Source organism: Vulpes vulpes, chromosome 1 (assembly GCF_048418805.1).
Source record: "Vulpes vulpes isolate BD-2025 chromosome 1, VulVul3, whole genome shotgun sequence".
NCBI classification, from domain to species: Eukaryota; Metazoa; Chordata; class Mammalia; order Carnivora; family Canidae; genus Vulpes; species Vulpes vulpes.
In genome coordinates this window covers 16,198,458-16,315,909 of record NC_132780.1, presented here as the reverse complement: position 1 = coordinate 16,315,909, position 117,452 = coordinate 16,198,458, and the positions used below count along the sequence as shown (strand labels likewise).

Sequence of the window (117,452 nt, the reverse complement as noted above, 5' to 3'; positions counted from 1 at the left end):
TCACCTCTCATCCTCTGTTCCTGCTTTATTTACTTCAATTTGGTGCATGGGACCATCTAACAGTTTATATATTTCAGGTGTTTATTTGACTGATGAACTGTCTCCCCCGTTATAACATAAGCTCCAGGAGTTTGTGTCTGTGTTATAGTCTCAGGGTTTATATCAGCACCTGACATGTAGTTGGGTGTGTACTGCCTCTATGAATGAATGAATGCAACAGATGTTTCGCCTGTGCTCCTAGAACAGGAATGGAGGCTGGGTTCTAGAGACCCATGTAGTTCTGATAAGGCTCCTGCCCTGGAAGAGTTCAATGTCTAGTGGTGGGGAGGTCTGGAGCCTCATAGGGAAAGAAAAACTGATAGCACAATGCTGTCTGATAAGGACAGTGAAAGAGAAGAGTTCAAAGGTTGGAGGGGCATACAAAGCCTATAAAAAATAAATAGTTGTCTCTTTTTCAAAAATGTTTTAAAGATTTCTTTATTTATTTGAGAGAGAGAGAGAGAGAAAGAGCTTGGGAGTGGGGGACAGGCAGAGGAAGAGACAATCTTCAAGCAGACTCAGTGCTGAGCACAGAGCTCAGGACAGGGCTCAATCCCACAACCCCGAGATCATGACCTGAGCCAAAACCAAGAGTCTGGCACTCAACTGACTGCGCCACCCAGGCGCCCTTCTTTTTCAATTCTAATATAGGGGTTGGCAAACGATGGCCCAGGGACCAGCTGTCCTATTAAATAAAATTTGTTTGGAACACAGCTGCATCCATCTGCTGATACACTGTCTGTAACCGCCTGTGTGCTACAATAACAGAGTGGTTGCAACAGGGACCATATGGTCTACAAAGGCAAAAATATTGACTATCTGGCCCTTCCCAGAAAAAGTTTCCAAGCTCAGCCCTGATATTAAAAGCTAATGTTTTCTGGAGCACCTCGGTGGCTCAGTCTGTTACATGTCTGACTCAATTTCAGCTCAGGTCGTGATCTCAGGGTCGTGGGATTGAGCCCTGCTTCAGGCTCCATGCTGGGCACGTAGCCTGCTTAAGATTCTCTCTCTCTCTTTCTCCCTCTGCCCCTCCCCACCCCAAATAGGGAAAAAAAAACCCTAACATTTTCTGAATGTTTACCATTTGCTCTATGTATGTTTCCCTGTATGGTTCCCTGTTTCTCTGTATGATCCCTGCATGTTTTGTCACTTAATCTTTATGGCGACCTCAGAGATTATGAACACCTCATTTTATAGATGAGGAAATGGAGGTTCAGAGAGGCAAAGTGATTTTCCCAAGGTCACACAGTGAAGTAGGGAGGGGCAGAGCACAGAAAACACGGGGTTTCATGCCTTGTGTTTTTCACTTGGTAAAACATCTTGAGGGGATCCCTGGGTGGCGCAGCGGTTTGGCGCCTGCCTTTGGCCCAGGGCGTGATCCTGGGGTCCTGGGATCAAGTCCCACATCAGGCTCCCTGCATAGAGCCTGCTTCTCCCTCTGCCTGTGTCTCTGCCTCTCTCTCTCTGTGTGACTATCATAAATAAATAAAAAAATTTAAAAAAAAATTGTAAAACATCTTGAAGCAGCATCTCCTTGCACCCATGTGCATCTATCACCTTCACCTATTTAACAGCCTCCTCCTGGGATTTATCTGGCAATCTCCTCCTGATGAACGTTTAGACTTTTCTCCCCTCTGCCATGATTAGCAGCGCTGCAGCAAACAAATGTCCTTGTGCCTAGTTCTCTGAGCTCATTTGTGGGTGTTATCTGAAGGCTAGATTCTTAGAATTGGAGTCACTAGGTCAAAGGACATGCCTTATAGCATGGAACTGAGTTCACTGGGCGGGTGGTGAAGGAGAGAATATGGAGGGCATTTGAGGCAGAGGAAACCTGCATGGACCAGGGTATGGAGTTGTGAGTCAGGCCATCCCCGAGTCCTTGGAACAGTGAAGGTAATGCAAGGGAGAGTATGGCCAGGTGTCTCCATTGCTAGGCCAGGCTCTGTCCAGGGAGGGCAGTAGGGAGCCATGAGTAGGGTTAAGCACAAAGGAGGGGCAGTGCCAGCTCTGGGCCCTGGAGGGAATGGACTGGAGTGGGGAGACTGAAGGCAGGGAGGCCAGGGAGGAGGCTGGGGCTAGGGGGAGAGGCAGAGGAGGGGGGCTGAGTCTTCACCAATCAGAATTTCTTTTTTGTTGTTGTTTTAAAGATTTTATTTATTTATTTGAGAGAGAGAGCAGGGGGAGCAGCAGAGGGGGAGGGAGAAGCAAACTCCCCACAGAGCAGGGAGCCCCACACAGGGCTTGATCCCAGGACCCTGAGATCAGGACCTGAGCAGAAGGCAGACACTTAACCGACTGAGCCACCCAGGTGCCCCAGGGGCAAGGATTTTAAATGCATCATCCCACTTGCCCCTCACAATAAAATATTGTAGAGATACTGATTCATCCTCATTTTACAGATGGGAACACCAGGGTTCTGGGGGGAACTGTCACCCCAAAAGGAAATCCAAACTCATTAGCAATAGTTCCCAGGCCCTGGCAACCACTACTCTGGCTCCCTAAGTCTATGGATTTGCCTAGTCTGGACCTTTCATACGAATGGAAGCCTATGATACATAGTCTTTTGTGTCTGGCTTCTTTTACTTAGCATGATGTTCTCAAAACTCATTCATAGGGTAGCGTGTGACAATGTGTCATTCCCTTTTTGTGGCTGAATAATATCCCACTGCATGAATGGACCACATTTTGTTTATCCATTCATCAGCTGATGGGCACTTGGGCCGTTATCACCTCCTGACTATTGCGAATAGTGCCACTCTGAACATGCGTGTGCACTCATTCTCGTGGACATATGCTTTCAATTCTTCTGGATATTTACCAAGGAGTGGAATTGCTAGGTCAGATGGTAACTCTATGTTGAACTTCTTGAGGAGCAACCAGACTGTTTTTACAGAGCAGCTGCTCTATTTTACACCCGCACAAGCAATGCATGAGGGTTCCAGTCTCTCCTCATTCTGGCCGACACTTGCTGGCACCTGATTCTCTGACCATAGCCATCCCAGTAGTGTGAGACGGTCCCTCAAGGTGGTTTTGGTTTGTGTTTCCCTGATGACTAGTTGGCATTAAGCATCTTTCCATGTGCTTATTGGCCATTTGTACATCTTCTTTGGAGAAATGTCTGTTCAAATTCTTTGCCCATTTCTTAATTGGGTTATTTAATTTCTCCATTGTTGAATTCTTAGAGTCCTTTATATACACTGGATACAAATCACTAATCATAATTGTGATGTGCAAATATGTTCTTCCATCCTGTGGGTCTTTTCACTTTTTTTTTCTTTTTTTTTTAAAGATTTTATTTATTTATTCATGAGAGAGAGAGAGAGGCAGAGATACAGACAGAGGGAGAAGCAGGCTCTATGCAGGGAGCCTGATGTGGGACTTGATCCCAGGACCCCAGGATCACGCCCTGGGCCAAAGGCAGGCGCTAAACCACTGAGCCACCCAGGGATCCCTTTTTTTTTTTTCTTTTTAATTTAAAGTAAGCTCTATGTCCAACATAGGGATCGAACTTAAAACCGTGAGATCAGGCATTGCATGCTCTACTGACTGAGCCAGGCAGGTGACTCCATCTTTTCACTTTCTTGATGGTGTCTTTTGAAACCCCAAAATTTTACATTGTGATTAGGTCCTCACTCACCCCTTCTCTTGATCCCCACACTCTACTGACTAATGTTTATTCACTGGTTCTTAAATGGGGGACTTGGCAATACCTACAGACAACTGTGGTTGACACAACTGGGGGTGGAGTGCTACTTAGATCTGGTGGGTAGAAGCCAGAGATGCTGCTGACTGTGATACAGCCCACAGAATGGCCCCCCACAAGGAAGACTCATCTCGCCCCAAATGTCAGTGGTGCGTCTGTTGGGAGGGCACAAAGAGGCAAAGGCTCTTGTCTGAGGTCACACAGAGAGTAGACAGCTCCTCAAACAGTGGTCAAAAAAGGGCAGGAAGGCAGAAAAAGGAAAAGCAAGCCAAGAAAAAAAGACACAGAAAGATGGAGATCCAGAGATGGGGGACAGAGACCCAAAGAGAGGGAGAGACAAAGAGAAAAACAGCGAGGGACCGAGTTTGAGGAACAGAAGGAATGGAAGCTGGGATTGTAGGAGGGTGGACAGCCTGAGCCTGGGGTCGCCTCAGGAGCCCAATGGCACTGGGAAAGGAGGTGGGGGAGGGGAGCTGTTTGCAGAGAGGCCCTGGGGCTGGGGTAGGCGCTGAATGTCCTGAGGTGCCCTGGCCCCAGAGGCCACTTGGACCTGAAGTTGAGCAGAGATGGTGTAGTCCCCTCAGGGCAGGTGACTGAAGTGGAGAGAAGCTGGTGGGTAGGTGTGACCACGCCCCACCCCGTGGGTGTGAGAAATGCCCCAAGAGACAGGTCATGGGCCCCACCTCTGTCTCATGGTGACACCCCAGGCCTAGGCCACAGTGTGACTGTGTGTGTATGTGTGCCATTTAACCAACAAAAAGCACTGCATGTTATTTAGTTTTATTTATTTTTAAATAACTGTATTTATTTATTTTTAGATACATAAAATTTTAAAATTATTTATATAAAATTTTATATATTTTAAATATATAGATATTTTAAATACATAACATTAAAACATTTTTTTAAAGATTTTATTTATTTATTCATGAGATACACAGAGGGAGAGAGGCAGAGACACAGGCAGAGGGAGAAGCAGGATCCACACAGGAAGCCTGACCTGGGACAGATGTTCAGCTGCTGAGCCACCCAGGCGTCCCAAATTTTTATTTTTTTAACATTTTATTTATTCATGAGATACACAGAGAGGCAGAGACATAAGCAGAGGGAGAGGCAGGCTCCCTGAGGAGCCTGATGCGGGACTGGATCCTGGGACCCAGGAATCATGACCTGAGCCCAAAGCAGATGCTCAACCACTGAGCCACCCAGGCACTCCGACTATGCTGTACACTTAAAAAATGGTTCAAATGAGGGGTTCCTGGCTGGCTCAGTAGAAAGAACATGACACTCTTGATCTCAAGGTTGTCGGCTCAAGCCCCACATGGGGTGTTGAAATTACTTAAATAAAACTTTAAAAAAATTTAAATTGGGGCACCTGAGTGACTCAGTCCATTAAGTGTCTGACTCTTGATTTCAGCTCAGTGGGTATCTCAGGGTTGTGTGATGGAGGGGGTCAGGCTCCATGCTCAGCAAGGAGTCTGCTTGAGATTCTATCTCTTCTTCTCCCACCACCCCTCCCCCTTCTCTCATACTCTCTCTCAAAATAAATAAATTAATTAATTAAAAAATTTTTTAGATTTTATTTATTTATTCATGAGAGACACAAGGAGAGAGAGAGAGGCAGAGACACAGGCAGAAGGAGAAGCAGGCTCCATACAGGGAGCAGAAATGGGACTCGATCCCGGGACTCCAGGACCAGGCCCTGGGCTGAAGGCAGCACTAAACCGCTGAGCCACCTGGGCTGCCCAAATATTTTTAAAAATAAATAAAATAAACATAAAAATGGTTCAAATGGCAAATTCTATGTTGTGTGTGTTTTGCCACAATCTTGTAAAATGTAGATCAGGTCATGTCAATCACTTATCCCTCCTCTAAGAATAAAATATCTAACTGATTTTAGATTTAGTTAGATTTTTAGTTGATGGCTGTAAAACGAAACCCTTGTAGTCACCAGCAAGTCACAAAACAGAAACCTGTGCCCCCTGCTTCATGCCCCCCTCCTCTTTCACTTTTCTATCACCCCCCACCCCCCAGTTGATTTGCTGGTCTACTTACCTGATTCTGTTGTTTGCTTTGACCCTTTTGAGCTTTCTTTTTTTTTTTTTTTTTTTTTTTCCTTTTGAGCTTTCAATGCAATCTTAGATCACATCTCCTTTGTGTGGCTTCTTGGTCTTGAAGTCATGTGTAAGAAAGGCCTCCAACGATGTGTGCTTAGGGGACCATTTGCCCCAGTGCTGTGCCCAACGAACGAATGAATCCAATGAACGTGCTGCAGTGGATTTTGTTCTGTTTTTAATGATCCAAGGATTTATTGTCATACATGCAAAACATATGGTCAATTGCATTAGCAAAAGATCAATATAAAACCACTGCACATTTTTGCAACTGTCAATTAAGACAATTTTTTTCTTGCGGTTGAAATGGCCAATCTCGTATTTTCACCAGTGAGTTAGTGGTACAGAGCCCTGCTGGCAGGCAGGCAGCGTTTACAGAACATCACAGACCAAGTGAACAGGGTTAGGCGGAGCACACAGGAAGTAGATGTCCCCTGGCTGATGTGGAGAGGAGGCTCAGCATCAGGAAAGGCACAGCGCCGGGAAGTTGCAACAGTGAGGTTAAAAAGCTTCAGAATATCTGAAATATTTTAAGAATCACAAAGCTGCAACACATGATTTTTTTTTAATAATGTTCCTTTCCTTTTTTTAATTTATTTATTCACGAGAGACACAGAGAGAGAGAGAGAGGCAGAGACACAGGCAGAGGGAGAAGCAGGCTCCACTCAGGGAGCCCGACATGGGACTCGATCCTTGGTCTCCAGGATCACACCCCTGCCGAAGGCGGCACTAAACCACTGGGCCACTAGGGATGCCCAAACACATGATTTTTACAACTAGTCACTAGAAGACTTGAGGAATAGCAATGCTCTTTTACTAATCTACAAAAGCACCCAGCGTTGATGCAGTGAGTCCCCTGGTGATGGACATTTGGGCTGTTTCTGGCTCAGGGTCATCACAAAGAGCGAGGCTGTGGGCGCTCGTGTCCACGTACCCCGCGGACGTGCGCGCGCGCGCACACACACACACACACACACACACACACACACACACGGGCCAGGGGATGTGCACTGGCCAGACCTGGGTCCTGCCAGACTGTCTCCAAAGGGGTTGCTCCAATTTATCCTCCTACACCAGCGCCTGAGGACAAGCTGCTGCCTTCACAGCCCCGCGGTGTGGACCGGGGGCTGGGCCCGGGGATGGACTGTGGGACAGCACCCACCGCACCCCCACCGCAGCATCCCCACCGCACCAACGCGGATCCCCCACCCAGTCACCAAAGCCGCCCCTCTCCCGCTGCATCCCCCACCCTCCCCACCCCACCCTCATCACTCTCCGGGCCCCTTCCCCACCCGCACCCTGCCCCTCCCCCACCGCACCAACACCGCTCCCTACCCCCCCACCACACCCCCACCCATCCCGGGAGCTGCCTCCTCTAATTCTGCCTCCTCTTCTGGGCTCAAAGCCAAATCCCTCTCAACCGTTTCCCTGGCATTCTTTCCCTCCAGCCTCCCACCAACGCCAAGCCAGGCCATTAGCATGGCCCAGTGGGGCTCCAGTGACCTCATCCTGGTTGCCTGGCCCCACTCCTGCTTGTGTCCCTACTTACACAACCCAGAGGGAGTGGCTCCACCCCGCTAAGCCTCAGTTTCCACATCTGTCAAATATGGATTTTTTTTTTTTAAGCTGTGTGCAGGGCACCCCCGGTGGCGCAGTGGTTTAGCGCCGCCTGCAGCCTGGGGTCTGATCCTGGAGACCCAGGATTGAGTCCCGCCTTGGGCTCCCTGCATGGAGCCCGCTTCTCCCTCTGCCTGTATCTTTGCTTCTCAGTCTCTCTCTCTCTCTCTCTAAATAAATAAAAATTTTTAAAAAATGTTTTTAAAAAAGCTGTGCGCAGATTAAATATTGCTAAAGATTGCCTTCATGTAGACAATACTCTATTTTATGTCAATTACTCTAGAAGGTTCATGGAGCACAGTGAAGGCCTCTGAAAATTTTGAAACAGCAGGTACAACTATTCTACAGTGGCAGTGAGTGCACAAAGCATAGTGTAGCAGTCAAGAGCATGGACACAGGATATGAAGTGCCTGGGTTCAAATCCCAGCTCTCACCAATGACCTGCTGTGCCACCTTAGAATCGTAACTTAACCTCTCTGGTCCTCAGTTTTCCCATTTATCAATGGGAGTAAAAAATGTACCTGTCTGGGATGCCTGGGTGGCTCAGCGGGTAGGTGCCTGCCTTCAGCTCAGGGCATGATCCTGGAATCCCAGGCTCCCTGCATGGCGCTTGTACATGCTCAAGGGGGACCAGATTTTGGTGTCAACTAGCAACCTCCACCACATTTCCCATAATGGCTGTGAGCCTATCCAACATATATGGAGCCTTCCCATGGCCAAACACATACACATCACATGGCTGCCTGGGGGAGTTTTAGAATATATCCACTAATTCTTTGACCCTCCTTTCTTCAAAGGGTGGAGACTACTTCCACTTCCCTTGGATATGAGCCAGACTCCATGGTTTGCTTCTAATCGATAGAACATGGTAGAAGTAACAGTGCATGGTTTCTGAGGCTAGGTCACAAAAGACATGGCTCCTTTGTCTGGCTTTTTTTTTTTTAAGATTTATTTATTTATTCATGAGAAACACACACACACAGAGAGAGAGAGAGAGATAGGCAGATGGAGAAGTAGCCTCCCTGCAGGGAGCCTGATGCGAGACTCCATCCTGGGTCCCATGAGCTGAAGGCAGATGCTCAACCACTGAGCCACCCAGGTGTCCCTGTCTGGCTTTCTCTATGAATGTTCACTCTGGAGGAAGCCAGCTGGTATATCTTGTGGACCTTTGAGAAGCCTGCAGAGAGACACACACAGGACAAGGACTTGAGGCTTTCTAGCCAAGAGCCAGTACCAGCTTGTGAGGGAACCACCATGGAGGCAGATTCTGCAGCCCCAGTCTGGCCTTCGGATGACTACAGCCCCAGCTGACATCATGAGACGCTGAGCCAGCACTGTCTACCTCGGCCACTTCCTAGTTCCTGACCCACAGAAACCGTGAGATAACAAATGCTTATTGTTGTTTCCAGGCACTATGTTTTGGGATGTTTTGTTACACAGCGACAGGTGACTATTACACTGCCTACCATGATGGCAGGATGGAACTTCTCTGAGCCAGCCCCAGACTTAAGGGACAGATTGTCTCAGCTCTTAGGTCTCTAAGCTTAAAGAGGGCTTTGAGCCAGACATTCAAGCTGCTCACAAATATTCCAACTCTCAATCCTTCTTGGTGCATGAGGGTTTGTTCTTCCTCACTCTTTTGAAGTGTGCTGTGGCCTTATGACTCCATTTGGCCAGGGAGCAGGTGTTAACTGTCGGTGAAAACTTTTAAGAATGAATGTGAGTTTTCTTCTTATTTTCCCCCTTGCCAGAGTCCTGACCAGCCAGCCATAATGACATTAGTGAAAAATAAGTTTGTGTTTTAAGCTACTGAGATATGGGGACTGCCTGTTGTAGCAGCATAGCCCAGCTTACGCTAATGCAGGCATCTTTCATGTCCTCTCACCCCTGCCACACTCAGAAGTCCCCACGTTCACATCCAAAGCTATTATTTCCTCTCGTGCTCCAATCTCTTCCCCTTCCCAGCTTTGAGGGACCCCTTTCCCCCCATTGTTGTTTTATTTTTATTTTTATCTATAAATAATTGATAAATTTATTATATTACGATTAATTATTTATTAACAATATTTAATTAGAAATTATTTTAAATTTACTTATTTTAGGGATGGGGAGGGACAGAGGGAGACTCTTAAGCAGACTCCATGCTCAGCATGAAGCCTGATGCGGAGCTCAACCTCAAGACCCTGAGATCGTGACGTGACCTGAAACCAAAAGTCGGATGCTTAGCCAACTGCACCACCCAGACACCCCTCCCTTCCATTTTTAATAACCTCAGGTACAAATGATTAAGTAAATCATAATCATCATTTCATAAAGCTTATAAAAATTGTCAACACTTAGGTAGTGCTTGCTACATATTACTCTAAACTCTATCCGTCTTCCTATTTCATCCTTGGAACAACCCTGTAACATAGGGACTCTTGTCAGTTCATTTTATGGATGAGGCAGCTATGGCACCGAGAGGTTACCTAATTTGCGTGAGGCCACCCAATGATTTAGAGAAAGAGCTTAATTATTAATTAATTCAAATGAAGGCAGTCTGACCCCAGTAGTAACACTTAACCACCTGGTTCGCACAAAGCCGGTGTTAGTTTTATTTATTTCCTATCTAGTTATTCCACTTTGCCCTCGCCACCCACCCTCTTTTCCTTCCCTGCTAGAGCCACCACTCTGTCATGTTTATATGTATCCTTTGGTTTGTAGGATGTGTCCTTACGCATTGCCTAGTTTTGTTTGGGATGTATGAATCTTAAATTTATATTAACGGTATTGCGTGATAGGTCTTGCTGTTTCTTACTATGTTCACACCGATCCACCCTTGTTGCTGAGGGCACAGCCTCCTCTCTTGCTTCCCATGGCTGCAGAATCCTCCACCCTGGACACTCAGGGGCATCTCCTCCTCCCCAGTGAGGGACACCAGGTTGCCTTTGACACTCCCATCATAAACAACACCGTGCTAAATAAGCACTTCGCTCCTGGTGGGTGAGGGTGAGAACTTCTTCAGCACAAAAGGACTGGACATTGCAGGGCTGTGAAATCTGGAGATGTTCAATTTAACTACGTTTTACCAAATTGCACCTGAACGTGGCTGCATCATCAGAGAAACAAAACCGGTTCTGCTTCCTGATTCTTCCTTCCTTGCACCTGGACCTGAGGCTTTGGTGCTTGGAAGCTGGAGAAATGTATAGCCTTTGTTTTCCTACCTTTATTTTCTACCCCATTCTGACAACTTCTTAGGACAAACAGTTCCTTGACTCGTTGCCTGCATGGAGCATGGTAATGGGGGAATAAGGAAGGCCAGCAAGCTCATATCTCAGTTCTTATCTCAAATGGCTCCATGACATTAGCTAGGATTATAAGTGGCTGATTCTGGGTTGCGGGGGTGGAGGGGTGGGAGAGGTGGGGGGTGAGGGGGTGGGGGGGGCCACAGGAAGTCACAGGTGAGACTCAGGTGGGAGTGAGGAGAGATTTTTCACTCGGCTGTGAGCTCCCCCTTGTGGTACAATCGCCCATTACACCCTGTGTGATTCCCCACATCAAGCCCCGGCTAATTAAATCACATCTAACCAATGCAAATGTATGTATTGGGCACCACCTAGGTGCCAGACCAGCGATGTCCATTTGAAATATAATGTGAGCCCTGCATGTAATTTCCAAATTCCTGCCAGTCATGTTAAGAAAGTAAAAAGGGGGGGACACCTGGGTGGCTCAGTGGTTGAGCTGCTGCCTTTGGTTCAGGTCACGATCCTGGGGTCCTGGGATAGAGCCCCGGGCAGGCAGCCTGCTTCTCCCTCTGCCTATGTCTCTGCCTCTCTCTGTGTGTCTGTCATGAATAAATAAATAAAATCTCAAAAAAATAAATAAAAAGGGTCAGGTGACATTAATTATATTTTCTTTAACTCATATCCAAAATGTTATTTCAATGTGCAACCAATGTAAAAATTACTGAAACATCTTACTTTTTCCTGTACTAGGCCTTTGAAATGTTCTCAGATCAGGACAGCACATGTCAATTGGGACACTAAATTTGCATTAAAAATGCTTGATCTCTATTTCGATTTTGTAACATTTACAGGTGAAGAAGCCCATTCACAGACTCAGGTTGTTCCAAGCATGATTAATGGCTTTCCAATAACTGATTTGGGAGTCTATTTTTTTTTTATCTAAGTTTAAATTAATTACAATTAAATAAGATCAAAAGTTCAGTCTCTCAGTCACACCACATTTCAAATGCTCAACAACCCATGGCTTACATTATTGGACAGCACAAACATTGGTTTGCACCATTTCGCCCTTGGCATGAGGCAGGTATATGATTACTCCCATTTTACAGAGGTGAAAATTGAGGCTCAGAAAGGAAACTGACTTTTTTCATTTTTATTTCACTCAACATTCATGAGAGACATAAACAGTGGGAGGAGAAGCAGGCTCCATGCAAGGAGTCCGATGCGGGACTCGATCCCAAGACCCTGGGACCACGCCCTGAGCCGGAGGCAGACGCTTAACCGCTGAGCCACCCAGGCATCCCTCAACACATATTTATTAAACATCTATCATATACCTGGTTCCTTCCAAGGGGCTAGGACATAATGGTGAACAAAGTACACAGAGTTCCTGGCTTGAAGAGGTTTATAGGATGATATGGGAGGAAAAAAAAATCAGTTGTGGGGTGCCTGGGTGCCTTAGTAGGTTAAGGGTCTGCCTTCCGCTCAGATCATGATCCCAGGGGCCTGAGATCGAGTCCCATGTTGGGCTCCCTGCTCAGTGGGAAGTCGGCTTCTCTCTCCCTCTCCCTCTGCCTGTTGGCTTGCTCTCTTTCTCTCTCTCTCTCTCAAATAAGTAAATAAATAAATAAATAAATAAATAAATAAAATCTTAAAAAATTATTACCCATTATAATTGTTGCTGTGACAGACACCAGCAGGAGAATGAGTTAGTGGCAAACCATGGCTTCAAAGCTAATTATCGTTTTTACATTTCTAAATGGTTGGAAAAGAGTCAAAAGAAGAATATTTTTGTGACATGAAAATTATGTGAAATTTACATTTCAGTGTCCATAAATAAAGTTTTATTGGAACACAGCCACACCATTTGTTTCCATAATGCCTGTTGCTGCTTTCATTCTGCATTAGCAAGAGAACAATGGCCAATGAAGCCTAAAATACTTGCCACCTGGCTTTGACAGAAAGTGTGCTGATCCCTAGAGAATAACAGATGAAGATATTCTTTACAGGCCATAATCTGGGAGAACTTCCCAAAGGAGGTGACGTTGAAGTGGAAGACTTAGGAGGGATTTGGGAAAGTCTGAGTTGGGTTGAACTGATCAAACCAATGTTAAATGTCCTGAGTGTTAATTTCATTACTCTAGATACTCTAGATGCCTCCAATAAGTAGAATCACACAATATGTGTCTTTTGGTGACTGGCTTATTCCACTTAGCCTAAGGACCTCAAGTCTCATCCATGTTGTAGCATGTGTCAGAATTTCCTTCCTTTTTGAGGCCAAATAGTATCCCATTGTAGGCATATCCCACATTCTGTTTATCCATTCATTAGTCGATGACACTTGGGTGCTTCCCAAGTGCTTAGAGTGTCCCAAGTGCTTCCACCATATGGATTTTGCTGATAATGCTGCTGTGAACATGAATGTATGAACGTCTCTGAGTTCTGCTTTCAGTTCTTTGGGGTTTACACCCAGAAGGATTTCTCCATCATGTGGCAATTGTTCTTTTAAATTTTTTGAGGAAGCTCCATCCTATTTTCCATAGTGACTGTCCCCATCTATATCCCCACAAACAGTGCACAAGGGTTCCAATTTCTCCACATCCTTGCCAACACTTCTTCTTTTCCATTTTTCTGATAAGTAGCCAATGCTAACGAGTGTCGGGTGGTATCTCCTTATGGTTTTGATTTGCATTTCCCTGTTGCTAAGTGACGTTATGCATCTTTTCATGCATTTATTGGCCATTCTTATATCTTCTTTGGAGAAATGCCTGTTCAAGCCCTTTGCCCATTTTTAATAGAAATTAACTTTTTTTTTTAAAAGCAGGCTGTGGAGCCCAACATGGGGCTTGAACTCATGACCCTGAGATCAAGACCTAGGCTGAGATGGGACGCCTGGGTGGCTCAGCGGTTAAGCATCTGCCTTCAGCTCAGGGAGTGATCCCAGAGTCCCGGGATTGAGTCCCACATCAGGCTCCCTGCATGGAGCCTGCTTCTCCCTTTGCCTATGTCTCTGCCTCTGTGTGTGTGCGTGTGTGTGTGTGTGTCTCATGAATAAATAAATAAAATCTTTAAAAAAAAAAGACCTAGGCTGAGATCAAGAGTTAGACACCTGACCAACCAACTGAGCCACTCAGTCTGCCCGTAGAAATTAACATATAATTAATCTCTATATAATGTCTTATGCATATGGAGGGGGAAAACAATGAATGCAGAGTGTTAACATGGCACCTTCACACATTTACCATTCCCACAACTTTTCTCCAGCTTTGAGGATTTTCAAAATAAAAATACCCTAGGAAAAAGCAATTCCCCTGTGGATTCATGGAATTCAATAAGTATCTATGGAGCACCTAATAGATGCCAGGAATTGGACTAGAGCAGGGAACCCAACAAACAAACCACTGACACTAGCCCCCCAAGGAACTCTAGCATCTCAAATTGCTTATTTTTTTAAAGATTTTATTTATTCCTGAAAGACACAGATAGAGAGGGGGGAAGAGACCCCCTGATGTGGGACTCATCCCAGGACCTGAGGATCACAACCTGAGCCAAAGGTGTGGACACTCAACCACTGAGCTACCCAGGTGCCCCCCAAATCAATTATTTTCTCCCCAGGGCTTACTACAGGTTATCATTCTTATTTACTAGCCTGTTTACTGGGTTTTACATTTCTCACAGACACACTTCCTTCCACCCTTGCTAGATGGACCCACTGCTACTTGTTGAACAAATGAATGTAAATTGCGTGGGAGCAGAGACTGTTTCTTTCAGCTCTATATGGGGTGCTTAGAACAGGGCCTGGCTCATAGTAGGTGCTCGGAAATTATTTGTTGAATTCATGAATGTAAGTCCTGAAAGAGCACTGGCTGCTTGTTTTTCTAGCCCTCTAGCCCTAGCTCCTGGAACAGCACCTGGCCCTAAGTAGGTGCTCAATAAATATGTGTTGACTGAATGAATGTAAGATCCAGGGGGACAAGGCAGAGACTTCTGTTTTTTGGGGGTTTAAAAAAGATTTTATTTATTTATTCATGAGAGACAGAGAGAAGCAGAGACATAGGCAGAGAGAAAAACATGCTTCCCGCAGGAGCTCATGTGGGACTCAATCCCAGGATCCCAGGACCCCAGGATCAGGACCTGAGCCAAAGGCAGATGCTCAACCGCTGTGCCACCCAGGTACCTGGAGACCTGTTTTTCTGGACTCTCCTCCTGGCTTTTAGAATCATGCCTGGCACATAACAGGTGCTCAGCAAACATGTGCCTTTGCACAGGTGCCCCTCCCCCCACAACCACATCCCTGACTCCGCCCTTGGGGAGGTGGGGGGCTGGGGCAGGCCAGCTTCTCTCTATGAGGTCACAAAGGCCCTGCCATGCCTCTGGCCTTGGCCCTCCTGCTGCTGCTGGGCCTGAGTGCCCACAGAGGCCGGGGCTGCCTGCAGTGTGACCACTCGGTGCTGGAGGCTCTGAGTCAGCTGCGATCAGCCCTCATCCCCAAACGCTTCCATCTGGATTCGCTGCAGGCTCGCGCCCAGGCCCTGCTGCTGAGCATGGAGGGGCCTTTCTTCCGGGACTATGCTCTGAACGCCTTTGTGGGGAAAGTGGGTGCGTGCTGGAGAGGGGAGGGTGCCTGGCACTGCGGGGGGGTGGGGGGAGTGGGGGGGCACGGGGAGTAGCCTGAGGCTGGGATGGGAGACATGCTTTGGGGACATCTGTCCCCGAGAGGGGTGGGTGGGACCCCCCCGGAGGAAGATGGGGGGCATCCCCTGGCTCTCTTGACCCACTGGAATTTCCTCCCCTCTTACCCCCAGGGATAGATCATCTGGACTTTGTGGCATCCTTTATCAAGAACCAAACAAACCACTTAATGGTTAATTCTCTAAGAGGTAGGAACTAAGAGGGAAAGCTTTTCCCAGCACCCTTCTTCGTCCTCCCTTTCCAGGAGTCCACCCTGCCTCCCCTTGATATTAAAACAAAGCATGCATATAGCCTTTTTAGTTGTGTGTCTGGCAGGGTCCTAAGGGTTTTACTCAGAAAAGCCTAGGACAGTTCCTGATGCCAGGCACTGCTGTGATCTGCCCTTTACAGACAGGAGACCGAGGCTCAGAGAAGTTAGGTGACTAGTCCAAAGTAGGCAACTCAGACACTTCTTTTTTTTAAGATCTTTATTTATTCATGAGAGAGAGGCAGAGACATAGGCAGAGGGAGAAGCAGGCTCCATGCAGGGAGACCAATATGGGACTCGATCCCAGGACCCTGGGATCACAACCTGAGTAAAAGGCAGACGCTTAACCCCTGAGCCACCCAGGTGTCCCCAACTCAGACATTATATTCCCAACCACCGCCCCTGGGGTGTGTCTTCAGGTTTTATACCCAGTGGCCCCAGGGGGAGGGGTTAGTCATTTGAGGGCTTTATGACATTCCCCAGCAGAGGGCAGTAGAGGGCTCTATGGATATCGGAGTCCTCATCTGTAAAACAAGAAAAATAGCACTCATGGTGACTGGGAAGTGGAAATGAATTTGTGCATGTGCATTTAGAACAAAGCCAGGCAAACAGTAAGTGCCCAATAAATGGTAGCTATTAAGATTTTTATTTAAGATTTTATTTATTTATTCATGAGAGACACTGAGAAAGAGGCAGAGACATAGGCAGAGAAGCAGCCTCCCTGTGGGGAACCTGATGTGGGACTCGATCCCAGGACCCCGGGATCACACCCTAAGCCAAAGGCATATGCTCAACCATTGAGCCACCAGGTGCCCCTAGCTATTAAGATTATTGTGCTGCATCTGGTCTCTATGTCCAGAGCAGAGGTTGACAAAATACAGCTGAGGCCAAATCCTTTTGCCAGCCCCCTGTTTCTGTAAAAAAGTTTTAGTAGAACAATAATCATTTTTAAAGGTTTTATTTATTTATTCATGAGAGACACACACACAGAGAGAGAGAGAGAGAGAGGCAGAGACACAGGCAGAGGGAGAAGCAGGCTCCATGCAGGGAGCCCAACATGGGACTCGATCCCGGGACCCAATCCCAGGACTTGATCCCAGGACTCTAAGATCACACCCTGGGCCGAAGGCAGGCACTAAACCTCTGAGCCACCCAGGGATCCCAGAAGGATAATCATTTACATATTGTCTACAGGCACTTTTGCTCTCCAAGGCAGAACTGAATTGTTGGGACAATGACCATCTAGCCCTCAAAGCTTGAAGATATTTACTATCTGAACCTTAACAGACAAGATTTAAAGCATTAGGTCTCAACTCAGGCTACACATTTGAATCTCTCAGAGAACTTTTAAAATATTCCAGAAGCCCAGGCAGCAGCCAAGTAAATCAGAATATCATGGGTTGGGCCTGAACATCAGTCATTTTTAAAGCTCTCACCTTTTAGGGATGCCTGGGTGGCTCAGTGGTTGAGCATCTGCCTTCTGCTCAGGGCATGATTCTGGAGTCCCAGGATCAATTCCCATGTCAGACTCCCTGCATGGAGCCTTCTTCTTCTGTCTCTGCCTCTCTCTCTGTCTCTCATGAATAAAGAAATAAAATCTTAAAAAAAAAAATAAAGCTCTCACCTTTTAAAAAGGTGATTTTTATATTTTGAAATTCAAATGGTTATAAAAGTTGCAAGAATAGTACAGCGAACACCTATTCACCATTTGTTCACACAGTATATTGCTTGGTTTGTTCTGTTGTGTGTGTGTGTATGAGTACCCTTTAGTGACATTGCAACCCTAACTCCTTCAATGGGGGATCTCCTAAGAGCAATGAAGGGTATTTTCTTGCACAATGAGTGAGTGGAACTAGGAAATTTAATGCAAACTCCATACTATCTGATATCCAGTCCTCAAATTCCTCCAATTGACACAATCATGGCTTTCATCACTATTCTTCTTCCAATCCTTGATCTGCTCTGGGTCTACGCATTTCATTCATTTGTCTTTTATGACACTGTTATCTTTTTAAAAGATTATGTTTATTCATAACATAATTCAGACACAGGCAGAGACAGAAGAAGGCTCCCACAGGGAGCCTGATGTGGGACTTGATCCCAGGACCCCAGGATCATGCCCTGAACTGAAGGCAGATGCTCAACCACTGAGCCACCCAGGCATCCCTACACTGACATTTTTGAAGATCCCAGGCCAATAATTTTACTTACTATTATTACATCATTTGGGGATTGGTCATGAAGGCACAGAGAACCCAAATGGCTGATTAGTCTTGGTCTCCAGCCTCTACAGAGATCAAGCTGCTACCATGTGGCCCAAATCCCCACCATGAATCACACTATAGCATAGACTAGCTAGCATGCTCTAAGGCTCCAATAAAGAATGAAACTCTTTTTCTTGGGGATCCCTGGGTGGCTCAGCAGTTTCGCGCCTGCCTTTGGCCCAGGGCGTGATCCTGGGGTCCTGGGATCGAGTCCTGCATCGGGCTCCCAGCATGGAGTCTGCTTCTCCCTCTGCCTGTGTCTCTGCCTCTCTCTCTCTCTCTGTCTCTCTCTGTCTATCATAAATAAATAAATCTTAAAAAAAGAAACTCTTTTTCTTTTTAAAATTTTTTATAAGTAGGCTCCATCCCCAACATGGGGCTCAAACTCACAGCCCCAAGACTGAGTCACATACTCTACCAACCAACCAGCCAGGTGCCTCCAGAAAGACACTCTTCCCAGGCAGGATATTCCAAGGACTTAGAGGACCCAAACCCAAACATTTTTTCAGAATGTGCAGAGTTTGGACAACCCAGACCTGCTGAGTCAACCCTTTACTGCACAATATAGATGAGAACAAATACTATGGAGAAAATAACGCAGGGGCCAGGGGATAGAGAGTACTAGGAATAGGGGTGGGGGGTATAGTATAAAGTCAGGTGGCCAAGAGGGATGTCACTGAGAGGTCAGCATGTGAGCAGATCTGAAGGAGAGGGAGAAGCCCCAGGAGGTGGCTGGGGTAGAAGGCTGCAGGCAGAAAGAACAGGTGCAAATCCCTGAAATAGGCCTATGTTTGGCATATTCACAGAACCTCAAGGAAGTCAGGGAGGCTGGAGTGGAGAGAGGGAGAGATGTGGAAGATGAGGTCCTAGAGGTAAGGGGGCGAGGATGGGTAGATGGAGTAGAGCCTTCCAGACCATGTTGAGGACTTTTGACTTCTATTCTTGGTCATGTGGGAGGGCTCCGAGCAGAAGGGGGGACACAGGTGAACCTGCTGTGGTTCTAAGAGGATCCCTCTGGCCGTGGAGAAGAGATCTGGGCAGGGCAAGGGGGATCCTGGCAGGTCAGCGAGAAACTGCCACGGTGGCCCAGGCAGGAGATGATCATGGCTGGAACCAGGGTGGTAGCAGGGGAGAAAATGAGAAGTGATCGCATTCCTGGAACTATCTTGGATATTGAACAAACCGGTGTCATTCACATAACACGCATATTGATATACTGCTTGCGAGATCTGAGAAAAGGAGTCAAAGCGCCAAGGACTGTGCTGAGCAGCTTAGAATCGGGCACCTCTCATCTCCTAAGGTGGAAAAGGCTCGGGAGGTTCGGAGTAGGTTTGGAGGAGCTCGTCAAGGTTCAGTTTTGGACTTACTGAGAGTAAGATGCCTGTCAGACATCCAAGTGGAGATCCTAAGTGGGCATCTGGCTCTATGCTTCTGGACTACAGTGAGCGGTAGAGGCTAGGGACATAAACATGGGAGGAATCGGCACACACAGAACAGTGCTGTCCAGTGGAAATATGCTGTGAGGCACAAGGAGTCACGTGTAATTTTAAATTCTCTAGTGGCCACGTGTTCAAAAAGATAAACAGAAGCAGGTGAAATTAACTTTAATATATTTTATCTAGCCCCATACCTAACTAAATGACCATTTCGACATGCCAGCAACATAAAAATTCTTGAGGGTTTTTTTAGTTATTTTATTCATAGCATGTCTTCAAACACCAGCATACATTTTATACTGACAGCATATCTCAGTTCAGACTAGCCCATTTCTAATACTCAATAGCCATGTGTGGCTAGTGGCTGCCGTATTGGACAGTGCAGGTCTACATGAATATATAAAGCCATGAAGCTGGATGAACTCAGCTGGGTGAAGGAGTGAGTGTAGACAGAAGAGGGGAGAGCAGGTCAGAGGGAAAGAAAGGAGAGGTGATCAAGTCCATCCTTCTACTACTTTCCAGATTAGAAAACTGAAGCCAGTGGAAGGTCATTTGTCCTGGGGCCCCATAGTGGATCAGAAGCTAGATGCAGGACCTCCCAGGCCACAGATTTGTCCAGTGGACCTGAGGAATATCCGCTCTTGGTTACTCCTGGTGAATGAAAAGGGGTTTCCTCATCTCTTCAAAGCTACAAGATGGGGTGGGCTTGGTGGGCGCCTCCCACCCCACAAGGATCTCTCTATCTCTCTGTCTCTCCTCAGATGGGCCTCTGCTGGAAGAGCTGGTAGTTCTCAGGGAGAGAGTGATCAAGGAACTCAAGAAAGCTTTAAAATCATATGAACTGAAAGGTGTAGCATCTCTCTCAACTAAGCTGCCTCTCCCCTCCCCCATCATCTCCATCCCCTTCTCCCACTTTCTCTCCCAAACTCCTTGCTCACCTCCCCTGTGACTCAGCCTTCTTGCCTCTCCCCAATAGTCCCAGCTCTCATTTCCAGACTCACTTCTCCCTCCCTTAGTCCCTTCCCATTCAATGCTCAAATTGCCATCCTGACTTAACTCACTTCAGCTCTTTTCTCTTGCAGCCTGTGATCGCAAAATTTGCCGTGAGTCCTGGATTTATTGTCTGTGCTTCCTTTTCCTACACTCCTGCACCTCCTTACCTGTCTCCCCCAAATCAAGCCCTGCTACCATCTACAACATCTGGCAGTTCCTCCTCCCCAAAGCTGTAGTATCTAGGGATATCTGATTTTTGAGGGCTTAATGGAAGTGATTTCAACCTGCAAAAAAGTATTTGGGGGGGTTGTTAGTCAGGATGCGATAGGCTATGTTATAGTAACAAAGAAACCCCACATCTCAGTGGTTTAACAAAAGAAAGATTTCTTTGGCTTTTACCCAAATTCCTTTGAGGGTTGAAATTTTCTTCCAAATGGTAGCCCATGGATATAGACTGCACCTCTGTTGTGTGTGTGTGTGTTTTTAAGGATTTTATTTATTTATTTATTCATGAGAGACACACACACAGAGGCAGAGACACAGAGGGAGAAGTAGATTCCCTGTGGGGAGCCTGATGTGGGACTCAATCCCAGGACCCTGGAATCATGATCTGAGCCAAAGGCAGATGCTCAACCACTGAGCCACCCAGGTGCCCCTCTGTTGTGGGTTCTAACCTAGCTTCAGAAGGACCAGAAAATACAGAAAAACTCCTACAGGGACTTTATGCCCTGGACAGGAATTGGCCATACCCTCTGCCCACTTTCCATTAGCCAGAACTCTGGTCACATAGTTGCAACTTACTGCAAAGGAGCCTGGGAAATGTAGTCTCTTGTGTGGCAGGAAGAGGAGGAGGCTGATGAGTGAGCAACTAGCCAGGTATGTCACAGGGCACTCAAAACAGGAATGTAGAAAAGCAAACATTCTGTTTGTTGACCTTTAATCAAACATTTCTTAAGTTAAATGTCTACAAACAGATGTTGGTCGACTGGATGACTGCAACTCAATTCAACTCTTCAATGGTTAAAAATTATTTTTATTTTATTTTTAAGTAAAATCTACACCCAAGGTGGGGCTCAAATGTACAATCCTGAGATCAAGAGCCACATGGTCCACTGACTAAGCTAGCCAGGTGTCCCTAGAAAATTTTTTAAAGATTTGTTTTAAATTATTCATTCATGAGAGACCCAGAGAGAGGCAGAGACACATGCAGAGGGAGAAGCAGGCCCCATGCAGGGAGCCCGATGTGGGACTTGATCCGGGACTCAATCTGGGACTCCAGGATCACGCCCGGGGCAGAAGGCAGGAGCTAAACCGCTGAGCCACCCAGGGATCCCCCCTAGAAATTATTTTTAATGTGAATTGGTGCATTCTGCTCAGCTTGTTCTGCTACACATGGGACCTCCAAGTTCAGGAGAGCCAAGGGACTCCCATTTCTTTCCCCACTGCCTTCCTGCCCCTTGCCAGTCTTCTGATAACTGCCCTCATCCCTCCCTTCCCTCCTTTCCAGATTTGCTAAAAGAAAAAGTCTTAGACTGTTTACACTGCCAGAAGATCAGTCCCAGGTGTATCCCAAGAAAGTACTGTTTTGGTAAGCTCCTGGGGGTGGGGGAAGACAGAGATGCATGAGAGAAGAGAGCTGTGACCCAGCAGATATGGGTTTTGAGTTCTCCCACATATAACCTTGAATCCTGCACTTACCACTTGCTTATAGTGTGGCCCAGATGTCACATCCACATCCTGACATTCGCTTTCCCGTCACTGTTCCATGGGAGGACTCCTCTATGATTTTATAATGCCTCTAATACCAGAAAGGCAGCTGCTAGAAAAGTGTTTTATTTTTCACCAGTACCATACCTGGGAAGTCCAGAAGGATAGGCTGAATTCACTCATTCACTCACTCATTTATTCAGAGATTTTCTTTAAGTTTTTAAAAATTTTTTAAATTATCTCTATACCCAAAGTGGGGCTCAAACCTACAACCCCAAGATCAAGAGTTGCATGTTCCACTGACCCAGGCAGCCAGGCACCCCCAAAGATTTTTGAAATGTATATCCTTATAGCAGTGAGACTAGTACAATGAACCCCATGAAGTACAATGAATCCATCAAGACTGAATAGTCATGCTGGGCCTTTACACAAGCTATTCCCTCTCTATCACACTGTTCCTCTCACCCTCTCATTTCAATAAAGTCTCCAAGCTCACCTCCTCAAAGAGGACTCTCTGATCACACTCTCTATAAAGTAGCACTTTCTATCAAATTATGTTGACAATGGACATTTCTCCACACTTGCTTTGTTTGTAGTCATCATATTTTTTTTTTGAAGTAATCTGTATACCCAAACTCACAACCTCAAGATCAAGAGTCATAGGCTCTGCCAACTGAGCCAGACAGGTGCCCCATTGCCATGATATTTTAAAAGAAATCAAGCATTGTGAAATTTCACCCATAAATAGTGTGTGGCTCTAAAAATAAGGACATTTCCTGTGTAACCACAATGCCATTCTCACACCCAAAAAGCCTAGCAACAATTTTTCAATATCAGGTAATTCTGAATCCTTTTGCAACTTCCCTGACTGTCCCCGGAATATCTTTCACAGTTGATTCCTTCAAACCAGGACCCACTGAAAGGACTTCTCATACAATTCAATTGTAGGGTTTCTTTTTTGTCATTTCTTTTTTTACTCTAGAAGAATTTCTCTTATAGGTTTTCCCCTCTATGACATTGACTAGTTGAAAAGAAAGGATTCGGGGCACGTGGGTGGCTCAGTGGTTGAGTGTCTACCTTTGGCTGAGGTCATGAACCTGGGGTCTTGGGATCGAGTCCTGCATGGGGCTCCCCGCAGGGGGCCTGCTCTTCCCTCTGCCTGTGTCTTTGCCCCTCTCGCTGTGTCTTTCATGAATAAATAAAATATTTTTTAAAAGAAGGGACTGGGGATCCCTGGGTGGCTCCGCGGTTTCGCACCTGCCTTTGGCCCAGGGCGCGATCCTGGAGTCTCGGGATCGAGTCCCGCGTCGGGCTCGGAGCCTGCTTCTCCCTCTGCCTGTGTCTCTGCCTCTCTCTCTCTCTCTCTCTCTATGTCTATCATAAATAAATAAATCTTTAAAAAAATAAAAATAAATAAAAAATAAAATAAAAAGAAGGGACGGGACTCATTCATTTGATCCTTTAGTATGGTGATTACAACAGATATTTCGAGTACCCCATTGTGCCCCCAAACTGAAGATCAGCAGAATGGAAGACAAATGTCTCACATTGCTCATATATTTTTTTGAAGATTTATTTATTTTAGAGAGGGGGAAGGAGCAGAGGGAGAGGAAGAGAGAGAGAGAATCTCGAACAGACACCCCACTAAGGGCAGAGCCCAATGCAGAGCTCAGTCTCACAACCCTGAAATCATGACCTGAGCCAAAATCAGGAGTTGGACACTCGACCAACTGAGCCACCCAGGCACCCCTCATCTTGCCCCCATTTTAATGGAGTGAAGGGTTAAAAACTAGGGTTTCTCAACCTTGGCACTACTAACAATTGGGACTGGATACTCTTTGTTATAAGGGCTGTCCCAGGTGTTGCAGGACACCCCAGCCTCTACCCTACTACATGCCAATAGTTCTCCCCCCACCAAAGTCATGACAATCCTTTCTAGTCTCCAGACCTTTCCAAATGTCCAAAATTGTCCCCAGCTGAGAACCATGCTTTGATAATTACATGAATATATGGATGGATTCCAGATAACAAGTGTGCCATAAGGAAAACAGAAAAGTTTGATAGAAAGTGCCTGGGGGAAAGGGAGCGGTGGTGCTACTTTAGAGAGTGCAGGTGGTGGGACCTCTCTAAAGAAGTGCTGTATGAGATCTAGAGGAAGTGAGGGAGTAAGGAATAGTGTGAATGACAGAGGGAACAGCAGGTACAAGGATCCAACATGGTTGAGCAACAAGACGGAGGCTACAGAGCCAAATGAATGAAGAAGGGTGTGGTAGCTAGCTAATCACATGGTGACCAGTTTGTGCAGGGCCTGGTGAGCCATGGTGAAGATTTAGGCTTTTATCCTATCCAAGGTGAGTTTAGGGAAAGGTTCTGCAGGAGGAGGCCCTCCAAAGGGCTGAGGTGTTAACAGGCGCCCTCTGGCCGCCATACGGGGAACTAACTGTAGGATGAGGAGAAGCAGAGACCCTCTGCGTGGAGCTTGGATACCTGGACCAGGTCAGTAGCCCAGAAAGTGGATCAGACTCTGGATACATTCTGAAGGGGCAGCCAAGAGGCTCTGCCAACAGAATGAAAGAATTGGGGGTGGGGGAACAGGATGATTGGAAGATGCAGAATGGGAATCCCAAGGATCTCCAGGGTCCCCAAGCTAAGACTTTCATCTTGTCTCAAGATTGTCAGAATGCTCATGTTCATGGGTAGTCAAACTCCCCATGTCCTCCTCTCACCACCCACCACCTATCCAATGAGACACATTTAGCACTGGGCTCTTGGCCATCACTGTGATGTGTCTGGGTCGCAAGGGCAAAGATGTTTGCCAGCGGGGCTCACGGAGGTATACAGAGCACCTAAAAACAGTGCCTGGGACACAGACTTTGAGGAGTGGGTGAATGCAGTGAAAACCCAGGAGAGGGCAAGAGTCAGGTGTATGGAGGAGAGAGAGGCTGAACTTGCTGGGTGAGCAGGTGGGTGTGGGGTACAAGGCCACAGAAAGGTGGTGACTTGGAAATCAGGGTTGTCTCCCCACCCCCCACCAGTTGACAGGCAGCCCCGCATGGCCCTGCAGTACGAGGACAGTGCGTACCTGCAGAATCAGCCCGAGTCTGGTGTCATAATTTCCGTGTTTCTGGCTATTATTGCCTTCGGGGTCATCGTGGCTTCGTGAGTCATCCCTGCCCTTTCCTGGGGCCTACCCATTGAGCCTCTCAAAAATGTCCCTGCCCTGGATCAGTCACTGTGTCCTTTGGGAATCTCCTCCCCACTCATTTTATGTTTCTGTTTCTCCTTCCTTCTCTACATCTCTTCCTTTCCCCGCCCCCATCTCTGTCTCTGTTCATCTTTCCTTCTCTTTCACCTCCTCTTCTTCCCACCCCTGGACCACATTATGCCTTTCCTGGGTCCTCAGCACTTTCACCTCTCTGGTTCTCTTCCTCCATTAAAATATATATATATATATATTTTAATTGTATTTCATGTATGTGCAAGTATGAAAAAAGATGTCATCCAAGCTGAATTCATTATTACATATTTTTCTTCACCATCATCGTTATTAATTTATTTTCTTCTGCTTTTCAAAGTGATTAAAATGAAAACATTTTCAAGGGCCCCAGCACTGAGCCTATGGTGCTGAGGGCAGAAGTGGCCCTCACCCTCTTCTCTGCCCTTCTGAGGGACTCTTCCCCCCACCACCTACCTGTCACCCCTTCCAGCCCCTCTTCTCTTCCCTTCACCCCTTTACCTGTTTTTAGAAAGATTTTATTTATTTATTCATGAGAGACACACAGAGAGAGGCAGAGACATAGGCAGAGGGAGAAGCAGGCTCCCTGTGGGGAGCCCAATGCAGGACTCAATCCCGGGACACCAGGATCACACCCTGAGCTGAAGACAGATACTCAACCACTGAGCCACCCAGGCATCCCTAGGTCTTCATTTCTGTCTCACCCCTCGATCTCTGGCATCCTTGGCATTCCTTGGCTCATGGTCTCCCTCCAATCTCTGTCCTCTTAACTCGAAATTGCATATTCCTCTGCGTCTGTGTCTCTGATCATTCTCTTCCTTCTCCTATGAGGACATGCCAATCTTTGAATGTAGGGTCCAGCCTAACTCCGAGATGATCTCATCTTGCCTTAACTTAATTACATCTGCAAAGACCCTATTTTCAAACAAGGGGACATTCGTAGGTCCTGGGGATTAGGACTTGGATATATCATGGGGAGGAGGAACACAATTCAACTCACCACACCTTTCTCTCTTCTTCATTTCCGTCTCCTCTGTCTTTCATGTCCGTCTCCGCGAGCCTCTTGCCCTGTGTCTATGTCTCCCCAAAGTCTCCTCCAGTCTTTCCCTCTATTTCCACATTTTACCCTCACTCCCAGTCCCAAATTTTCTCTCCTCCTCATTCATGTACCAACACTGATTGGCTGAGAACCCTGGAAATCCGCCCAGATACCCATGATGTCACAGGCTGAACCAAATAAGGCTGATGATTGGAGGGAAGTGTTTTTGGGGGGGAGAGAGGGAGTATGGTTGACCAGGAGGGACCTGAAGTTCTCTTTGTAACCTCCAGGCTTTTTCTCTCTGACCAGGGCTATTACGTACAGGCAAAACCGAAAAATCCTGCTGCAGTAGGGCGATGGTTTGGGGATCTGTAAGGGGAAAGGAAAAGAAGTTTAATAAAGTCTATGACAAATTCCTCAATGTCCCTGTCAGTTTCTGTAGGACCTGCCTCCCAGTTGGTGTCCAGGTGGGTCCTCCTCAGGGGTTGGGACCAGGTCTCATTCATCTGTAGGTACCAATTACCCTACGTCAAAGTAGAAGTGATTTGGATCTTCAAGAGGAATAGACAAGCTACAACAAGAGCTTGAAAGAACAACCATTCCTCCTTTGGGGAGAAATGCATCCTGAAGGAGATGACACCATATTAGGACTGTCAAGGATGGTCTGGCAGAGGAATAGCGTAGTCAAAGCAGAGAATACAGGTTCCTTTCCCTATCTGAGCTAAAATTTCACCCTCTGTGTTCCTGAGTAGATTCAGAAACATTTTCATGTGAATCTTTTGCTGTCTGAACTCTTGCTACTTGCTAACCCAAAGTAGGAAGCAAATAAATTTGGATAACACAGTATCTTTCTGTTTCTGAACTTGCTAGCAGAAGTTTGGCTATCTCATTCAGGTTCTGGACCAGGAAGATGTTTAGTGGGAGGGATGGGCGTTGATAAGAAAGACCAAATTTAGTTGAAGATTTGGTGCCCAGAGCAGGCTCTCAATAAATATTTGTTGAATAAATGAGGACGGTAGTGTTGGGGGGAAGGGGAAGAAGCCTGCAAAAATGATATTGATCCATACACTGAGGGCCTTTTTTTTTTTTTAAGATTTTTTCATGAGAGACACAGAGAAAGAGGCAGAGACATAGGAGCCCAATGCAGGACTCCATCCCAGGATCCCAGGATCATGACCTGAGCCAGAGGCAGACGCTTAACCACTGAGCTACCCACGTGTCCCTGTTGAGGGCCTATAAATGCCAGGGAAAGGAGCGTGGTGATTTCCCAGGGTCTGGGATTGAAACCCCAAATATTGATGGGTCCAGGAGGATAAAGTAAACTACAGTCGCATACAGTTTACAGCTGTAAACTACAGCTGAGTACTGATAGAAAGTACTCAGCTCCATTCTACTGAAGTGGCAGTGAAAGAACAGCTCAGTGTTATCAGATCTTCAGGATTTTCAAGAGAACCCAGAAATTCAGATTTTTAAAATGTGAAATCTCTCCTCCAAGGGTACTGCGGGCAACTAATTTTTTCAAATACTGAGGACCAACCCAAGACACGTTTTGCTATCATTGTGAGGTGACAGAGAAACATCTGAGGCTGCGTGTCGCTTATATTTTTTTATGCTAGAGATTATTGGCAAATGAGGATTTAAGCGTAGAGCTCGCTGGACTCTGTAATTAACTACATTTCCCAGAATCCTCGCCGCCTACAACTGCGTCCGTTGCCATAGATACTGCCATCCGTAGGAGGGTGTGATCTTAAGGAGTCCGACTCCAGCCATCCGTTGCGGAGATACCGGTTTTGGCACATGAGCATTAGGGAGCGCTTAGATCAGGACGGTTTGGGAGAGGTGGAGTACAGGCTCCAATCCAGAGGATTCTGGAAATGGTAGTTTCCAGCCTCCCCCACCATCCCCTTCTGCTCAGGCGCCCTTCTGTGGAGGTGACGAATGCTGTCTCCTTGGTGAGGTCACTGCTGGCACGCATGATGTCACCTTCACCAAGCACGCTGGCCAGAGGAGCAAGGCTACTGCAGACAAGTCAAAGATGCTCGACATGACGTTCACTTCCTAAGCTGGTGCCCACTCCGGTGAAGGCCTGGGGGTCGTAAGTTGGTGGCCCTAAAATTCTTTTTTTTTCCCTCTTTTTTTTTTTTTTTTTTTTTTTAAGATTTTAGTTATTTATTCACGAGAGACAGAGAGAGAGAGAGGCAGAGACACAGGCAGAGGCAGAAGCAGGCTCCATGCAGGGAGCCTGATGTGGGACTCGATCCCGGGACCCCAGGATCACCCCCTGGGCGGAAGGCAGGAGCTAAACCACTGAGCCACCCAGGGATCCCCTGTTTTGGCTTTTTAAATGTCTTCACGCTCCAAGTCCAGCTACTGCCCTAAGTTTCTGTGAATTTCCTGGGAGCAGTGCACAATTATAAATAGATAACTGAATTGGGCAGAAATTAAAGTGTGATGAATGCTCCTGGAGAGCCCAGTTACCAAATAATTACAATGCAAGTATTATAATGTCAGCTCTATGTTACCCTGACCTCCCTGTGGAACCCCGGGAGGCAGTTGAGTTGCCAGCTCCGGTTGGGCTGGGTGGGGGGATAGGGGAAATTTTCCCATAGGAAGGGCTGTAAGAGCTGGTGGCAAGAAATGTCATTCTTCCAAGGGAAATAGAGAGAAAGAATATTCCGGACAGAGAGAATAGCACATACAAAGGTCAAGAGGTGGGAGGTACTAATAACTTTTAAAAATAATATTTAATGTCAAAAAATAATATTCAATGTCAGTAATGCTAATAGCAAGCACGAAGGTGGTGTTTTCTGAAACATACTGTTTTAATGGCTTTAGTTATATCAACCTATTCAAATGTCATTTATTTATTTATTAGGGTATTTATTATCTCCCCATGTACAGTGAGGAAGCAGTGGTACAGAGAGTGACTTTGTCACTCGGTGAATAAGTGGGATTAGCCATTGTGCTCTGTGGCCCTTGCTACAGGGTCTTACCTGCAAAGCACTGTGCCAGTTGTCTTCCATACAACATCAAATCCTATTGAACCAGGGCTCTATTTTTTTTACCTCATTTAAGCTTAATTACTTCCCCAAATGCCCGATCTCCAAATAAACTCACACTGGGAGTTAGGGCTTCAACCTATGAATTCTGAAGGACACAAACATTTAGTCCATTGCACACTTGTACATCCCACTTTGCATGCCAGCCACAAAGAGCTACTTCTATTTCTTTCTTCCCTCTAGGCTTCTGTGCACTCTTTTCCCTCTGCCTGGATTAGCCCACCTCATTGTCTGCCTTCACTGGACATATTTATGTCTCTTAAGCCATTGGTTCTTATCTTCCAAGTTACAGCTAAGCTGAGACCTCCTCTGGAAGTCCTCCCAGACTGGGTTGTTGGCCAGAGTGGGTTGGAAGCCCTCCTCTGTGCTCATACAATGCCCTGGGCTGTCCCCATCAAGCACACATATCACACGAGGTCCTCACTGCCTGTAACTATGTCTTTATCAAGTACCCTAATCCTAACAATAGTGGTCAATCCAAGGGGTGGGCCCAAGACCCAAGAAGGACCAATCAGGACCCTTTCCTGGGATTGTTCTATGAACTCAGTTGCAGCCATGCTACTTGCTTCAACCAATGAAATGCAGATGAAAGTGACATATGTCATTGAGCTCATTTAACTTGCATGACCACTCAATGAAGAAGGCATTCTTCCCCCATTTTAGAGACAAAGGCACTAGAAGGAGGATTTAAGTAACCCATACAAGACCCACAGCTGGTCAAGGACAGAAGCAGGACTAATGTCCTTATAAACAAGGAAGAGACACCAGAGCTCTCTCTCCACATACTCCTAGACTGAGGAAAATCCATGTGAGGATATATGGAGAAGGTGGCCATCTTACAAGCAAGGAAGAGAGCTCTCACCAGAAATCAACCATGCTGGCTCCAGGATCTAGGACTTTCAGACTCCTGAAGTGTGAGAAATAATTTTCTGTTGCTTAAGTCATTCAGCCTATGGTATTTTACTATGGGCTGCCAAAGCTGGTAAGGTAGAGTGTCAGGTAGTGAAGCAAGGCAGGCTCCAGTCTCACAGAGCTTCAGGTACCAGGTTAAAGCCTGGACACTTTGCTGAGGGCAGTGCCAAACTAGAGGAGGGACTGGATCTACTCTGGGTGTGGAAAGACTATTCTGGGAAGGGGGGGGCGCCTGAGGAGGGCAGTTGGTTAAGCATTGGACTCTTGGTTTCAGCTCAGGTTGTGCTGTCATGGGCTGTCAAATCGGACCTTGTATCAGGCTCTGCACTCAGCACAGAGCCTGCTTGGGACTTTCTCTCCCTCTCTCTCTGCCCCTCCCCCACATTTGTGCACATGTATTCTCTCACTCTCCCTAAAATAAATAAATAAATCTTAAAAAGAAAGAAACAAACAAAGACACTTCTGGGGTGCATGGGCAGACTGGAGGGGAGACACTGAGGGCCAGGAGGTTTGAGATGAGATTGCAGTGAGGTTCTAGGGTGAAGATAAGGCTTGAGCCAGAGCCAAGTTCATGGGCATGGAGACCCTCAGGCAGCAGAGCTGAGGAGCCTGACGATGAGAAGAGAAACTTCCCTGGACCCACTGTCCATGGTTGGATCCTTGATCCTTGGGGCTGCAAAGGTCTCTCTAGGGCTGTTCACATCTTCACAGGGTGGTTGTACGAATTAAATAAGCTACTAAAGCCCACTTCATCTTGTCACTAAATGACAGCTGTTCTCATTTCATTAACATGATTCATCTATCTTCTACTCATGTGTATATGTATATTTTACGTCTTTAGAAACATGAAAGATACATAACTTTGCAATTTTTCTTCTTTTAATTTTCATTCACGAGTATTTCCCCCATCTTATCGTGAGCTTATCCCAATTGTTTCAGGCTCGATAACGTTTCTTTTTTTTTTTTTTTTTTTATTTATTTATGATAGTCACACAGAGAGAGAGAGAGGCAGAGACACAGGCAGAGGGAGAAGCAGGCTCCATGCACCGGGAGCCTGACGTGGGATTCGATCCCGGGTCTCCAGGATCGCGCCCTGGGCCAAAGGCAGGCGCCAAACCGCTGCGCCACCCAGGGATCCCTCGATAACGTTTCATAGGCAGGATATTCCATCATTTATGTAACCAATCTCCTGAATCCATATGATTGAAAATAACTTTTTATTATTTGGTTTCTGATTGGAGATGGCCCCCTCCAAGTGGTAATTCAAGGACCTAGTTTCCTATTGTCAACATAGGACTTCACCTGCAGACGTCTGCAGAAGGGAAAAGACTGTGGGACATGACCAGTGAGAGATTTTAATGGGCCAGTTCTGGGCATGGTGCATTTCTCTCATTTTATTGGCCAGAACTTGGTCATATGGCCACCCCAGATTGCCAGGAAGGCTGGGAAATGTAGTAAAGCTGTGTGTACAGAAAGTAGGGGGAAGGCTTTGAAGAAGAGCTATCTGCCACACATAATCCCAATGAGGGATTATAGGGAATAAAACCTCGGTGCAGAGTGGAAGAGAACTGATCACAATGAGATTACAATCTATCAGGCAAATATGGCACTAAAATCCAAATAACCACCTTTTTTTAAATTAGATTTTTCATCATTCTTGTTTGAAAAGAGAAAATCCATGGGATTTTATTAGTCTTGTGCCCAGTAATTTACATAATCATGGCTTATCTGAGTGTTTCAGTTGATTCTCTGACTTCCAAGATAGCAATCATATCATATTTAAAGAAAGATGAAAACCCAGACTTCTTTGTTCCAATGATACCTTTTCTTTCTCTTGTCTAACTGCATTGATAGTTCTTCCAAAAGTGGTCATATTGGACAGTTTGTTTTCTTTGGACAGTTTGTTCTGACTTTCATGGGGAATCTTTTGGTTTTCAGCATTAAGCCTGATTTGAAGTTTTGATGATATGTATATAATGTTTAAAAAGGGAGAAGCAAGTAACTCCTTAAGATTGTTGTCATTACTAGAGTACCTGGTGTCTGCCTTCAGCTCAAGTCATGATCTCAGGGGCTTGGGATAGGGCCTGAGTCAGGCTCCATATTCAGTGCGGGGTCTGCTTCTCCCTCTCCCTCTTCTCCTCTCCCCCACCCCTGCTCATACTCTCTCTCAAGTAAATAAATAAAATCCTTAAAAGAAAAAAGATTATTGTCATTACTATTCAAGATGGGCTTATTCTTAAATATATGAAGTTTATGTAGAAATGGCTTATTACTGAACATTCTCAAAACCCTTTTCTTTTTTTTTTTTTTTCAAAACCCTTTTCATATCCACGGATGTGTGGTATTCTTTGAAATACCAATTAGCAAATTATATGATAGCTCAATAGCAAACCATCCTTGCATTCCTGAACGTACATCTTCCAGCTCCCACTATAGGGGCCTATTTCCTTTACCACACCACCCTTTAGGAGGTGATAGGTGAAACCGAGGCAAACAGAAGCGGATGCCCACAGATAGTAATTAAGTGACAGAGGCTCAAGTCACTCCCATCAATTTAGATGGGGCCAGCTTCTGCATGTCCTGTGGACTTTCCAGGGGAAACTTCGTTAAATAGGTTAAATGGAATATGACATCCCCTCCTGTGAAGGGCACCGAAAAGTCTCTGGCTAAAATGGGAATATTCCCGGTGCCAGTACAGCCAGACATTTCAAAATACCACGTTCCCTCCCGCCCCCCATGGTACTCCTAGACTCCATTTCCCAGCATTCCCCTGCCTTTAGGGAGCTTAGGCCGAGAGGGGCGTGAGCCCGCGATGGTTTCTGGGAAACGGAGTCCAGCTGTGAAGCCGAGTTTAAAGAACCAGAGCTTCAGCTTTCCGAGACAGCGACCGCGCAAGCGCATTCCGCGGCCTGCCAGAGGGAGGGAAGGCCTGGTCGCCCCGCGCAAACCGCGGGGGCGCACAGGTGAGTCCCCACCTGGCGGCCCCGAGCCGGAGCAGGTGGGTGCGGGCCGAGCCCCGCAGGCCGGCGGGCGCTCGGGGGGCGGCTCGAGTCGCGCCGCGGTGGGCGCTGTGGGCGGTGTCCCGCCCCGTCCTGTCACTGGCGAGGCGGCCCCAGAGACTGCCACCCGCGCCGCTCCGGACGATCGCAGCGCGCAAGAATTGGGCGCCTGCTGTTTGCCAAGAGGCGGGGGAGCGCGGGTCTGCCGCGGTCTCCCAGGAGGGAGACCGTGTGTTTCCTCACTTAGCAGGTGAAGACACAGACTCTGTGGCTTCTCGCAGGTCACAGTGGTCGGCCTGGGATCCACCCCGAGGTGTCTGACCCGAGAGCCCCCCTCCGTCCCCGGGTACTCCGCACAGTCACGTCCTGTCTCTGCCCTCATCCTGAGCATGCCATCCTTTCTCTGGGTCTCTCCTCTCTCTGATCTCCTCCTCCCGCCATCCCAGTCGCTGTTCAGTCCCCCGTCTGTGTGTTTTCGCACCCCCCTTCCCCGCGAGTCTGTGTGGTTTCTGAAAAACAGGGCCATTTTCTTCCATGACCACAGTACCATGATCACATGAGGATAGTAACATCGACAAAAACTGTTACCTAATCTGCAGACTTTCAGATTTTGCTAATTGTCCCAATAATGTACTTAATGGCAAAAGAAAATCCCATACCACGCGCTGCATTCGTTGTTAGGGCTAAGTCTCCAGGAATCTGACACAGTTTTTCAGTCTTTCTTTGATCTTGATGATCTTGGCGATTCTGAAGACTACAGATCAGGGACTTCTAGAATGTGCCTTAGTCTGGATGTGTTGTTTCCTCGTGATTCGATTTAGGTTTGGCGGGAATAGGTCAGGGGTGATGCTGTGTCCTCATCCTATCACTTGGCAGCAGTGGTGCCTGCCGGGTGTCTCGGCTCTCAAGTGAACTTCTTTTTGTAATCATTAAGTGCCTTGGGTGAAGGGGTGAAGATAAGTTAGAGTCTATAAGACTCTGCTCCTCATTTCCTCATCAGAATTCTGCCCCCTGGTTTCAGGGTTTGTTTGGTTTTTTTTAAGATTTTATTTATTTATTCATGAGAGACATAGAGAGAGAGAGAGGCAGAGACATAGGCAGAGGGAGAAGCAGGCTTCCTGCAAGGAGCCTGATATGGCACTCGATCCCAGATCCCGGGATCATGCCCTGAGCCAAAGGCAGAAGCTCAAATGCTGAGCCACCCAGGCCCACCCCTGGTTTCAGCCTTCAGTTGCTGGTGTTCTTCCTGTGTAGCTGGAAACTCATGGGATGCAGGGTCTTCTTATTTCTGGACTGTATTAGCTTCCCGTTGCTGCTGTAACAAGTTACCACAAACTTGGTGGCTTTGAACCACACAAATGTGTTCTCTTATGGTTTGGGAGATCAGAAGTCTGCAGTGGGTGTCACATGCTGAAATCAAGGTGTCAGGGACACATGGGTGGCTCAGTGATTGAGCATCTGCTTTTGGTTCGGGTTGTGATCCCCAGGTCCTGGGATTGAGTCCCGCATCGGGCTCACCACAGGGATCCTGCTTCTCCCTCTGTTTATGTCTCTGCCTCTCTCTGTGTGTCTCTCATGAATAAATAAATAAAATCTAAAAAAAAAAAATCAAGGTGTCAGCAGAGAGTTGCTCCCTCCTGAGGCTCTAGGGAACAATCTGTTTCCTTGCTTTTTTCAGCTTCTAGAGGCTGGTTGTGTTCCTTAGAGGAGACCTCTTCTTCCAGCTTCAAAGCCAGAGGTATGGTGTTGTCTCTCTCTGGCACTGCTTCTCTTTACTTCCTCACATGGCCTTCTTCTCTGTGTCAAATATCCCCCTGCCTCCTTCTTCGAAGGACATTTAGGATTGCATTTAGGACCCACCCTGATAATCCAGGATAATCTTCCTATCTAAAGTGCTTAACTTAATGACATCACAGGTTGATCCCACAAGATATCTTTTAGGGCCATTGTTCAGACCACCACCTGGCCTATGTCCAGGCCTATCTCCTCCACCAGGCAGGGAGCCCCTTCAGGGCAGAGCGCATCTCGCTCATTATTCTGTCCTCAGATGAGCCTGTCATCTCACATGAGTCTCAGTAAACATATTTGAATGAATATGAATGAATGAATGGAAGTGACCATAGTCTGAATACTAACTTTCCTTTGCCAGAAAATTTTTTTAGGGGGGAGGATTTTTTTTTTTTTTTAAATTTTTATTTATTTATAATAGTCACAGAGAGAGAGAGAGAGGCAGAGACACAGGCAGAGGGAGAAGCAGGCTCCATGCACTGGGAGCCCGACGTGGGATTCGATCCCGGCTCTCCAGGATCGCGCCCTGGGCCAAAGGCAGGCGCCAAACCGCTGCGCCACCCAGGGATCCCTAGGGGGGAGGATTTTTAAAGTTTTTTTTCAGCAGATGGAACCTTTCTTCAAACAACATCTTAAGTGGGAGATGAGGATCCTTATGCAGGATTTTTAAGGCAGATAGAAGGAACTCTGCAGGAGCGCCTGGGTGGCTCAGTGGGTTAAGCATCTGACTTTGATCTCAGCTCAGGTCTTGATCTCACGGTTGTGAATTCAAGCCCTGCACTGGGCTCCACGCCCTATTTAAAAAAAGAGAGAGAAAGAGAGAGAGAGAGAAGGAGAAGCACTGGAAAAAGTGGTAGATCCATGCCATGGAATACCATTCAGCCATAAAAAGAAAGGAGGCCTTGATATGTGGTACCACATGGATGAGTCTCCAACACGTTATGCTAAATGAAAGAAGCCAGACACAAAAGGCCACATATTATATGATTCCATTCATATGAAAGGTCCAGAAGAGACAAATCCATTAAGATAGGAAGATAAGGGGTGCCAGGGTGGCACAGTCAGTTATGTGACCTATTTGTTTTGGCTTGGGTCATGATCTCAGTGTCGTGAGACTGAGCCTCAAGTTGGGCTCCAGGTTCAGTGCAGAGTCAGCTTGGGACTCTCCCTCTGTGTCTACCCCTCCCCCCTCCATAAAATAAATAACAAATTTAAAAAATATATTTTATTTATTTATTCATGAGAGACACAGGGAGAGAGAGAGAGAGAGAGAGAGAGAAAGGCAGAGAAACAGGCAGAGGGAGAAGCAGGTTCCATGCAAGGAGCCTGATGTGGGGCTTGATCCCAGGACTCCAGGATCACACCCTGGGCCAAAGGTAGGCGCTAAACCGCTGAGCCACCCAGGGATCCCCAACAAATCTTTTTTTTTAAAGATTTTATTTATTCATGAGAGACACAGAGAGAGAGGCAGGGACACAGGCAGAGGGAGAAGCGGGCTCCCTGTGGGGAGCCCAATGTGGAACTTGATCCTGGGACCCTGGGATCACGACCTAAGCCAAAGGCAGATGCTCAACCACTGAGCCACCCAGGCATCCCTAAATAAATCGTTTGGAAAAAAAGAAAGAAATATGAGTAGTTATCAATCTGGAATTGGAAGGCTGGAACAGAACAGAAAGATTTGAGAGTATAGAGTTTCCTTTTCGGATGATGGTGAAAATGTTCTGGAACCAGATTGTGGTGATGGTTGCATGACATTGTGAATGCACCAAATGCCACTGAGCTTGTATAATTTAAAGTGGTTAAAATGTTATATTGCATGTTGTACATATTTCACCACAAGAAAAAAGTTAGAATAAAAAGATGGCTTCAGGGTGCATGGGTGGCTCAGTTAAGCATCTCCCTTTGGCTCAGGTCATGATCCCAGAGATCTGGAATCGAGCCCTGCATTGGGCTGCCTGCCTGACAGGGAGTCTCCTTCTCCCTCTGTCCCTCACCCTGCTCCTTTTTTCTCTCTTTCAAATAAATAAATAAAGTCTTTAAAAAGAAAGAGAGAGAGAGAAAGAAAGAAAGAAAAAGAAAGAAAGAAAGAAAGAGAAAGAAAGAAAGAAAGAAAGAAAGAAAGAAAGAAAGAAAGAAAGAAAGAAAAAGAAAGAAGGAAGGAAGAAAGAAAGAAAGTCAGGTTGGCTCTGCAGCTAGACTTCTGGATGGATCTGAATCCAACTCTGACACTTGACTTCTCTGTGACCTTGAGCAAGGTCCTTGACCTCTTTTTTTTTTTTTTAATTCATTCATGAGAGACACAGAGAGAAGCAGAGACATAGGCAGAGGCATAGGCAGAGGAAGAAACAGGCAGATGGAGCCTGATGCAGGACTCCATCCCAGGACCCCAGGATCACAACCTCAGCCAAAGGCAGATGCTCAACCACTGAGCCAACCAGGTGCCCCGGGCCTTGACCTCTTGTGCCTCTGTTTCCTTCTCTGTGGATAACTCTAGTTACTTCTCTTGGAGCTGTTATGTGGGTGCAGTGAGCTGAACCTCTTGATTGCTAGTGGTTGTTGTCCTGAGCCTTTGCTCAAGCTCCTAGGAGACTTGGGTCCCATCTGTCATTAGGCATCTTTGGGAAAGTGTCTGTTTATCTGTCTGGGCCAGAACTGACTCTCTCTGTGCTCCAGTCTCCTCCTCCAGCTCTGTGGACTCAGGCCTGGTCCTTTCTCCTAGAGGCACATGCCCAGGACCCAGCAGTGGCCACCAGGACCCTGATGGCCGAAGACCAGGTGAGTCTGGGCTTCCTCTTCCCCAAGATGATTTTGTGGATCCCAGGGAGTCATCCTTATCTCTGCCTGTGGCCTAAAGATCTTCTGTCCCTCCCAGTCATGGGGAAGAGGATATGGTGGGAAGGATTCTGGGGCCAGGAGGTGCAGGGAGGAGGGGTGATGGGAACAGGATGCTCTGAGTTGGGACATTATGACAGAGTCCAAAAATCAATCATTAATTAACACTCAGCAGCCTTTGGGTTGCCAAGAGAAGCAGGCAGTGGATGGTTTTGCTTCACCCCCGAGCCTTGTCAGAGTCAGGGATGGGGGTTGGGATCCCAGCTCAGGTCTGGGATGGAGCACCACTTAGGCATCACTCTTGCACACAATGACTTGATTTTTTTAAAGTATTTTTTAGGGGTGTCGTACACAGATGTGCAGGTTTTGCGCTGCACAAGGGTGCCTCATTTCAGTGAAAATATTCACATCCTACACCTCATACACTGACATATTATGGCAGTTTTCGTGCAGATGGCAGTAAATGGTCATATACTAAAATAATTGGCATATTATCATGAGTTTCCCAACAGAGGGCACTAAAGAGTCACACAAAAGGGAGCTTTATTCCTTCCTTCTGCTCAGGTGCCAGTGGGCTAGCAGCTGCACTAAACTTTCTGTATTTCTGTGGGCCATTTTTATTCTGTTATCTCAAATCTGCTGAGTCAGTAGGTTCCAGCCTGGAATGTTAGAACTGGTTCAGCCACCAGCAGTGCTAGGCTCTTGACCCATGACCTCTCCAGCCCCAGAGTTCTAGAAGGATGTGCCCCCTCACCATGTGAAACTGGCCCTTGCAGGAATCAGTGACCTTCAAGGATGTGGCTGTGGACTTCACCCTGGAGGAGTGGGGCCAGCTGGGGCCTGGCCAGAGGGAGCTGTATCGGGATGTGATGCTGGAGAACTACCGGAACCTTCTCTCACTGGGTGAGGCCCTGCCCCCTGCCTTCCCAGGAAGATGCCTGATGCACCCTCTTCTGCCCTCATCTTGTTTGCGCCCACCCACTTCTTAAGAGCAGGGATTCTCTGAGGTTATGTGTTGCCCTCTCTGCTCCTCTCACCAGTCCCTCTTGGCTGGCCTCTATCCCCATGTCTCTCTGCTACTCCTCCTAGAGTCCCTGTGTCCCCAAGGGCCCCGAGTTCTCCGCCTGTCCTGCAAAATCTTCAGGCTGTGCTCTCACCTTCTCTTGCTCCCCTTTCCATACGTGGTGACCTCAGGCTCCTCACTGGAACGTCTGTTCTAGGATCTCAGACTCCAAATGCTCCTTGGGTGTCCTCCAGCCCTCTGGCTCTGTCTAAGAATCTTTCCAAAGCACATAAATGCTGTTCCCCAAATATGTCTTCTTTGCCCTACATTGTTCAGCCACCCACCTCCTGTACCCCTGCAAGGCCCCTCACATTTGTCATATTCACCCTAAGCTCAGCATCTCCACATTGACCTGCTTCTCCTCCTCCTCTGCATCTCCCTCCCACCCCCATCCCCAGACGAGACCCTCATCCCCCTACCCCATCCCCACACCATCCTTGCTTCTCCCTCCCTGCTCCCTGACAGCCTCCCAACAATCTCAGAAGCCCAGCCCTGACCTGGTCTCATCCTCACCCCCTGACCCTAGTCCAGCCTCCTCAGTGGTCTATTTTTCCGTCCACCTCTGTCTCTCTTCAATTTCTTTTTCCCATCCTTCTGTCCTGCCTTTTCTCTGTAAGCTCTGGTGGCTTAAAGACTCCTTCCTCAGCCATCCTCATTCACACACTTTCACTGGACAGACTCACCAAAAACCCGCATAAACTTCTGTGTCAGGGGCCCCGGGAAAGCCCCCCAGGCTCTAGGAGGACCCACAGGCCTCAGCATGTCCTTGGACTCCCAGCCCTGACCCCCTGCAGTGAAAGGACACAGAGCACAGGCTACAAAGGGGTAAGGCACATGGAGCCAAGTGCAGGGGAGACCAGGGCCAGCTTTCAGAGTCCCCTCCCCGTATAGTCACATAGGGCACACAAGATATGACAGGGCACCTGGTGGCTCAGTGGTTGAGCATCTGCCTTCAGCTCAGGGGGTAATTCTGGGGTCCTGGGATCAAGTCCCACAGCGAGGTCCCCACAGGGAGCCTGATTTTCCCTCTGCCTGTTTCTCTACCTCTCTCTCTGCATCTCTCATGAATAAATAAATAAAATCTTAAAAAAAAAAAGATATGACAACACATGAAGTACTGTCCACCAGAGACACTCCTTAGAGGCCCCGTCAGCACCCTGGGTTTTTAGCTGGGGCTGGTCATGTCAGCACCCCCAGCCTGGCATGTGCCAAAATTCCAGACTCCCTGAAGGAAAACAGTTGTCCAGCAGAAACCATATTTTTTGCACAAGCCACTTAGGTATGGGGACCCCCCCATCCTGTCAGTTGGGGAGTTCTGGGAACCCTCCCAAAATCCAGCTTCCCAGATGCCAGCCCTGGGCAGCCATGGGAGCAGGCCTTTCAAGGAGAGCTGGCAGCCTGTTGTGTGAACCATTTTCTGCACAACTTGGGTGTAAAGAAATAGGTCCCTTTTGCCTTTCCCCTGAGCTCACTATGCCCCACAGATACACTCCTCCTCTGGCCCCTCCTTCTCAGGGACAGTCCCCCGCCAGTGCTGGGCACTGCCTTCACCAGCTTCAGACCCTTCTGTGCCTGGGCCCCTGCCAACCTCCTTGGTCTCATCTCCATCCATTCCGTTTGTTTTTTACTTCTCCGGCCGGAGGCAGGTTTGCCTTCTGAGGTTGAGGTGGGGACTGTGTCAGCACACTTGTCTGCCCGTGGGAAGGGTCAGTAGGCAAGTGTACTAGTTTCCCAGCACCCGTTGTAACAAAATACCACAAACCTGGTGGCTTAAAGCAACAGAAATGAATTCCCTCACAGTTCAGAAGCCGGAAGTTCAAAGTCCAGATGTGGACAGAGCCCTGCTCCTTCTGATGGCTCCAGGGCAGAGTCTTTCCTGGATGCACCTTCTAGAGGCTCCTGGCAACCCTTGCTGTTCCCCGCCCTAAGCCCCCATCATCCTGATCACAGCCTCCATCTTCACATGACCTTTCCCCTCCATGTGTGTCTGTGTGTCTGTCCTCTTCAAACAAGGACACCATTCTTTGGACTTAGGACCCAGCCGACTCCCCTAGGAACTCATCTTCACTTATTACATCTGCAAAGCCCCCGTTTCCAAGTAAGGTCACAGTCCGAAGTTTCTGTGGACAAAGTTTTGGGAACACACTGTTCAACCCACTATCAGCAAAGAGAAATTGGTGGTCTCAAAGACAGCAGGCATGAAAAAGTAGAAAGAAAGGAATGAGTTAATCTTAGTAATGTATTTTATTGTACTCAGTGTGTCCAAAATATGATCATTTTGGTACCTGTCAAGATGATAATCGATAGACCAATTATTGATGATATTTTTACATTTTTCTCCATAGTAAGTAAGTCTTTGAATTTTGATGTTTCTTTTTTTTTTTTTTTTTAAAGATTTTATTCATGAGAGACACACAGAGAGAGGCAGAGACATAGGCAGAGAGAGAAGCAGACTGCCCATGGGGAGCCTGATGTGGGACTTTATCCCAGGATCCTGGGATCACGACCTGAGCTGAAGGCAGACACTCAACCACTGAGCCACCCAGATGCCCCTTGATGTACATTTCTATTCTCAGCTTGAGCAGCACAGAACCAGAGCCTTAGCAGTGATGTCAAAGCTCGGACTCTTTCTGGAATGTGGTAGGCACTCAGTAAATGAATCTTGCATTGACCGTTAGAGTCCCAGGACTCTAGGATCACACCCTGGGCTGAAGGCAGGTGCTAAACTGCTGAGCCACCCAGGGATCCCCTATTTACTTATTTTAGAGAGCTAGCAAGAGTGTGAGCTAGGGGAAGGGCAGAAGGAGAAAGAGAGAGAGAAAGAAAGAATCTCAAACAGACTCCTCATGGAGCAGGGAGCCCAACAAGTGGTTCAATCCTAGGACTCTGAGATCATGACCTGAGCCAGAACCCAGAGTCAGACGCTTAACCGACTGAGCCACCCAGGGTCCCGGACCATTAGAGCTTCTTTTTTTTTTTTTTACCATTAGAGCTTCTAACTGTTAGACACCCCATGCAGACCCAGGGCCTGGGACCCAGCCCAGGGGCGTCCCAATGACTGGCAGGCATGGCCAAACCTGTGTCTTTTCCAGGGGCGGGGCCTCCTGGATCCAAACCCGAGGTGATCTCCCGTCTGGAACGAGGGGAAGAGCCCAAAATGGAGAAGAGAGAAGCCTGGCAAGCTACCTGTCCAGGTGCGTGAGGTTGTCCAGCAGGTGTGATGCATCTTCCTACCCTGTCTGTCCTGATCAGTAACAAGAACAAGGCAGCATAACGCACGGGCCATAATTGTGAGCACTGGGTTCAAATCCCAGCTTAGCCACTTCCTGGCTCTGTGACCTTCAGGCAGGTCATTTAGCCCCCCTGTGCCCCAATTTCCTCATCTGCAAAATTGGGTCAATACTAGTATCCAGGGTGGGGAAAGATAAATGAATTAACACAAGGAAGCATAGCCCAGTGCCTGGTGCATGGTAACCCCCTGGTCAGAATAGGCTACAGTGATTATTGGTGATTCTTTACTGGGAGTCATCTATGTAAAGACCCAGAAGTGGGACCCTGCCTGACATGGTGGGGAACAGGAAGCCAGAGTTTTGTTCCTCACTGGTCCATGACCTCTATGAGGGGAGGGGGTTGACACATCTTTGTTTCTGTCACTGTCCTGCGGGTTGGGGTGGGGGGATTGCCCCCTTCTTCCCCTTCGCCAGAGCCCATGGGTCTCCAGTCCTGTCTCAGCCACCTCCTAACTTTTCCCAGTCCCCTGCACTCTCTCCCACAGCCCTGGTTCAGGCCTCAGCTTCCCTCAGTTGGACTTTCACCCTGGCCTCCACCTTAACCTCCCAGCCTCCAGTCCTATGCCCTTCACTTCATCTCACACAGCCCCAAAGGGGTCTTTTACACTGGGAGCTAATCCTATTCCTCCCCTACTCACAACCTTCCCTTGGCTTCCCAGTACCCCTAAGAGCAAGTCCTAACCCCTCAGCCTGGCATTCAAGGCTCTGTGTGACCCGGCTGTGCTATCTCTGGTCTCACCTCTCATCACCATCCACCCATGGTTGTACCCCACGCCCTGACTTCACTGAAGCACCTGTCTCTACCTGAACTTGAATGTGTATTCCCACCTTTGGGCCTTCACTCATGATGTTCCCTCTGCATGGAACACTCTTCCCGGCTCCATCTGCCTGGCAAATACCTTCATGTTTCAAGACGAAGGCATCAGGTCAAGTCCTCCAGGAGGCCTTCCCTGACTTCCAGGCTAAGTGACCTGTCTCTTCTGAGTGTTTTCACAGCTTCTTGCTTAAACTGCTGTCACTGCACTTGTTCATGTTGTAAGGAGTATGGGCTTTGGAGCCAGACTCTCTAAGCTCAGATCCCCATTCTGCCACTGATAAGCTGTATGGCTGTAGGCAAGTGACTTAGTTTTATTTCCTTATCTGTAAAGTAGGGACACTAATAGTACCCACCTCACTGAGTTAGTTTTGAGGACTCAATTAGGTAAAAGATAGAAGAAGCTTACAATGGTGTCTGGCACATTTAATAAATGTTACCTAATGCAATCATAATTGTTTTTATCCTATTCTTAGTATTGTGGTTACCTGGATGCATTGGTCTGGACTCTTTTGCATTGAAAGAGCTTAAGAATCAAAAGAGCTTAAGTAAAATTAGATTTATTTTTTGATCCCTGTATGTGGAAAGTATTGCAGTGCAAGATTTTAGGCATAGATAGACCATAAACGGTGTTGTCAGGGTTCACTCATTCTCTCTCTCCTCCCCCACCCCATGTAGCTTCTGTTTCTAGCTTCAGTCTAGCTTCAGGTCTTCCTTTTTTTTAAAGATTATATTTATTTATTTGAGAGCAAGAGAGAGAGAACACGAGCAGGGGCAGGGGCAGAGGCAGAGGGGGAAGCAGACTCCCTATTAATCAGGGAGCCCAATGTGGGGCTTGATCCCAGGACCCTGATATCATGATGTGAGCTGAAAGCAGATGTTTAACTGACTGAGCCACCCAGGCGCCCCTCTTTAGGCATTTCCACGTGGTAATTGGTTCTGCTGGCTGCAGCTTCAAATTTATATTCTGCTTAGCAACACCATCTATCAATCGCAAGGAAGACTCTGATTGGCTCTGTTTGGATCTTGAACCAATTGTCATGCCCTGGGGTATAGGGTGTTTCATTGGCCAGCCTGCTCTCATGCCCCCTCCTTAAATGGAGAGGGGGGAGAGACTGTGATTAACAGCCCCACCAAGACTACACAGAAAGGGGAACGGTGGTTCTTCAAGGGCAAGGATGCTGAAAAGACAAGGAAGCTTTGTCCAGAATGTCTGAATACAAGTCTGTCCCTCCTCGCTGAGGGCAAGGGTCAGATGTCTTGTTCAGCACAGAGGCATGCACCCCCAGCACTGTGGTTAGCACATAACAATTTTGCTATTAATAGGTGTTCCATGAACAGATCTACTAGCATCAAAAAAAAAAAAACAATCCCCTTCAACAAATTCCACATGCCTTTGTTTACTGCTTATCATCTCTTCTCTGCACTTCCTGTTCTCCAAATTGCAAGACTGTACTATAAAAGCCTCACATACATTTAATATTTATTGATATCTTTTTTAAAGATTTTTTTATTTATTTGAGAGAGAGAGAGAGAACAAACAGGGGATGGGGCAGAGGGAGAAGCAGACTCCCCGCTGAGCAGGAAGCCAGAGGTGGGGCTCAATCCCAGGACCCTGAGATCATGACTTGATCTGAATGAAGGCAGATGCTGAACCGACTGAGCCATGTAGGCACTCCTATTTATTGATATATTTTGAACAAATTACACTTATATGTGTTCATCACAGAAACTTTGAAAATCTAAATAAAGCAGGAAATGGAAATCTCCCCATAATCCTGCTTCTTACTCAAAAAATTTTGCTTTTTTAAGATTTTACCCCAAAAGCTTTATTTTTTAATTACAAAAGTAAATAATAACAATGTGAATAAACCTTGAGGACATGATGGTCAGTGAAATAAGCCAGACACAAAAGGATAAATATGGTATGATTCCCCTTACATGAGGTGCCTAGATTATGCACATTCATATAGCCAAAGGGGAATGGTCATGGCCAGGGGCTGAAAAGGGGGGAATGTGCACTAGTATTTAAAATTATCTAAGTGTCGGGCAGCCCCGGTGGCTCAGTGGCTTAGCGCCGCCTTCGGCCCAGGGCATGATCCTGGAGACCCGGGATCGAGTCCCACATCAGGCTCCATGCATGGAACCTGCTTCTCCCTCTGCCTGTGTCTCTGCCTCTCTCTCTCTCTCTGTCCTCATGAATAAATAAAATCTTTTTAAAAATTTATCTAAGTGTCATATTTTATGTTGTATGTATTTTACCACAATAAAAAAGTAAATAGTAATGAATTAAAAAACCCTCCATCCCACCAGGCATGTGCATACACACATTCAGACATATATAAACATATACAACTCCATTCTTTTTATTTTTAGAATATTTTGAGGCCATCCTTCCATGTCACAACATGAATCTGTCTCATGTCTTTTGAAATCGCAACATCAACTTTGTAACTTGTCTTTTAAAGTCTTCCAGTGTCAGTTCTTGGTCAGTTCTTGATCTGCTTCCTTGGTCTTGCTTTTCGTCTCTTTCAGACTTGGACACCAGCTCTGCAACCACTCAGGAGACACTTCCGAAAAGGAGGGTTTCTGAAGAAGCCACTTCCCCAGTGGGGAAGATGGAGGGAGTTTTAAGAGCAGTGCTTGGGGATGCCAGGCTGGGGGGATCCTGGACATGGAGCCATTGGTTGGAGAACCAGGGAAAGAAAGAGAGGCATTCAAGGTGTTTGTTTCCTACTCCCAAAGAAAACATCTATGGGGAGAGAGGCCTGGGCTGTCGTGAGCTTGGGCGGAGCCTCAGGCAGACCTCAGCCTTCATGAGGAAGCAAAGAGGTCCTGTGGGAGAGCAAACTTGGAAGAGGAATGGTCCAAGAAAGAGCCTGAAGTGCCAAAGGACCTTTGTAGAAAAGAAGCCATTTAACTGCACCAAATGTGGGAAAGCCTTCATTTACCATTCAGACTATATTCTCCACCAGAGAATTCACACTGGAGAGAAACCCTACAAGTGTAATGATTGCGGGAAGGCATTCAGCAACAGCTCTTATTTCATTCAGCACCACATCATTCACACAGGAGAGAAGCCCTATGTGTGCAGCGAATGTGGCAAAACCTTTACACAGAGCTCATCACTTACTGAACATCAGAGGATCCACACTGGAGAGAAGCCATACAAATGCAAAGAATGTGGAAAGGCCTTCACACAGAGCTCCTCTCTCATTAAACACCAGCGGTGCCATACTGGGGAGAAACCCTATAAATGCAACCAGTGTGGGAAGTTCTACTCACAGGTGTCCCACCTCTCCCGCCACCAGAAAATTCACACAGGGGAGAAGCCCTACAAATGTGGTGAGTGTGGCAAGGCCTTCTGTCACACATCCTCCTTGACTCAGCACCAGACAATCCACACTGGAGAGAAACCCTACAAATGTAATGAGTGTGGGAAAACCTTCAGCCACAGCTCATCCTTGTCCCAGCACCAGCGAGTTCACACTGGAGAGAAACCCTATGAGTGCTCCGAGTGTGGCAAAGCCTTCAGCCACAGTTCATCCCTCACTCAGCATCAGAGAATTCACACTGGTGAGAAGCCCTATGAGTGTAATGAGTGTGGGAAGGCTTATACACAGATCTCCCACCTAATGAGGCACCAGAGCGTTCACATGGGGGAAAAACCCTATATATGTAGTGAATGTGGAAAGGCTTTCAGCCACACCTCCTCCTTCACTCAGCACCAGACAATTCACACTGGTGAGAAGCCCTACAAATGTAATGAATGTGGGAAAACCTTCAGCCAGAACTCTTCACTTACACGCCACCAGAGGATTCACACTGGGGAGAAGCCCTATGAGTGTAAAGTTTGTGGGAAGGCCTATACGCAGATTTCCCACCTTATCCAACACCAGAGAATTCACACCGGAGAGAAACCTTATGAGTGCAGTGAGTGTGGGAAAGCCTTCAGCCGGAGCACCCATCTTATCGAGCATCAGAAAATCCACACAGGCGAGAAGCCCTATAAGTGCCAAGAGTGTGGGAAAACATTCAGTCACAACTCGTCCCTCACTCAACATCAGAGAATTCACACTGGTGAGAAACCCTATGCCTGTAAGGAATGTGGGAAAGCCTTCAACCAGAGCATCCACCTCATTCAGCATCAGAGGATCCATACCGGAGAGAAGCCCTATAAATGTAACAACTGTGGAAAAACCTGTACCCAGATTTCACACCTTATTCAACACCAGAAGGTTCATATGGGTGGCAAACGCTATGTGTGTAAGGAATGTGGGGAGGATTTCAGCTGGAGTTCCCACCTGACTAAACACCAGAGACTTCACACTGTGCATGCCGCCTACATCTGTGATGATTTTGAGAAAGCCTTTGCGTGGAGCACACAGCTTGCTGATTATCAGAGAACTGCTGACCAGAAAGCCTGAGAAGGGAGCAGATGGGCAGCTCTGCTGTTGGGTTCGGTTCAGCCTTCATCAGCACCAGTAACTTCCTCCCAAAGAGTAACCCTAACACCATATATCGAGAGAACCACTTTCTCTATTACCTATAAGAAGCTGACACAGTTCATCACCAGCTGGGACAGCTTCTGATCATTTTAGGATCTCCCCCTAAAATCTCAGCCTCCCCCCAATTTTTCATTCTTACAGTGTCCCAGAGGGTTTCTGTGAACTTTTTAAATTTATTGGTCATTCATTAAATCGGAGCTTGAATATTCAAGAAAAAAAAACACAGCTGGAAAGATTAACCCTTTCGAGTACAAGTTTATGTAGCTGAACATAAATACTAGATTTTAGTTTCCTTTAAAACTTGAAACTGCAGATTTCATGGTAAAATCTGCAGTTGGCTTAAACAACATATTCCACATATTTACAGCCATTTTTAAAGGCCTATTTTTTCTATGTTTCCCACATCCAAGATTTATGTTTTATAAAGCAGTTGCCCTCTTAAACATCATTTTCTGTTTTTATTCATGCTAAAGGGAAGTTTTTCTTTCATCAGGTTTTCATCACAAAAACATTGTATTAAGAAAACATGGTGGGGGAGGTAGGTGGCACCTGGGTGGCTCAGTTAAGCATCCAGCTCTCAATTTCAGCTCAGGTCCTGGTCTCAGGATCATGAAATCAAGCCCTGCATCGGGCTTTGCACTGGGTGTGGAGCCTGTTTGATATTCTCTCTCCCTCTGCCTCTCAACCCTCTCTCTAAAAAAACAAAAAACAAACCAACAATAGTATTTATTTTTTTATTATAAAAATAATGCACATACTTTTATAACACGAAACATTTCTAAGTAAAATAAAATATGCTCATCATAAAGAATAATTTGGAAAGTGAGAGAGGTATGGAATAAAATACCATTTCCTCATAACCACACAACCCAGAAAGTGCCAGTCATTTTGCGTGTATTTCTGGTTTTGTTTTACTCTGTATTACATATTCATATTTTTAATCATAAAACAAAAGGAAAATACCCTCAGAAATCCTATTGTTTTGATATTTTGGTATTCTCTTCCAAATATCATTTTCAGTTATTTTTATTTTTAAAAAAATTTTATTTATTCATGAGAGACATACACAGAGGCAGAGACATAGGCAGAGGGAAACAGGCTCTCCACAGGGAGCCTGATGTGGGACTCGATCCCAGGATCATGACCTGAGCCAAAAGCAGATGCTTAACCACTGAGCCACTGAGGCGTCCCTCAAATATCATTTTTAACTACATGTTATTTTATTTCCTGTGATTAGAGTATAGACAAAATTTTGGCTTCTCTGATTTGCCCCTATTATACTATGAGCATTGTCTTTTGTAATCACATACACTTCATACTCGTCCTTACTCAGGCTAGTGATATTTCATTGGCAGGTGCAAAGAAATTTACAAATCCATTCCCCCATTAGGCCTTGTTCTAAGCCCCGATTGACACAGATTCACCAATTCTCCCAATTATTAGTAATGTTATAATGAACATTTCCATGCTTACTTCCTCTCTCTTTCTGAGAAGATTTTTTCTCAAAGTTGTATTCCCAGGATGGAAATAGCAGGGGCAAGATTCTAATGATTTTCCTGATTATGGAACATTTTGTCAAACTGCTTTCCAAGTGAGCTGGAACTAGTCTACCTGGCACAAGGTGAGCATGAGACCACAGTTCCACTATATTTTTGCCAGGACTGAACAGCCATAATTTTGTCCTACATCAAATATAAAGAATGACTAGTATTTTCAGTAACCTACTGTGTGCCAAGTACTGTCCCAAGCCCTTGGTATGTATGAATCCTCATTCTTTCAACAATCGCACCTGTTTGGGGCTGAATCATCCCATTTTACAGGTGAGGACACCAAAGCACAAGTTGATGAACTGGCCAAAGCCTCACAGCTTTGAGCTTGTGGAGTATAGATTCAAGCCCAGGGAGTCAGGCTCACAAGCTATGCTCTGAACTTCTATGGGGATTGAACACATTTCACATATAGTATTTTCACTCTTAAAATAATGTTTATTATTATAAAAATCAAAATGTGCTTCTTATAGAAAATTTAGAAGATCCAAGAAATCCAGACAATTTCACCTAAAGTTCAGTGCCACCCAGAGAAAAACGTTAACATTTGGATATACTTCTGCTATTTTAAAAATTATATATATTATATATGCTTTAATAAATGTGGGGTATACTGAATATGCAACTTGGCATACTTCTAGTTTACTTAACTTTATAGCATGGGTGCCTATCATTAAATATCATGATTTACCCATGTCACTAAATAATCTTTAACAACCAAATGTTTGGGGAGGTTACATAGTTTATTCATCCAGTGAATTAGCCAATCCCCATTGGACAGTTTGGTTGTTTCCAGTTTTTTAATTTTCTAAAGGTCCCTTCTACTAAAGCCTTTAGCTGAGCATCCAACCAGTTTCCAACTGAAATCCTGGCAGGGAAGTCAGGAGTCAAAGAAAGAATGTTTCCATAATCCCAGATGTGTGAGCCAATGGCCTCCCAGAAGTTCTGTATCCATTGGCAATGTGACTAGCAGAAGACAGGTTCATCTCACCAACATCATATATGGTAACTATTACCATGTTTAAAGTCTTCCCAGGTAATTCTTTTAATATATGATTCCTTTCATGGTTGACAAAATACTCATTTATGGTGAATAATTCAGAAAACAAAAATGAAAGCAATGGCTCTCTATAAATCTTCATTCCAAAGATTCTAGATATTTTTCTGTGAATATGAACTTCCTTTTTGTTTTTATGAAATACTGGTTGTGTGTGTTGGTATATGCACACAAGTGTATATCCGCATAAATACACACTATACAATTTATACAGTATATGCACACACATATGATTTAAGACTTTTATTTTTTTAAGTAATCTCCACACCCAACATGGGGCTCGAACCCACAACCCCGAGACCAAGATTCTCATGCTTCACTGACAGCCAGCCAGGCGCCCCCACACCTGTGATTTTAGAAGTGACTTTTTTCACTTGTTATAATGTGGATATTTTCCTATGATAATGCATATTTATTTATTTATTTATACACATATTCTTGTTTTTAACAATTGCATAATAGTTCATGCTAGGGTTTATTGAATTTATTTAACCAAACCCTATTAATGGACATTGAGATTGTTTTCTTTTCCATCATTAGACATTTACTATTTCACACTTGTGCAAGAAATCTCCATAAGATGAATTCCTAGAAATAAACCTGTGGGACAACAGAATGTCCACACTTAAAATTTTGATAATTATTGCTAAATAATCCTCCAAAAAAAGATGAACCAATTTACATGACTCCTGGAAGTGTACATGAATTCCTATTTCTCTGTTGCCCAACTTCCTTCAAAAATCACTCCGTATTACCTTTGTAAAATATTTCTAGGGGTGCTTGGTGGCTCAGTCAGTTAAGTGTCTGCTTTCGGGTCAGGTCACAATCTCAGGGTCCTGGATTGAGCCCCACGTTGGCCTCCTTGCTCATTGAGGAATCTGCTCCTCCTTTTCCCTCTGTGCTCTCTCTTGCTCTGCTGTCTCACAAGTAAGCAAATCTTTAAAAGAGTTTTTTTAAAAATGTTTATCTAATAAGTAAAAATGTCCTATCAATAGTGAAATTAATGACCTTTTATGTGTTTATTGAACTTTTGCCTTCAACAAAAATTGCATATTTATGTATTTTCCCCACTTTTAATTGGGCCATTTTTTGTATTGATTTATAGGAGCAAGTCTTTATGTATTACATATATTAACCCTTTGGTATGTTACTAATATTTTATCCCAGTTTGTTATTGCTCTTTCAATTTTGTTTATGATGTATTTTTCTATATAGAATTTTTAAAACTTAAGGTATTCAAATCTGTTTCTATTTTCTTATATAGTTCTTGAACCTAAATATCATGCTAAGAAAGGCCTTCCTCACCCCCAAGATTATCCTATATTTTATCCTAGTACTTTTACAACTTTTTAACAATTAAATTTTCATTTCATCTACATTTTTTTAAAATGTCTTATGGTGTGAATTTTCAGGCTCTAGGCTGCATTCCTTGTTTTGTGGCCCCTTCCTCCATGTTCAAAGCCAGTGGAGTAGTATCTTTAAAACTCGTTCTTCTAATATATCCCACCATGTATGTTTGTTTATCACCACATTTGATCCACTTCCTTCTCAAAGACTCACGCCCACCCTTTTACTCACATACTAATGTAGAACACTTGGATTTTTTGTCTAAAAGGAGCTAATTTTGAATCTTGCCTTTGTCATTGTCTTGCTGTCTGATTCTGTTTCCTTATTTTTTCAAAGGAGAATAATAAGACTTTATTATGAAGGATGTATTGGTTTTCAGGTCACAGAAAAATTCAAAATAGCCCAAACAAGAGACTATTTACCAATTCAAGTAGCCAAAAAGACCAAAAGCAAGGCAATCTGTTCATCCTGGTACTTCAGGATGCCTTCAATGGCAAGTAAAAGAAAACCCCAACTCAGGCTAGAAAGAAGAAATCTACAGGAAGGGCAATCTCTAGCTGCTATACATTAAGATTTCTCTACAGTTCACTTGAGAATTATATGGCTTTTGGCACACATATATGTTCTCAAATATTTGCATTCCTGACCACAGAGTTAATCTTTCATTTCTGTCTCAGCCCCTTGCCTGGTTACTTTATAGCACAAATCATAATATCCCTTTAATGTCTCCTACGTACTGCTTGCTCCCTGACTCCCTGAAGGCAGGTCTATGTGTGTCCTTCGCTACTATATCCCCAGCTCCTAGAGCATTGCCTAGAACATAGTAGGTTCTCAGAAAATAGTCAATTGCCTTATTTAGTTCAAGGCTGAAGTCATTCCCCTCCCCACCCGCATGGTATGAGAATGGTAGCTTCCCCACACCATCCTTAAGACCTAGGTCATTCAGCTTCAAATTTCGACCAGATTGAGAAGTAAATATGGTATTTTTTTCTCCTTTTCTTCTCTTTCTGCTGACCTCCTACTCATCCCTCAAAACCTTATTCAAAGATCCCCTCCTCTGAGAAACCTTCTTCTCATTAGCTCTTTCCCACCCTACCTACTTTTCCTCCCTTCTTTCTGCTGGAACATACCTTACCCATTAAGTTTTACGAGCAGAGTACGCTGTTTTGTTGAGCATCCCTGCTACTTAAAAGCGCCTGTAACTAAGGGCCTTCTCCTAGCGCCGGCCCTTTGGCAGTTGCCATGGAGACAGACTCGTAGTCGATTCCAGCCGACGGTTGCCCTGGAGACGGACGCTGGCAATGCTTCTCCACTCCGCCTACGGAAGAGACTGAAGAAGCGTTTGACACGCAGATCAAAGCCCCGCCCGGGACTCCTCTAGGTTTCCTCGTTCCTTGACCTCTGAGGACGGTTGCCCGAAGGAGCCCGCATCCCGCGGGCATCTGGGAAATGTAGTCCATCAGGGAGTCCATGCAGGCGCATACACAAGCAGGGCACTGGGGCTGCGCACGCAGCAGCGCCGCCATCCTGGGGATTCCTAGTGGGGAGCAAACTCCCCGTGAGAGGCCGACCCGAGGTCCAGGACACAACTGCCAGGTACTCGGAAAAGAGGCGGGACCTTAGCCAAAGAAGCCGATTGGGCAGAACATGCTGACATTTATTCTGAAAATCCCTGTGCAGGGTCTCCTTCTTGAGTCCAGTGAGAAACTGAGGTTCAGAGGGTGTGGGGCTTCGACCTGGGTTGTTAACTGATCTTCTCGGTGCTCTTGGTTTAGGAATTCATAGGCTGGGGTTCCTGGGTGGCTCAGTGGTTGAGCATCTGTATTTGGCTCAGGTAGTGATCTCAGGTTCTGGGATCCAGTCCTGCATTGGGTTCGTCCAGGGAGCCTGCTTCTCCCTCTGCCTATGTCTCTCTCTCTCTCTGCGTCTCTCATGAATAAATAAATAAACCTTTAAAAAATAAAATAATTTTTAAAAATACTTTGAATCTATATGGATGGTGGAACGCAATGCTAGGCTCAGTAAGGAGTTTACCCTCTGCCTGAATGAATGTTCTGAGGACATCAGGAAGTCAAGAGGGACCTGGGAAGTTTTTCTGTTACTTGGGGCTGTCCTGGCCGCTGGAAGGATCTGGCATCTCCAGTTCCTGCCCACTCATGCACTAGTCACGGTGATAATGGGAAGGGCCCCTGCCAGTCACCTGAATGCCCCAGAGGACCAGCAGCCACAGCAGCTCCTGGGAGCTTGTTAGAAATGCAGAGTCTTGTGCTGCTGGGCCCGCCAGGACAGTGTGCCCTGGGACAGGAACGAGTGATTGGAGCACATTTGAATGTTGGAGAACCTCAGCTTTAGATCTTTCCCCAGTGGCCCACATGGACTCATTCCATGACCAGGGGCAGGGCCAGCCTTAGATGAAGCAGTTTGGAGATGGAGAGGATTTCTGTCCTGGGTCCAGTGAATCCAAGCCTGGAGGATTCCCATGTGGACACAGACAAGCTCCATGTTTAGGGCTGCAGGTTTCCCCATGAAAGACACGGCGACCTGGACTATACTCAAGGACTCGTGGTCAGGGACTTCCAGTGCAAGACCCAGAGGAGCATCATGTGCCCAGGTGAGGGGGCTCCCCACTTAAATTATAATTGACAGAAGATCCAACTCCAGTTGGCTGAAGCAAAACGGAGTGTTCCAGCTGGAATAACAATAACTGAAAAGTCTACGGGGCAATCATGCCTGTAAGACCTTTGACCCATGCCTGACCCTTCATGGATTATCTGGGTCAAAGGCTCCTGATTTGGAAGAGTAAGCTGAGGATGTGGATAACACTTCTCTTTTCAGTCTCCTTCAGATGGGAGGCCATCAGGTCACCTCCAAGGGGCAACCCTTCTGATGAGCCTCATTCCCAGAGTTCATGAGCCACACCTGCTGGTAGCCACCAAACTGGACAGCACGGACAGGGCATCTGCATCAGGACAGTACTGCCTGAGGTGACAGACATGGCAGGATGGGTGGGGTGAGGGTGTGTCTGTCACCATGGTCCCTGCCCCAGGGTGGTCAGAAAGGATTTCCCTTCAGTGTGGGGGAGGGGGCCTAGTCACATCCAAGGCAGTGTGGTCTGTCTCGGGTAGGAGGGACCACGCTTAGCTGTGGCGAACTTCGATCTAGGGGTTTCCCATAGTTGTCATGCCCGAGGGGTCCATCTGCATGTGTTCTGAGGTCCTGGTGAAGTTTGAATGGTGGCTGAAGGCTGGTTCACCTTTGGGGAAGTTCTGAGAGTTTCTGGTGTGCATGGCTCACCTGGGATTTGTCTTCTGAAACTGTTCTGAAGCCCTGTTCTGAGTGCCACCCTAGGAAGCCCACTCTCCTGTGGAAGGACATTGTGTTCATGCCACAAGAGTTCATAAAGCCTGGGGGTCACTAGGACTATCCTCAGTCTGATGATTCCTGAAGAGGACTCAGCTGATAGTCATACTCATGGCCACAACTCATTACAATGAAATGTCACAGAACAAAATCAGCAAAGGAATAAGGCATATGGGGATCCCTGGGTGGCGCAGTGGTTTAGCGCCTGCCTTTGACCCAGGGCGTGATCCTGGAGACCCGGGATCGAATCCCACGTCGGGCTCCCGGTGCATGGGGCCTGCTTCTCCCTCTGCCTATGTCTCTGCCTCTCTCTCTCTCACTGTGTGCCTATCATAAAAAAAAAAAAAGAAAGAAAGAAAAAAAGGAATAAGGCATATGGGGTGAAGTACGTGGGAGACCAGCACCAGTTTCCAGAGTCCTCTCTCTATGGAACCACATAGGCCATATTAAGTCAGCCAGCACTGAGGTGTGACAATGCGTGTGGAATGTTCTCTACAAGGGAGACTCATGAGAGACCCAGTCATTGCCCAGAGTTTGTACTGGGGCCTAGTCCTGTAGATACCCTTGGCCTGGAATGCACAAAATTAGAGACTCCCAGAACAAAAGCGGGTGTTTAACTGAAACCACATCAAAAAGTCACCTTATCATATGGTTCCACTTCTAGGAAACTTCCAGAATGGGTTAATCCATGCAGGCAGAAAGCAGACTGGAGGCTGCCAAGGGCAGGGTTGCTGAATATGGGGAACACATGCTTAATGGGGAGGGGGTATCCTTTTGTGGTGATGTAAAAATCTCAGATCTAGGTCAGGGTGATGGTCACATAGCACTGTGAGTGTACTAGATGCCACTGGGTTGTTACTTTTAAAGGGTTGCTGGTCACTCTGATGTTTATCAGTCCAGTTCCTCAGCTCCTAATAGGTCAAAAAGACACTGGTCTTTCAATTAGGAGATAATAGGCCTCTTGCTCTTATTCATTGTGATCTCCAGTGCTCTGGATTGAAAAAAAAAAAAAAAAATATATATATATAGCCTCTCCCAGAGCCAGCCCATTCTCAGAGATAGTGAAGATCAACCCATCTGGAGCTGATACTTCCAGCCACCAAGCCACAACGTCCCCTGCCCTAAGTCATCCCAGGGCCATGTACCAGGCCATTGGGGATCAGCCCTGGAATCATCCAGATTGACCAGACCTGAGCTGTGCTCTTCCTTGCTTTTTCTATGGAAACTGGACTTGGCTTTCCTGCCCTCAGTTGACACTGGGACCTCCTCGGGACCAGCCCTATGTGAGGTGGCATGTCCTCTTCTCTCATGAAATGTAAGAAATAAATCCTTCCTCAGTGGCATTACCCTCTCTGTGCTGGCATTTGGTCACCTTCATAAATTCCAATCCCGAAGGTACAAGTGGAGACTCTTCCTCTAGGGTGTTCAGAGGGATCACAGCCCTACCAGCACCTGGATTTTGGGTTTCCCTGCTCTAGAACTGTGGCAGACAGTAAATTTCAGTTGTTTTCAGCCCCCTGGGTTTGTGGCAGCCCCAGGAGTCTCATACGGCGGGCACACCATGCTACGTCCCTTGGCACAGATTTCTTCTCTCTCTTTGCGAGCCCAGGTTGGATTTGATCGGGTGGGTGTCATCGGTGTCTGAGAGCTCATGAAATGCAAAACTACCTCTAAGCTTGGTTGAAACTATGCAGGGCTGATTTGGACACAAATCCGAGCTGCAATCCCCCCAGCAGCACATGGGTGGGGCTGGAGCAGGTCCCACAGTGGCTCTGGCTGGGCTGATGGACAAGGAAGCTTAGCACGATGTCCTGATGCCTGGTTTTGGTGTGCACCTGGTGGGGGCTCTGAGTTCCAGTCTTTCATGAGGAAGGACTGGGGCATTGCTTAGCCCCAGTCTTTGCTTAGCCCCTTAGCTGGGGCATTGCTCTGACAAGGGGTCCCCAGTTCTGAGATGTGAGGGAGCTGGGTTGCTGCTGCAACTCCCATCCTTGAGTCAGCCTCGTGGGTTTGGGTTTTACCACCTTATCTCTCCTGTAGCTATTTTTATTATCACATTTATCCTTTTAAAAAAAGTTTTATTGAAGGACTCCTGGCTTGCTCAGTTGGTGGAGTGTTTGACTCTTGATCTCGGGGTTGTGAGTTCAAGCCCCATCTTGGGTAGAGATGGCTTAAAAATAGAATCTTAAAAAAATAAAGTTTTCTTGAGATATAATTCACATACTGTACAATTTACTCATTTAATGTATGCAATTAAATGATTTTTTAGTATATTCCCAAATACGCACAACTATCGCCAATTTTTAGAAAATTTATATCACCTCAGAAGCCCATACCCATTAGCTATCAGTTGCTCCCATCCACCCATTCTTCAGCAACTGCATTCTTCATCCTGTCTCTCTGAATTTAACTACTCTAGGTACCTCATATAAGTGGAATCATTTGGTATTTGTCCTTTTCTTGCTGGCTGAGTGCCCTTGGTATAATATCTTCAAGCTTCATCCATGTTGTAGTGTGTGTCAGAATTTTCTTCTAAGGCCAAGTAATATTCCATTGTGTGGATGTGCCACATTTTGTTTATTCATCTGTCAGGAGACACTTGGATTATTTCTACCTTTGGGTTATTTGGAATAATTCTGTTATGAACATTTGTGGACACATTTTCATTACTCTTGGGTGGATATCTGGAGTGGAATTGCCAGGTCAGAGGGTAATTCTTCAGCTTTTTGGAGCCGTCGGACTGTTTTGTTTCTTTTGCACTGATTCTTCTACCTTAGTTGAAAGTGGCAAACTGGAAGGGTGGATAGAAGGATGACTCTGAGCAGGGCCCATGCTCCAATGGCTGAAATTTAGGTTTGCAACCCCTGACCTCACTGATAATATTGCTGCATTGAACCACTGGGATAAGAAATTCAGAAAACCTACATGTCGATAGGATTTTCTCTCCCATCCCCTGGTCTCAGTGACATCAGAGGGGACTCATCTTAGTGATTTATCACTAAGGGCGTGAACTGAAATCTATGGCTTCTGACCATAAAGCTTCAACATTGGCTTGCCCACTGAGCCACCTGTGGCAGGGCCAGAAATGGCAGCATGGTGGGAAGTATGGGGTAAGATGCTGAAGCTCTGCCCCTTGTTTGGTGTTTGTGTCTTGCCTCTCTGAACCTTAGATTTGGGATCATGGTATCTCCTTAAGACGTGAGGATCCCACAAGGAAGAAAGTGCATGATCATTTTCATGTGCATTCAGAGCATGACGCTCACAAAACTCAGATGGTTTTCATTAAGGGGGCTACACCCATTGCGGGCACTCAAGCAACGCTTTGGGTCTAGAGTGAGACCAGTAATCTCAACTGTGATGCCTTCCAGCCACTGGGGGGTCCTACTGAGTTAGGTCTTCTCTGTGTAGTTAGAATGGCACCAAAGCTTGCAAGGAATCAGTTTGAAAACCTCAGTGAGAATGGATTCATTAACGTCTCCCTCACTTGAGGTATTAACATGCTTTTCTGACTGAGGAATGAGGTGGTAAATTAAACCAGTATCAGCCAGGAATTCTTTGGCTGGGATGAATATAAAACCCACCTCCACCTGGCTTAAACAACACGGGAGCGTCATGGGCTTTGGCCAACTTCAAAGTCCAAAGTGAATGTGCTCAGGTAAGGTTTGATCCAGGAGCTCAACAGTATCACCAAGATACGTCTTGCTTCCATTAGTTTTTGAAGTATTGATTCATCTAAGACTGAGTCCCTGTATTAGTTTCCTAGGGCTGCTGTAACAAAGTACCACAAACTTGGTGGCTTAAAACAAGAGAAATTTATGCTGTTGATTCTGGAAGCCAGAGGTCCAAAGTCAACATGTAGGCAGAGCAGTCCTCCTTCCAAAGGCTCTACGGGACACTCCTTTCTTGCCTCTTCCAGCTTTTGGTGGCTTCCACTGTTCTTTGGCTCATGGCCACATCACCTCCTTCTCAGTCTCTATCCTCATGTGGCCTTGTCTCTCTGTGGCCCTTCCTCTTGTAAGGATACCAGTGGTTGGATTTAGGGCTCACCCTATTCCTGGAATAATGTCATCTCAATCCTTTAATTATTTCCAAACAAGGCCACATTCTGTGTTTCTGGATGAGCATGAATTCTGGGCACTGTTTAAACCACTACTGTCCCTAGCAGCTCGAGGTGGCTGCGCCAATGACAGCTCCATGCATTTTTTTGCTCGTGACCAGCAGGAAGGAGAAAACATCTTTGCCCCTTAGTAGAGGTCCTGAGATTCACTGTGCTTTGCCCAGCTTAGGTCAGGCCCATTTCTGAACCAATCACAATGGCTAGAGATGGGAATGCTGTTCAGCCAAACTGGGCCACATAGTCTTTGCCTAGAATGGGGGATGGGATGTAAGGAGGATGCAGAACTACATGCGTCCCCGAGAGATGGCAGGGCTGTTGGGGAGGTGAAGGGTGGATCTCAGAAGAGAGAGACGTTCACGGTCACCAGCAGTGCCAACAGCTTTTATCAAGTAACCCAGTGTGCACGAAGGGCAAGGGACATAGTGGCCATTTCGGTCATGGTGGCACAAGCTGGAGAGCTACTTCTTTCAAGAGTGCTGTACTTCCCAGCCTCCCGGGGAGTCCCCTTGGCAGAGAGATCTCTGCTGGTTGCTCAGATCTCAGTGGATCTACCCTGCCTGGGATCGCATCAGAAGGCTTGTTTATTTCAAGGCGGCTTTGGAAAGCTCCTCCAGAAGAGGTCTGCAGGCCATTCAGTGGCACCCTGGGGGTGGGGCTCTAGTGGAGGCAGGGGGTGCATCCACGTTCATGTTTTATAAAGTAGGATAGGTTGTATAAAGTAGGTGTCTAAGTCAGTTTTCTTAGAGTACTATCTTTTCAACATCAGGCGTCTGCATGTCACCTGCTTGGGTTTTTGTAGAGCAGCTACAAGATGCCCACCCAAGCTCCCAGCTGCCTGCACCAGGATTCTCCTGACCCACTAATTTCAATCCACACCCCTTAAACCTTTCACCCATAACTGTGAGTGGACAACCAGTATCACATGCCAGGAATGAAAGTTTGCTGTAAGAGTAAATGCAGCAAAAACTTTGCACTTTTTTGATAGCATTGTCTACCCCCGGGTGCAAAGCTGGAGTCTTGCTCTGCCTGGAAGAGGAGACAGGGAGATGTAGGGTGTTAAAGCCACGTCCTCATTGAGGTGACCAGGAGGATCAATAGACTCAAAATGGAAACCCTGGTCTCTCTGTTGGATAGAGATCCAGCCCTGATCACTCCCCACCGCACCTCACCCCTGCCAACCCACAGTGGACATGTAGCATGAGTGAGCAAAATAAACTTGTATTCAGCCACTGAGGTTTGACACTTAACTGTGTCATCACAGCATTTATCTGGTCCACCCTGACATGCTTAGTTATCTGCTGGCAGGATGCGAGGCCTTAGCCAATTCAGTGTTCCCACCTCGTTCAGTTATATTGCACTGCAAATTTTTTGCTATGGATGTGTGCCATGCATTTCCCTTTAAATAGCTCACTTTTTAACTTAAATCTATTTATTTATTTAAGTAACTAAAATGCAGGGCCCAAACTCACAACCTGAGATCAAGACCTGAACTGAGATCAAGAGTGGGATGTTGGGATCCCTGGGTGGCGCAGCGGTTTGGCGCCTGCCTTTGGCCCAGGGCACAATCCTGGAGACCCGGGATCGAATCCCACATCGGGCTCCCGGTGCATGGAGCCTGCTTCTCCCTCTGCCTCTCTCTCTCTCTCTCTCTGTGACTATCATAAATAAATTTAAAAAAAATATTTTAAAAAGAGTGGGATGCTTAACTGAGCCACTCAGGTGCCCCTAATCAATTAATTTTTTTAAGATTTATTTAAGAGCAAGCATGAGTGGGGGGAGGGGCAGAGAGAATCCCGAGCAGACTCCCTGCTGAGTGTGAAGCCCAATGTGGGGCTCAGGACCCTGAGGTCATGACCTGAGCCAAAATCAAGAGTCAAGCACTTAACTGAGCCACTTAGGTGCCCCTAAATAGGTTTAAGGACTTTCTACTATTGCCATGAGTGGGACACTAGTATTTCTTGTTAGTAAAGGAAGAAGGGGGAGAAAGGAACTAAACTAAATACCATGAGGAAGGTAATATTCATTTCTAGCTACTGTGATTGCCTGAGCCTGAGGCAATGTCTTTGTAACTAAAGAGCGAACGACAGTGTCCATGCTTCCTCCTCAGTCAGGATCACCTTAGAACGAAGTGTTGTCCGATGATACATTTGTGGACCTGATGAAGTTGATGAAGTTGTATGGCTCCCGGGTGTCCATGCCCCACCCACACTTTGGTAAGGCAGATATAATCATCCCCTCTCATGGGCTAGTTTTCATCGTTATAGCCCTCCTCCTCCAGAATGTGAGCACTTGGCAGGAACAGGGGCCTCTGTGTGCCCAGCACCTGGCCAGGTATGTGGCACCAGGCTGAAAGAACCAACCAGTGCTTACAGACTCAAAACTTTAATCAGAGAACCACCACACACACACATAAAGGCATTTCCACACTGGCCCACAGCAACACAGGTTGGTAGTTACAGAGTCTGCCCCCCACGATGGCTGCCAACTTTCTGCAAGGCCTCTGGCCTCTATCTGTGGTATCAAAACTCTTGTTGAACACACTCATTGGTTCGGAGCTCCTGCCTCTGTGCTGCCCCTACAGTACAGAACAGGCCTGTTGCCCACACTACACAGCAATCTGAGGGCAGGGACCACGTGCAGGGAGTTCAGTATTTTGGCCATTTGGAAACCAATATGCTCCCCACTGTGGCGTAAGCCTAGTGCTCAGCCGATCTGTTCCCAGTTACAACAACAAAACCAACCAGCAGAAATTAAGGTACAAGGCTTAAAAAGCGCAAGAACACATACTCCTAAGCATTTTAGCACCAGAAATATGAAAGATATCAGGAGAGTTAGTGTCTTCAGGAGATTCTGTTTGTGCTTCAGGAAACGTGACTGGTCACTTGGTGGGTGTGAAACCCAGAGCTGAGCAGGCGCCATCAAGAGAGAACTGATCGTGCGGTTCCATGAGGGGTCTCCGCTGTAGAACAGGCTCGGCCAAAGGTGAAGAGTTGACTTAAGGGCACCAACAGGAAGAATGGTGTCCTCCCTGGGCTCTCCAGCAATCCTCCACAGTCCCAGAACTTGCTGTGACATGAAGGAATGGGGCATTTTAAAATGTCACTTGTAGGGCAGCCCTTATGGCTCAGTGGTTTAGCGCCGCCTACAGCCCAGGGTGTGATCCTGGAGACCCAGGATTGAGTCCCACGTCGGGCTCCCTGCATGGAGCCTGCTTCTCCCTCTGCCTGTGTCTCTGCCTCTCTCTCTCTCTCTCTCTCATGTGTATTCTCATGAATAAAGAAATAAGATCTTTTAAAAAAATAAAATAAAATGTCACTTGTAAACGAACAGTACTTCTCTGTGGAAATGGAAACATCCATTTCCCTTTGATTCCAGAAGGTTCAAGGCAAGGGTGTGGCTTACTGTGTTGGTATTCCCTATCCTGGAGTCTGCCAAAGTGCCTGGTGAGTGGCTGGGACAAAAGGTACATAAGGAACATTCTAGCAGTCACTTCCACATAACCACAATCTTCACCATCAAGCATATCATCTGTGAACCGTGTAGCAATATATAATGCAGCTTTCCCAACTGAATCCCACTGCTTCTAGTACCATTAACTTCCACAGCAAACTGGCTCTCATACCGTATAACCAACTTTAAATGAGGGAAGGGGATTATGGGAAGAAGTAGCATGTGTATGTGGGAGAATGTCCTTTTGAGTGAGGTTTTGGCAGTTAGGAGTGGAAAGTTCCTGCTATTTGGTGTTAATCTTGCTTCTGTGGGTTAATTAAGAAAATATGACACAGCGGAGGGGAAGGAAAAGGCTAGATTCTTCTTGAAGAACAAGAGAGCAAGGTGCTGGATTTGAGGAACCATATTTAGCCAGGGGCATTTTGGAGAAAACTTTAAAAATGAGAGCTATGCAGGGCACGTGGCTGGCTGTCAGTTGAGCACCTGCCTCTTGGTTTCAGTTCGGGTTGTGATCTTAAGGTCATGAGATAAAGCCCTGCATCAGGCTCTGGCTCCACACACAGTCTGCTTCAGATTCTCTTTCCCTCTCCCACTCACTTTCTCTCAAAGAAAATCTTTTTTAAAAAAACTATTTAAAAAATGAAAGTGACACAGAGGCGCCTAGCTGGCTCAGTCAGAAGAGCATGTGACTCTTGGTCTTCGCATGGTGAGTTGGAGCCTCACATTGGGTATAGATTTTACTTAAAAGTCTTTTTAAAGAAAAATGAGGGGCACCTGAGTGACTCAGTCAGTTGGGCATCTACCTTCAGCTCAGGTCATGCTCTCAGGGTCCTGGGATTGAGCCCCATGTCGGGCTACCTGTTCAGTGAGGAGTCTGCTTCTTCCTCACTCTCTCTGCCCCTCACCCCTGCTCATGCTCTCTTTTGCTCTCTCAAATAAACAAATAAAATCTTTAATAAGAAATGAAAGTCACCACATAGTACTAGCAAGAACATTAACTGCAATAGAGGATTACTAATTCTTCCCTTTTAAGTATATTTGTTGTATCTCACGAGTATTTGTAGCTCACATTTGGTGCGTACATACTGTGTGCTGGGCACTCAGTTCTAAGTGCTTCTTTATATCTATTTATCCTCACAGCAGCCTTCTGAGGTAGGTAATCATCTTGTACCCATTTTACAGATAAGGATGCAGAGGCCCTAGGAGGTCCCATGACTCTCCCTGGATCACTCAGGTAGCACATGTCAGAGCCGAGATTTAACTCAGCTGACTAGCTCGTATCTACCTCTGAATTCCCATGTCACATGGCTTCTCAACGACTGTGTTTTCATAAAACTTATGTGCAAGTTTTCTTACCATTTTTTAGGGATAAGGAGTGTATTTATTTGGGGGGAAGGAGCTTACAATGTGACAATTTCAACTTTAAGACTCTCAACAATTTCAACTTTAGATGAACCATGTTCAAATGTCTCGGACTTTGCTGCCACTCAGGAGCAGATAGTATTGCTACTTGTTACTTCTACTTAACTCCTTATTACCTCTAACTATGAACTTGTCGATTTCTGCTGAGACCTACAGCAAAGGGCTGACAAGGTTGACATTGCTACAGTTTTTCTTGGGTGTGAATTCTCTGGTGTTGACTGAGATGGGCGCTGAGCCCAAAGGCTTTCCCACACACCCTGCAGACATAAGGTTTCTCCCCAGTGTGAATTCTCTCATGCTGCATCAGATTTGCTTTCTGAGCAAAGGCTTTCCCACATTCAGCACATACATAAGGCTTCTCCCCAGTGTGAATTCTCTGGTGAACAGAAAGGCACGAGCTTTGGCTGAAGGCTTTCCCACATTCCTGACAAACATAAGGCCTCTCCCCGGTGTGAACTCGCTGGTGAACAGAAAGGCACGAGCTCTGGGTGAAGGCTTTCCCACATTCCTGACAAACATAAGGCTTTTCTCCGGTATGAACTCTCTGGTGTTGAATGAGTTGAGCACCCACGCTGAAGGTTTTCCCACAGTCACTGCATTTGTGAGGTTTCTCACCGGTGTGACCTCTCTGATGCTTAGAAAGGCATGAGCTCTGACGAAATGACTTTCCACATTCATTACACTCAAAGAACTTCTTTCCAGCATGAATTCTCCGATGCTGAGTAAGGCAGTTACTATGGGCAAAGGATTTGTCACATATATTACACTGAAAGAGTTTCTCTGCAGTGTGAATTAATTGATGTTCTGAGAGATGTGCACTTTGGCTGAAAGTCTTTCCACATTCATTACATTTAAAAGGGTGTTCGCTCTGGTGGATAGACTGATGTTTAGTGAGGGAAGTACTGTGAACAAAGGCCTTCCCACAGTCCCCACATTCATATGGCCTCACCCCAGAGTGGATGCTCTGATGGCGAATGAGCTGTGTACTTTGGCTAAAGGCTTTTCCACACTGCTTACACTCGAAGGGCTTCACCCTGGTGTGAACCCTCTCATGCTGAGCCAGGTATTTGTTGCAGCTAAAGGTTTTCTCGCATTTGTTACACTTAAAGTGCTTCTCACTGATCCTCAGTTGCTCACTCTGCTCTGAGTCCTGATTCAAGATCCTCCCGCTCTCACTAAGTCCTTGTTTTTCTCTGGTGTGAACAGTCTGGTGGCAATTTAGTGTGGAGCTGCAGATGAAGCGCTCACCACACTCCTGGCATTCATAAGGGGTCTCCACAGTGTGCATTTTCTGGTGCTGGACGAGGTGTTCATTGTGGCTGAAAGTTTCCTTGCATTTGGTACAGCTGTAGGGCTTTTCTATGGCATGGATAGACTGGTGTCGAATCAGGTGGGAGGGCCGGCTAAAACTCTTGATGCATTTGTGACATTTGTAGGGCCGATAGCCAGTGTGAATCCTCTGATGTTCATTAAGGTGAGTATTCCGGTAGAAGGCTTTCCCACACTCATTGCATTTGTAAGGCTTCTCTCCACTGTGAACCCGCTGGTGGATCTTTAGGGTTGAGATATTCCTGAAGGGTTTCCCACACTGATCACATTTGTAAGGCTTTTCTCCAGTGTGAACAGACTGGTGTTTGATAAGCAGCAAGCTCTGCCTGAAAGCCTTCCTGCATTCCTGATGCTCAGAGGGAGGGTCTGTGGAATGGATTTTCTGGTGTTGGAGGAGGTATTTCCTGAGGTTGAAGGTCACCTTGCATTTGGCACATTCGTAGAGCTTCTGGGTATGGGTCTTCTGATGCTGAGTAAGATGAAAGGTTTGGCTGAAACTCTTGCCACACTCATTACATCTGTGGGACTGACCACCCGTATGGGTTTTCTGGTGCTCAGCAGGCTGTAGGCCGACAACCAACAGCTGGTCACTATCTTGATTCTTACATGGTTTTTCCCTGGTGTGAATTTTCTGATGCTGTATGAGGTGCATGTTCTGAGCGAAAGTTTTCCCGCACTTGGCACACACAAAGGATCTGTAGCCTGTGTGAGTTGTCAGAGGCGCCAAGAGGCAAGAACTCTGGCTGAAACCTTCCTTGTACTCTTGACACACACTGGGTTTCTCTCTAGTATGAAGAATCCAGTGCTGGATAAGATGGTAACTCTGGCTGAAGCTCTTCCCACATTCACTACATTTATACAATTTCTCCCCCTCCTGGATGCCCTCTTGCTGGTTCTGATCTAAGACACAGCCAAGGTCACTCTCATGTTCCTGAGATGTAGCCAGTGCAGGGCTCTTTTCAGAAAGATTGTACATCCCAGAATCCTCTCCTGTGGAAAAGAGGAACTCTGGCCCAAGGTCTGTTTTGAGTTCATGACTCCTGCATTCTTTAGGACTCTCCTTGTTGGTAACAATGTCAGACCTCAGAAGATTTTCTGAATCTCCTAGCAGACTATCTAACCAACTCTCACCTACACAGGCTTTCCCCCAACTGGAATTCTGAAGGTCATCCTTGGACAATGTCTCTGTGACCTCTTGGGAGAGTCCTTCTAAGTAGTCTTCTGCCAGAGGACAGGTCTTGGCCCCAGCTGTGCCTGCAAGAGAAGGAAAGTATGGATGTCTCCCGTTCCCCAGGATAAAATACCAGGAGCTGCAGGATGACAACACAGACAAGAGGGAGAACGGGTGATGGCTCATTAGTAAGCTTGTCCCTCAAGGGGGTGGAGGAGGAGGGGCCAAAGTGGTGATCCAGCTGGAACTGGCATCACAAAGAGCCCATTTCCAGGGCAGTTAAGTGGGAACTGGGCAGCCACACAGGTTCTGCAGGGATGATGAGCCTCTCAACAGATACTCTCTACCATCACCCCCACCAGCTACATATAGCCCACTTCCTGGAGAAGGGCAATGTTCCACATGGAAAGAGAGATAAATGATAATAATTCAGTATGGTTATTATCACTGGAGGACATATTTAGGTAGTAGAGGCACGGCTACACATGCTTGGAAACAAAGAGTATGTTGTTGAGGTGCCAGGACTCTGGACTGGTCACCTATGCACAAACACTGGTGAACCTCACAGGAGGCTACAGAGGGTTCATGTTCCTGAGCTCTAAAGGGATGGTGGAGGCCAAGATGGAGCCATGCAGCCACTGCTATGTGGTCTCTCATTCAGGGGGCCTTCTCGTGTTCATGATCTGACCCTGAGAAAAGCCTCCTGTGCCCCAAAGGCAGTCCCTGCCTCTGCCTTCTCCCACTGGGTACATCTCAACCAGTGTGACACCCTCATTGCCTAACCTGCTTTCCCTGGAGGAACCGTGGCCTAGGAGAGACCAGAACAAACATTCTTGGCTACATTTCAGCCTGGGTTTGAGTTATTCACAGATGTAGCCATCTGTTGTCCCCTGTGGGATGACCTGTACAAAGAGGGGTAAGAGAGACCAGGGATTTACAGTATTCAAGGGGTACAAGGCAGGAAGGTGGAGAGATGGACCCAAGGCATGGAAGGCCACCTCCTGTTCAGTGTGAAAGGACTGAAGAGGGGACAGAGGAAAGGCACCTAAACAGCTGCCTGCCAGACACAGACGCAGACAGAGACAAGACAGCCCAGCAGAGGAAGGGTCCCAACCCCTGCCAGGACAAGGGAACAGAAGCCAGCACATAGAAGAATGAAGCTCATCAGGTCCAGGGTCAAGATGTCTGGGTAAATGTTCTGGGTCTGGATGGAAGTTCCAAAGATAGACGGCACACAAAGGGCCATGTCCTACAAGCCCACTGCCCGCCCCCCTCCCTGCCCACTCACCAGGGCACTCTGATTCTGGGCTTGCTCCCACCAGCACCTCCAGCTTTTCCCCGCCATCCGGACAAGAGGTCAGTTTGGGTTTGGAGGGGTCTGCAGGTAGAGAAGAGCACTGTCACCAACCAGGACATGGAGGGCCAGCCAGCTGCTTATCCAATGCTTTATTCATCGTACTCCTCCTGAGGGCCAGATGCTGCACTGGACAATTCTGAGGACACCTTCCCTGCAGGGTTCTCAGTCCCATGAGGAGAGGGACCCAGGCAGTCACAATCCAGGGTGATCAGAGCTGAGACAGCCAGGGCTGGGGACATAAAGGACTTATAACAGCTCTTGAGGAATGAGCAATTCGCCAGGTAGAGAGGATCACACTTACCCTGCCATCCGTGGCTCACGCATTTACGCAGGGAGCCCATCTGACCCTAGGCCTCCCCGGCTGGGCCCTGTCATAGAGCATGCCGAGCTCCCACAGCCCAATCAGCCCTGTACCCTGCCCTCTGTGAACTGCTCAAGGAAGGGAGCAGAGTCATAATACCGGAGACTCTGTGCTACAATGGAGGAAAAGTGCCCCTCTGACTTGAAAATGAAAAGACCATGAGCCAAGCAATGCAGATGCCTCTAAAGCTGAAAAAGGGCAAAGAAACACTCTTCCCTGGAGCCATCAGAAGGAACGAGCCCTGCCAACATCCTGATTTTAGACCAGTTAGACCTGTTCCACACTTCTGATCTCCACAACTATATGAGAATAAGCACATTGTTTGAAGCTGCTGTGCCGGTGGCATTTGTAACAGCAGCCATAGGAAGCTAACACGCTACTCGGATATATATACACACATAGGTATGCTGCTGATATGCTGCACACGTACACACACATGTGCAGGGAATCAAGGGAAACGTACATTTACTTTGAGCTGTAGTTTAAAAATAGAAAAGACACAGAGGGCTGAGCCTCCCAAAACTGCTTCTATAATACACACTGAGCAGAGTTAAGAAAAAATCTGTGAGGCTGGCCCTTGGCTGGTGTCTGGGAACCTGGATCTGAGGAAATGTCAGCATTTCTGAGCCAAGAAGAGGAGCCCCCTGTGCCTCAATAGTTATGCTGCACACCTGCTTTCCTGCTGGGAGTCTAGAATTCTGGTAAGTTCCCAGCAGAGTGCGCCTATGTGACTGGTCCCCAATAAAAACTATGGGTGCTGAGTCTCTAATGAGTGTTGTCACCTCGTTACATATCCTGTGTGACTCCACAGGGAGACAGCTCTGGAAGGTGGCCTGGTTTCCCCTCTGCTGCCCATGCTGTGTCCTTTCTCCATAATATGTCCTGGCCACGAATATGAATATATGCTGAGTCCTACAAGTCCTCCTCATAAGACACCAAACACAGAGTGCTTCTGGGGACCTCAACATAGCAGAGAAGGTGACGTCCCCTCTTTGGGCCTTGATTTCAGAAGGGCCAACAAAACAGGGAGTCAGACTTCCTTGTGGGGTGACTGCAGCTTTGAAGAACAGGTCTAAGCGCTGACCCAGCGTGAGACCTGGCTCCTGGCTCAGCTACTCCTTCGTTTACTGAGCCACCGCTTGTACCATCTGTTCCTAACACTGGGGATTTACTGGGGAGCAGCACCAATGCAAAGCCCCCGTCCTCAGGGAGCCCCCCTCCCAGCCTCAGGAGACTGAGTATCAAATGAGCAGTTAGAAAGTGCAGGGGTGGTGGGCGAGCTGGGCAGGAGACAGAGGAGGCTGTGCTCACAGGCTGTCCTGGGGGCAGGGAGGGGACAAGGCTTCTAGGCAGAGGAGGGGAAGGCAAACCGAAGACTCTGAGTGTCAGCTCTACAAGGACAAAGAGGAAAGTGCTGAGGCCAGAGCAGCAGGTGGAAGGTAATGGGAGTTTCTTAACGTTGGCTCTCCTGATATTTGGGGTTGGATAATCCCCTTTGGAAGGGGCTATCCTTTCGTTCCAAGATGTGTGGCTGCAACCCTGGGCTTCACCCACAAGATGCCAGGCGCATGCCCCCACTGCCAAGGGCTGACAATCAGAAGGCATCACCGGTGTCCCCGAGGTGTGAGCACTGCTGGGCCACACATCCTGCTGGTTTCTCTGGCATTCAGGAGCCATTGCTCTGCTCACTGCCCGGGTTGGAGAGGACACTCACTCAGCAGGAAAAGGTTCTGGTAGTTGTCCAGTGCTGTGTCCCAGAACAGGTCCCCCTGGTCCAGCCCCAGATGCTCCCAGTCCTCCAAGGTGAAGTCCATGGCTACATCCCTGAGGATTACAAGTTCCTAAAACATAACACACTGTCAGTGACACTGGGACTGGGGTCAGGGAGGGACCCAATGACTCATTCCATGCACCTCTGCTCTCAATGTACCAGCCTTTTGACAAAAATCATCTCCTGGGAACCCTGAGACATAAGAGACCGGGCATCCCCATTTTCTTTTTTTTTAAGATTTTATTTATTTATTTGACAGAGAGAGAGAGCGTGCACATAAGCAGGGGGACCAGCAGAGGGAGAGGGAGAAGAAGACTGCCCTCTGGGCAAGGAGCCTGACCTGGGGCTTGATCTCAGGACCATGACTTGAGTCGAAGGCAGACAGACGCTCAACTGACTGAGCCACCCAGGCACCCCAGCATCCCCATATTTTATAGGTAAGACATGGAGTCTTGGAGAGGGGACATGAAGTCCCCTCAGGGTCACACAGGCAGGACATCTCTCTGTTCCCGAAATCTGCTTATTGTGGCTTTTGCTTTTGAGTGTTCATTCAAGATTTTAAGTTTTTATTATGAAGCTTTTCAAACACGTACAGAAGTAGAGATTTACACGTAACAGACCGCCATGTATCCATCACCCAACTTCAACCCCTATTAACCCTGGTCTATTTTGTTCATTAAAAGTTTTTGTGGGGGCAGGAGGACAAAATATTTCAAAAGTCCAGGCAGCATCTGATTTCACCTGTAAATACTTCAATACTTACCACAGAACTCCTTAATCACTGAATACCTAGACCAAATTCAAAGTATGGATGCAGATTCGTTTGACAATTAAATGGTGTTTTGTTTTGTTTTTTCCCTTTTTTTTAATTGTGGAAAGAAAAAAAAGAAAGAAAATGCCACTTCATCCAGGGACATTAAACACTATTCATCTTGCCAAACTGAAACTGTCCCCTTGAAACACTGTCTCCCCTCCATTCCTGTCCTAGCCCCTGGTACCACCAGTCTACTTTTGTCTCTGACTCTGTGATTTGACCACTCTAGGTTCAACAGTATGTTTTTATGGCTGGCTTGTTTGAATCAGAATCCAAAGAGGTCTATGCCCTGCACTGGGCTGACATGGTATGAAGGTTTTTCGAGTTTTGGGGTTTTTAAGGATTTTTATTTATTTGAGAGAGAGCACAAGCAGAGGGGAGACAGAGAGGGAAAAGCAGACTCCCCACTGAGCAGGGAGCCCAACACAGGGCTCCATCCCAAGACCCCAGGATCATGATCTGAACCAAAGGCAGACACTTCACCAGTAGAGCCACCCGGACACCCCAATATGAATATTTTTAATCTAACCCATGACTACTACCTCATATGACAAAAGGGACTTTACAGGTGTGGCAAGCTAAGGATCCTGAGATGGGGAGGTTCTCCCCTAACTGTCATGACCAATCTTTTTTTTTTTTAATTATTTATTTATTTATGATAGTCACACAGAGAGAGAGAGAGAGAGAGGCAGAGACACAGGCAGAGGGAGAAGCAGGCTCCATGCACCGGGAGCCCGACTTGGGATTCGATCCCGGGTCTCCAGGATCACGCCCTGGGCCAAAGGCAGGCGCCAAACCGCTGCGCCACCCAGGGATCCCTTTTTTTTTTTTTTTTTAAGATTTTATTTATTTATTCATAAGAGACACAGAGAGAGAGGTAGAGACATAGGCAGAGGGAGAAGCAGGCTTCCTTGCTGAGCAGGGAGCCTAATGTAGGATTCAATGCCAGGACCCCAGGATCACAACCTGAGCTGAAGGCAAACTCAGCCACTGAGCCACCCAGGTGTCCCTGAATATCCTTATAAGAGGCATAAGGAGTCAGAGGGAGGAGGCAATGTGATGGCAGAAATAGGTCAGAAGGATGTGACCACAAGTCAAGAAACACAGGCACTTCTAGAAGCTACAAGAGGTATGGAACGGATTTTACCCCACAGCCTCCAAAAGGAAGGTGCCCTGATGACACCTTGACCTCAGATTTCTAGCCTCCATCAGCTGATTCCCCAGCATGTAGATACAGCACCTAGAACAAAGCTTACCACAGGAGGCCCGGGGGGCGGGGAGGGGGTATGCAGTTCTGGCAGCTGTTTCGGGATAAGGATGGAGATAATAGGTAGTGTGGCTGAGAGATGAGGGTGGTAAACTGGGTCTGGAACACACTGTGTGAACTGGCAGATCAAGCCAGCACCTCCTCTGGCCTTTTTGGTTATGTGCTCTACTGAATCATGAGCCGAGCATCCTGTTAGTTCGGTTGAAACTGCTGCTGTCCATACCTTGTCAGAAGGGGTTAGCCAAAGAGGTTTTTTTCAGCAGGAGCCAGATCAGAGTCCCAAGAAGCTTCCTTTCCTGGACTCCTCAACTTTCCTGGACAGCACCCCTGGAAACAGTTGTGGATGGTGTGGGAAGACTCTGGATTTGATCTGTAAGGCACTGGGGAATTACAGAGAGTTTTATACTGGACACTGACAAGGTCAGAGCATGCATTCATTAATTCAACAGTCATTTCTCCTGTGTGCCAGACCCCTCTAGGGATGCTGGAGGCACAGAGGCAGCAGACTCAGTCCCTGGCCTGGAGGAGACATTCAAGGATGCTGGTAGGGAGCATAAGGAGACAAGTCTGTAACAGAGTGGTATCTGGGGCTGCGGCGAAAGGGCGTGAAAACATTGCCTTGGGAGTCAGGGGAAGCTTCCTGGTCCAGTGAGATATTCAAGTTGGGTCATTAAGGATAAGAAGAAATTAACCAGAGGCGCCTAGGTAGCTGAGTCGGCTAGGTGTCTGCCTTCAGCTCAGGTCATGATCTCGGGGTCCTGGGATCGAGCCCCACCTGCTTCCCCCACTCTCTTTGCCCCTCCTCTACCCCATGCTTTCTCGCTCTTCTCTCAAATCTTTAAAAAAAAGAAGAAGAAGAAAAAAGAAGATATTTACCAGGTAGAGGAAGGTTTTCATTCATCACTCAAGCAACACTTTAAGAACTCCTATGTAAAAAAAAAAAAAAGAACTCCTATGTACCAGGCCTGTGAAAGTTCCTGGGGGCCCAGATGTGAGTCACAATCAGTACCTGTACCCAAAAAGCACCTTGTCTGGTGAGGCTAACAGGGCAGGAACAACACATCCAGGTGATCTGTGCTATGGTGGAGGCAGCAGGGGGTGCTGTGGGAGAGCAGAGCAGGGAAGTGCAGACTGCTCAGAGAAGGTGGAGGGATTGAGCTGGGTCTTAAAGGCTGTGTAAGCCTTAATAGCCAGGAATGGCAGGTAGGGTATTCTGGCCAGGGGGTGGAACCTGAGCAAAGGCTATGAATTTGGAAAGCACAGTGTAACATCTTACCACCAGGCCAAGAAGGGAAGTTTTGGTTGTGTCTAGAAACAGAGAAGATGCTGTGGAAGGGGGTGGGACTCAGATCATACAGGATTGTGCTGAGAAATGTGGATTTTATCCTATAAGCAGTTAAGGATTCCCGGAAGGGTCCTGAGCAGGGGAGCGACAGTATAATGAGAGGATCACCAGAAGACAACGAGCCCAGAATAAAGGCAGGCCAATCTCCCTCTGCCTGTGTTTCTGCTTCTCTGTGTGTGTGTGTGTCTCTCATGAATAAATAAATAAAATCTTAAAAAAAAAAGGGGGGGGGGAGGGACACCTGGGTGGCTCTGGTTGAGCATCTGCCTTTGGCTCAGTGCGTGATCCCAGAGTCCCAGGATCAAATCCCACATTGGGCTCCCTGTGTGGAGCCTGCTTCCCCATCTGCCTTTCTCTGTCTCTCATGAATAAATAAATAAAATCTTTAAAAAATAAAAAATAAATAAAATAAAGGCAGGCCAGCTGTGCAGGCTCTGGGGATGATCGAGCAGGAGAGAGGGGCCCTTAACTCACCTCGGTCATAGCCGACTAGGGCCCAGCAGCTGACGGTCTCATTTAAGCTCCTTCTCCTTCTCTCCACATTCCCGGCTGGCAGGGCTGCAGGGGGGACAAGGGAGCTGGGGCAAAGTCTCCCTTCGGCCAAGGGCAGACTCCCTGGCCATCCTGGAGGAGCCCCCAAAACGTCAGGAAGTAGGAAGATCAGGCAGGACGCAAGTCTCCCTGCAGGAATCACAGTAACAATTTGGTATTTATTGAAACTACCCCAGCCCCTCCTTTACACTGTGCTTCAGAGCCTACAAGTATCTTCAGAACCGTTCTTGGGACTTGTTATAGGCAGTAGATACATGTTTGGAAGAGGTGGCATTTAAGGTCCCGAGACCTTCTGTTCTGCTCAATACTACAGCACAGTAGATACTTTTCAAGGTTTGCTGACAGAACATAATGTCTAATTGTACCCTTGGAATGATGCTTCTGGGATTTCTGATACCATCTCTAGGATCTGAGTCCAGGCGAGTTGGCCTCCAACACTTTCTATTTCTACAACAGCAAGATTTCTCCAACTTTTTTTTAAACCATGACCCACAGCAACAAAGACAGTATATACTGTTACTACTCATTCACACATGTAACTAAACAAAGCTTCATGAAATAACACTAAATCATACAAAGTAGGATGTACCAGGATCTTTTCTATTCTAATTTGTTTTACTCCATTAAAAAAAAAAATATGGCCACTGCCCACTGAATTATTTTCATGACCCATAATATACAAAACACAGTGCCATACAGCTTTTCACAGATCAGTAGCCATTGCCATATCTATGGAGTCATGAAAACACTCCCATCACAAAGCATCAGGATGACCTAATGACAGGTCCATAATGCTTAAGCCTCTGGGGCCAGATGTGTCTTGAAACTCAGAAATTAAAAAAAAAGAAACTCAGAAATTTTCAGATTTTTAAAATGGTGAGATACCATATATACATTATATTTCATTAAAATCACCATGCAGTGTGGGATTGGCAGCATTTTGTAACTGAACACCTCGATACTTCTAGAGTGAAGGATATAAATATTCATTCTAGGTAGGATAATTGAAGGTTATAACTCTTAGCAGTTCTAGTCAGGTTTGGACACCAAATTTATGGAAAAAAAAAAAGCTTCCGCTTTCTAGATTTTGATAAGACAATGTGGTAGACTTGTAAGTGCTAACATTTACTCAATAGTGATTTTCCTCACATGACTGAGTATAATTTGGTCCACATATTCCCCCCATAGGGCTGGAAGATAGGAGGTTTTAAAAGAAAATTACTTTAAGTAGTTCCAAACTTGAAAGTTGGGAAATTTTGCTTAAAATTTCAATTTCCAGTTAATGAAAAATCCTAGGATTTGGCCCACTGAGCTGTTAGTGCCAATTTAAAGCTAACACTCCCTCCCCCTTAGATGGGCAAGTGCTCCCTGATGCCCCACAGCCCTTCCCAGGTGGGTTCTCTCCTTTACCTTATCTGCCTGACTCTCAGAGACATCTGAGTTTGAGACCTCTGTCTACAGTTTTCACATCACATTCTGTCCATATCTATACACACTAAGACCTAGGACAGAAGAAACTGGAGTCCCACTGTGAAGCTCAAGTCCACCCAGCCTGTCATAATGACCTGAGCCAAACAATTACAGGACTGAAAAATCTTGGGCCCTGCAGTGGGGAAGTCTTGCTTCTTCTAAGCATGGGTCCACGGCCAGATCATTCACACTCTCTGAGCCTGGTTCCCACATGTACAAAGCGAAACAAATGAGACAGATCCACAGTCCCATATCTGTAATTCTAAAAACAAAAACAAAAAAGCTCTGAAAGCCAGAACTTTATTCATAAACTGACAGTAAAGCTGGACTGAACGAACTGCCACAGTCTATGTACAGTGTGACTATTTATTCACATACAGTAATAGATTTCCAAGAACTGCCCCAGATCCCTCTGAGGTGTTGCCTAACTATGAAATAAGGAGCCTATTAACTTCCCAAACTCCGAAAAATTGTGATTCCCTTGATGCTCCTGGTGCCGAGGGAGCCGATAAAAGCGAGGAGCTGCACTAGGCGCTGCTGCGGACTTCACAGGAAGAAAAGCAGCAGACAAGAGGCGCTCAGACGCGAAATACTTGGACCTCCTGAAGAACTCCCATCCATCCATCCATCCATTCATTCATTCATCCCTCGTCATCTGCCCGTCTCAACTTCGGCCTCAGACTCCTCTCTAAAAGGTGAAATAAAATATCACCGCTCCTTTCACGGGCTCCGGTGAGGACTGTAAACCGTTTCTGCGAGAGCTCGGCCCAGAACAGGCTCGGAACAGAGACACTTCAACCCCACCCAGACACCCACCGCCCAAGACAGCGCGCCCTTTGCCGAAATCGCCCCGTGAGCATTCCGTCACCCCTCGCGAAGGACCGAGCCGCCAAACCCTCGGAGTACTCAAGAGATCCCCAGCCTCGGCATCTCCTCACCTGAAGACTGCCGTCCGCCGGGTTAACAGACGCGACTCCAGCCCCGAGGGAGACGCAGACCCAACTCCTCACACTCGCGCCTCTTAATCACTTCCGGCGCCGCGCGAATTTCCTCAAGCTACTCCACCCAGGAGCCTCCGCGCCAGCCGGCGACTTCGTTTCCCAGAAGACTGTGCGGGCTCCTTCCCTTGAGTTCCTATCTCCGCCAGCTTCTTCGGCCTTAGAGGTTCCGCTGAGCACTCTGGGAAATAGAGTAGACACAAACTCGGGACCAGGTGGCGTGTGGGTATTGTAGTCCAGTTTTTTACCCTGTTGAACAACAACCTAATCAGCATGCCCAACCTGAAAGAGACGGAGGGTTGCCATGGAAACGCGTTGAGAAGGAAGTTCCTGAAAAGACGCTTGGAAGTAAGGGGCGGGGTTGAGGCGGGAAAATGATAATATGACCTCTCTCTAATAGGCGGAGAGATGCCTCGTAGTTCATCCCTCCTTACGATTGGCTCCAAGATGGCACATGCGCAGTAGAACGAGGAAACTTCCAAGAGTGGGTGGAATAGGGGTGGGTGATGAGGAAATAATCCCTCTCCCGCACAGGCTGAGGGCAGTCTGGAGGTCAGCAGCGCCTGCGCGGGCGCTGTCCTCCCTCCGGATGGAGGATGCGCGCGCAGCGCTTTCTGCTTCCCGGAAGTTTGCGCGGGACAACTAAGAAGGTGAGTCCTACTCCCGGGAAAGAGTCGGAGAATTTGGCCTCAGACCTGTGGCTCCTCACCCCGCTCACCCAGTCCGGAGGTGAGGGAAAGGTGAGGTGGAGTAGAGAGAGGTCTCCCGATCCACTGACCGTAGTCCAGTCCTGGTACCTGTGATGTCAGCACGATCATTTGTGGGAGACAGTTCCCGGGGGCTGGGTTCTCGATGAAAGAATCTTCTGGTCTCCGGGATAACCGAGCTGCCCTTGCGACCCCTCCAAGCCACTCTTGGCTCTCGGTGGTCGTGACTACGACGGAGGTGGGCGGAACTAGTGGGGAGTTTGACAGGTGCCCCTCCTTGGCACTACTGTCATCCCTGGTTTCTTTGGTGGGCGGGGCCTGGGCGAATCCTGGTCACCTAGACACCTGTCCCTTTTGCTGTGATGTGGCTGAGAACATTCTAGGAGGGACGCAATTCTAAACACAGAGCAGATGTTCAATAAATATTTGTTGAATAAATAAGTGGGCGAGTGAATGATAAAGACACCTGAATGTTACAGTCTTGGGTTTAAGTCCTAGCCATATGACTTCACTCTGAGATCCCTTCTTCCATCCATATTTATTGAACGTTGACTATAGCACTCTTTCCATCTGATCTGTTGAACAATTGCTCATTTGTTTATTAATTTCCTTTTTTGCCACTAGATTGTGAGCTTTCTCAGATCAAGAGCCTGTTTGTTTCCTTCACTGCTAAATCCCTCGTGGTTAACACATATTAGGAGTTCAGTTAGCACATATCCATTCAGGATTACTGAATGGATGAATGAACTTAGCACATGTTGGCTACCTCGCCAATGATCAATAAACACTAACCATCATCGTCCACTTATATGTGAAGTGAGCTTGAGTCGACCTCTCTACTTTTACTTACTTACAGGACACTGTTAAGATGGAGTTGCCAGCCCAGTGAATCTGAGGGCCAGACTGTGACCCCATAAAGGTACCAGCTCTTCAGGGACGTGTCCCTTAAGGCCTTTTCTCCTCCACCCAAAGCCTGCTCCTGTTCTATCTACTCTGTGTTGCTGCTTTCAGACTTTACTCCCAGAAGGAAGTGGCAGTGTCATGGGTGTGGCAGGGTCACTGGGTTAGGCACTTGTCCCATCCTAGAGGCCATCTTTAGCTAAGGGCATGTGGCACCCTGAAAAATTCCACATAAAGCAAAGCCACTTAAAACTGTCATGAATTTTCATATTTCTTTTTCTTAAATTTTTATTTATTTATTAGAGAGCAGGAGAGAGAGCGCATAAGGGGGGCAGAGCAGAAGGAGAGAGAGAAGCAGGCTCTCCACTGAGCAAGGAGCCCAGGACCCCAGGATCATGACCTGAGCTGAAGGCAGATGCTTAACTGGCTGAGCCACCTAGGTGCCCCTAGAGATGTCCATTTAAATGTCATTACTAGGACAATTATTAAATTACACAACCAATCAGAATTACAGGCTGCTTAGAGGTTAAAGGATACTTGGCAACAGTCTTTGCCATCTGATTGTCATACAACACACCTTTGTATGAAATGAAGGAAGGGCAGTTTTCTCCCACAGTATGGTTTCTTCTCTTCTGCAGACCAAAGGAACCCTCGTCTCCTCTGACTGAGATGTCTTTCATTAGCTGTTTGGATGGCCTGGAGTCTTCAAGGGCAAGCACTAGAATTCCATAGTCAGCAGCAAGAAGAAATATGGAGGCCTTCAAGGCTCAGAACTTGTGGAAAGAGAAGGGGTACAAGAAAAACATTAACAACTGGAATAAAGTTGGATACAGAGCATGACACAGTCATAGCAACCACTAATATAAAAAGCTTTCCATGGGCCAGGCCCTGTACGCAGTACTTGCTATAAATATATTCATATAGGCCTCAACAGCCACTCTATCAGATAAGTACTGTTAGAAGCCTCGTTTTACCATTGGGCAGACCAGGGCAGAGAGAATAAGTAACATACCCAGCATGTGGCAGATCTGGAATTCCAATTCAGGAGCCTGGGACCAGAGCCTCTGATTTTAAGGACTCAACTATTTGCAGGTGCAACAGACACCAAGCTTTACAGTGAGTACAGGAAAAGTGTTTGATTAGACTAAGCCAGACATAAAAAGATAGTTAGGGCGCAATCTCACTTATATATGGAATCTTAAAAAAAAAAAAAAAAGTCAAATTCATAGTAACAGAGAGTAAAACAGTGGTTATAGAGGCTGTGGGAGAAAATATATTGGTCACATGGAATAAGCCTTCCAGACACCTGGCTGATGGAGCATGCGACTCTTGATCTCAGGGTTTGGCAAACTTTGGTTATAAAATTAACAAGTTCTAGAGACCTAGTAAATAGCATTTATCAAATACCTGAAATTTGCTAAGAAAGTAGATCTGAAGTGTACTCATCACACACACAAAAATAGTGGCAACTATGGGATGTGACAGATATGTTAATTTCAGGACATTGTGTGGTATGCCTTACATATATACCATTTTTATTTGTCAAAAATAAAAATAAAAAAAAACTTTGTTGCCAGGTGACAAGTCACAAGCACAAACTTACTTTGACTTCTTACTTTGTATTGATATCCAGCTTATAATCAGTACTGTGCACCAAGCCTTACAATAAAGGACAAATGAAATAATCTTGTTTTCTTTTGCTATTGAAAACATAGCTACTAGGACACCTGGGTGGCTCAGTTGACTGAGCATCTGCCTTCAGCTCAGGTCATGATCTCAGGGTCCCTAACCCCTTCCACCATATGAGGGAAGAAATTGTCAGTCTGGAAGCCAGAAGGCTCTCTCCAGAACTGTGGGAAATAAGTTTCTGTTATTTGTAAGCTACCCAGTCTGTGGTTTTCCATTATGGCAACCCAGACTGAAACAGGGACCCAGCGCACCTAGATGGCTCAGTGGTTGAGCATCTGCCTTTGGTTCAGGTTGTGGTCCCAGGGTACTGGGATCAAGTCCCACATCAGGCTCCCTGCAGGAAGCCTGCTTCTCCCTCTGCCTATGTCTCTGCTTCTCTCTGTGTGTCTTTCATGAATAAATAAATAAAAGCTTAAAAAAAAACCAGCAAGGCCCTAATCCCATATTACTTGTTCCTTATTAAAGAGATTGGAGAGATTGGAGGGGCACCTGGTGGCTCAGTTGGTGTAGCATCTGCCTTCAGCTCGGGTCATGATCCCTGGGTCCTGAGATTGAGCCCCACATTGGGCTTCCTGCTCAGCGGAGAGTCTACTTCCCCTTCTGCCTGCCACCACCCCTGCTTTTGCTCTCTCTCTCTGTCAAATAAATAAATTTTAAAAGGGCAGCCCTTTTAACCGGTGGCTCAGCGGTTTAGCGCCGCCTTCAGCCCAGGGTGTGATCCTGGAGACCCGGGATTGAGTCCCACGTCGGGTTCCCAGCATGTAGCCTGTTTCTCCCTCAGCCTGTGTCTCTGCCTCTCTCTCTCTCTCTCTGGTGAACAAATAAATAAAACTTAAAAAAAAATAAATAAATAATAAATTTTAAGAGATTAGATTGCAGCCAGAGGGATGGCCATGTGAACACAGAAGGCAGCCATCTACAAGCCAAAGAGAGAGGGCCCAGGAGAAACCAAACACACCATTTTTTAAAAAACAGAATGCACATGTGCATGTGCAGGGTGAAGGTGGTGGGGAGCATGGACGGGCAGAGGGAGACAGAAAATCTTAAGCAGGCTCAATGTCCAGCAGAGCAGGAAGGGGGAGGGGAGGAGGAGGGGCTCAATCTCAGGACCCTGAGGTCATGAGCCAAAACCAAAAGTCAGATGTTTAACCAACTGAACTACCCATGTGCCCCATTCTTACGCCTTGATCTCAGACTTCTAACCTCCAAAACTCTAAGAAAATAAATTTCTATCATTTAAACCACCCAGTGTGTGGTGTTTAGGGATAGCAATCCAAGCAAATGAATATTCCTGCCATGTTCTCACTTGTAACAGGTTCTTTGTGTGATTTTGGTTTTGATTTTTACAAGTCTTAGGGAATATTCCAGAGACACACAAAACCTAGAGGATAATATAGTGAACTCCTGTCTCATTATGTCAGGATAAGATGGGCTGTACAGCTATAACAAACCCTAAAGTCCTGATGGCTTCATATAATACAAATTTATTTGCTGATCATGAGATTCCAGTGTGAACCAGACAGCCTTCCTCCATCTTCTGGCTATGCTACCTGGAGTATGTGGCCTTCAGAGGCATCCGTGCTGTGGAGTGGTGGACAGAGGAGGCCCTCCAACTCTTTTGTTTTTTAAATTATTTTTATTTATTTATTGATGAGAGACACACAGAGAGATGCAGAGAGAGAAGCAGGCTCTCCATGGGGAGCCCGATGGAGGACCAGATCTGGGGATCATGCCCTGAGCCAAAGGCAGATGCTCAACCTCAGAGCCACCCAGGCATCCCGTCCCTCCAGCGCTTAACTGCCTCAGCTGGGAAGTGACTTCCACTCACACACCATTGGCCAGAACTAGTCGTGTGTCCACAATCTTAACTGCAGGGCCCTCTGAGAAGTGGTAGGAGTGGTAGCAGGGCCCTCTGGGAAGTGGTAGGAGAGCATGTGGCTATTTGGTGAGCATTTACCATCTCTCCCATCCCTATCATGTGTTTCAAGAAATGATCATCACAGATACAGTGGAAGACCCAGAGTGCTTCTGTGATCGGAGCAGGTCTCCTGCATAACTTTTGTGGGCTTCAAGGCATTCCCATGTCTTCTGTGAAACCTGTAGTTTCATGTTCCATTTTTCTGCTTTTTGCCTGCTCTGGGCCTCTAGGGAGAGATGCATGGCTAGAAGATAGAGGCAGCGGGCAGGAGCTCATTTTAGAAGTGGCCATTTCCGGGGTGCCTGGGTGAGTTGTTCAGTTGGGTGTCTGCCTTTGGCTCAGGTCATGATCCTGAGGTCTTGGGATCAAGCCCCACATCAGGTTCCCTGCTTGACTGGGAGCATGCTTCTCCTTCTGCCTGCCACTCCCCCTGCCTGTGCTCACTTGTTCTCTCTCTCTCTCTCTCTCTCTCTCTCTCTCTCTCTCTGTCAAATGAATAAATAAAATATTAAAAAAAGAAGTGGCCACTTCCTAAGAGTGTATTCCAATGTGATGGCTTTTCTCTTTTGCAATCTCGTCACCACAGGGAGCTCAGATAACTACTCACTGGCAATGCATTAAGTTTTGCTTTCAGCTTCCCATTCCCTCCCTCCACCTCTTGTTTTCTAGCATGATCTCCTTCTGTCCAGACTGTGGCAAAAATATTCAAGCAACATTCAAATTCTGCCCCTACTGTGGAAAAAATTTGCCTGAAGAGGGACATGAAGGGTCCCAGACCTTTGTCAAACCTCTTACGTCATCTTTCAGAGGTAAGAACTGAGCCCTTGAGGGATGATGAGTGCGTGCATGCATGCATTTGGGGAGAGGGGACAGATGTCTTTGCAGCCTGTCTGACCCTGCACTGATCCCGGAGCTGCCCAGGACTCAGGCTCTGTCTACACTGAGTTTCTCAGTATCTGATCAGCTTCGTGGCTTTAAAGTTGACAACTCACACATTTCTGTCTCCAGCCTGGACTCCTCCCATGAAATCCAAAGTCATAGGTATATATCAGACTGCCTACAACACCTGTTGTGTGTCCCATACGCATTCCCACATGTCCAGAGCTGAGCTCCTGATGTGACTGCCACCCACCCATCCCTTCCATAGGCTTCCCATCACAGTATAAATGGCAGCCATGTTAATCCAGTTTCTCAGACCAGACTCTGTAGCCATCCTTAAGACCTCTTTCTCTCCAACCCGACAACTTCAACCCTCTGGCAAATCTTATCCACTGTCCTTTCAAAATTGGTGCCTAATCATTAGACTACTTCTGCAACCTCCATACCACCATCCTGTACCGTCCCTCCCTCACCTCTCACTGGTAACTTGTTTGGCACCCAGGACCTTGCAGAGTTGAGTGCTGAGAAATCTCATTGATTGACTGAATGAATGAAATAGCAGCAGTAGGTCCTGGCCAATGGAAAGCCTAAGCGCAGATCCTGCTCTGATAAATCAAAATGAGTTTACTTGTCAGAAAGCCACAGAAGGAAGTCAACATGACATTCATTTTATCATTTGAGATTGCATTTGGCTGCAAGTAATAGAAAATGCTCTCTCAAAAGCTTAAAAAAAATGAACGAGTTTATTTTTTGTACTAAAAAAGTCTGCAGGGGACAGTCCAGTGTAGGAAAGGTGTCCCCATGATGCCTTAAGGGACCCAGACTGCTCCTGTCTTTCTGATAAGCTATCCTTAGCAGATGGGTTCCCCCCACCCATGCTTATTGCCATGAGTTTTCTTTAAAAAAAAAAAAAAAAAGATTTATTTATTTATTTATGATAGACAGAGAGAGAGAGAGGCAGAGACACAGGAGGAGGGAGAAGCAGGCTCCATGCTGGGAGCCCGACGTGGGACTTGATCCCTGGACTCCAGGAGTGCGCCCTGGGCCAAAGGCAGGCGCCAAGCCGCTGAGCCACCCAGGGATCCCCTTGCCATGAGTTTTCAAGATGACTCTTCATCTTCAATATTGGGTCTACATCCCAGACATATACCCAAAGTATTTACCTTAAACTGAATTCAGAGCCTGAGGGTTGTTGGTTTTATTTTTTAGTACTTATTTATTTTCAGAAAGAAAGAAAGCAAGCAGGATGGGCAGAGAGAGAGAGAGAGAGGATCTCAAGCACACTCTGTGGTGATCATGGAGCCCAATGCAGAGCTCAATCTTATGACCCTAAGATCATGACCTGAGCTGAAACCAAGAGTTGGACACTGGGCAGCACGGGTGGCTCAGTGGCTTAGCGCCACCTTCAGTCCCAAGTGTGGTCCTGGAGACCTGGGATCGGGTCCCACGTCAGGCTCCCTGCATGGAATGGAGCCTGCTTCTCCCTCTGCCTGCGTCTGTGCCTCTCTCTCGCTCTGTGTGTGTGTGTGTCTCTCATGAATAAATAAATAAAATTTAAAAAAAAAAAGAGTTGGACACTAACCAGCTGTGCCACCCAGGCACCCCAGAGCCTTAGTTTTAACTATAGCCTTCTCTGTTGCCAACCTATAGGACTCCATTAATTTATTCACTCACCCAGTCATCAGGCAACAAATACACATGTACCATCTACTGTGTAGTTAGTTAGTTGCTGCTTGTCCCAGGTAGGTATTAACTTGACACGTACCTGGTTTCTGGTTTCTCAGAGCTTTTGGAAGCCAGTAGGGCAAACAGACATTGAATACACAATTGCCAGGAGAGCATATGATAACAGAAGGAAAGTAGATAGACCCTGGAACCCATGTGAGGGAACTTTGTTTCTGGGATCAAGGAAGGCATCCCTAGTGGATTAACATTCAAGCTGAGACCAAGGGATGATAAAAGATGATAAGTGAAGAGTGGGGTAAAGGTGAGGGAGTCATAAGAGTTTCAGGCATTGGGACATGATAAAGGGAAAGGCCATGAAATGGGAGGAGCCATACATGTTGGAAAAATAAAGAAAGACATCTTGCCTGGGGCAGACACCCAAGGGCTATGTAGACCATGGGCAAGGAGTTCAGGAATCACTGATGTAGTGGGGAGCTGTGAAGGGTTTCTACCAAGTGGGAGATACAATATGATTTGCATAATAAAAAGACCTCTCTAGAAAGTGAGAAGTGGGGGTGCCTGGGTGGCTCAGTCACTTAAACGCCCAACTCTTAGTTTCAGTTCAGACCATGATCTCAGGGTCGTGGGATTGAGCCCATATCAGGCTCCACTCTGGGTGTAGAACCTGCTTAAGATTCTCTATCTCCCTCTCCCTCTGCCCCTCCCCCTGCTCACATGCACTCCATAGAGAGAGAGAAAGAAAGGAGGAGGAAAGTGGATCAGAGGTATGAAAACCAGTCAGGAGGCCATTCATTCCAACCAGGAACCAACCACACTAGCTAAGTTAGTGACAACTGAAAGATTTCTGCTTTTAGTAATATGGCAGACTAAATGATAGGCAAAAGCCCCTTATGGTTCAGCACACCATAAAATGCTGGATAAAATATGAAAAGGATCTTTTTTTGAAAAGTAGGGCTTAGTGGTTCCTATCACTCTGAGTCCTGTTGATGATGGTGGTCCTGGACTGTTTGCCAGTCACTGGTGGTTTCAAGCCTGTTTTGTTTTTTTTTTTTTTTTAGATTTTATTTATTTATTCATGAGAGATACACAGAGAGAGAGGCAGAGACATAGGCAGAGGGAGAAGCAGGCTGCATGCAGGAAGCCTGATGTGGGACTTGATCCTGGGACCCCGGGATCATGCCTGAGTCAAAGGCAGACACTCAACCGCTGAGCCACCCGGGCATCCCAAGCCTGGGTTTTAGTGGAGCATAAGAGACAAAGCTTAGGGCCTGAGCAGTCCAAGAGGTGAGATTGGAAAACTGAAAATCTGGGACTCTTCAGTGGGTAAACCAGAACAAAAAAATGTTCCGCAGAAAAGGTTGCTGAAGACATTTATTTGTCTGTCTCAGCCTCGATTGTGGGTGAAAGATGGAAGAATGTCCTCTCTGAGAATTCCTAACCAAGAACTCACATCCTTACCAGTTTGGGTCCAGAATTTATATGATCTGTGTAGCCTCCCAGAAAAACCTACATGGGAAAGTTAGTATAAAGCAATGAGGTGTGGGTGCCCCTCCCCAGCAGAGGTGAGCCTTCTCTTGGGAAACACCCTTTAAAGACAGATGTTAGACAGGTGCCTGGATGGCTTGGTAAGTTTACTGTCTGCCTCTTGATTTCAGCTTAGGGCATAGTATCAGGGTCATGAGATGGAGGCCAGTATCGTGCTCTGTGCTAGGCATGGAGCCTGCTTAAGATTCTCTTTCTCCTTCTCCCTCTGCCTTAGATAATTCCCACAGGACCAGGAGCTCCTAATCAAAAGACACCAGGAAAAGGCCACTGTCAGGATAAACAACAAACTATAGAATCATACCCACAATGACCAGAGACCTCAGTATTAACAGATGAGATATGTCCAAAACACATTTAATATGTTTAAAGAAATAAGAGAAGAAATTAAAAATACAATGAAGAAGCAGACATTAGTTAGAATTGAAAAGGAACCAAATCAATTTGAAAAGGAACCAAATAAGTCAATCAGAGAAGGACAAACATTATATGGTCTCATTCATTTGGGGAATATCAAAAATAGTGGAAGGGAATAAAGGGGAAAGGAGAAAAAATGAGTGGGAAATATCAGAAAGGGAGACAGAACATGAGAGACTCCTAACTCTGGGAAATGAATAAGGAGTGGTGGAAAGGGAGATGGGCGGGGGGTGGGGGTGACTGGGTGATGGGAACTGGGGGGGGGGCACTTGATGGGATGAGCATTGGGTGTTATGCTATATGTTGGCAAATTGAACTCAAACAAAAAAAAAAAAAAAAAAGAAAAAGAAAAGGAACCAAATCAAACCTATAATGATAAACACAAACACCATCATGACAACCAGAAACTTGTTGGATGGTTTAACTGCTGACCAGACAAAGCTAAAAAGAGAATTAATGGATTGGAAGGTAGGTCTGAAGAAATTGCCTAGAAGAGAACAGAGTGACAAAGTGATAGAAGATACACAAGAGAGGCCAAGATCCAAGGAGGGAAAAAAATAACTAAAATGAAGGGACAGTTTGCTTATTTAGATGACGAGAAGCAAGGCTTGGCTCCAGGGATCAGAGGGAAGAGAGTGGTCTAATCCACCCTCAGGGTTCCTGGTTTAGAGATTCCTGGAAAAAGCCTTTGTAACCCTAGTCTGCATCCGGTCTTCCTTTCTCTAGGCTCAAGGAGACAGAACACCAGTCCTGAAACCCCCTCCAAAAAAGTGAAATGGTCCAGCTCTGTCACCTCCCCCTCATCATCCCTCTTCTCAGATGGTGACAGTTCTGGGTCTGAAGATACCATGAGACCCACAGGTGAGAGTTGGGGTCAACCTGGCCTAACTAGATGGGGAGAAGGCAGGTGTCAGACAGTCTGGGGCTTCATTCCCCTGCTCAGGCACCCCCTACCCTGCCTGGACCCCTGTCCTTTCTGGGACCAGGTAGACTCATCTGCATAGGCCTTGTGCCAGCCAGTTAGCATGGCAGTCTTGAGGACCATGTGCCCATCTCCTTCCCAGTAGACCCTTGGATCTAAAGCCTCAGCCCTTGGTGTCTCCCCTCAGTCCCTTGTCATCCTCCAGGCCCCACAGCCTCTTGCCATTCTGTGCCTTGGGTGGATGGTGGGTGGGAGGAATGGAGTAGGTAATATCCTTTCCTGTGTTCATGTCTCTCTCCTCACCATGCCATCCCATTCTCTTGCCAACCTGGGAGCCTGTCAAGGCCAAGGCCTCTGTCTGACAAATTTCTGAAACTTCCTTGTACTCAGCACAAGGCCAGTCCTATTTCAGGATATTTGGGGTTGAATGTCGGGAATGTCTTTTTTCCCCTTGATAAACTTCTGCTTATCCAAAAAGACCCAACCCAAATGTCCCCTCCTCCAGGAAGCCTCTCTTGACTTCTTGAGGCACTGTCAGTCTCTTTCTCATATTCCTCTTTACTGCCCTGTTTCAGACTCAGTTCTGACCAGCTGTGTCCAGGGTAGACTCCCCCACCAAATTATGGGCTCCCAAGGGAAGGGCCCAGGTTTGACTCATGTCTGGATCTCCAGCTTTCACATACAAGGACCTGCTTATGAAAGGTTCCAAGAAGCATGTGTTGAATGAACAAATGAATAAATTAACAGTATGATGAGCATTGTCCTATTACCCACCTAACTTTTCTTTCCCGGATGCTGCTTTTTTCCTCTATTCTGACCATCCTCCCACAGGGTCCTGGAGTATATCCTCAACCCCCCAAAGTAGCCCACAGACAACCAAGCGAAGCCCACAGATGACCAGGCAAAGCCCTCAAACACTGAAGCGGAGCCGGGTGACTGCCTCACTTGAGGCTTTGCCCACTAGGACAGTAGTGACGGACAAGAGTGGGAAGCAATGGATCCTGGCATCCCTCCAGACCAGGGACAACCAGGGCATTCTTTATGAAGGTACGCCATCCACAGGTGGACAGCCGCTGGGCTGGGCGGGGGTGTCTTCAAGCCAGGTCAGGGGGAGGATTCTGAGAATGGAAGTGGAAGCCACCTCCCCGGTGCAGACATGCCTCTAGACAGCTTTCTCTTAGAATTGAGACTGCCAAGCTACCCCTACCCATGGGGGCTGGGCAGGTAGAACAAATGTGTGCAGGAGCCTGAGTGTGAGCCATCGGGAATGGTGGGGATTGTGGCCAGCTGGAAAGCAGGCGCCCTGTGTAAAGAGGAACACCATCTCCGCCTTTGTCATGTGGGAGTGCAGGCCTGGTGTGGCTGAATGATAAGGATGAAGATGAAGGTTCTATCTATCTTGCAGAGGTGGCGTGGAATCCCTTTCCCCAAAAAAAATTTGGTTTGAATGTTGAGAGTGGAGAGGGAGGCTATGAACAACTAATTGCTCACATAATTGAGGTCTCTGGGGAGAGCAGGCCTGACCCTCATTGAGAAGAGGAAGGAAAGGCACCTGGTGTGGGTTTTTATTTGGTTAAGGGATAAGGCGAGGGCTCCCATGATTTGCATCTCCCACCGACAGCAGAGGGAGCTCCCACCCTTGCTCACCAGCCTGCCCAGGTGTGGGACCAGAGGGGAAGAGGCAGGATCCAGCTTAGAAGCTGGCATCATCAAGCTTTAAAGAATGGAGTCAGACACCTGCTACAATGAAGAAAAAAAAGAACTGGCGTGGAAGTGTTAGTATTAACCAACCTGATGTTTATCGAGTGCTTATTCAAGGCCACTCTGTGTTCTAAGCACTTTGTAGGAAGCTTTGTCTTTTTTTTTTTTAATTGAGATAAAATTGGGGATCCCTGGGTGGCTCAGCGGTTTGGCGCCTGCCTTTGGCCCAGGGCACGATCCTGGAGTCCCAGGATCGAGTGCCACGTCAGGCTTCCAGCATGGAGCCTGCTTCTCCCTCCTCCTGTGTCTCTGACTTTCTCTCTCTCTCTCTCTCTCTCTCTCTCTCTATCATAAATAAATAAATAAATCTTTAAAAAATAATTGGGATAAAATTTACAAAATATGAAATTGATGATTTTAAAGTTGTGGTTCTATAAAAATAATAATAATAATAATAATAAAGTTGTGGTTCAATGGGCTAGAGTCCATTCATGGTGCAGCTCTCACCTGTATCTCATTCCAGAACATTCCCATCACCCCTAAAGGAAGCCATGTGTGAAAACACTCACTCTGCATCCCCCTCTTCCCAGCCCTGAGCAACCACTAATCTGCTTTCTCTCTAGATTTCTCTATCGTTTCAGATTTTCTGTCTCTCTTTCCCTCCACATGATGTTTACAAGGTCCATCCACATCATAGCATGTCAGGACTTCTTGTGGCAGAGTAATACTCCTGGGTGTATGTGTATCATGTTTGGCTTCTCCATTTACCAATCAGTGGGGGTGTGGATTGTTTCCACTTTGGGCCATGATGACTAGTGCTGCTGTGAACATCTGTGTTTCCATGTGGCCATGTATTTGCTTTGTACTTCCTAACTCGTGGTGGATGTCCACATTGTACTCGATGAGGAAAACGAATCCCAGAGTTGTTAATAACTAGCCAGAGATCTGGCTCCAGAGGTCTTCCAAGTATTCAGGAAGAGCCAGAAATCTGGATTTTGATAGGAAGTCTCTGATTTGGAAGTGTCAGCGGGACAGGGACCACTGTCAGGTGGCAGCAGGACTGGTGAGGGCCGTGGAGAGCGGAGCAGCATTACCCACAGGCATGTCACCTTTCTCCTTGACCAGTTTTCCTCAGTCAAGAAGTGGTGGGGTTTTATGTCCTGTAGTTAAAAACAATCACAGTGAAACAACAACAGCAGCCAGAATTGCAGTCTTTTTTTTTAATAGCCGCTGATGGTCTTAGCCACTCTGTACCCTGTCCTAAATTCACACCACCAGTCGGCTCATCTTATCCCTTAGTCCTACCATGCTATAAGTGGGCACTCTTCCTTGTCAGTTCCCAAGTTACAACGTCATCCTCCCTGTCTCCTGGGAACAATTTGGGAGAACCAGTAGACGCCACTAGAGAAGCTACTAGATATGCTAGTCACACCTTCTCCCCTCATCATGACAACCAAAACTACCTCCAGACACTGCCAGATGCCCACTGGTTGTGATTAAGAACCACTGAGTCAGGGCATCCCAAACATGCCTCCAGCTAGGGAGAGACTCCATCAGTTGGTAACTATCAGGCGGAAGTGCTATGATTTTATTTTTTTAAAGATTTATTCGTTTATTTGAGAGAGAGAAAGCACAAACTGGGGAAGGGCAGATGAAGAGGGAGAAAGGGAATTTCAAGCAGACTCCCTGCTGAGCGTGGAGCCTGAAGCAGGGCTCAACCCCATGACCCTGAGACCTCAACCTGAGCTGAAACCAAGAGTCACATGCTCAACTGACTGAGCCACCCAGGCACTCCAGCGCTACGATTTTATTAGGCACCTTTCAAACCAGGCCCACGACAAAGAGGTTGGGGTAGAGATGGGCATGCGAAGCTAAGGTAGGGCATAGGCAAAGGCATAGAGGCTAGAAACCCAGGAACGAGAGTGGGAAACATCAGGACTCTGGCATTGCTGGCAGTGAGAAGGGGCCATGGGGTGCCTGGGTCCCCAGCAAACTCTCTCTCTGGGGAGGTGGGAGAGCGCAGCCAGACCTCATGGGCTATCTTCCTGCCTCTGCTGACAGCTAGTTATCTGACCTGTTCAAGCGATGTTGTGACCTTGTACCTCATTTTCCTCATCTGCAGAATGGGACAGTAATACCACCGACCTCACGGGGTTGTTGTGGGGAAAATTACATGGGTAGAAGAAAGCATGGGAAAGTAGCCAGCACAGTATAAGTGCTTCCTGTCACCATTCTGGTTATGAGGATCCCAGAGAAGCTTCTTTGCTCTGGATTCAGCATCACCTGTCTTCTGGCAGTTTGCGGGCTTCCACCTGCTTGGCTGCTACACCCTTGTCTGCATTTGGAGCATCTGGGGACTCTCCACATACAGGTCTGCATCAGACAGGGGTCTCCTGGATACCAGAGTCTGGAGCTGAGGTTGATAGCTGGGCTCTGCAGGAGCCATTGACCAACCCCATTGCCCTTCCTGGGCCTCTGTTGGCTCCTCTCTGTGATGGGAATTCCCCAGCTGGCTCCCCAGGCTATTGGCAGGAGGGCCAAAAGGAGGAGTGGAAGAGGAAAGCCCTTCATAATCTGCAGAGTAGTGCAGGAGATCATGTTTAAATTGCCAGCTGTGGGACGCCTGAGTGGCTCAGTGGTTGAGTGTCTGTCTGCCTTCAGCCCGGGGCATGATCCTAGAGACCCAGGATCGAGTCCCACATCGGGCTCCCTGCATGGAGCCTGCTTCTCTCTATGCCTATGTCTCTGCCTCTCTGTGTGTGTGTGTCTCTCATGAATAAATAAATAAAATTTTAAAAAATAAAATTGCCAGCTGTTCCTGCCTGGTTCTGAGCAGCAGGTATATACCTGTCATCCGCCCTTGTGGGAACCCTGTGAACTGGGTACTGTTTGTATGTGTGAGAGGTGCCACAGTCAGCTCTAGACACTTGTTGAGGATCTCTCCAAACCCCCTTCTCGCAGCTGGACAGAGGACCCCTCTGTCCCCTGAGGTCTGAGCCTTTCACGCATTTCCCTCTCTTAGGCTTGGCTCAGGTCACCCTTGGCCCTGAATCTGTTAACCCTGGATTCCTACCCTGCTCCAGCTAGAGCTTCTTGAGTGCTAGGATGGTTCACCTCCCTGTCCCTCAGCTTCTTAGATAATACCAACCTGGATGTTAAGGGGTAGGAAAAAGGAGAAAAAGGAGGGAGGACTCAGAGAGCCGAGCCAAGGGGATGGACTACAGTGTTTCAAGTTCATGGGCTCTGGATAAGCAAGGCAAAGGCAGCTCTGCCACTTACTGGCTGTGGGCCCTTGTGTCAATTATGGTATTTTAAGACCTCTCACATGTTGAGCACTCCCAGTGAGCCCGGCTTTGTGCTCGGCCCTGGGGCTGGGTGGGTTTATTGAGTGATGTGTATGTAGGAAGAAACTAGCTCTAGCTATAATGCCTGCTGAGCTACTACGATGATCATTCCTGCTGGCCCATCTGAACCCTTGTGTCCAGTCCCAGGGGCGGACTTCACTGCTGTCTCACAGGTGTGGGAGCAGAGGCCCAGAGAGGTCTAGCACCTCATGCAAAGTCACACAGAGAGTTGGTGGCCCAGTGGATTCTCCCTTCTGTATCCCTTGGCCTCTCTGAACCTCTGCTCTCATCTCCTTGGGCAGGTGGTGCTAACAGCAACAGCAGTAATAATAACATTGCAGTAGACCTTCCCAGGGCTGTCATGAGCATTAAAGGGAAAGCCATGTGTGTAAAGCCCACACTTAGCACCAGGTTGTTTATTTGTTTTTAAGATCTTTTTTATTTATTTGAGATAAAGAGTGAATGAGAGGAAGAAAGTGAGAGAGCATGAGCAGGGAAAGGGGCAGAGGGGCACGTGGGTAGCTCAGTGATTGGGCATCTGCCTTCGGCTCAGGTCATGATCCCGGGGTCCTGGGATCGAGTCCCGCATCGGGCTCCCTGTGAGGAGCCTGCGTCTCCCTCTGCCTATGTCTCTGCCTCTCTCTCTGTGTCTCCCATGAATAAATAAATAAAATCTTAAAAAAAAAAAAAAAAAAGAGGGAGAGGGAGTATCAGACTCCCTGCTGAATGGGGTGCCCGACCTGGGACTCAATCCGAGGACCCTGGGATCGTGACCTAAGCTGAAGACAGACGCTTAACTGACTGAGCCACCCAGGTGACTTTAAAGTTTGTAACTGAGCAGAAAGGGACAAACATGCAGGTGTTTACAAGGTAGAGGGGAGGAAGGAAGCAAGTGGTGGGTGCAGCCCCGCAATAGCCTCAGCTGGCCCCGTGGGGGCTCTGGGGTGGAAGTGGTCTTCCAGCATGGTTGTGTCAGGTCAACACAGCTGGGCCTTTATATCCTCCTTGATCATTAATGGATATGGGCTGCCCCAGAATTGCAGCTGAGGGGATCCCTGAGGGGCTGAAGGCTACCTGTGACAGCACTCCCCCGGTGGCAAGTCCTTTATCACAGGGGGGATCTGCATCCGTCACATGGTGCTCACCCAAACATGTAGACAAATGCAAATAGCTGATGTGTTGGGGGTCCTCAGGACCATCCCACCAGGCTCAGTTATTCACAAGAAAGACCTACAGGCCTCAGCGTGTACTTGTTTTCATGCCATGACTTGCTACAGCAGAAGGACACAGAGCACAGGCAAAGGAGGGAAAGACACAGAAAGTCCAGGGGAGCATAAACTTCCAAGAGTCCTCTCCCCGTGGAGTCACAGGGAGATGCAGGATGTACAAGAAATGACAACAGGTGTGAAATGTCATCTACCAAGGCCATTCCTGAAAGACTCAGCAGCTAGGGTTTCTCCTGGGAGCTGATCACATAGGCACACTCTGCCTGGAACATACCAACATTCTAGACACCCAGAAGGAAAGCAGCTGTTCAGCATGAGTTTGGGCACTGGGGGCCTCTCTTACTGTTAGAGAATGCTGGCACCCTCCGCAAATCCAGGTTCCCAGACACCAGTCACAGACCACCCTTGCAAGCAAGCCTTCTCAAGGAGAGAAGTCAGGCGTTCTTGTTAATAACCCTTTTTATGTAGCTGAATGTTAATAAGAAAAAAAAGAAAAAAAAACCTATTCGGAAATAGGAAGGAAGGAATTCTGAAAGCCCTGAGGTCGAGTATTCTCTGACCCTGCCAGAGAAGCAGAAGTGCTGGGATTTTGAGGCCTGTGACTCTCACCTTCCCTGTAGATTATAACCTTGCTCATTTTGTCCACTCACAGCTGAGCCTATCTCCACCGTCGCCTGCAAGTCAAGTCAGAAACAGAGATTCTCGCTTAAACTTGTGAGTGTCCCTGGGGACAGTGCCAAGAGGGGGAGGGCCCGGGGCTTGGGCACCACTGACCTCCAAGCCCCTGTGAGGACTGGCGTAGGCAGGAGAGCTCGGCCTGGGCCTGCAAGGGGGTCCGTGCCCTTGGGCGGGGCACATCTCCCTCCAGCCTCAGCTTCTTTATCAGAGGGGGCCTGGGAAGCTGCAGTGAGGTCTGCCCTGAATCCTGGTTCTGGTGCTGTCTGGCTGTGCAGTCCGGGCAAGTGCCTTCCCCCCTGGGGCAGAGTTTCCTCATCTGTGTGACGGAACCACTAATAGCCATAGTGTGTGGCCCCCTTGCCCACTACCTGTCTGTGTCCTGTGTTTATTGAACACCCACCGTATATCACTGTGCTGGGTATTGGGGTCCATCAGACAAGCAATCAGAAGGGGGGTCCCTGTGAAATCACACACAACCCTAGCATGCAGGGAACATGCACTCGAGGGGGGCCCAAAAGGGAAAAACAAACCAAGAAAGTGAGAGCAACCAAGGCGGATGAGTCGTGTCCTTCCGCACAGAGGAAGAGCCCAATGAAAGGATATTGTCCTGGTTAGTAGCCTCATCATCATTATCCCTAAGAGCCGAACTGATGGATGACTTTTATTTTCTTCCCTTCATTTATTCACATTTGCTCACCCCTAGAAAACAGGGCAGCCAGTCCCAGTGCCCTTCCCTAGCCCTAGACAGAGGCCATGCAAGTGGGCTCCAGAGCCAGGCTCACAGATGAGTAATAGCACCTGCTTGTTGAGAGCCTGCTCCATGCCCGTGCTGGGCTAGGAGTCTCACAAGCAAGCCTGTGAGATAGTTACTCTGTTCTCCCATTTAACAGATGAGAAAATGGGGACTTGATCACTTGCCCAGAGACACCCAGCATGCAAGTGGCTTTGTTTACTGCTGTATCGCCAATGCCGGTAGAATGCTCAGCACATAATAGGTGCTTTATAGGAAGAAGGAATGAATGGCAGAGCTGAGATTCAAACCTAGCTCTTTAGCCCAGTGTTCTTAAGAAGCCAGCTGTACTAGTCGTATATAAACTCCATTTCAGGGGCTGAGGTGGCTGCCCCAGCTCCTACCATGCCCTCTACATTCCAGCCAACTGGAACAGAAGAGGAAAAGGAGAGCCTGCCCAGCCCTTTGAGGGCATAACCTGGAAGTTGCTCACATCTCTTCTGCTTACATCTGTGGGCCAGAAATTGGCGATAGGGTCATTCCTCGCCACAAGAGAGGCTGGGAAATGTAGTTTTTAGCTGAAGACCACATGTCTAGGGAAATTTGTGAATCCTCTCATAAAGGAAGAGGAATCTGGGTAGTGGGAGATCATGTGGTCACATGAAGCACCCTAGGGGATTTGGTTCTGATGTGGGGGTCATGGTGGTGGTTGCTGGCACTAACGCGGGGTGATGCATGGCCAGTGATGTCCTGGAAGCCCTTGCCAAAGAGCTTCCACCGTGACAGCCTTCTCCCCCTGCCGTTCCCAACTAGGATGCCAAGGATGGGCGCCTGTTCAATGAGCAGAACTTCTTCCAGCGGGCCGCCAAGCCTTTGCAAGGTATTTTGCAGGGAAATGGGCAAAGGGAAGAGAGTTAGGGATACTAGCTTGGCCAGAACAACTAGCTTGCCTCTGAAGGTGTGAGAAATATGGGCATGATATCACAGGCCCAGAGGTATGTGCCCTGTCACCTGTTGGGCCTCAGGCCTCAGAGGACAGACAACACGGGTGGAGGCTGGTTAAATGTACCAGCTCTGGAGAGCCAAGTGTTAAATTTTCAGAAGGACTGCAAGGCAGTTGCTAAACAGTCATTATTTAAGATTAATTCCATCGGGGATCCCTGGGTGGCTCAATGGTTTAGCACCTGCCTTCGGGCCAGGGTGTGATCCTGGAGTCCCAGGATGGAGTTCCAGGATCGAGTCCCGTGTCAGGCTTCCTTCATGGAGCCTGCTTCTCCCTCTGCCTATGTCTCTGCCTCTCTCTGTGTGTGTCTCTCATGAATAAATAAATAAATAAATCTTTAAAAAAATAAAAATAAAATTAATTCCATCAACTTATAATCAAGTAGATTAAGAAAAATAATGAATATTTATGTACTCAAAACATCACTTCCTTTTTTAACACTTTTTTAAAAGATTTTATTTATTTGAGAGAGAAAGAGCAAGAGACAGCATGAGCAGGGAGAAGAGGGAGCAGCAGGCTCCCCACTGAACAGGGAGCCTGACTCAGGGCTTGATCCGAGGACCTGGGTGCCATGCCCTGAGCCAAAGGCAGACACCGAACTGACTGAGCCACCCACACACCCCAAACTCATCACTTCCTAATTGTTTCTTTAGATACATACCAGCCGGCAAGCCATCTGGAACACAGACCTCATCCATTGCTTACATCCATTGTATGTTTGGTGAAAATACTATATGATGATGTGCTGGCATCTCTTCCAGCTCCACACTCTGTGATATAGGATCAGTGGCCTGAAATGGACCATGGTGGGAAGTATTGTTACCACAAAAATTGGCAAACCCTACCAATCAGAGCTATTTTCCCCTGGACAGATGGCCATTAAACTTTTATGAGCATGCCACTGGATCTGTTCCATCCAACTGAGACCCAGGAAGAGGGCACAGACCTCTAGTGATACCATGCCCAGTTGAGACATTTCCTGATCTTACTAGTTATACATGTGAATTCAGAGGTCCCTCTGTTCTTATCACTTCCGCTCCAGATTTGTATATGCTTTCAGCCTTGTCCCCCCCCCCCCCCCCCCCCCCCCCCCCCGTCACCTGCAGATAAAGATTACAGGCAGAAGTCAATGAGGAGCGCTCTGTCACCACCCTGCTGTCACCCGCCTGCAGAAGTGGTGTCTCCAACCGGGAGACTAAGGGTCTGACTTGGGTGCAGGCACACTCTGCTTCTGCTCTGAGAATGGGCTATGGGCCCCAGGACCAGCTGGGCTCTAACCTCTCACTTCCCTGCCTCCCACAGTGAACAAGTGGAAGAAGCTGAACTCAGTCCCCCTCCTGGCCATCCCCACCTGTGTTGGTTTTGGCGTTCACCAGGACAAATACAGGTGATTTCATTCACTTGCCAGCCACCTGGCTGGTCCCTTTCTTTCTCTCCCTGTCACATGGCCATTCGCTTGCTTCCCTCTCCCCAGCTTTGAGCCAGGCAGATCCCCTAATGATCAAGAACCCTTGATCTCGCTCAGGGCCAGGACCTTGTAGCCCCCCAGCCAGAGTCCATCCGTGCTGGCCTGTATCCTGCCCCCTCCCCTGGTCATCTCTCCCACCTCCTGGGATACTTCTATCTTCCAGGTTCCTGGTGTTTCCCATCCTGGGGAGGAGCCTTCAGTCAGCCCTGGATGACAGCCCAAAGCATGTTATGTCAGTGAGGTGTGTGTTCCAGATGGCCTGCCGACTGGTATGTACCCAAAAGTTGCTGGCTCCCGTCCAGGGAATGGCACACTTGGTCCTAGATTCTCAATTGGCTTGTTCATTGACACATTCAGCCCCTGCCTCCCTCTGCTGGACACTGGGGGCTGGCACTTGACCGGAACAGGTGAACACAAGGCCATTAGAACAAAAGTGACAAGTATTTGCATGTGGGAGTTGGGGGAAGAGGCCCCAGCCTCAAAATGAGGGGCTCCATCGGGCTTTCTGGTGGAGTTTGTTTCTAAACTATGAGTGAGAAATAGCAGGGTTTTGGGATGCCTGGGTAGCTCAGCGGTTGAGCATCTGCCTTTGGCTCAGAGCATGATCCTGGAATCCCGGGATCAAGTCCCTCATCGGGCTCCCTGCATGAAGCCTGCTTATCCTCCCTCTGCCTATGTCTCTGCCTCTATGTGTCTCTCATGAATAAATAAATAAAATCTTTAAAAAGAAGAAAAAAAGAAGTGGGGTGGGAGTGGAGATACATGGGGAAAATATTCCAGGCCAAGGATACAGTGTAAGCTAAGACTTGTATAGGAGAGGGAGACTGAGGCATTTGTTCATTGATTTATTCTCTCACTCATTCATCCCTTCATTAAATATTTATCAAATCGCTGCTGGGCATCAGACACTGTCCCAGGTACTGGGAGTAACACAGACATGGTTTTTACATCTAGTGGGAGAGGGTGATACTAAATTTAACAGTTTCACAAGCTATGAAAGTTTCCTGAAGGGCAGCCCTGGTGGCTCGGTGGTTTAGCGCTGCCTTCAGCCCAGGGCCTGATCCTGGAGACCCAGGATCGAGTCCCACGTCGGGCTCCCTGCATGGAGCCTGCTTCTCCCTCGGCCTGTGTCTCTGCCTCTCTCTCTATCTCCCTTTCTCTCTCTCTCTCTCTCTCTCTCTCTCTCTCTCTCTCTCTCTTTGTGTGTGTGTGTGTGTCTCCCAAGAATAAATAAATAAATAATCTTAAAAAAAAAAAGTTTCCTGAATAGAAGTGTGAAGTGTCCCTCTACTATGATGGAGGATACGAGGACCCAACTGAAATTGCTGGAGAGATGGAAGTGGCTGGTCAGCGACCTATTAGGTTTATCTCCAAAGCTTCTGTGCTAAGGACGCCTGCTGTGGGACATGCATGACGGAAAGGGTTAGGTCGTATTGGGATGGAAAGGTCAGTAGTGACCAGATTGCACAGAACACCAAGCTGAGGATCTGGAACTCTGTCCTGAGGGCAGTAAGGAGCTATGGGAGGATTGGGAGCAAAAGAGGGGCAGGGTCAGCTCTGGATACAGATAGACCCTGTGGGCCACATAGGGATGGGCTGGAGGGGGTGATAAGGAGGCCGGGTGAGGTTGGCATGAGAGGACAGGCCTGAGGAGATGAGCAATCTTCAATCACAAATAGTGCCTCCTGACCTCATGCCTAACTGGAGGTTCCTTCACCAGGCTTTGCCTCAGAGTCTCTTTGTATTCATTATGCTACTCATGGAGATGCTGCTTTCTCCCCCAGCTGGATGCCCTGGAGTTCCTCCATGAGAATGAATATGTCCATGGAAATGTGACAGCTGAGAACATCTTTGTGAATCCAGAGGATCTGAGCCAGGTAATAGGGGCTCTCTGGGCTCAGGATCTCATCCACCTCAAAATCTACATGTATTTCATAAAGCTTACTTCAGGTAAAGAATCACTATCCATCGTATATAAAGGGCTCCTTTGAATAAATAAGAAGAGATAAGCAACTTAGTAGAAAAATGAGCAAAGGATGGGATAAGCAGTTCATAGAAAAAGAAATCCACAGGTCAGTTAAATATGTTAAAAGATGCTCATCCTCCCTAACTAATACAGTAATCATAGAAATGAAAATTAAAACTTCCTGTTTTAGGGATGGGCAAAACTTAAAAAGAATGGTATCTGTTGCTGATAAGGATGTAAGGAAACAGAAATTCTTTATATGCTGTTGGAAGTGTTAATTGGCCAACCTTTCTGGAAGATAATTTGGATATAGCAGTCAAAATTTTAAATGTATATATATATTTTTTTGATCCACCAGTTCCTCTTTTAGGAATGTGTCCTAAAAGGACATATTCCTTTTAGGAATATGGAATATATTCACAGGAATGTGGAAAGATGTATGTACAAAACGCTTCTGACAGCATTGATTGTAATAGTCAAATGGGAAAACCTTAAACTATTGGTAGGATGCTGATTAAATAGCATTTTGAAGTAATTCTAATTACTTTTTCAGTTGCAAATAGGAGAAACCCAATTTAACATGGCTTTTTAAAAAATGTTTAAGGGGGTGTTGCAAATTATTGGCCCATTGAGTGGGAAAATCCAGAACTTCATTGGCTTCAGACAGGGCTGAACCAGTCTATCTGGCTCCAAATTTTAATGCCTGGAACCACTATTAAAGTGCAGGGGCCCTTGGGGCACTTGAGTGGCTCAGTAAGTAAAACTACTGCCTTCCACTCAGGTCATAATCCCAGGGTCCTGGGATTGAGCCCCAAGTTGGGCTCCCTGCTCAGTGGAGAATCGACTTCACCCTCTCCTTCTGGGCTCATTCTCTCCATCACTCTCTTGTCTCTCTCTCAAATAAATAAATAAAATCTTTAAAAAACAAACAAACAAACATAGTGCAGGGGCCCCTGGCTGGCTCAGGCACTCTTCTTTGGCTCAAGAAGAGCGTGCAACTCTTGATCTTTGGGGTTGAGTTCAAGCCACACGTTGAGTGTGGAGAGATTACTCTAAAAATAAATAAACTTTACAGTGCAAAAAACTAGGTGCCCAGGAAGAGGTATAGTGTGATCCCTTTGTGAAAAACTTAGAGCCCCTTCTGCATCCATGTGTGTTTACCAGTTATTTGAAGAAAACTATTTGAAACAAGGCATAAGAAACGATTATTTGTGGTTACTTCTGAGTGGTAGGTTGTGGGCTGGGGGTGGTTGGTTTGGGTTCTTTGTACTTCACAGCCTTCTTTACTGTTTGGCATTCAGTTACTTCAAATTGCGCCCATGATTGAAATCTCTGGCTCCTAAGCTCCAAACTGTATGGCTTCTCCACATGTCCACACAGGTGATGCTGGCCGGCTATGGCTTCACCTTCCGCTATGCCCCCGGAGGCAAACATGTGGCATATGTGGAAGGCAGCAGGAGCCCACATGAGGGGGATCTCGAGTTCATTAGCCTTGACCTGCACAAGGGATGCGGTAAGAGTCCAGAGAAGGGATTCGGGGCCAAGGAGACACGCTTCTCACACAAGGGCAGCGCTAGGTTTTTGTAGCCACAGACAGAAGGTAACCAGACACAGGAATCACACTAAGGGAGTTATAATAGGGATTCAGAACCATGAATAGCCTGCATTAGGGAGTTATAGGGCAGCCATTCAGTACCAAGGACCATTCAGCAAGCGGCTGGACACAAGGAGGTTCCACATGTCCAGGGGTTCAGATCCAAGATCTGGTTTAGACTTGGAACTTGAGAGTTGCCCAGTGACTCCAGAGAGTCATTCAGGAGAGGCTGTCAAGGAGACAACTAGCTCTCCATGTCTGGAGCACAGGAATAAGTCTGGACAGAGACCCACATATCAGCAGTATCTCAGGAGTTGTCAGCTGAAGCTCTGGGAGAGGAATGAGATTATCCAAAGAAAGTGTACAGAGTACGAAGAGAGTACTTTGAGAAGATTCCTTGAGATCTCAGCCTCTCCTTCCCAAATCCTTTGATAGCATGGCCATCCACACGCCTACCCATGTCCTCCCACCAGACTGAGCTCCCACAGGGAAGGGGTGGCCTGGTACCTGTGCCTCCACATCAAGTGGTGGAAGTTCTGGTACAGTCAACTCTCAGTGCTGACTGAGAAGTTGAATGCATATACGAATTGTTGTCTAAATCATGTCATTCAAGAAGCATAAAAAAATAAAATCCCACAGTCTTCATTACCTTTTTCTATCTGGGCTCCTTCATGCCCTGCTCTGCCACCCCTGTTGCTCAGGTAATCCCACACCAGACTCTGTCTCCATGAGACTGTCAAGGACAAGGACCCAACCAAACTCTTGTCTGGGATTTAAGAATGTGGAATGGGGCCTGGTGCACAGAACTCTGAGAACTCAATGAATGAGTGCATGAATGAAGACAAGTAGATGAGGGAGTAAACTAGTGAAAACAGGAATGTAGGCATGGCTGAGAGAGTGAACAAGAGTAATTGAGAGACTCATGAGAACATAAGAGCAGGCAAATGAAAAGTGAATAAATAGGTGAGTGCCTGTGTGCTTGGATGGTTGAGTGCATGAGTGCATTAAGTCAGAGAGAGAAAGGAAGAGGGTGGATGTGTCAGTGAGTGGAGCATTCAGACTGAGCTGCCACCACCTGCCCTCCCTCACCAGGGCCCTCCCGCCGCAGTGACCTCCAGACCCTGGGCTACTGTTTGCTGAAGTGGCTCTACGGGATCCTGCCATGGACAAACTGCCTTCCCAACATCGAAGATATCATGAAGCTGAAAGAGAAGTGAGTCTTGGGGTCAACAAAACCCAGCACTGGCCCAGCACCCTCATAGGTGAGGCAGAAGCTCAGAACCCAGTAGGAAACAAAAAGGAGGGGGAGGCAGTGTCCAGCAGAGCCAAAGCCTTTGCAGTTCTCAGGCATGTCCTCTAGTATCCATTCCAGCAAACAAGCTCATGGGCTCTGGAGTCACACTGCCTGGGGTCAGGCTCCAACCCTGCCACTGCAGTGTGTTGGGAGGGAAGTCTAACTTCCACAGGCCTCAGTGTTCTCCATGGGATGAGATCTTATTAGCACCTACCTTAAGGTCTATGGAAGGTTTGGGGGAATAAGGTACACAGCACTCAGCACAGAGCCTGACCTGTAGAAAATACTCAACCATGCACAGGACACCATGATTCATTCCTTCACAGACAAGTGGCCAGTGTGAGCAGTTAGGCCTGGGCCCTGCTTTAGCATGTGGCAACACCAGCCACCAGTGTCCACACTTCCTTTCCTGCCTTCTGCTTGTAAAACCACCAGATCCTGCTAGTTCTTGTTTAGATATTCAGCACCAAGGACAGCAGAAGAGTAGCTGAATGCAAAGAGACATTCAGCGAGCAGAGCAGCGGGGCTGGGAAGGAAGTGCCCAGAGGCACTTTGCTCTTCAGCACCAAGGGCAGGAGACAGCAGGACACCACCACCACCACCACCACCACCACCCCCCAAAGCCCTGCAAGCCCAGAAGTTGGGATTCAAGATCTGGTGTAGCCTGGGGGCAGGGGTGAGAGTTTCCCAGGAGTCATCCAGGAGGGTCCATCTAGGAGGTGGTTGGCCATCCATGTCTGAAGTGCAGGAATGACGTCTAAAGACACTCAGACCTCAATTGCTCTCTCAGGAGTTGTCAGCAGAAGCCTTGGGAGAGAATGGGAATATCCAGGGAAAGTGTGCCTGGTAGGAAAAGGGGAAACTCCAGGGAATGGCATCGAGTCCCTCATGCTGCTCAGTTCTCTATGCTGTGTCACTAGCTCCTGTTGGGTCTCTCTCTCTCTCTCTCTCTCTCTCGTTCTGTTCTTTCCCTTTTATACCCCACCACCACCATTTTTACTCAATCTGTATTCTACTGATAATGTTTGCTTAAGTGTATCTGTATCCTGAACTTGTGCGGTGATGGTGGCACTGTGTGCGTCTGACCTGCATAAATCGTATTCTGCTCTAAATCTCAACTGTTTCTGGTGCTGTTTCACTCAGCACCGTGTTCATCAACTTTAACTGCATCGTTGCACATGCATCAAGTTTACTGCTTCCAACTACTGCTTTTCAATGAGCTTATGTAGATACATCTGTGACCTTGGACAATCTCTGATGAGTGTATTTAATTTGCATAAATGGTACTGAACTCTTTCATTCTGTTTCCTGCTTCCTTTCACCCAGTGCTGTACTTTGTATCTTTCACTTCATTGCTAAGTTCACTGCCTCCAAATCCTGCTCCTGAATTTGTTTGGATGTATCTGGATCCATAGAAAATATGTGATATTGCAGCTGGGTGTGTATTTGATTGGCACAAGTGGTACCATGCCATGAATCTCGTCCTTCTTCAGGTATCTGCTCAGTTATCCCCTCCCCAGGTGACCTGCTTGTGGTGCTCAGAGGGAGAGATCTGTCCCAGTCACACTGGCCTACTCATAATGACCTATTCAAGGCCAGCATTTATCATGCACTCATCTGTCCCAAGTACTGCACCCAGTGCTTCCTGTGTCATCCTCAGAACAACTCTGAGGTAAATGCTCTTACGATTGAGGCACAGAAAACCCAGGGAAACAGGCCAAGTCACACAGCTACTAAGTAGAGGTGCTTAGACTCACAGCCAAACCATTCGACTCCAGGGAAGGCTCTTTCATCTCAAAGTGAGGTGAGAGGCTTATCACAAATGGACTGGTGGCACTTGGATGCAGGCTTCCTTCACTCAACAGATACTTGTTGAATACTTTCTATGTACCACACTCTGTTCTCATCCCTGGAGAGACAGAAATAACTGAGCCTAACATCCCTACCCTCTGGGAACTCCTCTCCTAGTGGAGGTGACAGTGAAGAGACAGAGTGAATGTCTCTTCAGAGCATGTCACAGGCCAGACTAGTTGGGACCGTTGAGTTGGAGACTCAGGTGTCCCCCAGGGTGACTGTCATGGTGCAGGCATGCACTGCTCCTTTAGATTTAATGGCTAGGCCAGGTCTCATGGCAATGGTGATAGATGACAATTGCCCTCCAGAAGGGCAGTGAGGCAAGGAGGATGTCTCACTTTGGCGCTGATACGCCCTTGATGTCTCTGCAGGAGGGAGAGACACAAGGAGAGGGGCGCTTGGCTCCCAGGCTTCCACAGGCAACCTCTGCCTCAGAAGCCAGCCTCAGAACCCACCAGAACATGAGCCCATTGCCCTATTTTCTCAGAATTGATTTTTGCACTTTGTAGTTTTTCCAGTAGCTTTCCATTTTTGAAATGAAGCCAGGTGAAAATGAGTCGCAGAATTGTTAACACCGGCAATAGGAGCATATGGCCCAATTGCTAAAGCATTATGTGTGACCAAAGCCTACAAACAGCTCCTTTATGCTCTTCTGTTGGGTTACGGACAAAGCTGAGCTGCTTTTATGAGGAGATCCCAAAACACAGTAGATTAAACGAGGTAGATGTTTACTTATCGCTCAGGAACAGTGCCTTGGCCCCTCCAACATGCATATATCCTCCTATGGTGCTAGCTCTGCTGGCCCCATCTCTCGTTGCTTCTGAAGGGCAGGACTGGGGATGACATGCATCTCTTGGTCACATAGCTACCCCGGGCTGCAGCGGCGGGGCTAGGAAATGTCTCCAGCCTGGGGCTGCTGACCCATGGGATTCTGCCCTTAACAAGTGACAGTGGGCAGCAGGTAGAGACTCCACGGTGCCACCTTCAGTCAAATTTCACAGTGAGCACTCACAAAATAAGGAAAGCATGCATGAGCCTTCATTCACAGGCCCGGGCTTCAGTGTGAACACACAGGTCACGCAGACATGGCCCCAGCCTCGGGCAGTTCCTGGGCTGGGAGGAGACACCTGGGCAGAAGTAGGTGCTGCTCTTGAAAGCGGAGGCAGCCCCAGAAACATCGTGGGAGTGGAGGGGAGGCAGGTTACTTGGCCTCAAGCCACTGGGTGCCTTCATCCAAGAGATGCCTGACCCAGTCTGTACAGAGCAGAGGGCCTCCCCAAGCAGGCAAGGGGAGGCATTGTTTCTAGGCAGATAGGATAGCACATCCATGAACTACTCATCCGTTCAGAACCTGTTCCCTGAGGACATTTATGTGCCAGCCCTTGTGCTAGGAAACGCTGGAGACCCAAATGTGAATCCACTGAGGGCACCACTTGTCATCAGCGAAATCACCCATCGAGGCTCCACTGAGGCTCCACTAGGTCGAATCCTGCTTCCACTACTTCCTCTCACTCCTAAGAACAGCCTTGTCCCCCTTTTCACAACTCTGCCACCTTCCGCTTCGCAGGAGAGAGACCATCAATGAGAGGATGTGCTTCCCGAAGAAGTACTTACCAAATTAGTGCAGAGTAAATATGATAAGTCTTAGTAATAATCTTAATATAGATGATTTAAGTACGAGGAACAGTTCATTTCTAAGCCCCAGATCCCGACCACAACCACAGAGGGGGAAGGTCGGAAATCTGGAGATTCTCCATGGTGAGGTGCTCATTATACACACCCCACCCAGCCTCTGGCCCAAGACCTGAGGCAGTAACACAAAAGACCATGAGGGGGCGATGTTGCCACATGCACATTTTCTGGAACCCTAACTTGGCCTCTGGGTCATCTTTACTGGTGTGCATTGCCTTTTTGTTCAACATTTGTTCAGTTTCCGTACATTCTAGTTCACGATGGAATGAATGAATAAAAGAGAGATTTTGATTCTCCAAGGCTTTCTGATGGACCCATCCCCTTCTGGGAAAGCCCAGGTGCCCCTGGGATTTGGTCCCTGCTCTTAAAGCAGCAGGCTGGGCAGGGGGGGTCCCACCTCCCAACAGCCAGTGGTAGAGTTGCTCATGTAATTTATGGCATGCTAGGGGTGCAGCTTTTGGGTGCCATCACTCAGCCATTTGCCACACATATCCTGAGGCTGCCAGGAGAGAGGAATGTCAGACCTGGCCCGTCCTGTGTCTTGACAGTTGCCTTAGGGCATCCGTGGACTACGATCCGCCATTGAGCAGTGTCCAGAAGGGAGAGCAGCCACCTGCTGAGGGCCAAGATGGGCGACAACCGTCCAGGGCAGAAGGAACAATATGTGCCAAAGCTAAGAGATGTGGGTGGATGCTTAACCTAGATAGGGGACCAGAAGGGATTTGGTGTGACCCAAGCATATGACAATAGGAGGAAGTCAGAGAGACAAACTCAGAGGGACTGGCAGCCCTGCATCCTGGGGGTTTTGGGGTTTTCCCCAGGGCACTGGGGAGTCCCTTGAGGGCTGTGAGCAGGAAGGGACAGAGTCGGTTCCAGGCATCAAAACTCTGTTTTGCCATGTGGGGGATGCGCAGGAAACTGGGGAGGAGGCCTGAGGTCCAGGGAGAGAGTATGAGGCCTGAACTAGACAGAGAGCGTCAGGGAACAGGAAGGTGGAGCTTGGGGACCTCTGGGCTGGGTTGGAGGAGACAAGGACAGCACCCAGGCACTGTGTGGAGAGTGGGGAGCCAGGTCAGTGGTCCAGGCCAGAGAAGATACATTGGGCTGGGACCGTGAGGACCGGTGGGCCGGGACTGTGAGGACGGAGCAAGGGAAGTGGATGAATTTCTATTTTTCTTGAGTGGACCACCAAGACGGTTTGTGTGTGTGTGTGTATAAATACATGTGTGCATCTATAAAGAGGAAGATAGTCAACCCTCAGTTATCTACAGATTCTATATTTGTGAATTCACCAGAATCAGTACTCACAGTGCTTTCTAGATCATTCTCAGACACACGCAGAGTAGCGAAAATTTTGAGCCATCTGATGCATGCAGTCCCAGCTGAGGCTGAAAAAGGCGATGCTCTGCCTTTTCATTGCCAATCTCACATCGTAAACAAGGATCCTTTATGCAGTCCTTTTAAAGCCACATTTTCCAGATGTTTGTGCTTTTTGTTGGTGATTTCACTATTTAGAAAGGTCCCACACTTGGTGCTGAAGAGCTATCTAGTGTCCCTGAAGTGTAAGAAGGCTGAGACGTGTCTTAGAAAATACCTGTGTTTGTGAGTTTCCTTCAGGCATGAGTCCTAGTGCTGCTGGCTGTGAGTTCAGTGTGAATACAATCAACAGTGTATTAAAGTATCTTTAAACCCAAACACACAGAAGACAAACTTAAGTAATCAATTGAAGTCACAGTGAAAACATTGTAACCAGAACCTCACAGGAACCTGATGCTGTGTTTCCCCTAAAAGCATTTACTAATCTGGTGTTGGAGGCCACACTACAGGAGAGTGACCCCAAATAACAGGAGTCTACTGTACACCTGCTAGACATTCTGCTTTAAAAGTTTGCTCTCCCTTCCCTAAAAGACGTCTTGCAAACGCCCCTGTCCTGTCAGGTTTCTTGACAACCCGGAGACCCTCGTGGGACAGTGCAGTCGCTGGATGTGTCCCTCAGGTATGTCCTGAAAGGGGAAAGGAAGAGTTGAGGGCCTTGGTGGGGACGAGGTGGCGTGGGTCCATCCTGGCATTGCCTCTCTATGTGCATATATGCCCATCGTAGAAAAACGAAAATATTGCCTGACCCCAAAATTCTGAAGTGTCTCTAAATAACAGCACACATGCACATACACAACCACACACACAAAATTGTATTTCTCTATGAAAATTTCTTTGGGATAGAAATACGGGCCAGGTCCTGCCTGGTGATTTTTCTCCTGGTCCTAGGTAAGTAGGGAGGAGGAATTATTCATGCTGATGCTGCCATCCGATGGCTCGACTGGGGCAGGCTTGTTCAAGTGCTCCTCTCTCCCATCTGGCGACTGGCGCTGGCTTGTCACTGGCAGGCCTGGGAGGCCTCAGCTCTGGGCTTCTTCACAAAGCACTCTTAGGACAACTTTCCAAAAGGACACGAGTGGAAGCTGCAGAGCACAGGAGTCCCAAGATATCACTCTGCCACATTCAAGCAAGTCACAAGGCTGACTCTGACTCAGCAGGTGACCAGGTGTCTCTACCTCATGAGATGAGAGAAGCAGCAGATATTGCAAAGGGGCACGGCGCCGAGATGGGAGGAGCCACACCCCTACAATCTGCTGCCAGTTCTTCCTCTGTGTATGAAGCAAACATAGACAAATATATGCACACGTGGTTTTGTTTTACAAAACCATTGTTTTTACAAAACTGTTATTTAAAAAAAAAAAAAAAACGAAAATAGGCTCACCTTACATGAATTTTGGTCAACATCTTGTTTCCATTCATCGACACTGGCTTTTCTGTGTTCTTACTCCTAGATCCATTGTAGCCTTTTTTAAACAGCTGCACAATATTCGTGATTTGGCTAAACCATCTTTTTATTTTAAGATTTTATTTATTTATTTATTAGAAAGAGAGTAAGTGCAGGAGAAAGGGAGCATGAATGGGAGGGGAGGGGCAGAGAGGGAGAAGCAGGCTCTCCACTGAGCAGGAGCCTCCCCTCAGGTGCCCCACTAAACCATGATTTTTATTTTTTTTTTTTAAGATTTTATTTATTCGTGAGAGATACACACAGAGAGGCAGAGACACAGACAGAGGGAGAAGCAGGCTCCATGCAGGGAACCTGGTGTGGGACTCGATCCCGGGTCTCCAGGATCACGCCCCGGGCCAAAGGCAGCACTAAACCGCTGAGCCACCCAGGCTGCCCTAAAGCATGATTTTTAAATCTCCATGATTGAAGATTTAGACTGTCTTTTTATTTTTTTCCTAGTGCCGCTTCTGTAGAACTTCCACATTGCCCTCTAAAGAGGAGGCAGAAAGAAACGGATAGTTTGTCTCCTCCGGCTCTGTAAGGGCTCGTTTTTTGTTTTTGTTTTTGTTTTTTTTTTTATTTATGATAGTCACACACAGAGAGAGAGACAGAGGCAGAGACACAGGCAGAGGGAGAAGCAGGCTCCATGCACCGGGAGCCCCACGTGGGATTCGATCCTGGGTCTCCAGGATCGCGCCCTGAGCCAAAGGCAGGCGCCAAACCGCTGCGCCACCCAGGGATCCCAGGCTCGTTTTTTAGTTACCTTGAAATCCTGGGTTCTGATTATGGTTCTGCTCTTCAAGTCACTTTCCCCTCCCTCCAGCCTTGGGTTCTTGGGCACTGAAGAATGAACCCCTGGGTTAGCTCCCTGAGTCTTAGCCATTCTAAGCCAAGCCCATGGCTGTGGCAGGGGGCGGGGGGAGGGGGTGTTGCCAGCGCTCCTGAGTGGCTCAGTCACTTAAGCATTTGCCTTTGGCTCAAGTCATGATCTCAGGGTCCTGGGATCGAATCCGAGTCTGTCATCAGGATCTCTGCTCAATGGGGATCCTGCTTCTCCTCCTTCTGCCTGCTGCTTCCCCCTCCTTCTTCTCCCCGCTGCTCCTTCTCTTGCCTGTTCTCTCTCTCTAATAAATCAAATCTTTTAAAAAATAGCTGAGGGATAAAAATCAAAAGAACATTTCATGGTACATGAAACTTGTCTAAAATGAGGCTACAGCGTCTGTAAAACCTGTCTGGCCTCACAACCTGACCACTGGCTTTACTGTCATCTCTGGCTGCTTTTGTGGTACACAGACCACACACACACAGCCAAAACTGCTTACACTCTGGCACTTTTTTTTTTTAATATTTTATTTATTAATTCATGAGAGACACACAGGAAGAGGCAGAGGGAGAAGCAGGCTCCCTGCGGGAAGCCTGATGGGGAACTCCATCCCAAGATCCCAGGATCGTGACCTGAGCAAAGGCAGATGCTCAACCACTGAGCCACCCAGGTGCCACCACTCTGACACTTCAAAGTGGCTGACTCCTGTTTTAGAGATACACACTAAAGGTTTATAGGTAAAATGATATAATTAACTGGCCTCTGCTTTACCAATACCAGAGGGGAAATGAGATCAGCTGTGAGTTGTTGAAACTGGATGATGGGTATGCTGGTGCTGGTGATACTGTTCTACTGTTGCATAGGTTTGACGTTTTACAAAAAAAAAAAAAAAAAAAAAAAATTAATCTAAGTGCCTGAGGCAGTTCCAGGTGCAGAAGAAGCACTGACCAAACAGGCACAGCCCCCCAGGCTCTGGGTTGGGCCCCCTCTCAGGCCTCTCCCGTGATGGGGATATCTGGACCACAGAGACCCTGCAGGAGTACATGAAGGTGGTGATGACCCTCCAATATGATGAGAAGCCACCCTACGTCATGCTGAGGAACAATCTGAAAGCCTTGCTGCAGGACCTGCGGGTGTCAGCCTACGACCCCGTGGACCTCCAGATGGTACCCTAGGTAGGTTCCAGTGGGAGAAGTTCGTGAGTCTTAACAGCCCTCCATGGCCCCAACCCTGCTTTCCCAGATGCTTTTTTTTTATTTAAGATTTTTCACTTATTTATTTGAGAGAGACAACGAAGAGAGCATGAGCAGAGTTGAGAGGGAGAATCAGGCTCCATGCCGAGGAGGAAGCCTGCCGGCTTGATCCTGGCATCCCGAGATCATGACCCAAGGGGAAAGCAGATGCCCAACAGACTGAGCCACCCATGCACTTTCCCAGATGCCATTAAATGGTCACTCCAGAGCCAACTTCCCAGTTAGATACTGGATTTTTCCACAGGGTTCTTGAACCTTTCAGCCCTCAGGAAATATTCCTCCATCCCTCCATCCCACCACCTGTAGCCTCTGCTTTCCTTCCAGTTGACTCCCTGTCTCTCCACCCCACCACCAAACACACTGGCTCTGTGCCCGGTGCCACCTTGCTCTCCCCTGTGGCCCACAACCTTGTATATGGCAGCACCAGACTCCCTTGTGGGTTGGAAGGATACCCTCTAGAACCAGTGGCTGGGCATTTGCTTGGTTTCCCGGGCAGGGGTGGGGGGTCTGTTTTACAAGCAGCGTGGCTTTGAACACCTGTGTACACAGGCCTCACTCGGGTGGGCGCATGTGTGTCTGTGAAGGGGGTTCTTATTCTGCAAGAGAGAACTGGATGGCTCCCCATCGGAGCCCTGTACCTGTCTGCACTCCCATCAGCCCCCGTGAGAGTGTACAGACGTTGGGGGGAGGTCAAGACTACATAAACTAATTAATTCGACAGTTAATTTTGGCAAGGCTTTGTGGACGTGTTCCGAAGAAAAGCTTCCCCCCAGGCCCTCCTCCGTCCACAGAGTTATAATTTCTGGTCTTGGTGGCTAGCTGGAATCAAAAGCTCAGTGTCCAAAGTCAAGGATCCTCAGATGGAGGCCATGTTGTGCCCCAGGGGGTGTCTGGAAACACTTTTGGTTGTCACGACTGGGGAAAGGGTGCCACTGGCATTGAATGGGTAGAGGGCCAGGGATGCCACTCAATGCCCCATGACACACAGCTGGCCCCCAGTGCAGAGACTCTCCAAAAGTGAAAACATGACTCTACCCGCACAGCTTGCCGATTGCCTATCTCTCCAGTGCTGCAGACAGCTGCTGTGTCCCCCAGCTGTCCAGGAAACCTCTACCCCCCCTACCCTGCGCACACCCTCATTCACTCACCCTATCCCTCCAGGAGGTTGCCAGCCTCCCCTGCCCATCTCCTCAGGTCTGTGCCTCTGCCCTTCTCCCAGGATCACCCTGGGGGTGGCTGACCGCAAGGTCACCTGTCATAGCCACCTACTGGTTCTGAGCTCTATGAGGGCGGGGTCTCCTCTGTCTGGCCTGTCTGGGACCCCACCTGCCCCTCACTGGCCAGCTGCACAGAAACTCCACCCAAATCTAACAGACCGAGACTCAGGTCTCCTTGTGGGTGCTGGCCGGTCCTGCGGTGCCTCCCTGTCTGCCTGGTGCAATGGAAAATTTAAAACTCAGAACCTGGGCAGCCCCGGTGGCTCAGCGGTTTAACACCACCTTCAGCCCAGGGCGTGATCCTGGAGGCCCAGGATCGAGTCCTACGTTGGGCTCCCTGCATGGAGCCTGCTTCTCCCTCTGCCTGTGTCTCTGCCTCTGTATCTCTCTCTCTCTCAAGAATAAGTAAATAAAATCTAAAAAAAAAAGAAAAAAGAAAAAAAAAAAACTCAGAACCTAACATCCCCTTTCAGGGTCCTTGTGGTTTGGGATCTGAAACTGAGTAAGTCTGCTCAGTAGCAGGTTTGTCCCAAGGTTAGAAACTTAATGAGGAGATGCTATTCAAAGAACCTGGTGACCTTGGAATAACTGGAAGATCATCCCACCTCTGCTTTTCATCCCACTTCTGCTTTATGGAAGCTCCTTGCCGGGGGCCTGTGTGGCTGACCTCCCCTCCTCCCCTCAACCTCTCCTGTACACTCTGTGCCAGCCACACTATCTTCCCCTCAGATCCTAAATCAGGCCAAGTTTGATCCCAACTCAGGACCTTTGCACTTGCCATTCTCACAATCTGGAACACTTTTCCCTTCATCTTTGATGACTTGCTCCTTCTCATTATTGACTCTCAGACCTGAGCCTTCCCTGACTGCCCTCGTGAGGCACCTCCCCACCCCCTCATCACACTACTGGTTTTCCACACAGCCTCATCCCCTTCTGGAAAGAAGTGGGGGTGTTTAATTTGTAGTGTCTACCCCCTCTTCCAAGTCCAACAAAGGTTCTTGTTCTTGTTCATGGTAGTATCACCAACCTCTAGAAAGTGTTCATCACACAGTAGGGGTTTCATTGGTGCTCCTTGAATGATTAAGATACTAACAGCCATTTTTATTGTCTTTCAGAACTTTTGACTCGAGGTTTGAAATAGAAAAAAAAAAAACAATGCAAGAAATGTGACTGAAGGCCTGCTGTAGTATCACAGATATGCTTCTAGAAAGATCCCTCGAATGCACATGCCTGCTGTTGCTTAAACCACACTATGAATCAGTCTTGATTAGCCTCAGGGAACCTAGCAGTTAAGCTTCAGATAATGTGAATTCCTCAGTTCGACTGTCCCATTCTTTCAGTTGTCATCTCCCGCCAGCCACTGGGGTTGTAGACAGAGAAGACCCCCAACTCACGATAGGAGGTGAGCCAGTCCCCTCCATGGGGACCCTTCCTGCTACTCTTGGCACTACTATGCTTTGGTAATAAATTGTTTCATTGGAGCATGGAGAGTCAAGTGTCTGCAAAAGGAGTTCATTTTGGAAAGTTTACTTTTTTTCTCCATCTGTCCATCCCTTCAACCTTTCATCCATCTACTGAAAGTTTATGTAGATACCAATCCACCCACCCACCCACCCATCTATCCATTTATCTATCCATCCATCCATCTATCCATTCTTCCATCTAGTCATCCACCCATCCATTTATTCAACTGTCCATTTATCCAGCCATCCATTTTTCCATCCATCCAACCAACCACCCATTCACCCATCCATTTATTAATTCTTCCAGCCATCCACCCATCCATTTGTTTAGGCATCCATTTATTCATCCAACCATCAGCCATCCACATATCAATCCATCCATCTGTTTATCCACTGAGTCATTCTTCCATCTATCCACCCATCTTTCCATATACTTTTCCATCACCCACCTTCCTATCCACCATTCATCCTTTCATCCATCTGTTCATTCTTCCATCCATAAACCCTTCCAGACATTTATCCTTCCTCATATTCAACAAATATTCCGCAAGCATATCTTGAATTTTTGCTGCATGACACTAGTCGTGCTGCATGGAGGAACCTGATGAAGAAGACACATTGAGGTCCTTGAATTTTTGGAGCATCCAGTTGAGGAGAAGGCATTAAATGAGATGACTGGGTTATACTCCATGTGCTGGAAAAAAGGCACGGTGCTGTGATGAAGACCCAGGGGCCCAGGGATGGGAGGCACCTTGCAGAGAGCCTGGATAGAAAGACGGTGGAGGAGGCAGGCACAGCTGCTCCCTTGGGAGCATGAGGCATGGGCAGTGGCCATGGCTGGAGGAAGGGAGGGCCTGTGGAGAGATTTCAGAGGCAGCCTGACCAGTAGCATGTGTCCAGTGACCAGACTGGGAGGGACTCAGAACAGAGGGGTACACTTACCTCCCAGACTTGGTCTTGAGGATCTGGAATCATTCACCATTACTCTGGAAAGGGGCGGTAAGAGGCCGGTTCGGAGAAGAATCTACTTTGATTCTCCCTAATTCTTGCCTGCTCAGAAGGTGCAGGGGAGATTAGCAGGCTGATGATCATTTCCTAGTTAAGATCAGGTGTGTATAGCAATTTCCAGAAGGGGATACTCCTCAATGACAGAGAAAACTCGCCTGCAAATCTCCTTAAAGCCTCTCTAGCACTTGAGTGATGAGTCCATAAAAGAATACGGACATCAGGGATCCCTGGGTGGCGCAGCGGTTTAGTGCTTCCCTTTGGCCCAGGGCTCGATCCTGGAGACCTGGGATCGAATCCCATGTCGGGCTCCTGGTGCATGGAGCCTGCTTCTCCCTCTGCCTATGTCTCTGCCTCTCTCTCTCTCTCTGTATGACTATCATAAATAAATAAAAAATTAAAAAAAAAAAGAATACGGACATCAGCCACCCTTCAGGGCCCCAAATCAGGTTACAGGATGGTCACAGTGTCAACATCGGGCCTTTCCACCGCACTGCCACTTGGTGCATTGCCCAGTCCCCGCAGCCCCTCTGTCCTCTGTCCTCATCTCTGAGTGGGCAAAGCCAGCCAGGACCCAGTGCTACTCAGGCAGCAGGAGACTCAAACAACCAGACAGCAGGGAGTGTGTAGACAGTTTCCCTCCCTCTGCCTCTGAATCCACTTTTGTCTGTCTGCAGAGCCCAGGTTCTTGAGCTCGTATTTGGCAGCTTGTCCCCCCAACCTCTGAGAGAGGAGGGTGTTGTCATTACTTTTTTTTAAAGATTTTATTTATTTATTCATAGAGAGAGAGAGAGAGGCAGAGACACAGGCAGAGGGAGAAGCAGACTCCATGCAGAGAGCCGGACGTGGGACTCGATCCAGGGTCTCCAGATCACGCCCTGGGCGGCAGGCGGCGCTAAACCGCTGCGCCACCGGGGCTGCCCGGGTGTTGTCATTAGGTGAGAATCACATGGCAACATGTGGTCAATGGTGACTGGAACCCTTTCCTTGTCCTCTACACCTTGCTTCTGCTCCCAAATGAAACTCTGGCCCAAAGTTAATCAGATGTTTGTAGTGCAGAGGCTGGTGGTGGGTTTGGGTTTTTCTTTTCTTTTCTTTTCTCTTCTTTTCTTTTTCTTTTTTTAAAATAATTTTTAATGCAGGACACCTGTGAGCCTTCAGTAAATGCAGGTATGTGGTATGGCTCCAAGAGGTGCCCCAGTATGGAACGCCTGGAGGGCTCAATGGTTGAGCATCTGCCTTTGACTTGGTCATGGTCCTGAGGTCCTGGAATGAGTCCTGTGTCAGGCACCTCGCAGGGAGCCTGCCTATGTCTCTGTCTCTGCATCTCTCATGAATAAATAAATAAAATCATAAAAAAAAAAAAAAAGGGGATCCCTGGGTGGTGCAGCGGTTTGGCGCCTGCCTTTGGCCCAGGGCACGATCCTGGAGACCCGGGATCGAATCCCACGTCAGGCTCCCGGTGCATGGAGCCTGCTTCTCCCTCTGCCTGTGTCTCTGCCTCTCTCTCTCTCTCTCTCTCTCTCTCTGTGACTATCATAAAAAAAAAAAAAAAAAAAAAAAAAAAGGAGGCATCCCAGTAGACAACTGCAAAGGGCAAATCATTTCCCTTATGGAATAATTTGCCTGTGATAAAAGCTTGTTTCCAAGACTAGTACAAATAGAATCTCTCCTGGATGAGACCCTAGGAACAACAGCAAATGTTCATGGAGACTCCTTTACTGATGTTAAAAACCAAAATTCCACTGAGCAAATTTTAAAGACCTTATTGGCTCTGTTCAATGATTCATGAACCAGGCAGCATCCAATTGGTCAAATAGGTGCTCCAGGGAGCTATACAGAGTGAAAGACTTTCGTGGGCAGAAGGAAGCAGGAACAAGAAAGTTTGGAAGAGGGGCAGTCCGGGGGGGTCAGTGGTTTGGCATCACCTTCAGCCAGGGCCTGATCCTGGAGACCCGGAATCGAGTCCACATCGGGCTCCCTGCACAGTGCCTGCTTCTCCCTCTGCCTGTGTCTCTGCCTCTCTCTCTCTCTCTCTCTCTCTCTCTCTCTCCCTGTGTCTCTGGTGAATAAATAAATAAAATCTTAAAAAAAAAAAGTTTGGAAGAGGCCAAAAAGCAGGTTGGTTAGTGCAGGGTCCCTGTCCTTCAGGGGTTTGGCAGGGGGATTATCTGACTAGTGCTCATCAGGGTGATTCCTGAGTGACTCATTGGGATTCCATGACTGGGAGAGCTGAAACTGTAAGCTTGGGTTTCGTGATACATGACTTAGCATAAGCAACTCCATTTGGGGCCTGTTGTCTTATTTTTCACACTGACTTGGAAGTTAACAGGAAGAATTTTACTGCTTTTGATGGAGATTCTACAAATACAAATTTTGATGGGTGTTTGTGAAAGATGCAGACAATGTTTATTCAGAGCAGGAACACAGCTCGCATGATTCTGTGGGAATCACTGGCTGCCCTGCCCTTCTACACGATGCCCTTCAAACAGTACTGCTGGCTCTTCTACTCTCATTGAAATAAGTCTCAGGAAATTGTTTTCTTACTTTTTATGCTGTTGGAACTGAGGGATTAAAAGATTATTAGGATTTGTTGCCATTCAATATTTTTCAATTCTCTATCATTCAAAACCTCTAGTGGTTCTCTTTAACAAATAAAGTTGAGAAAATCCCGTTTGTTTAGTTGAAATGCTGAAATTATATATTTTTTAAATTTTTAAAGATTTATTTATTTATTTATTTATTTATTTATTTATGATAGACAGAGAGAGAGAGGCAGAGACACAGGAGGAGTGAGAAGCAGGCTCCATGCCAAGAGCCCGAGGTGGGACTCGATCCCGGGACTGCAGGATCGTGCCCTGGGCCAAAGACAGGCGCTAAACCGCTGAGCCACCCAGGGATCCCCTGAAATTATATTTTAATTCTGAAGAGAAGCCACCCAAGTTCTTGATTTTTAAAATACGCCATAGGGACACCTGGCTGGCTCAGTTGGTGGAGCGTGTGACTCTTGATCTCAGAATTGTGAGTTCAAGCCCCACACTGGGTGTATAGATTACTTAAAATCTTTTTTAGAGATGCGTGGGTGGCTCAGCAATTGAGGGTCTGCCTTCAGCTCAGGGTGTGATCCCAGGATCTGGGATTGAGTCCCACATCAGGCTCCTTGCAGGAAGCCTGCTTCTCCCTCTTCCTGTGTCTCTGCCTCTCTCTTTCTCTGTGTCTCTCATTAATAAATAAAAATTTTTAAATATTTTTTAAAAATAAAATAGGGGACCCCTGGGTGGCTCAGCAGTTTAGTGCCTGCCTTCAGCCCAGGGCATGATCCTAGAGTCCCAGGATCGAGTCCCACGTTG

General features: G+C 47.3%; 4 protein-coding genes across 26 annotated transcripts; 3 read left to right on the top strand and 1 right to left on the bottom strand.

Moving 5' to 3' along the window:
* Window positions 1-15,064: 15,064 nt before the first annotated feature.
* On the top strand, window positions 15,065-26,662 carry IZUMO2 (IZUMO family member 2). Its single transcript, XM_026013835.2, has 7 exons — window positions 15,065-15,296; window positions 15,503-15,577; window positions 20,098-20,184; window positions 20,419-20,439; window positions 21,837-21,917; window positions 25,072-25,195; window positions 26,620-26,662. Exons 1-7 carry the CDS (start codon window positions 15,065-15,067, stop codon window positions 26,660-26,662), a joined length of 663 nt encoding a protein of 220 aa, XP_025869620.1.
* Window positions 26,663-33,109: 6,447 nt separating this feature from the next.
* LOC112931307 (uncharacterized) lies at window positions 33,110-49,740 on the top strand. 3 transcript variants are annotated; one of them, XM_072758031.1, is made up of 6 exons: window positions 33,144-33,244; window positions 34,959-35,018; window positions 37,742-37,843; window positions 38,677-38,803; window positions 42,056-42,157; window positions 45,603-49,740. In XM_072758031.1, the coding sequence occupies exons 3-6, from the start codon at window positions 37,829-37,831 to the stop codon at window positions 47,492-47,494; spliced, it is 2,136 nt and encodes a 711-aa protein (XP_072614132.1). In that variant the 5' UTR covers window positions 33,144-33,244; window positions 34,959-35,018; window positions 37,742-37,828; the 3' UTR covers window positions 47,495-49,740. The 3 variants fall into 3 exon arrangements, with proteins under 3 accessions (XP_025869719.1, XP_072614132.1, XP_072614137.1); XM_026013934.2 differs by lacking the exon at window positions 34,959-35,018 and having other exon boundaries at window positions 33,110-33,244; XM_072758036.1 differs by lacking the exon at window positions 34,959-35,018 and having other exon boundaries at window positions 33,166-33,279.
* An 11,629-nt stretch (window positions 49,741-61,369) lies between these two features.
* Window positions 61,370-76,654, bottom strand: ZNF473 (zinc finger protein 473). 4 transcript variants are annotated; one of them, XM_026014157.2, is made up of 7 exons: window positions 76,251-76,654; window positions 73,765-73,971; window positions 72,822-72,871; window positions 72,169-72,325; window positions 69,808-69,934; window positions 67,664-67,753; window positions 61,370-66,458 (listed from the first exon to the last, which is right to left on the bottom strand). In XM_026014157.2, exons 5-7 carry the CDS (start codon window positions 69,905-69,907, stop codon window positions 64,057-64,059), a joined length of 2,592 nt encoding a protein of 863 aa, XP_025869942.1. In that variant the 5' UTR covers window positions 69,908-69,934; window positions 72,169-72,325; window positions 72,822-72,871; window positions 73,765-73,971; window positions 76,251-76,654; the 3' UTR covers window positions 61,370-64,056. The 4 variants fall into 4 exon arrangements, with proteins under 4 accessions (XP_025869942.1, XP_025869940.1, XP_025869941.1 ...); XM_026014155.2 differs by lacking the exon at window positions 72,169-72,325; XM_026014156.2 differs by lacking the exons at window positions 72,169-72,325; window positions 72,822-72,871.
* Window positions 76,576-113,115, top strand: VRK3 (VRK serine/threonine kinase 3). 18 transcript variants are annotated; one of them, XM_026014162.2, is made up of 15 exons: window positions 76,576-76,658; window positions 77,874-77,936; window positions 82,194-82,333; window positions 86,775-86,909; window positions 87,802-88,017; window positions 93,894-93,955; window positions 95,463-95,529; window positions 96,955-97,039; window positions 97,284-97,389; window positions 98,905-98,997; window positions 100,467-100,599; window positions 101,773-101,893; window positions 107,458-107,516; window positions 110,158-110,339; window positions 112,750-113,115. In XM_026014162.2, exons 3-14 carry the CDS (start codon window positions 82,195-82,197, stop codon window positions 110,337-110,339), a joined length of 1,398 nt encoding a protein of 465 aa, XP_025869947.2. In that variant the 5' UTR covers window positions 76,576-76,658; window positions 77,874-77,936; window position 82,194; the 3' UTR covers window positions 112,750-113,115. The 18 variants fall into 18 exon arrangements, 16 of the variants coding, with proteins under 16 accessions (XP_025869947.2, XP_025869949.1, XP_025869944.2 ...); XR_012001577.1 differs by lacking the exon at window positions 76,576-76,658 and adding an exon at window positions 76,726-76,960 and having other exon boundaries at window positions 110,126-110,339; XM_026014164.2 differs by lacking the exon at window positions 76,576-76,658 and adding an exon at window positions 76,726-76,960 and having other exon boundaries at window positions 110,191-110,339.
* The last annotated feature ends 4,337 nt before the right edge of the window (window positions 113,116-117,452 follow it).

Bases quoted from the DNA above. Each gene is read 5' to 3' on its own strand.
- IZUMO2 (XM_026013835.2), top strand. From the start codon at position 15,065: ATGCCTCTGGCCTTGGCCCTCCTGCTGCTGCTGGGCCTGAGTGCCCAC. The intron at 15,297-15,502 runs GTGCGTGCTGGA...TCTTACCCCCAG, and splicing joins CGCCTTTGTGGGGAAAGTGG to GGATAGATCATCTGGACTTT. The intron at 20,185-20,418 runs GTGTAGCATCTC...TTTCTCTTGCAG, and splicing joins AAAATCATATGAACTGAAAG to CCTGTGATCGCAAAATTTGC.
- VRK3 (XM_026014162.2), top strand. From the start codon at position 82,195: ATGATCTCCTTCTGTCCAGACTGTGGCAAAAATATTCAAGCAACATTC. The intron at 93,956-95,462 runs GTGAGTGTCCCT...GTTCCCAACTAG, and splicing joins AGAGATTCTCGCTTAAACTT to GATGCCAAGGATGGGCGCCT. The intron at 101,894-107,457 runs GTGAGTCTTGGG...CTGTCCTGTCAG, and splicing joins ATCATGAAGCTGAAAGAGAA to GTTTCTTGACAACCCGGAGA.
- ZNF473 (XM_026014155.2), bottom strand. From the start codon at position 72,842: ATGAAAACCTTCCTCTACCTG. The intron at 69,935-72,821 runs GTAAATATCTTC...GTTATGTTTTAG, and splicing joins TGAAAACCTTCCTCTACCTG to GAACTTGTAATCCTCAGGGA. The intron at 67,754-69,807 runs GTGAGTGTCCTC...CTCTACCTGCAG, and splicing joins CCAGAACCTTTTCCTGCTGA to ACCCCTCCAAACCCAAACTG.
- LOC112931307 (XM_026013934.2), top strand. The intron at 38,804-42,055 runs GTGAGGCCCTGC...TGTCTTTTCCAG, and splicing joins CCGGAACCTTCTCTCACTGG to GGGCGGGGCCTCCTGGATCC. The intron at 42,158-45,602 runs GTGCGTGAGGTT...CGTCTCTTTCAG, and splicing joins CTGGCAAGCTACCTGTCCAG to ACTTGGACACCAGCTCTGCA.